The sequence below is a fragment of the Notolepis coatsorum genome (assembly GCF_963971535.1).
Source record: "Notolepis coatsorum genome assembly, chromosome: 10".
NCBI classification, from domain to species: domain Eukaryota; kingdom Metazoa; phylum Chordata; class Actinopteri; order Aulopiformes; family Paralepididae; genus Notolepis; species Notolepis coatsorum.
In genome coordinates, this window is record NC_140174.1 from 47,154,615 (window position 1) to 47,279,660 (window position 125,046).

Below are 125,046 nucleotides of genomic sequence, written 5' to 3' on the forward strand. Positions count from 1 at the left end.
GGTGGCACTCAACGGGGGGCATGAAATGACGACATAACACGTCTGTGGCACTCAAAGTGTGAATGTGTAACAATGATTACCACACAGGGTAATAACTTGGTCTTTTGTAAATCATCATCGAGGTCCTGACCGCTGCAATGTAAATTGACTGTTGCCTTTTCTAGGCCCTGGTTCCATATGTTCAAGATTTTCCCTCTCTTGCTGAAATATCTCTAACTTAACCTCTTCACACTTCAGCTTCTTATGCAGAGGACTTGCATTTTGCTGAGACAGCCTCTCACTACACCTAACCTAGCTAACTTGGGACTGTAAACCCCTAATCTTGACCTCGGCTTGATAGAGTTTGCTATTTGTAGCTTTCTTTTCTCTATCTAGACTGTTCCTATACTCACAGGAGAAGTCCATACTGTCTCTGTAGGATCTCCTTTTCTCTAATTGTTAGTCAGATCGATTACAGCCTCACCAACAGCCCTAACATGATCCACAGTAACATCACCACTAGCTCCAACAGCTCTAACGGGATCTACAGTAACATCACCAGCTCTAACGGGATCCACAGTAACATCACTAGCTCCACCAGCTCTAACGGAATCCACAGTAACATCACTAGCTCCACCAGCTCTAACGGAATCCACAGTAACATCACTAGCTCCACCAGCTCTAACGGGATCCACAGTAACATCATCACTAGCTCCACCAGCTCTAACGGGATCCACAGTAACATCACCACTAGCTCCACCAGCTCTAACGGGATCTACAGTAACATCACCAGCTCTAACGGGATCCACAGTAACATCACTAGCTCCACCAGCTCTAACGGGATCCACAGTAACATCACTAGCTCCACCAGCTCTAATGGGATCTACAGTGACATCATCACTAGCTCCACCAGCTCTAACGGGATCCACAGTAACATCATCACTAGCTCCACCAGCTCTAACGGGATCTACAGTAACATCATCACTAGCTCCACCAGCTCTAACGGGATCCACAGTAACATCATCACTAGCTCCACCAGCTCTAACAGGATCCACAGTAACATCATCACTAGCTCCACCAGCTCTAACGGGATCCACAGTAACATCATCACTAGCTCCACCAGCTCTAACGGGATCCACAGTAACATCATCACTAGCTCCACCAGCTCTAACAGGATCCACAGTAACATCATCACTAGCTCCACCAGCTCTAACGGGATCTACAGTAACATCACTAGCTCCACCAGCTCTAACGGGATCTACAGCATCACTAGCTCCACCAGCTCTAACGGGATCCACAGTAACATCACTAGCTCCACCAGCTCTAACGGGATCCACAGTAACATCACTAGCTCCACCAGCTCTAACGGGATCCACAGTAACATCATCACTAGCTCCACCAGCTCTAACGGGATCCACAGTAACATCATCACTAGCTCCACCAGCTCTAACGGGATCTACAGTAACATCACTAGCTCCACCAGCTCTAACGGGATCTACAGTAACATCACTAGCTCCACCAGCTCTAATGGGATCTACAGTAACATCACTAGCTCCACCAGCTCTAATGGGATCCACAGTAACATCATCACCAGCTCTAACGGGATCTACAGTAACATCACTAGCTCCACCAGCTCTAATGGGATCTACAGTAACATCAATAGCTCCACCAGCTCTAATGGGATCCACAGTAACATCATCACCAGCTCCACCAGCTCTAACGGGATCTACAGTAACATCACTCGCTCCACCAGCTCTAACGGGATCTACAGTAACATCACTAGCTCCACCAGCTCTAATGGGATCCACAGTAACATCATCACTAGCTCCACCAGCTCTAACGGGATCTTCTACAGTAACATCACTAGCTCCACCAGCTCTAATGGGATCATCACTAGCTTCAACTTCAGCAGTTGATGGGTCACTCCGAGTCCTGCGTCGTGCTGGGAGAGCAAAAGTTGCCCTCTCATATTTTGCCCTCTCGCGATATTTGAATGCTCTATGTTTAGACTTGGCTCTACGTAAGTATGTGGACACACACCTGAGAAGTGTAGCATAATACTTATCACCCTTACATGCAATGGTAAAGTTATGGCAAAGAATGTCAACTAACTGCTGATCCCTGTTGGACACATTCATGGCTCTCAGATATCTATCAACTTCGAACACTGCCTTATTGGTCAGTAAGCTAACATCCAACTGCTCTGCCTTGTCAACAGACACATCTACTTCAACCCCCAACCGCTCGCACTCCAAGACTATTGTCTTGACTCTAGACTTGGTTCCATCTTTCTTAGACGTGCTTCCGTCTTTCTTGTTCCCGGTCGAACTGCTGCAACTCATCTTCAATACGTTTCCAAGGGAAATTAATATGCTTTTATATGAGCTTTTCCAAAGATAACGAATAACAACAAGTGCCTGCAAATTCCTTGATGATGTCGGCTAATATTTTAGGGGAGTAGCCATTTGAAAGGAAAAATATCGACGCGGGCATTTCTCCAACCAATCATTTTCTTAATTTTTGTTTAACGGCGATTGGCATCCATGTCCAACCAACCACCAACCGACGTGCCGCGCGCACGGGGATTGGCTACAATCTGAGTGGTTGTTTGATCTACCAGTAGGGTGTTTGGTTTTGGGTTTCTGAGGTGCAGGAGGGAGGAGGCTGAAAATGTTCGTTCGAAACTACGTCCCGATGGGCTAAATCTCAAGAGCAATCTCAACAAGTAGAACTCTGGCGACTTTAATTAAAGGCTGCAGCAACGACAGTAAATACTGTATTATGTCCCTCGTTATATCAATGTTTCCATAGCAGAATTGAATGCTTTTTATTATTGGTATAATACGGTAGCGTGGCCGAGCGGTCTAAGGCGCTGGATTAAGGCTCCAGTCTCTTCGGAGGCGTGGGTTCAAATCCCACCGCTGCCATAACCTTTTCACAACTTTCACAAGACCGTTCCATACGGCAGTAGTACTAACTTCATGTTATTTGTGTATACACAACGCTGTCAATGCAATATGTGCAGTCTATGCACATACGATATTACAACTAAATCTATAGGTCAGTGGTTTTGCGACATCTGCAGCCTGAAAGTAATAGAGGCCTTTGCACGGAATGTTATGTAGTTATCTTCCAGCATGGCTGCCTGTAACATAGCAACCATTGTTTAGTAGTACATGGCAAAGACAACTGTTGATATATGTGAACTGTGTTTTATTATTAGATCTTGTAAACGGGTCACAGTAAAATTGTAATATGCTTTTCCAGTGTTTTACATATTCTACCACTGCATAGGAATTAGACTGTGTAAAAGAATGTGAATCCCTACCCTCCTTCAAAACCGCTCTCAAAGAGCACCTACGGGTGCAATTAGAAACTGGCCCCGGTAAATGTCCAAACCCCCACCCACCCACCCAACCCCCTCCAGTGTACAGTTTCTTCCCCTTTGAATGTATATAATTTTTTATGATCTCTTTCTCTTAAACAGGACTGTATATTTGTATGTCTTGTATGTCATAAATGTCTTGATGAAACAGTACTGTATGGCATGTATGTCATAAATGTCTTGATGAATTGATGAATTGAAAATGGGGGACCCTGATGTAAACAAGACGAAAGTCTTTTTCTGGTCTGCATCCTCTTAACAGTTGTTTGTATTGAGCCGTACTGTATTGTACCCATTCTGCAAAAAGTTTTCAATCAATCAAAGACACTGTCTTTTGAAAGTGGTTACCAGTGGTGACGTGGATGTCGGCCAGAAGGAAGTTGAGTCGCAGACCAGAATTTGGTACAAGTTTGATGAAAGTTTGACAGACAGTCGTGGGGAGTTAGGAGCTTGTTTTTGGGCTGTAGTAGGACCCAGCCAGGGACCAATGTGGTGGGAGCCGGATGGTGCGCCCTTTTCCCCCCCAGGGTTCGACGTCGGGAGCCAGGGCGGGCAGTGGGAGCGAGTGCGACACTGACAGGGATGGGAACGGCCATGCCAAAGGAAAGGAGACGGATAGTGACAGTATGGAGTGTAGTGAGGGAGAGGAGAGCGGGGGAGAAGGGTGGAGAAAAAGAGCAGGGAAAGGGCCTAAGAAGAAGAAAGAGAGGGGAGGTAGCTCAAGTGGGTCAGATGGTGAGGGTAGAGGAAAGGATTTGACAGAAGTGTTGAATATAGTGGTGAGATTTGAGGGAGATGGGGGAGTTCGAAAAATAGAGCCGTTAAAGTTAACAAAATTCATAAGAGCGCAGTTAGGAGAGGTAAAATACGCAAAAGTGTAGGTTGTGTAAGTTTAGAGCAGGTGGAGAAGGCAAGGAAAATGAGTAGCATTGGTAAAGTTAATATCTCTAAAGTAGTAAGAGTTGGGGAGAAGAGGGATGGTGGGTGCAAGGGGGTAATAGCTGGAATACCAATCGAGGTTAGTATGGAGCAGTTGGTGGGAAATTTAAAGAGAGACAAACGTAATGGGAATGTTAAAAATGCTGAAAGGATGAAAAGAGGAGCAGAGAAGAAAGAGACAGAGACTATTGTGATTCAATTTGAAGATGAGGATATTCCAAAGGAGATGTTTCTTTTTTCTTCTTCTTTTTTCTAGCTTTTTTCCCAGCCCTTTAGGGCACTCCACCCCCCCCCCCCCCTCTTCGGGGGACAACTTTATTATTTATTATACGTTTTAACTATTTACAGTACACAATTAAATAAAAAGTGTAGTAAAATAAGAAAAATATAAAAAAAAAAATATTTCATTGCCCTCTCGGAGGGGGGGAACTCAGACTAGACATTGACAAACAAATTACAACTAAGGACAATGAAGGACAACAACGAATACACATGACAAGGGAAAGGGGGGGGGGCAGAGAGGGGAGTAAGTAAAGTAGCGGGTGAGGAGGGGGATTGAGAGAAGGGTGGGTTATGGAGTGGATGGCTCACAGGTCAATCTCCTATGATTAGGAGCCTAGATTATCCACAAGCAATTCCCAGATGTTATTAAATTGTGAGACTTCGATGTGATCCACGGTTGAGATTGTTTCCTGTGATATGTAATTTGAGAGAAGGCCCAACCATTGCCCAGTATTCAAATTTTTTCTTGTCTTCCAGTTTAAAAGGATAGTTTTCTTGGCAACAGCTAGAGAAACGAGTAGGGGTTTGGTGTTCTGGACTAATAAATTGATAGCAGTAGTATCCCCAAGTAGGCAGAGGGAGGGGGAGAGAGGAATGCTGCAGCTCATGACCCGGGGTAGTGTATTGATGACGGAATTCCAGAAGTATTGAACAGGTGGGCAGAGCCAGGTGGCATGGAAATAGTTGTCTGGGGTGTTGAGGGTGCAATGGGAGCATACATCTGTGCTTGCAAATCCCATTTGAAACCTCCTGTGCTGTGTAATATGTACTCTGTGTAACACCTTATATTGGATTAATTGAAGGTTAGTGTTGTTAGTCATTGTGAATGTGTTGTTGCAAATTTGTTCCCAGGATACGGCATTGGGAGAGAAAGCCAAGTCCTGTTCCCATTTTGTGAAGGGGAGATGGAATGTAGTGTATGCACTTGCCAGTATTTTGTATATTTCTGAAAATATTTTCTTCTGTGATGTTATTTTATTCATTGCTAATATAATTGGAGGTGGTTCAAGATCATTCTGTGTAGTGTTAATTTTAGATTTCAAAATTGATTTCAGCTGTAGAAATTGGAAGTGTTGGTCTGTCCCAATGCCATATCCTTCAGTCAAATCTTGATAAGTGATTAGGGTGTTGTCTGTGAAGATGTGGTGAAGATGAGTAATGCCTTTTTGTTTCCAAGCTGGGAAGTATATGGGTGATTTGCCGAGTTGAAAGTCAGGGTTGTGCCAGATTGGTGTGTATTTACAGGGGGTTAGTGTGTTACCAGTGATTTTGTTGGCTTTCCACCAGGCTGTCAGAGTTGTGGAAATGACTGTATTCCTAAAACAAGAGTGATGTTTTATGCTTGTGCTAAAGAATGGCAGATCTTGTGGTGAGATTTCCATGCACACGTCCTTCTCAATGTCTTCCCAGGGGTTGTATTGTTGGGTAGGGTGAATCCATTTGTAGATGTATATTAATTGGTTGGCCAGATAATAGTTGAGAAAGTTAGGTGCTTCAAGTCCTCCTTGGTTTTTGTTTTTTTGAAGGGTGGTTAACTTAATTCTTGCTTTTTTTTATTCTTCCAGTAAAAGTTAGTAATGGTGGAGTCCAGGGAGTTGAACCAATTGGTGGTAGGCTGGGTTGGGATCATAGTGACTAGATAATTTATTTTTGGGAGAATTGACATTTTGACAGTTGATATTCTACCTATTAGTGAGAGTGGTAAGTTTAGCCATCTTTGTGTGTCGTCTTCTATTGTTTTTAACAGTGGGATGAAATTGAGTTGAAATAACTCTGACAGTCTGGGTGAAATGTTGATTCCTAGATATCTGATATTCCCAAAGGAGATGTTTCTAGGATATATGGTGTATAACAGTGTTTCTCAACTGGTGGGTTGCGACCCAAAATTGGGTCGCAGGGCAAAACATTTCCCCCCCCCCACTACCGATCTTTGTGAAAGTGGTGTAATGGGAAATATTAAAGGACTAAACGATGAGCCGTTTACAAATCATTCTGAGTCATTATTAATAATAATAAGAAAGTTTATTTCACCGTGGCCACAAAGAAAGGACAGTTTACAGTCAGAGACAACATGTTAACACATTAGCGTCTGGCCATAGACTGACCTAGAGTTCTGTTCAGACATATGTTAAATACACAGTTGTCAGACGTAACATAATATCAGATATGATGATGAAGGTAAACAAAAATGGTTCTCAGTCACTGGAAGCAACAACAATTTTGTTCTGTATCACACTAGCTCCCGCTCAGCGTCTCATTGCATATATCTCGCTTCAGCATATATATACTGAATAAATTTCAAAATGTACCTTTAAATGCCAGCATTCATCTGGCCACACCCCCATCCGCTTACCTACATAAGCAGGGGTGGTGCCACACACTCATCTCCTTCTCAAATTTCATCACAAGCAACGTGTTGCTCATATGCCCACTTGACGTGGAGAAAAATATTTACTCTGAGGAAAGGAAGAACAAGGAGATACGTTGACATCATATCTTTATTTTCTCTCTCACTATTTTCGAGAAAATACGGCGATATTGTCTTCGTCACTGGAGTGTCTGGAAGATGGTGATCATTCTAAAATCCTCCACCGGTTTTCGTATTGGGAGCACGCCGCTGCATGCCTCTCAACTGCAGTTCCTTGCTGTGGCTGGTTGCGGTAAAACCTTTCAGGACACAGCTGAACTGTAGGACGCGCCGCTGTTGTGAGAAGCGGTGAGTTCCAGGTTGGTGAGTGATGTTTTGCTTGCGGCTCCACTTGTCTGTTAGTGCTATGGGGGCTGGCTGACAATGTTTACGAACACCGGCCCCAGATTAAGGTCTTTTGTTCAGCCTCTTAGGCAACAGCGGAAGACCTTGATCTGAAGCCCATTATAGTTAACTAGTGGGCCACGACCATTAACACTGGTGATCCCTGTGTTTTCTGGACGAGTGGATGTTTTCTCTGTCACCGTGTAGGCCCCGTCTTTCATATCCAAATGAGAGTATTCCCTCACGAGGAAATATGGGCATGGATGTTCGTTAGCGTAAGATCTGTGTTCAAGTCAGCTACAGGCCAGTTGGGTATTGTGCTGGCTCCGTCGGGTGTTGGTAAAATCACCGTTGTAAAACTGTGTTAACATCTTGTTTCTCTTTTCTCTTAAAAAGTGAGGAGGGTTTCAGAACGGCGGCCTGTCTGAGTGAGTGTTATGTCATTGTGTACAAGTTCAGGTGATAGCTGCTTAGCTTACGTGCTAGTGGTGGCCTACTGTTAGCCAGTCAGCTGTTAGCTGCGGCGCTAGCCTGCTGTGATCACTAGGCTAGGAAACGTTAGCTTGCGTGCTAGTCGTGGCCTACCTAGGCTAGGCTAGGAAACGTTAGCTTGCTGCTTTCGGCCGAGGCCCAGCGCGGGGTGGCTCCGGCCCCTCGCGCGCTGCCGCGGTTCCCAACTCCCCTCTCCCTCACGGGGAGAGGCGGGGGGGATTCGAAGTCTCCCCTCTGGTCGCGTGCGCCGTTCGCTCGGCGTCTCGTGGGCAGGGGCGGTAGCGCCCGACGGTTAGAGTGGCCGTTAGCTTAATGCTACACTTTTGAACGTGCTTTGATTATAACATGTTTTAAACACTCTTGACTACGACGTCATCTTTGACAGAGGATGTTCGTCGACCCTGCCCTGAGCCAGGACGGCAAGGACTGCGTCAACAAGGGGGACCGTAGCGACGGGATGGAGCGGCGACGCTGCCCAGGTCGACAACACAGAACGGCTGTGTTTACTACGGTGCCTAGAGACTGCACTTCGCTTGATCTGCGCTCCGGGTAGGCTAGGTCTGGACCAGACCTTGAACACTTCTTCTTGCTTTCCCTTCTAAATGTTTTGTAAATAACGATGTTTTCCAAAACGTGTGCTGCTGCACTACATTTAGGATACGATGCGAGTTATGTGTGAATTGTCTTGTCACTGGTATTAGCTTCTCCATGCAAATAGGGTTGTTTATTACAGATGTGAAAATGATCTGGTTTGTTGTGTTGAGAAACATCATGTGTGTTCTTGTACCGAGCACTCTCAACTAAGGGGGTTAAACTAACCTATAAAGCTATGCTTAGTGACATATGAGTAAAGAATGATTCTTCTCTCAGCCTGTAATGACAATGAACAGTGTGTTCACATATTAACAGGTTTACCTGTTCAACTGGCCGTATTAAGGGTAAAGTAGGAGGTTTGTGTTTCCCCCCGGTTCCCTGGGGACTTCTTCATCCTCCTCTCAGGCATGTTGTTACACTACATTGTGTCACTGTGTGGTAGGGATACGATGTAACCCTTAGCTTGATTGCTGAGGTTGTGCTAGGACAGCTTGAGAAACTTTATTTTCCTAAAAGGAAAGATTGTTTGGTCGCTTTTCGTGTGTGCTTAGCAAGGCCTGTGGCCGATACTAATCGAGAATTATGTATTCTCTCATTATGAAAAACGGCGTCCCTCTGTAGAGTGTTTTTGCCATTTTTTGTAGGTGATGATGGGTTGTGTGTGTCATGTGACCTACAACTGGGTTGGGCTGGCCACAGAAGCACATGTGTAAGTTTGGTACCGGGGCTCTTGGAGAGCCCTCTCTATTCTGAGTTTCCTGGTCCGACGCCCTGGAATATTGGGCGTGTGCACCGCAGAAATTCCCCCGCCATAGAGTACGTCACTGTGCGCGTCTCTGTTGGTAGGACTTCTGTGTGCTGTTCAGGTCCATATGATGGATCTGTTTAAAACGGGGGGTGGTCAGGGCTCCTCCTCACAAAGCTCCTATTTGGGCCTTCTGTGAGTTGGGACTCTCCTTCCATGTGAGGGAGCCTCCTCAGAGTACAGAGCCTCCTCCTCAGATTGATAAAGTGAGTGGAACCTCAAGGAGTCCTACTCTATTGTGTGTGTATTCGATTCAATTCGATTATTGAGTGTGTATGGGTTCAGTGCCTCCTCCCCGGAGAGCCCTAAAACCAAACTTTTACATGGCTCAAGGTGCAATATATTCTTTTCAATCTGTACAGCTCGCGTGGGAAGTCTCTCTGGGGATTTCCGTCTCCTCTCTATGGGAGGGTGGTGGAATGTAAAAATGTAAACAATTTTTACCCCCGGCCGTGTAGACTGGGATACATACTGTTGGTGCTTCCTTCTTTTCTTTTAAAAAGAGTTGGAGTTAGGAAGTGTCACACCCCTCTTGTCGTTCCCCTGGGCGCCTTGGGGATTCAATGACAGGTCTAAATAGCCTGTTCGTTGATGTGGTTGTGTCCCGACGCACGCATAGTGCTAGCTCGGGGTGTTCTGTAATCAGGCGACTGACTGGCACGCCTTGGTTGCTTGGGGTTAAAACGGCGTTTTTATAAAGCAACTGGGATGGAGGTTTTTCCTCTTCCGACGACCTGTTTTGGTTGTCGACGGATTCTCATTCATATCTGGGGGATGATGACGGAATGGATCTGAACATATGTAGAGGGGTCTCACGCCCTGGGGGTGGGCCACCGGGCGCGGTTCGCCCCGAACGTCTGGGTGGCGCCTTCTTTTCATGTTTAAGATCAACACGCATATCTGCCCCTTCTCCTGGAGTAGGCATGTCGGTGTGGTTAGGGCACGGGACTGGTTCTGGTCACGCTGGTCCGGATCAGTTGAACCCGTTGTCCGCCGGGGATGCAGATCTGCTGTTCTGGTACCCTGAGGGACCTGGGCTTTTTTCAGGGGGAAAAATGCCAGGTCGGTCCGGGTGTCACAGGGTTAAGCGCTATGGAGACCCTGGTTGGGTAAATTTTTTACTCAGCACTGTCGTAATGGCTTACGGCCATGCCAACCTGTACACGCTCGATCTCCTCAGATCTCGGCCGCTACACAGGTTGGTCCTGGTTAGTACTTGGTTGGGAGACCGCCTGGGAATGCCAAGTACGGTGTGCTTGGGGCTGGTTCTCCATTATTTTTCGCTCCTCTCTCACGCATGGCGAAGAGGGGCCTGTTGGGGTGGTCTTTGACCTCCTCTGGTGACCCTGTGCTTCCCGTATCGCTGGGCCCGGTCCGAAGTCATGTTTCGTCGACCCGTAGGCCTGGGTTAACCCTTTTTTGAAAACTGAAACACTTGTACTGCGGTATAGCCGGTGTATACCCGCAGGTGTGTTTTGGAGTTTTTTTTCTTGAGGGGTTATAGGAACAACCACCGCATTGGGTAACACCAAGGTGGTTGATTCCATGGTGTGTTGGAGCAGTGTCAACTCCCGGGTTCACCGGTTGAGGGTGCCCCTGCACGTTCATGACGTCTGCCAATCGTGTCAGCATTCTCTGCCTCAACCCCTCTGGGTGGGTTTTTTTTTTAAATGGAGGCTTGGTCATGCAACAACGCCAGCTTACGCCCCTTCCGCCGGGGCGGCTGTGTTCAGCTGTCCCCTCTGGCGTCTGTCTCGTCCGCAGTCTCCAGGCTAGGGTTAACAGCCTGTTGCCTGGTTTTTCCCCGGTGCGCTGCCTGCTTCCGTTGGTTAACCTTTTTTGTGTGCTTACGGCCATGCTGACTGCCTGTTCTGCAGGGTCAGTGTGCCAGGCGGTGTACTATTGGGGGGACAGGGCCCGCTCGGCTGAGGGGCCTTTGTCCGAATACGCTGGCGATGTGGGGGGCGGGGTCACTAAGTGCCCACCTGGTGGGGTCTTGATGCTGGCATCATGGACTTCTCCGGGCCCCCGTTCCAGGGGGTCCAGTCCCTTTGGTGGGTCTGGGTCTTCCTTCGCGCTCCGCTGCTATGGCCTTGCCACGGGGTTGGGTTTGCCCTTGACCCCGTGATTCTGGGGGCAGTAACGAGGTTTTTCCCTCCGTTCGTTCCCGGGTGGCATGCAGGTTGTGCGTGTGTGTAGTCGTGGGGTCAAGCCACCCCACGACTTGCGTTGAGTTGCTTGAGTGCCTTGGTGGGCTCTAGGTCAACTCCTGAAAAGGGGGTCAATGTCAGACCTTGCAATCAAAAGTTAGGGGGCGCACTGAAATTATGGCAAGGGTTATTAGCCCCCTAACTTTTGATTGCAAAGTCTGACATTGACCCCCTTTTCAGGAGTTGACCTAGAGCCCACCAAGGTCATGCATATCAAATTTGGTCAATGTCAGACCTTGCAATACACTGTAAGGCACTGTAAGGCTACTGTCCTGCCTCACTTCCAGTGATGAAGCTAAGCTATGCTAACGGAGCGTCTATTCCCAAAGCTAAAATGCACGCACAGAGACAAAAAAGGTATGTATCTTCTTGTCTAACTCCAGGGAAGATGTTAAATAATTTTCCAAAATGTTGGAGTTCCCCTTTAAACCAAAAATAACACAAATAATAATAACTCAGCAAAAACTATTTTTATTATCTAAAAACAAAAGGTCCTCTGGATTGACCCTGTGTCCCGTGCAGAAGAGAAGTTGCCATAACAGCCAACCATTATTAGTGTCTCTTTGCAAATGTCCAGACGGTGGTCGAAGGACTCAAGGGTACAGTGTCCAGTCTCTGGTTTTGTCAAGGCAGGAGCAGCTGCACCATATTCCTCTAACCACCAAGCTGGAAAATAGAATCACAAAAAAAACACAGGAGAGTATCTCGCCAAAAAGAGCATTTCCCATACAAACTTATTCAAAACAAACAATTCCCATAAAACTCTTTCAGTAGCGAAGAACAGATAACAGCAAGAAACAAAAACAAAATTTGCAGACTCTTCACAAAGAATGAAATATAATCTCAGGGAAGTCACACATAACCCAAGTTTACCATTGCAATGTACAGCACATTCAAAAACATCTTCATTCTGAACCAAGTTCAGTACATTATTACCTAATATCTTTTATTTAGATGATACCGTAATATCTGTATGTGTTTGGTTCAAACTTGCCTCATTTATCATCTGTGAAGAATCCCGGAGCGGTCTCTCCTCCTTCCCCTGACCGCAGTCCAAACACCCCCCTCTGCAGTCCATGGCTCTGATGCAAGGAGCGGCCCGGTGAATGGCCTAGACCGGCTGGCTTAGATCTTTGTCATCAGCTGATGCTCAATAAGTCTGGTCGAAAGCCTGATGGAAGCTGTCTCTTAGATCTCTATCTCTGGACCAATGATACTATCAGGCTAGGGTCAGCTGTCGGATGATGTTCTTGGCGTCCCATCAGCTGGGTGTATGTGGCGACCAGCTGATAGGCCCTCTGCCTCCTAGTTCTGGAGCAGACTGGGACAGCTTACTTTTTTCAGTAGTCAGCTGTAGTTGGTTCCCCCCCCCAGGTCCTTGGTTGTTCCCCTGATGGAACAGGCCTGCTGGAAACCGTCTCATAGATCTTTGTCTCCGGCTGATGGTAAGTAAGTAAGTAAATAAGTAAGTAAGTAAGTAAGTAAGTAAGTAAGTAAGTAAGTAAGTAAGTAAGTAAGTAAGTAAGTAAGTAAGTAAGTAAGTAAGTAAGTAAGTAAGTAAGTATTTATAAAGCACCTTTCATACATGTCATGTAGCTCAAAGTGCTGTACACAAACATCGGCATATATAACGATAAAAGCAATAAAGTCACAGTGATCAGTTAAGATCAATGTTTAAAAAACATAATAATAATAATAACGTAAAAATGAAAACAGTCATTTGCTGACCAGTTTGGGAGAACAGGTCCGCACAAACATGTCCGTTCAGTAGCAACCGGAAGTAGGAAATGCACTAAACCAATGCACTTGTACAGTAGGTAGCAATGTTAGCTCTCATAACGTTAGTGTAGTTACGTTTTTATTAGTGGTCGCGTATTGTGTGCGTATGTACCCGTTCCCTCATCTAAAGAGTTGGGTCTATAAGGCTTTTCCAAGCCTTATGGATCCATAAGGCTTTTCCAAGCCATAGCGTCTTTGTGTTATGTCTCATAACGTTAGCCAGTTAGGAAGTAGGAAATGCACTAAACCAATGCACTTGTACTTGTTTAGCAGCAACTGGAAGTAGGAAGTGCACTAGACCAATAACTAGTAGGTAGTAACGTTAGCTCTCATAACGTGCACTAAACCAATGCTAAACCAATATCTAGTAGGTAGCAATGTTAGCTCTCATAACGTGCACTAAACCAATGCACTTGTACTTGTTTAGCAGAAACCGGAAGTAGGAAGTGCACTAAACCAATGCACTTGTACAGTACGTAGCAATGTTGGCTCTCATAACGTCAGCTAGCCAGCAACTCCGGGTATAGCAGGTAGCAACGTTAGCTCTCATAACGCCAGCCAGTTAGCAGCTCCGGGTACTAAAAATAAAGCATCACATTAATAAGACAACAGTAATAAAAGTACGGCAATAGGCAAAGTACAGTAAAATAACATTTCAGTAAAAGATCAATACATACAAAAATAAAAACATAATAATAAAAAATTTCAATAAGATACTCGCTTTCCCTAAGGCATGGTACACTATTTGTAAGCTAGACTGTATAGGTACGTTTTTAATTTTCCTTTAAAAATGTGTATGGAGCTGGCGTTTCTGATGTGTGTTGGTAGTGTGTTCCATAGTTTTGGGGCATAGTTGGCAAATACCATACTTCCTATCCTCTTTTGGTTTCTGGGTGTGTCTAGTAAACCTGTAGTGGATGACCGTAGCGTTCTTGAGGGCAGATAACTAACTAGGGAAAAACAAACCCCGCGAACTTTGGAAATTACTCAATAATCAACTAGGCTGCAGTAAAAAACTTAAAACCAGATTCTCAAACATAAACATAAAGACGGACAACACGCTCATCACAGACAAGCTGGATGTAGCCAATTACTTAAACATCTTCTTCACAAACATAGCCACAACACTGGTAAACAAACTACCCTCCCACTCAGGGCATTATGGGGTAGAACACATAGTAGCATACTACAAAAACCTAGGGGTCCACAAAGACGACTTCAAACTTGAAATGGTAACAACCGATGAGGTACTCAAAAAATTGAGCGCCCTCCAACCTAACAAGGCCACTGGCCATGACAACATCCCCTCCAAATTCCTCAGAGACGCAGCAGCCGCCATCACCCCAGTCATCACACACATAATAAACCTCTCTATAAAACAGGGGCACGTCCCCAAGGACTTCAAAATTGCGAGAGTGACCCCTCTACACAAAAAGGGCAGCAAATTAGACCCAGGCAACTACCGCCCTGTTTCTATTCTTACCTCCATCTCGAAAGTCATGGAGAAAATAGTCTACGAACAGGTCGAAAAGTACCTGGCGGAAAAAAACCTAATCTACGAATTCCAATCTGGCTTCAGAACGTCCCACTCCACTGACACATGCCTCCTCTATTTGAACGACCACATCAAACAAGAGGTGGACGCTGGCAAATACTGCGGCATGGTCATGCTGGACCTACAAAAGGCCTTCGACACTGTCAATCACTCCATTCTTGTCCATTCTAATGGACAAGCTAAAAGCAATTGGTTTTGATAGCCTATCAGTGAGCTGGATGCAATCCTACCTGGAGGGGAGAGAACAGATGGTAGAGGTAAACGGTACTCTATCCCCCCCCCTCACAGTGAGCTGTGGTGTTCCACAAGGAAGCATACTAGGACCGCTACTCTTCCTAATTTATGCAAATGACATGTCGTCAGCCTGTGACTGCAACTTGTTCCTGTTTGCGGACGACTCAGCCCTGCTGGTCTCTGACAAGAACAAATTGCAGGTTGAAAAAACCCTCAGCACGGAACTAGGCAAAATCTGCATATGGCTCGCTGATAACAAACTATCATTACACATGGGCAAAACAGAGTCCATTCTCTTCGGTTCAAATAACAAACTCAGCAAGACCGACGGCTTCTCAGTTACAGTGGGTGACAATATTGTCACAAGGAAAGACGAAATTACCTACCTGGGTTCCATCCTAGAGGCAAATCTTTCCTGTGACAAAATGGCATCCAATGTAATAAAAAAAGTCAACCAACGAACTAGATTCTTGTACCGGATCTCCTCTCTGGTAAACAAGAATACCCTGAGGACTCTGGCAGGAGCACTCATTCAAGGGTACTATGACTATGCGTGCACCTCATGGTACCAAAGCACCTCAAAGGCGCTTAAAACAAAATTACAAACATCACAAAACAAACTGGTCAGACTACTACTTGACCTGAACCCCAGAACCCACCTCACCCCTGCCCACTTTGCCAACCTAGGATGGCTTAGAGTAGACGACAGAGTACAGCAACTTGCAATGGGCCTGGTCTACAAGATACACTATACGACCGGGGTGCCCATGTACATGTCAAAATACTTCCCAAAGGTCAGTGAATACCACAACCACTACACCAGAGGAAGCTCAACAAATCATGTTAAACCCAGATTCGGCTCAAACAAGGGACTAAACACGTTTCGCAATTATGCCACAACAATGTGGAACGCCCTACCCAAAGCTGTAAAGGAATGTGAATCCCTGCCCACATTCAAAACCGCCCTTAAAGAGCACCTACGGGAGGCTGCAATTCGAAACTGGCCACCGTAAATGCCCAAAACCCCCACCACCTCCTAATAGACAGTCTCCTCCCCACCGCATGTATATATTCCCTCCCCGCCGTATGTATATTCCCCTCCCACCCACCCACCCCCTCCTAATGTACAGTCCCCTCCCCATCATATGTATATACTCTGTCAGGATCTAGGGGTAACAGTACTGTATATTTGAATACCGCCTATGTCACAAATGTATCAGTACTAAATACCTATATGTCCCTATGCCATAAATGTCATGTATGTTATGTATGTCATAAATGTCTATATGAATTGAAAATGGGGGACCCTGATGGAAACAAGACAAACGTCTTTCTCAGGTCTGCATCCCCTTAACAATTGTATGTATTGAGCCGTACTGTATTGTACCCATTCTGCAATCTGTTAAATAAAGTTTTCATTCATTCATTCATGCTATGTATTTTGGGCCTTGCTCATTAAGAGCTTTATATGTCAGGAAAAGGACCTTAAAATCAATTCTATGAGTTATTGGAAGCCAGTGCAGAGTGGCTAGGACTGGAGTGATATGTTCTCTTCTCTTTGTATGAGTTAGTAATCGAGCTGCAGAGTTTTGGATAAGCTGAAGCTTCCCAATGGTTGCTTTGGGAAGACCAGTGAACAGTGCATTACAATAGTCAAGCCGGCTTGAGACAAAAGCATGAATCAGTGTCTCTGCATCCTTTTTTATTTACGAAAGTTCTTACTTTCGCTATGTTTCTTAGGTGGAAGAATGACGTTTTCATGGCCTTATTAATATGAGACTTAAAGGTCAGGTCTGAGTCCAAGATGACACCTAGGCTTGTAACCTCAGTCTTTACATAGGCTGACAGACTCCCCAGATTTTCACACAGCACCTCCCTTTTCGCTTTTGGGCCGATCAATAGGATTTCAGTCTTGCTTTCGTTTAATTTTAGGAAGTTATTGTTCATCCACTTGTTTATTGCTAACAGACAGTTTGTAATGGACTGTATGGCTGTAGTGTTATTTGGTTCTGCGGAGATATATAGTTGTGTATCATCAGCATAACTATGGAAGCATACATTGTGGTCTCGAATGATGTCCCCGAGGGGCAGCATATATAGTGAGAAGAGTAATGGACCAAGGCAGCTTCCTTGTGCAACTCCAAAGTTGCTGTCATGTTTCTTGGATACATTGTCTCCAAGCTTAACATAGAACCTTCTGGGGGGGCAGGTGGCGCCCGGAGATTACGTTCGTCACCAACACCGGGAGACACTAGGATTCGCCTGTTCGAATCCAGCTCCCGGCGTTGCTATCAGCTTGGCTGGCCTCTCACACTGATACAATTGGCTGTATCAGGGGGTGGGAAAGCTGAAGGGTGGGTCCTGGGCGTTGTGGACAGCGACCCCTACAGTTCGGTCGGGGCGCCTGCTCAGCGAGGGTTGGAACTGAGGAGAGATAGTGTGGCCTCCCACACGCTACACTCTCCCCGGTGAGAACCTGCGCGGCCAGGTTGGCCTGCCCCAGGCTGCACATGCGTCGGAGGAAAGCATGTGACAGTCTCCGGTCTCCCGGACCAACAGTAGGGGAAAGTACGCAACAACCAGGAAGGGTGGGATGGGAGAAAAATCGGGAAAAAGGAGGGGAAGAAAGATACAAAAAAAAAAAAAAACATAGAACCTTCTCCCCTTAATGTATGTTATGAGCCAATTTAGTACATGATCGGAAAAGCCAACCAGTCTTTCAAGACGACTGATCAGGATATTATGGTCAATCGTATCGAACGCTGCACTAAGGTCCAATAGGACAAGAATTGAGACTTTGCCAGCATTTGAGTTTAGCCTGAGGTCGCTAACTATTTTAGTAAGGGCAGTTTCAGTGCTGTGATTTGTTCTGAAACCTGATTGTAATTCCTCCATGATGTTATTATCTTTGAGAAAGGAGTTTATTTGTACTGAGACCATCTTTTCTAATATCTTGCTGATAAATGGAAGGTTCGATATTGGCCTATAGCTTTTTAGTTCGTTTACATCTAAGTTTGTTTTCTTTAGTAGTGGTTTTACTACAGCCATTTTAAATGCATCTGGAAAAGTGCCTGTTTGAAGCGACATATTTATGATTTCAAGGACATGATTTGAGACACTATCGAACACCCGCTTGAGAAATGCTGTTGGTATAGGATCAAGGCAGGAGGTGGCGGAATTACACTCAGAGACAATCTTACAGAGGTCAGGTTATGTAATACATGTGAATTCCCCCATAGTTATCTCAGGTGGGTTTCCACTCACAGCCAGATCTATATCAGAGGCAATGCTTGCTCTAATCAATGATATTTTTTCATTAAAGAAAACTGCGAACTCTTCACATTTTGTGGCTGATTGCTGCGGTATATGGGGGGGTGGCATGTTAATCAGCCGGTCGATGGTGGAAAAAAGTACCCTGGAGTTACCCATATTTTCTGAGATCATTTTGGAAAAATATTCCTTTCTCGCAAGTTGTATTGCCTTATTGTATGCGCCCATGGCGTCTTTGTATAAATTAAAGTGAGCTGTGAGTTTGAATTTCCTCCATTTTCGCTCGGCTATCCTACATTTTCTCTTGTTATCTTTAACATTGGTTTTATTTAACCATGGAGAGATTCTATCAGTTTTTACCTTTTTAACCTTCAGAGGGGCGACAGTATCTAACACTGTTGACAAGGTGCTGTGGAAGTTTTGCACTATCTGATTTAAGGAGGATTCACTGCATTGGTCATATGATTTCATCATACTAGAGAATTTTGCTTCAGCTCTAGCATCCAGAAGCCTTCTGTGACCTAGGAATTCGCTTCTGGTCCTATGTAATATTAGGCTTGTACCATAGAACACACAATAATGGTCAGAAATTGGAATTTGTTTTACTGATACATTCTCAATGTTTAGCCCTGTTGTTATTAGTAGGTCCAGAGTGTTGCCATGGTCAAAGAGAACTGTCTCAGTGTCTTAACCGTAACTGCAGAGTGGAACCCCGGTTCAGTAGATTAGCTGGGCAGCTGATAGGCCCTCTGCCTCCTAGATTGGAGCAACTGTAGCGGAACAGTAGATCCAGCACCTGCAGTTTCAGCTTCTCCTCTTCTTCAGCAGCGGCGGGCATTTGGACCGGCACAGGAGACTGAAGAGAGACACGCCCAGCGAGAACTCACAAAAGAAAAAGAGAGAGAGAGAAAGAAATAAAAATTCAAAACTGTCCGGTAACATTTTATACCCTAAAATAGTAAAAAGGTGTCCACTCAGGTTTGAAGTTTAGGACATTCTATACTATACCCTCAACTCAGCTCCAATGAGCAGGGCAGTTTCATAAGTCATGACAACAAAAACAAATGTCCCTTAGAGTCTCGTTGGCCAAAAAACAAACATATATATATATATATATATATAATATTGAAGCCCACACCCCACCCCACTCATACATCTGGGATGTACCAATATTGAGAAAACTACAGAAAAACCACCAAAAACAATATCTTAATCAGTGATGGGCAAGCTACTTGGAAAATGTAGCAAGCTACACTACAAGTTACTCTCGATTAAATATAGCTCAACTACAATGGAAGCTATCCCCAGAGAAATGTAGCAAGCTACACTACAAGAACATGGCAAAAATAGCTAGCTACATCGGCACTACTTTTTTTTTTTTTTTTTTACTTTGTGACCAAGTTTCCACCAAACAAATAGGCAGGAAAAAAATTCTCAGTTTGATTGTTTATTATAAAACTGAAACAAGCCCTCGGCCTGGCTTTTTGTGTCATCCTTTTAACATGAACTTGTATTATGTACAAAATCCAGGAAGGCAAGTTTAGCTGGGTGCAGCCTCTACAAAAGAAAAGAAAGAGACCATTTGGTTTTATCAGTTTTTATAGTATAGTTTGTTGATTACTTTTGATGCAGTAATGGTCTTTCTCTTTTCTATTCTATCTTTATGTATTATTTATCCCTAAACTCTGCATCTTCTGAAACCTGCCCACTTTATCAACCAAAAACACACTTCTAAAATATCTGAATTGTTTTACTTCATTTTACTAGTATTATGCTACCATGTATATAATAATAATAATAATAATAACTTTATTTGTATAGCACTTTTCATACAGAGGTTGCAGTTCAAAGTGCTTCACAACAGTAAAAAATACAGGCATAAGCGAGCATAAAAAGATAGACAGGTAGAATCACAGTGTTTCACATTAGGATCTAGCATCCCAATAGGCTCTCCGCTTACAGTTTTCAGTAACACAAATAGTAAAAATAGTTTAAAATGATTCAGTTTAAAAATAGTAAAATAAAAATAAAATAAAATAAAATAAAAATTATAAAATAGAACGGACATAAAAAATACAGGCATGAGCGAGCATAGCAAGATATGGCAATTGACAACAATGCATAAAGTTTACAGACAATCCATGCTGATTGATCTGCCATAAGCAAGTGAAAGTTTACAGACAATCCATGCTGATTGATCTGCCATAAGCAAGTGAAGACAGTCTGTTCTAACAAACCAAACTGCCATGTATTAAAGTTTACAGACAATCCATGCTGATTGATCTGCCATAAGCATAGTGTTTCTACTAACAGCCAGGACACAGTTAACCTGGTTCTACAGCCAGGACACAGTTAACCTGGTTCACATTAGGATCTAGCATCCTAATAGGCTCTCTATTCAGTAATTAAAAGTTTACAGACAATCCATGCTGATTGATCTGCCATAAGCATAAGATTAAAAGTGCTACTACAGCCAGGACACAGTTAACCTGGTTCTACAATGCTACAGCCAGGACACAGTTAACCTGGTTCTACAATGCTACAGCCAGGACACAGTTAACCTGGTTCTACTACAGCCAGGACACAGTTAACCTGGTTCTACTACAATGCTACAGCAATGCTACAGCCAGGACACAGTTAACCTGGTTCTACAATGCTACTACAGCCAGGACACAGTTAACCTGGTTCTACTACTACAGCCAGGACACAGTTAACCTGGTTCTACTACAATGCTACAGCACTAACCGACGGACATAAAAAAGAAAAAAAAAAAAACAGGCATGAGCGAGCATAGCAAATAATAAGAATAGTTTAAAATGATTCAGTTTAAAAATAGTCATCAGTAAGAAGTAAAAAGTGCAATAACCGACACATGAATTTGATAGGCAGTGTAAAAGAGTAGTCAGGGTAAGAATAAATACAAGTTGTGTCAGGATATCCCTGATGTTTCCTCTTGCCACTAGGTGGTAGCAGATATCTATCAGTGAAATGCCTGAGCAAAGAGATAGGTTTTAAGCTGTCTTTTAAAGATGTCTAGCGAGTTGGCTTCCCTGATGTTTTGGGGTAGTTTGTTCCATAGTTTTGGGGCATAGTTGATAAAGGCTGCATTACCGATCCTCTTTTGACTGCTTCTGGGAGCCTCTAGTAGTCCAGCAGCTGATGATCACAGTGTTCTTGCTGGTGTGTAATTTATTAGAGTGTTGGCGATGTAGCTAGGTCCCTGTCCATTTAGAGCTTTGTATGTAAGGAGAAGGACCTTAAAGTCAATTCTAAATGTTACAGGAAGCCAGTGTAAAGCGGCTAAGACTGGACTAATGTGCTCTCTCCTTTTGGTTCTAGTTAGCAGTCGGGCTGCAGAGTTTTGGATTAGCTGAAGCCTCTCTGTGGTTTTCTTAGGGAGACCTGTGAAAAGTGCATTACAGTAGTCTAACCGGCTAGATATGAATGCATGAATTAGCTTCTCAGCATCGTTCTGATTAATAAATGGTCGTACTTTTGCTATATTTCTGAGATGGAAGAACGATGTTTTCGTCACTTTGCTAATATGAGAATTGAAGTTCAGTTCTGAATCTATGACAACCCCAAGACTAGTGACCTCAGATTTGATCCAAGGGGTTAGTCCCCCCAGGTTCTTTATTAATGTTTCTTTTTTAGTTTTGGAGCCGATAATTAGAATTTCAGTTTTGTTCTCGTTTAGTTTCAGGAAGTTCTTACTCATCCATTTATTTATTGCCAGTAAGCAGTCTGTAATGGAGCTAATCGCTGTATCATTTGGTTCAGCAGATATGTACAGTTGTGTATCATCCGCATAGCTATGGAAATCTACATTATGTTCTCTGATGATATCACCCAGCGGTAACATGTAAAGGGAGAAGAGTAAAGGACCTAAGCAACTCCCTTGTGCAACTCCATAGTTGTTGTCGTATATATCAGACATGTGATCTCCTAGTTTAACATAGAATTTCCTCCCTCTGATGTATGTTTTAAACCAGCCTAGCACATGGTCTGAGAAACTGACATGGTTTTCAAGACGATCGATTAGAATATCGTGATCAATTGTATCAAATGCTGCACTGAGATCTAACAGGATAAGGATGGAGATCTTATTCTCGTCAGAGTTTAGTCTGAGGTCACTGATTATTTTGGTGAGGGCAGTTTCAGTGCTATGATATTTTCTGAATCCTGACTGAAATTCTTCTAAGATGTTGTTTTCTTCAAGAAAGGAATTTATTTGAACTGAAACTATCTTTTCAAGTACTTTACTAATGAATGGTAGGTTGGATATTGGACGATAATTTGCCATTTCATTACTATCCAAGTTAGGTTTTTTTAGTAATGGCTTTACAACTGCTGTTTTAAAGGCATCCGGGAAAATACCAGTCCTAAGGGAAGTGTTTATGATATCTAGCACAGGGCTTGAAACACTATTAAATACCCGTTTGAAGAAAGCTGTAGGTATAGGGTCAATGTCTGAGGTGGAGGAGTTACATTCTGAGACAGTTTTGCAGAGTACATCTAATGTGATGCATGTAAAACTTCTCATGGTTACATTGCACGGTTTGCCGCAATCAACTTTATTTCCATCATGAGTAATGCTGGCCCTGATCAAGGTTATTTTGTTGTTAAAGAATAGTGCAAGTTCTTCACACTTAACCGTTGATGACTGAGGAGGTGTAGGGGCAGTGTTGAGTAGTACATTAATAGTGGAAAAGAGGATTCTGGAGTTTCCAGCATTTTCTGTAATGATTTTAGAGAAGTAATCTTTCCTTGCTAAGCGGATGGTTTTATTATAAGCAGTTAAAGCATCTTTGTATATATCACAGCATATGGTGGTTTTTGTTTTTCTCCATTTTTTATACTACTACCAACTATGCTAATATGTCTATACTACTACAGTATGTACTCAGAGTATAACACAAGCTTGACACTGACAAACAATACTACTTATCCTTGGCTGCTAGATATGTACCACTCCTACTGACTTGTTGTACACAATTTGTAAGTTGCTTTGAATGAAAGTGTCAGCTAAATGACCAAATGTATTTAAATATGTAACTCACAAAACATTCCATGGCCCCAAAATCATGTGGGGACCCCCCCTGGGGGTCCTGTCCCACAGGTTGAGAACCACTGCTTTTCCCTCTTTTTTTCTTTTCTCCACCCCAATAATATTGTTCATTTTCTGCCTACAGTGAAACATCATGATAGCAGCTATCTTAGTTAAAGCTGTTGACAAAGTGTACTGACTTGTGTGCTGTTTGGGAACAGTTAATTTTCATCAGCTCACCTGAATGTGTTCTCAAGTTAGTGCTGGACGTGTTGAGAGAGCAGCATATGTTTTAGCTGTTTTTTCAGTCAAACTCATAAATGTGTCCCAGATAGGGCCATGGAGAGTCCCGAAAGTAGCGTGTAACGTTTCTCGTCGCTACGTTACTACTTCGTTCTATAAATAGCTCCGCTACAGAGATCGCTACACTGGTTAAAAAGTAGCGAGCTACCAGCACGCTACTGAGAATTGTAGTTAAGCTATGTAGCGTCGCTACTTGTAGCTAGCTACTGCCCATCACTGATCTTAATATACCCAAAACAAATAGCTCTGCATTTTGTTATGAGAGTTGGTTGTTAGTTGTCACAGACAAAACACGCTCCCTGTAGGCCATGCTAGAGAATTTATGCCAGTAAGCTGGTTTATCATAAAATGGAGTAACGGAATATGTGAAATGTAATGGTAGGCATGTCTAAGAACATATCTTCCCATATTATGTAATATAACTGTTTGATTATGACACATTCTCAGTGACTCGATGTGGGCTGACAGTGGGTAATGTACAAGTTAACATCTTTTGCAGTTAACATCTTCTGCTTTGAAGTCAAATAACAATTCCACAACGCAATGGCTCCTATACAAATAATCCCCCGATTCTTGAAAACATAACCTCTTCTTTTTTAGATCTGTTATTTCTATCAATTAACCTTGCAACCCTTCTTGGAATCTTTTACCAATCTTGATCATCTTGATAGTAAATGATGTCTACTCGTTGAGTGCATTTAAAGAGTTTCATTGTCTCTTGCAAAGTGGAAAAAGCAAAGTAATACATAGACTCTGTGTTTAACTGTAACCTAAACAAAAGGACAAGTGCTACAAAGTAAACCTGAAAAGTGTTTGAGCTTAGACGTCCAATCTGAAATTCAACAGGTTTTAAATAGTCAGCCATACTATTGTTGGAATACGTAATGTACATTTCATAATTAAACCTTTTTAATTAACTGCACCTCATCTCTCTGTGCAATTCTTATTTAACCCATTCAAATAACTGCACCTCCTCTCTCTGTGCAATTCTTATTTAATCCATTGTATGATTAAACTCTATTTAATTAACCTGTATATCTAATATTATTATTATTATAATAATCCACTCTCTGTGCTCCAGTGGATTCTCTAACTTGAATCACTCCCCCACTCCGCCACTAGATGGTAGTCCAGACCTATCTTCAAAAAATGTGCCTGCATTATCCCACTGTCCCCCCTAGATGGTGGCAAACTCAGTCTAGAGTATTTTAGCTGACGTCACTCTCTGACTCTTATCTGTTGTTATCTCCTCGTGGCTCACGGCCATCTTGTCTCATCCTCCTCATCTTGTCTCGGTGCAAATGGCTACTCTCTCAAATCAAACGGCCGCTGCCCTTCCATCCAAGGCCTAAAAACACAGCTGTTTTCCTCTCTTTCCTATCCATATCAGGGGACGCTTCTCCTGGACTAAACTCTTGCTTATCGGACATAATACACACTTTAAGGTAAACACCCAATCGACTTTCCTCCCGTCACGACAAATTCCGGCCGTCTTGAGACCACAGCGACCAGTTTAAGGTGGGCCGTCTCAGGCGACAGTCTTGTCATAACAATCCCACCATAACAATTTTTCAGTCTGGTTCAGCATTCCCCCCCACTCCTCATCTCGCATTTACACTCCCAAAACCAAAACCGTGCAGCCTGCCTCGTTTGTTTTTCACCCTGTAGATAAAAACCCTCGATTTTCAAAACACCATGGCTCTCTGCTCATATTATTACAGCTGGCTTCTCTGTCGCTACTTATTTACTGTGTCTCATCTCGCCATAGCAACGACAGGCCCCTTCTGGTTGTCATGTGCTGCTGCCATGACAACAGCCTTAACCTTTACCCACATTAAAACGCAGTTTCTACTGTCCAATCCCTCTCCGCGCTGCTGTCTCTGCCTAGCTTATCTCTTGTTGATGTGCTGTGGAATTCAAAACATTCTGCTCTACTAACGCGGCCTGCCTCTGAAAACACTGGTTCCACCACCGTCTAACCCGTGATGATACATTGAAAAAAACCCGATATCTCTCATTGGCAAATTACCTGTCTATCACTCTTTTAATAACGACCAAAAGGCCGTGATTATAGTCTGATTACTCAGAAGCAAGCTCCCGCAGGGTTTTTGCTACTCGTGTCCATGTCTGTATCACGACTAATGCTGGCCCTTATTGAAGTTATTTTGTTATTGAAGAATAATGCTAGTTCTTCACATTTTGATGCAGATGACTGTATGACAGTCTTCTGGGTGCAGTTCCCTTTCTCACAATGAAAAAGAGTTGGGGCCTCATGGACAAAGTTACATGTCTAAATCGTTATCACGGCATGCTTTTATGGTCAATGTAATGTATTTAGCGTATGCTTGAAATAACATCTAATGCCTGAAGCTGCTTTCCCATATTCTCCCTCCTCTGTGATTCCACTGCGCTGCTGTAGACACTGACCTTGTGATGATGTGACTAATCAGCTGTTGATGTTAACCAGCACAGCCTCCCCTGCAACACACTCTCTGACTGCCAGCGCTATATTAGACCACTATTCTTCCACCGCTCAAACGGTCATCCCCCCCTATATATATATATACCTTATCTATCTCTATCTTATATATTCATATATAAATCATCAATAAGGTTTTCAACCTATCTCTTCTTTCTGTAAATTATTATCAGGATTATTATCAAAGGGCCAATACAGGAAATAGAGTAGTCACCTTCCATGACAGTTTTGTAAAGCTCAGTTGATATAACGCAAGCAAATTGTCCTGTAATTTGTTACTGAAGAATAATGCTGTTCTTCATATTTTGATGCAATGGGTGGAGTGCAGTGTATATACTCTGTGATAATCATAGAAAAACAGTTCTTTCTTGCCACTCGTACTCGTGATCCTCCTGTCATTCTTGTCTCTATGTGGCTTCTTGTTTTCATTCCTGTGCCTGATAAGATAGGCTCCCTCACTTAAACAAATGAAAAATAGAATTAACTCTTAAAACACTGCCTTTCTACAGGGCGGCTACGTGGCGTAGTGGGCAAGGCGCTCACCATGAAATGCTGGAGACGCTGGGCTCGTCAGTTCGAGCCCAGCGCTCCACATTTGCTTTCAGTTTAGCTGGTCGTCCGTACTAATACACATTGGCCGTATTAGGGGGTGGGAAACTGATGGGTGGGGATCGGGCATTGTGGACAGCGACTCCTACAGGTCGGTTGGTGCGCCTGCGCAGTAGAATCAGGAAGTGTCGGGGGCAGCGTGAGCCTCCCACGCGTTACTCCTCGCCACTGAGAGATCGAGCTGCGCAGGTGAAAAGATGCGACTGCTGTTACCTCAAGTACCGGAGGGGACTTGTGCTATATGACTTAGTCCACATTGCAGCCGGCTTGTGGGAGGCAAGAAACAGCGTCCGTGACAGGGGAGGGTTGAATTGGATGATACGAAATTGGGATGGGAGAAAATATAGAAAATGGGAGAAAAAGTTGATAAAAAAAAAAAAACACTGCCTTTCTTCACCGGCCCACAAACTGCCTCTCTTTGTCAGTGTTCCCTCTCGCCTTTTTAAAAGAGGTTTTTGTCAGTTGGCTCTTTTATTCTTGTTTTGGTGCATGCTTGTTTAAGTTTTAGGAATTTTTCCAACTTCTTTTAAACACGCTATAGTACAGCCGCTAATTCTGGTGATAGCTACCTCATATTAATTCTGGTGATAGTTACCTCATATTAATTCTGGTGATACTACCTCATATTCATTCTGGGGATAACTATCACCCTAATGATGCTGGTACTGGTAATCATACTGCTTAGTATAAGTACATGGGGTTCCTGTTAAATATACTGCTTAGTATAAGTACATGGTGTTACTATTAAATATACGGCAAACTGTATTTTAGGACCCTTTCTCGCTTCTTTTCAAGCCCCCTTCTCTGGGGGTGCTCCAGTAGCACACCATGTACCGCGCTGCGTCGTGGAATACCGTGCTGCGTCACGGACCTGGTTGACTCCGAGTTCGATTCCCGGGCTCGCCGTCATTTGCCGAATGTCTTCCCCTGCTCTCTCTCCCGTTTCACCCTACATCTGTCGGTCAAGCTTGACCAGAAAAGCGATAAATGCTAAAAAATGAAGTTTAAAAAAAAAAAAGCCCCCTTCTCTGAACTGAACAACTACATGATGCCTCTCATGTATGAGTTTTCCTGTGTTTCTTCAGACTTCCATTCTGACTGAACCCTTTACCACAAACTGAACAACTAGATGTTCTCTCCCCTGTATGAGTTCTTGTGTGTGCCTTCAGATTTCTTTTATGACTGAACCCTTTCCCACAAACTGAACAACTAAATTGTTTCTCTCTTGTATGAGTTATCATGTGTGTCTTCAGATCTCCCTATGTAGAATTTTATTGGCGCATACACAAAGCATGATAATAAAGGTGCAATCTTGTGGGATAAATTTGACAATCAACCCAAAACCAGCAGCATAATCACTGATTATTACACAAGGACTTTTTGACTTTTACTCAGAAGTGTGTCTTACTAGTTATGCTATACTGGCCAGTATGACTTACTGCCATAGTGTCTTTATACCTGTACCACTGTACATGTTAATACTATACTCTGTACATACATCTGACCAGCACCATTACTCAGTAGTATCTAATGTATATTTCCTAACCAGTTTAATCACCTGTACATTGTATATTACTACTGCACTTTACTGTTACATCTACACTCTGTTTGCCACATTTATTCCCACTGTACTGTATTTGTGCTGTATAATGACAATACATTTGACTCTAATCTAATATCACCAACCTACACCCAGGCTTTCCCTTCTGTTTGCCTGTCTGTCTAGATATTAGAGGGTGCATGTTTCAGTCGGGTTTTAGACCTCATCATAGTACTGAGACTGCTCTTTTAAAAATGTTCAATGACATTATTTTAACTGTGGACTCTGGGTGTGATGCCATTATGGTAACATTGGATTTGACCGCTTTCTCAGATTTTGAGACGGTACCCATACTTTCACTTAAGTATAATTTCTGGGTACTTTTTACACCCCAGGTAGGATAGTTCTATGAATTGATCACAGACACTATAGACCTCTCACTATAGACCTCTCTCTATAGACTCACTATAGACTCTCACTATAGACCTCTCTCTATAGACTCACTATAGACTCTCTCACTATAGACCTCTCTCCATAGACCTCTCACTATAAACCTCTCGCTATAGACTCTCTCACTATAGACCTCTCTCTATAGACTCTCTCACTATAGACCTCTCTCTATAGACTCTCTCATTATAGACCTCTCACTATAGACCTCTCACTATAGACCTCTCACTATAGACCTCTCTCTCTATAGACCTCTCACTATAGACCTCTCTCTATAGACCTCTCACTATAGACTCTCTCACTATAGACCTCTCACTATAGACCTATCTCTATAGACCTCTCATTATAGACCTCTCACTATAGACCTCTCACTATAGACCTCTCTCTCTATAGACCTCTCACAGAAATATTGATGAGTATTTTGGTGGCTGGTACAATGTGATGATGAGCAAAAACAGTCCAGCTCTTTAGTTCAATAACAAGATACTAGAATGATGTAAATTCACCCATGCCAATGTCATCACATACAAACGATGCAGATAAAATAGCGAATTGTTTATCCCCTTTCACAGCGTGCGTGCATGTAAACATGTGTGTGTGTGTGTCATATACTCTGCCTGCCAATCCTCATGTCGATGCCTCCCCGCAGTGCCGTCCAGTCAAATGCGCTGATGGCTCTGTCCCACCTTGCAACTCTGCCCTCCATTGCGCCTTTTTCCGCATACAAAACAAGCACCAGCTGATGGTGGTGGTGGTGGTATACGAGGCTAACCTCCTCGCTTCGGAGTTGGTGGTCGTCTGCGAGGCAGTTGACGTGGCGGGAGGGCCGGGGACACACACGGGAAAGCATCGAGGCCAGAGTCCACTGCAAGCCCCGAACACACCGCGTGGGGAAAGAGAAAGAGAACAAAGTGTCAGGTTCTTCACAACCTCCATTTTAACACGCTTCTTTTCTCTTCACAGACAAAAACAAAACAAAACCAAATAAAAAATAATATGCGGCAAACAAAAATAGTTTCCTCTAAACATTTGGGGAAAAAACTCTATAGCAGCGTACACGCACAGACGCCCTTATCTTAGTTTCATCTAGAAACAACTGCAGTTTGACCAGATAAGGTGTTTAGAAACTAAGTCACACAAGAAAAACAACTGTCCTCTCTCTATGGCATCTCTCACACACTGTCATCTTCCCGCCTCTTTGTGAAAAAATCAATAAAAACAGATCAGTGTCTAAACAGATATTAAACGCTCTTATTTCGGGACTGACCTAAGTAATTTAAAATGTCTCACGCACGGTCATCTTCCCGCCTCCTTGTGAGAGAAAATAAATAAAAAACAGATATTAAAACCTAGCCCACGCCATAATTTCTGGACTATTGCATGACTTAAGTAATTTCCAACATACTCATAGTACACTTTGCACACGCCTATTATTTCGGATACAAATGTAATTCTCGCCTAATATCGGAACCTACCTTTAAATCCCAAGTGTTCAGAGGAAAACCGAGAGGGTAACACACAAAAAGAAAAACAATACCATGTTTTAGTGTTAGTCCCCATCTGGACCCAGAAACTCAACAACTCTAACAATACTATGTTCTAGTGTTAGACACCATCTGGACCCAGAAACTCAACAACTCTCCGCCCAAATCAAACTCCTGCACGCATCCACATGGGAAAATCTGCCAGAGCTGACAAGACAGTCGGTAGACAGGGGTCCTCTCTCTCCTGTCCTTTTCACGGAGGATTTGAGGCGAGGGAAAATAGTACTCCCCCGGATTGCTCGTCGACAATGCACCACTCTGTGTCATCCACTGTCTGGTCAATCTAGACACCCTAATCTAATTGTAACATAACTACTTATAGATTCAAAAACAAAAACGCTTTAAACAGAATGTCAACAGCTCACCGAATGTTTCCCACGCGTTCCCAAGGTTCAAGCCGGAGGTGACAGCCAAACGGACGGCGCAGACGGTCCTCTCCCCCCCCCAGTGCGCGGAGGAGGTCGAGACAGGGCAGCGCTTCCCTGGAATCCCAAGATTCACCCTGTCTGCAGAGTCCGTCCCGCGGCCACCTCGACACCCATCGGTTTAAAATATGATAAAACTAGTTAAAAAAATATCCCATAAACATCACTCGTCGCCATCTGTAATGGGAAATATTAAAGGACTAAACTAAAGAAAGTTTATTTCACCGTGGCCACAATGAAAGGACAGTTTACAGTCAGAGACAACATGTTAACACATTAGCGTCTGGCCATAGACTGACCTAGAGTTCTATTCAGACATATGTTAAATACACAGTTGTCAGACGTAACATAATATCAGATATGATGATGAAGGTAAACAAAAATGGTTCTCAGTCACTGGAAGCAACAACAATTTTGTTATGGCTGGGGAGATGTTGGAGTCTTCTTAAAGAGACATACACACATTAACCAGTCAAGCTGGTGTTGTGGAAAGGTTGTTTAACACAGCAGGAGACGATATTTCCAATTGTAACAAATAGGTAATTTATTTAAGAAAAGAAGTTCTTTAACAGCAAGAGCTATGGGTCAAAGAGGATCGCCACAGCTTGAACAAAAACACTCTGTCCTGGATCCCTTTGCCTGTCCCTAAATCCCCTCTCAGTCCTGCCCCCCCATGACAGATATGATGACGTATCACATCATGTCAGATCTGACATGACGTACATTAAGATGATACGTAGATTTAACATCGGAGAGAGAGAGAACATGAAGAGAGATAAGCAAGATATGATATCCACACACGATATGATGTAAAACATTAAGAACATCGAAGAGAGAGTGAGATGTGTGTGTGTGTGTGTGTGTTTGTGTGTGTGTGTGTGTATGTGTGTGTGTGTCTGTGTGTGTGTGCGTCTGTGTACAGACGTGTGTATTGTATGTGTGTATTGTGTGTGTGTGTCTGTGTGTGTGCGTCTGTGTACAGACGTGTGTGTATTGTATGTGTGTATTGTGACACAGGGAATGTGTGTGTGTGTCGGTGTGTATGTCTGTGCTGTGTGTGTGTGTGTGTGTGTCTGTGTGACTGTGTGTGTCTGTGTGTGTGTGCTGTGTCTGTGTGTGTGCTGTGTGTGTGTGTGCTGTGTCTGTGTGTGTGTGCTGTGTATGTATGAAAGAGAGAAAAGACACAAGATTAGAGCACACGATATGATGTACTGAAATGTCCATCTGCTATCTTGAGGCTGTTTTAAGAACATCAGCCAGACTGTCGCCCTAGTGTCTTTGAGCCCTGCTAGTTGACCTATATTAAACTAGTCAAGACTAACCCCTTTCCTACCTCCACCCTCGTATACACATTTTCCACAACACTGGTCACACTGAAAGTCACGCTGTATAACATATCATCTCAACACAGATCTATAGGACATGATAATATATTCCACGACAGTGGCTTCTCAGCTCTGGTCCAGCTGAAGACAAAGCAGAGGAACAGATTGGAGATTGAGCATGACCTCAGAGTTGCTTTGTCTACCATCACCCCAGACTTTGAGACTCTTGTCAGGAGCAAACAACATCCCCAGTTATCCCATTAGTTCCCTGGGATGTTAAGCTAAGAAGTCTGCTAAGAAGGATATATTATTTATTATTATTATTATTATTATTATTATTATTATTATTATTATTATTATTATTATTATTATTATTATTATTATTATTATTATTATTATTATTATTATTATTATTATTATTATTATTATTATTATTATTATTTTATTTCATTTCATTGTGTTTTTAGCCCTAGTTGCACTTTTGTTGCAACCCCAGTTATCCCATTAGTTCCCCCAAATTTACTGTAGGTCTGTTATGTTAAGCTAAGAAGTCTGCTAAGAAGCATAATTATTTATTATTATTGTTTTATTTCATTGGGTTTTTTAGCCCTAGTTGCACTTTTGTTGCACTTTTTTGTGTTTATTTCATGTTTTTAACAGTGCATGAAAGATTGTGTATTACTGCAAAAAACTCCTTTGAAATAAATCATAGTGGTTAAAAAATGTGGGTTGTGAGGCCATGTTTAGACGGAAACGCTCGTGGGTGAATCCGGCAAAATATTTTTTCGGATGTGCCTTTTATTCATACGGCAACAGCGTTTTTGCGGGGAGAATCAGGTCCAGCGTAGTGTTAGGGGTCGGGGGGGGGGGGGGGTAGTATGAGAGGTAGGAGGGAGGAAATAGTGTGGATGAGGTTGAGACTAGGGCACTGTGGGTTTAATAAAACCCTGAAGCTGGTTGGGAAGCATCAGAGTGGGCTCTGTGAGGTGTGTGAGGAGGAGGAGGAATCAGTGGGGCATGTACTGATGGAGTGTAGGGCTTATGCTGTACAGAGGAGGGAGATAATATAATAATGCAAGACCTCTTTAGGGGGGTCTTTATTCGGCATGCAATGAACTGGACATGCAATTGGAGCGGCACACACACACCGGGATACACACACACACATGCATTGTCTTTCCTCAGTTGCCGATGCGATTGAGTCTCTGCGCTTGACCCATCCCGTTGTCCTTCCCCCCATGGGCAGCCGGGAGCAGATAGGGCGTCAACGTGAGCCGCGCTCCGGGGACCAATCCAAGTGCTCCTGTCCGTCTTCGTCAAGGACACCACAGCGTTAGCGATCTGTTGTTGTGCATGTTTTTCCATTGGGTTTATCTTATCGGGGGGGAAACCCTTGCGAGCATGGGGAGAACATGCAAACTCCACACAGAAAGGCCTAGGAGATACCCCACCTGGGTACCTGGCATCATGGAAACCTGGTCCCCAAGCGGGAATCGAACCCTGGACCTTCTTGCTGTGAGGCGACAGTGTTAACCACTACACCACCGTGCCGTGGAGGGAAGGTTGAGGGAGATGGGGGTTGGGGATGACGGAAATACTGAGTGGGGGAGGGGGAGATAAGGCGAAGGTGGTGATGGGGGTTTTGAGAAGTGTGGGGGGGTGTGAGGGAAAGGGTCAGAGTTGGAATTTAGATAGAAAAGCTGAAATACACGTGATGCATAGAGTGTGGGGTATATAGTATAGTGTAGATGGAGGTTGACGGGGATGGGGAATAGTGTGGTTGTAGGAAGTTGTTTTGTATGATTGATTGATTGATTGATTGAAAACTTTATTAACAGATTGCAGAATGGGTACAGTACAGTACAGCTCAATACATACAATTGTTAAGGGGATGCAGACCAGAGAAAGACTTTCGTCTTGTTTACATCAGGGTCCCCCATTTTCAATTCATCGTAACATATATGACATACATGACATACAGATAGACAGTACTGCTACATCTATACATTCATGACATACCAGATTTGCAATTACAGTACTGTTTGTGATACAAAAAGAGTCCAGAAAAAAAAGAGTATATACATTTGACGTAGAAACTGTACATTGGATTGGGTAGGTGGGGGTGGGGGGGGACTGTACATTGGAGGTGGTTGGGTGGGTGGGGGGGGGGGGTTGGGTAGGAGTGGGGGGGGGGGGGGTTGGGTAGGAGGGGTGGGTGGGGGACACTGTACAACTGTACAAACAAAACTGTACATTGGATTATTGACAAGACCATACTTGGTAATTTACTGTACATTGGAGGGGGTTGTGTTCGGACATTTACAGGGGCCAGTTTCGAGTTGCAGTCTCCCTTAGGTGTAGGTTAGGTAGTTAGTGTCAGGGTTAGAGAGGGGAGCCTGGAGACTGACCCGATCCCCGGGTCGATAGGTGGCAGTAATGCCCCAAACAGTTGGTGGCCGACGGTTAGCGGGGCTCCGTCGTCTCGAGTCGACTACACTTTTACAGCCTCGTCTGCACGAAGAATTCCCTCCCAAAATACTAGTCTAGGGAGTTCGTACATATTTACATTTACATTTACATTTAGTCATTTAGCTGACGCTTTTATCCAAAGCGACTTACAAGTTCTGTACGACAAGCCATCAGGAAGGGCACAACTCTATCAGCTGAGCAACAATGTTCATCAAAGTGTTGAGTGCTACAGTGTAGGTTAGTTTATTAGGACAAGTGCATGACAGTACGGTTAGTTAGGGTTCGATTTTTTTTTTATTGTTTTTTTTTTTTTAATTCAGATAATGGTTGAAGAAGTGCGTCTTTAGTCGACGGCGAAAGATTGGACGTGATTCGGCTGTCCTAACTGGGGTGGGTAGTTCATTCCACCATTGTGGGGCAAGGACTGAGAATAGGCGACTTCTCTTTGATGACCCTCCCGGAGCTTGGATAGGAGTAGGTCTGAGGCGGCCAGAAGATGCAGAGCGTAGGGGTCTTGAGGGTGTGTAGTTAGAGACCATTGACCGGAGGTAGGCGGGAGCGGTTCCCTTTGCCGCACGGTATGCTAGGTCGAGGGCCTTGAAGCGGATTCGTGCAGCAATGGGGAGCCAGTGCAGGTCCCTAAGAAGTGGGGTGACATGGGCCGACTTCGGTAGGTTTGAGATCAGGCGGGCCGCTGCGTTCTGAATGAGTTGAAGAGGCTTAGTGGCAGTGGCCGGGAGGCCAGCGAGCAGTGCATTGCAGTAGTCGAGGCGGGAGATGACTGTTGATTGGACGAGGAGTTGGGTGGCTTCTTTTGTCAGGAAGGGGCGGATCCTTCTGACGTTGCTCAGGAGGAATCGGCAGGTTCTGGTCGTCGCTGCGATGTGAGCAGAGAAGTTCAACTGGTCGTCGAGGACAACACCAAGGTTCTTGGCGGTCGGGGACGCAGTCACAGCTGCATTCTCGACTGTGATTGAAAGGTCGGTTAGGGGGGAGGATTTGGCCGGCAGGTGGAGCAATTCTGTTTTGCTTAGGTTCAGTTTGAGGTGGTTGGACGTCATCCAGGCTGAGATGTCGGACAGACAGGCCGAGATCCGCTCAGAGACGTGGATATCTGAGGGAGGGAAGGAGAGGAAGAGTTGAGTATCGTCGGCATAACAATGGTAGGAGAAGCCATGAGACGTGATAATGTTACCCAGTGATTTAGTGTAGAGGGAGAAGAGAAGGGGTCCTAAAACCGAGCCCTGGGGGACACCCGTCCGCAGGGGGCGGGTGGCCGACAGGGTCCCTCTCCATGACACTTGGTAGGAGCGGTCATTGAGGTATGATGACAGCCATGTCAGCGCAGAGCCAGCCACTCCCATTCCTGCGAGGGCCGCAAGGAGGATCTGGTGGTTGACTGTGTCGAAGGCTGCAGATAGATCTAGGAGAATCAGGACAGAGGAGAGGCCTTTCGCTTTTGCTAAGTGAAGTGCCTCTGTGACCGCAATGAGGGCTGTCTCTGTGGAGTGACCAGTCCTGAAGCCTGACTGATAAGGGTCTAGGAGGTCATTCTGTAAGAGATAAGCAGTAAGTTGGTTGGATACAGCACGTTCAAGTGTTTTAGAAAGGAAGGAGAGAAGAGAGACAGGACGGTAGTTGCCTATGACGGTAGGGTTCAGGGTTGGTTTTTTTATGAGCGGCGTGACTCTGGCTTGTTTTAGGGAGGTGGGGACCACCCCCGAGTTGAGTGAGGAGTTGATGGTTGCAGTTAGGAATGGGAGGATGTCTGGTGCTATGGTCTGGAGGAGTGGGGAGGGTAGCTGGTCCAGCTGGCAAGTAGTCGGACGGTTCGACGTTACCAGTGTCAGGGTCTCTGCTTCTGTAATGGGAGAGAAAGATGACAGAGTGAAGGATGAGGTTCTCGATTCAGCATTTGGAATGGGTGGGGGTTGGGAGAAGGAGCTGCGGATGTTCTCCACTTTTTCCTCAAAGAAGATCGCAAAGTCTTCGGCAGAGAAAGATGAGGGAGGGGGGGGTGGGGGGGAGTGAGGAGGGAGGACATGGTAGCATGCAGTTTGCAAAGATTCTTGGCAGAGGCCTCGATCCTATGGTGGAAGAAAGAAGCTTTGGCATTAGTGATGGTTTTGGAGAATGTTAACAAGAGGTTGTGATATGTGTCGATGTCAGCAGTGAGGCGTGACTTTCTATACTTCCTTTCAGCTGCTCTCAGGACCTGTCTTTGTTCTCTCACTGGATCTGTCAGCCATGGACTGGGTGGGGAACGGCGGGCAGGTTTCTCAACGAGGGGACAGAGCTTGTTGAAGGAGGTTGCAAGGGCTGAAAGGAGGGTGGAGGTTGCCATCTCTGTGGAGAGAGCAGAGAAGGTGTCACTCAAAGGTAGAGCGGATAGTATGTCAGAGGAGAGGGTGGAGGGGGATAGGGAGGGCAGGTTGCGTCTGAGTGAGACTGTTTGAGTTGGGGTGAAGACCTTTCGGTTAAGCATGAGAGTTAGTGAGAAGGATATGAAGGAATGGTCAGATACATGTAGGGGAGTTACCGTGGTGTTAATGATGCTGGAGTTACGGGAAAATATGAGATCCAAGGAGTTGCCTGCTTTGTGGGTGGGAGGCATGGCAGTGGGAGTCAGGTCAAACGATTGTAGGAGGGAGACTACTATGACTGACTGAGATGAGTCAGGCAGGTTGAAGTCGCCCAATAGAAGGAGAGGGGTACCATCTTCCGGTAAGGAGCTAAGAAGCATGTCCAGCTCATCTGTGAAGTGATCGAGTGTACCTGGAGAGCGGTAGAGTGTAACAATGGTGAGATTGAAAGGATTAGAGACAGATACTGCATGACATATAGCCAAGTCATGTAGAAAGAGGAAGAGATGTGCTGTAGCGGGGAGCATGATTATGGGAAATGTGGAGAGGGAGTGGAGCCAAAGTGCTGTAATTGTGGTAAGGAGCATAATGTTGCGTATTGGGGTTGTGAGGTGATGAAACGAGAGGTGGTGGTTCAACAGGTGAGAATGAAAGGCAAAATCTCATATGCAGAGGCAGCTATAGGACAGGGAATTAAGCAAGATAAGGAACAGGGGTTTAAAAAAGGGCATTTGGGGCGGTCAGGTGGCGTAGCGGAGATTGCGTTCGTCACCAACGCTGGAGACGCTGGGTTCGCGTGTTAGAATCCAGCTCCTGGCGTTGTCACCAGCTTGGCTGGCCGTTCACACTAATACAATTGGCAGTATTAGGGGGTGTGGAAAGCTGGCGGGTGGGTCCTGGGCGTTGTGGACAGCGACCCCTACAGTTCGGTCGGGGCGCCTGCTCAGCGAGGGTAGGATCTGGAGAGAGGTAGTGCGGCCTCCCACACATTACACTCTCCCAGTGAGAATCTGCGCGGCCAGGCTGGCTGCCGGCTGGCTGCCGGCTGGCTGCACATGCGTCGGAGGAAAGCATGTGACAGTCTCCGGCCTCTCGGACCAACAGTAGGGCAAAGTGCGCAACAACCAGGAAGGGGGTTGGGAATTGGCATAACGACTAACAGTGGGATGGGAGAAAAATCTGAAAAAGGAGGGGGGAAAAGAGAATAAAAAAAAAAAAAAAAAAAAAAGGGCATTTGTCAGTAAAGGTAGTACAGGAGGATAAAGAGAGGGTGTGGTAGGATAAGTTGAATGTTGTGGCAGGAGTGGTTAATGCAACAGCTTTGGTTAAGAGTAAAACGGAAAGGATCAAGTTAATTGTTAAAGTGACAGTACAACACGTGGGTATGAAGGGTCTGACATGTAGTGCTGTGACAAACTGTCAAAAAGGGCTTTAGTTTTTGAGATACCCCTACTGGAGGTAGAACAAAACACAAGAATGTTTTTCCTCATCTCTAAGGTCTCCCATATATGAAATGGACTCTTGTATAAAAATATTTTACTGCAAAACTTGTTAAATTGATAGATATTGTTATACACCCCCAAAGGAAAAAAGAACCAAAATATAGCCTGGCCGTATGGGAGTTGAGACATATAAACTCATGTAGATTAATAATACAAGCTCCAAGAGCTTTCAAATTTGACATGCTAGCAGTCAGACAGTTGCTTAACCTAATAGAAAAACCTGGATGTGAATATCTTTATGCATGTAGGAAATATATACCTATGTACACATACTTAAAATAAGCGGAAATGTAAAAAATGAATATCTATGCAGAATGTTCTCATTTACTTTGTAGTAGCTCTGCCATGGCTTGTCATGAGAAAGGTGTGGTTGTGCTGAATCCAGCAATACCACATGTGTAAATATAGCATGCATGGTCAGGGAGTTACATCAGTAAATGTATGAGGTGTCCTAAATGAAAGAAAATTAAACATTGACATAATGAAGTCTTCAGTCCAAAGCCCATTATCAGTGGTGAGAAGCATGTTGACAAATTCAATGTTACTGCAAAGTAAAGTCACTTGAGGTAATGTTCTGGTCTATAATATTAATATATTTATGATACATATAATATACATATGCTGTATTCACTGTACACACATGACTGTGTGGCCAGGTTCAGCTCTAACTCCATAGTGAAGTTTGCTGACGACACTGTGGTGGTGGGGCTGATCTCTAACAATGACAAGAAGGCCTATCGGGAGGAGGTTGATGAACTGGCACGCTGGTGCCGGGATAACAGCCTACTCCTGAACATTGGTAAAAACCAAAGAGCTGATCGTGGATTTTAGGAGAATACAGCAGGGGGCACACACATCACTGCGGATAAATGGGGCTATTGTGGACAGGGTAAGCAGTTTCAAGTACCTGGGAGTCCACATCACAGAGGACCTGACATGGTCAACACACATAGATTCTATGGTGAAAAAGGCGAAACAGCGCAAATGAGAACATTCTGCATAGATATTAATTTTTTACATTTCCGCTTATTTTAAGTATGTGTACATAGGTATATATTTTCTACATGCATAAAGATATTCACATCCAGGTTTTTCTATTAGGTTAAGCAACTGTCTGACTGCTAGCATGTCAAGTTTGAAAGCTCTTGGAGCTTGTATTATTAATCTACATGAGTTTATATGTCTCAACTCTCATATGGCCAGGCTATATTTTGGTATTTTTTTCATTTGGGGGTGTATAACAATATCTATCAATTTAACAAGTTTTGCAGTAAAATATTTTTATACAAGAATGCATTTCATATATGGGAGACCTTAGAGATGAGGAAAAACATTCTTGTGTTTTGTTCTACCTCCGGTAGGGGTATCTCAACATTTTGGGGGCATTGTCACTAAGTAGTAAGCGAGTTACATAAGGGGATTGTGAGTGATCAAGAAGTCCAGAGTCAGCCCACAGGAGGCAAGGAGTGTCTCACAGAGGGGGGCTCAGTCAGGAAGTAGCAGCATTAGCTGCACTTCATGACTCAATGGATTGGCAGACTACTGTGCCAGCAAGTTCGTGGCGGTGGGGTTTGCAGATGTAACCCAGGGTCCAGATTCATAACTAGCATAGGAACATAAATAGTTAATGTTAGTAGGTAAGGACTTTCTAGACAGTAAAACATTCTAGGCCCAGACTCCCCAAAACCCCATAGGATTGTGATAATGTAGTCCTGGGATAATATGCACAGGGACGTGCATTAGGATAGAAGGGGAGAATGTAACCCAGGGTTCAGATTCATAATTATCAAAGGAACATAAATAGTTCCTGTTTATCTCTGAGCTACCACTTCCTGTTTTACCATGAGGTCCCACTTCCTGTATATAGAATGTAAACCAGCGTATGATGTCATGATAGAAGGTTCTGGAACCTTTGTGATGTCATCCTATGATGTCATATAGAACGTTCCGGAACATCTTGGTTTCATATAAATACAGCTGGCTCTGGGGTACCGGTCGAGGTTACAGTAGAGCAGCTGGTGAAAGAGCTAATGGAGGACGGGCGTAATGGCATAGTTAAGAGTGCAGAAAGGATGAAGAGGGGAGCGGAGAGGGCAGTGACGGGGACGGTAGTGATTACGTTTGAGGGTGGGGTTGTTCCTAGGGAGGTGTTTGTAGGGAGTAGGAAGTATAGGGTTAGGGAATTTGTTCATGATCCTCTTAGGTGCTATAGGTGCCAGGAGTTTGGCCACATAGCTATCACGTGTAGGAAGGGGCTGAGGTGCGCTAGGTGTGGCGGGGAACACAAATATGGGGAGTGTGGAGAGGGAGTGAAGCCGAAGTGCTGTAGTTGTGGTGGGGAGCATAGTGTAGCGTTTAGGGGGTGCGAGGTGATGAAGAAGGAGGTCGCGGATCGGAGAGAGAGAAGGGAGGGTAAGTTGACGTATGCTGGGGCGGTTAGCAGGGCAGGTCAGGGTAGCCAAGAAAGGGTGCAGGGGGTTGAAGGAGGGCATTTGGCAGTGAGGGTAGAGCAGGTGGAAAGAGAGAGGGGAAGGGAGGAGAAATTAGGTATTGTGGCCTTCGTGGCAGGGGTAGTTACGGGTATGGCAGAGGCTAAGGGTAGAAAAGCGATGGTGAAGATGATTGTTAGGATAGCGGTTCAACATCTGGGATTGGAAGGTCTGGACTGGGAGGTGGTGTATAGCGAATTGGCTGAGGGGGCTGCGAGGGACAAGGCTGCGAGGGACAAAGCAGCCCAGGATAAGATAGTAGGGGGCAAGGTGGGTCCCGCGGAGGGGGGCTCAGACAGGAAGTAGCAGCAGTAGCTGCACTCCAATGGACAATGTAGTTGATGACGGGGTCCAGTAGAAGAAGAAAAAGAAGGTGAAGAAGGAGAAGAAGGAGAAGAAGAAGAGCCCATAAAAAGAAATTGCGGAGGGCAGTAATACGCCTCGATGCGTCTACTCTGCCGGAAATTCAAATAAGAAGAAGAAGAAGAAGAAGAAGGCGAGCCATGCAGCTTATGGAGAGCGGGGAGAGTGGAGTCCTCGTGAATGGCCCCGGCCGGTGCAAGAATGTCCAGGGTTTTGGGTGAATCGAGATGGGAGCGAGTGGAATGAGGGCTTGCGTCAGGAGGGACGCGAGTCACCGGGTGCGAGCCCAGTGTCCCCTCGGGGTGTGACGTGTGGAGAGGGAAGTGAGAAGGAGGTCTCGGAGATGGTGGAAGACTACGGAGAGGGAAGTGAGAAGGAGGTCTCGGAGATGGTGGAAGACAAAGGGAAGGAGTCGGATGGTGTAAAGAAGAAGAAGAAGGAAGAGGAAGAACGGCAAATGGAGCTAACGACCGATATTCGCGATCAGTCGGAGTACAGTGGGGAGGAGAGGGAGAAAGAAGAGAGGGAGGAGGAGGGGTGGGAAACGGTGGGGAAGAAGAGGAAGAAGCGGACGGAGAGGAACGACAGCGATGGGGATAGTGAGAGTAGGGGGGAGGAGAGGGGGGGAGAAGGGGGGAAGAGGAAGAAAGGGGGGGACGATAGCTCAAGTGGGCCGGGAGACGAGGGTGCAGGAAAAGATGTGGCAAAAGCGGAAGTGATCCATATAGTGGTCAGGCTTGAGGGGGAGAGGGATGAGAGGAAAGTAGGTAGGCTCGAGTGGCCCAAACTCATTGCCGAGCGATTAGGAGAGGTAAAGTACGTGAACGTTTTGTGGGATGGGAATCTGGCCGTAGGGTGTGGTAGTGAGGGGCAGGTGGAGGTGGCTAGGAAGATGCAGAGCATTGGGGGGGTGGGTATAAGTAAGGTGGCGAGAGTAGGGGAGAAGAGGGGGGGGGATGTAAGGGGGTGATAGCTGGGGTACCGGTCGAGGTTACAGTAGAGCAGCTGGTGGAAGAGCTAAAGGAGGACGGGCGTAATGGCATAGTTAAGAGTGCAGCAAGGATGAAGAGGGGAGCGGAGAGGGCAGTGACGGGGACGGTAGTGATTACGTTTGAGGGTGGGGTTGTTCCTAGGGAGGTGTTTGTAGGGCGTAGGATGTATAGGGTTAGGGAATTTGTTCATAATCCTCTTAGGTGCTATAGGTGCCAGGGGTTTGGACATATAGCTACCACGTGTATGAAGGGGATGAGGTGCGCTAGGTGTGGCGGGGAACATGAATATGGGAAATGTGGAGAGGGAGTGAAGCCGAAGTGCTGTAGTTGTGGTGGGGAGCATAGTGTAGCGTTTCGGGGGTGCGAGGTGATGATGAAGGAGGTCGCGGATCGGAGAGAGAGAAGGGAGGGTAAGTTGACGTATGCTGGGGCGGTTAGCAGGGCAAGACAGGGTAGCCAAGAAAGGGTGCAGGGGGTTGAAGGAGGGCATTTGGCAGTGAGGGTAGAGCAGGTGGAAAGAGAGAGGGGAAGGGAGGAGAAATTAGGTATTGTGGCCTTCGTGGCAGGGGTAGTTACTGGTATGGCAGAGGCTAAGGGTAGAACAGAGATGGTGAAGATGATTGTTAGGATAGCGGTTCAACATCTGGGATTGGAAGGTCTGGACTGGAAGGAGGTGTGTAATGAATTGGCTGAGGGGGCTGCGAGGGACAAGGCTGCGAGGGACAAAGCAGCCCAGGATAAGATAGCAGGGGGCAAGGAGGGTCCCGCGGAGGGGGGCTCAGGCAGGAAGTAGCAGCAGTAGCTGCACTCCAATGGACAATGTAGTTGATGACGGGGTCCAGTAGAAGAAGAAAAAGAAGGTGAAGAAGGAGAAGAAGGAGAAGAAGAAGAGCCCATAAAAAGAATTGCGGAGGGCAGTAATACGCCACGATGCGTCTACTCTGCCGGAAATTCAAATAAGAAGAAGAAGAAGAAGAAGAAGCCAGTTCTCTTTCTCCTCGACCACCGAACCAGCAACATCACCCAGACGGACCGGACTAACCAACCGACTGGAAGCCGCAAGTCTCCACCAGCATCCCGGAGCAGTCCAGACCACCCATCACCAAGCGTGCTCAGCTGGATAGATACCCGAAGGCGAGCCAACCCCGGAACATTTGATATACCTCCAGACTAATGCCAGCCTGATGTGAATACCCATGATGCTCAACTAGTGCTCACCTAGTGCTCAACTATTGCTACACCACTAGTCCGGTAGGATTGAACTGAACGAGACTACAAGGACTTCCAAGGTAGTCAATCCCGTTCATTTTTTTTTTTTTTTTTATTGGTCTTTTTCCCCCTCCATTTTCCTCTGATTTTCTCCCATCCCAATGTTAGTCGTATGCCAATTCCCAGTCCCTTCCTGGTCGCTGCGCTTTACCCCCCACAGTCAGATCATTTGGGAGAGTGGAGGCTACCACGTGCTTCCTCCGACACACGTCCAGCCAATCACCGCTTCTTTTCACCTGGCAGCGCGGATTCTCATTGAGAGGGCGTAGCGTGTGGGAGGACCACACTATCCCCCTCACGTCCAATCCGCGCTTAGCAGGCGCCCCGACCGAACTGTAGGAGTCGCTGTTTACAACGACCCGGACCCACCCCGCCAGCTTCTCCCACCCTCTGATACAGCCAATTGTATCAGTGCAGACGGCCAGCCAAGCTGGTGACAACCCCGGAGCTGTGAGCTGGATTCGAACAGGCGAACCAAGCTCACAGCTCCGGGGCTGGTGACAAACGCAATCTCCGCTCGACCACCTAACCGCCCTCAATCCCGTTCATTTTATGTTATTTTGATATTGTATTTTGTATTTGATTTGATTTAACTTGATATATGGATACAGATATTCCCCTATAAGAATTAGAGGGTAAATGCTACCATTGTATGATGTTATAATAGAACCTTCTAGAACATAGAACCTTCTACACCGTTTGTGGTGATGTCATAATAGAACATTCTAGATGACATATCGATTATAGCCGAATCACTTCCTGGTTGTGGTGATGTCATAATAGAACCTTCTAGATGACATCTCGGTAATAGCCGAATCACTTCCTGTAAAGAAAACGAGTTTAAAGGGCCAATTCACCTAATAAGGTATTTGCATTCCCTGATAAACTAATATAGAGTTACCGATGATAACCTCAGAGACGTCTGAACGAACCCCAATGTGTTGATCCAATCGACCTAGGCCTTGATATCGACCTAACCCTCCCGCAAGGAGAGGTTACTGACCTAATCTAAAAGGGATACTTCAAAGCATAATTTGTACTTTACGTACGTATGTATTATTACTGTTTATCTAGCGCGCTTTTAATTAAAACACCGGTTATTGTTATAACTCTGCCTCTGGTCTACTATTCTTTTAATTGTGCATATTACTCCTTGTCGCATTCGAACCTAGAACTGTGCCTGTGGCAAATAGCTGTTACTGTTATTAACACAAGTGCTACACAGAGTCTGTGAGTCATGAGATGAGGATGATGGGCAAAGATGGCATCAAGACGACCATAGTCTGTCCATACTTCATCAACACCGGATTGTTCGATGGCTGTAAGACCAAATGGCCTAGACTGATGCCTATCCTGGAACCTGGGTATGTGACTAAGAGGATTATCAATGCTGTTCTGACTGACGAGGAATACCTGCTGATGCCAAAGCTCCTGTACTTCATCTTTGGCTTCAAGAGTATCCAGTCCATGAAACAAAGCATCCTGATGGGAGATTACATGGGGGCTTTCAACTGCATGGACTCGTTCAAAGGACGCTCCAAGAAGCAGGAGTAGAGAGGTGGAAGAGGAGGAGAGGGGAAAAGAGAGTGGACGACGGCTTGAAAAAGAAGGGGCTAACCTATTCAGAACCTGTTGTGACGTTTCAAAAGTGACAGTTTTATCTTATCATCTTAGGTTTATCATCCTCTTTTTTTGTTGTTATTAATCTATAATCTAAACTTTCTAAAGGGTCATTAGCTGTTGTGTTGGACAGGAGTAAAAACTAACGTAAGAATTACTTGATATGCATTTAATGCATGTTACCAAGATATTATGCTTCCCATGATGGTTTCACCCGTCCACACGAATACACGGGTCTACTTTATACCAGCGTACGCATGGACTAGGTCTTAATCCTGAAAAATAAAACTGTTAATGACCAAAAAAAGAGAAAAGATTATTCAGATTGATAAAATGCTTATTGCTGCTAAGATCTTCCCATTAACGACAGGGGCGACAGTGGCTCGGTAGGTAGAGCAGTGAATCACTATCACTATGAATTGAAAATGGGGGACCCTGATGTAAACAAGATAAACGTCTTTCTCTGGTCTGCATCCCCTTAACAATTGTGTGTATTGAGCCGTACTGTATTGTACCCATTCTGCAATCTGTTAAATAAAGTTTTCATTCATTCATTCATTCATTCATCATTCATGATAGTGAATGCAAAATAGACATTGTAGGAGGTAAAGGATACCAGAAGATGGCGGTAATGCCCCAAACAGTTGGTGGCCGACCGCCGTAAAACCCCAAGAAAAAGAAGAAGAAGTGGAAGAAAGAGAACTACACAAACATACCACGGAAGGCCTCGCTTTGCATTGTGGGCACGAGCTCCTCCCCACGTGTTCCTGTAGAGCAGTCAACATGGTACCAACACCAACATACTATTCAGCTGTGTAGCCTGAGTTCATCTCACTTGTAACAGACTAACGTATCCAGGCTTCTGAACTGAACACGCGAATGAAAAGCCTAAAGAGTGGCTACTTTATAGTGCACAGGTGAGACCAATATCTACATTGGATGTTAGGTTAAAGAAGAAAAGCTACTTGATAAGCAAGGCCTGACGAGTGACTTCTATTATTTTTGACTGTCAGAGCTAGCTAACGTTAGCTAACATTTGATTTAGCTACGTTGGCTAACTATCTATGAACGTTAGCTAACTTAGCTGCCACCGGCAAGCCAACCGAAGACATGGTGTTATTTGCGCTGTTTACAAGTAGACGTTGTCATTGTTTTACGGAGGCATGTAGTATTCCTTTCTGGGGTGTTATGGATTAAACCCGCATTGCAGCGTAGGCCTGGGACTTTTGGCTAACTAGCTAGCTATATGTTGCTAACCACATAACGTTGGTGTTAGCTAGCTTGTGAGCTTCAGAAATGGGGTGACCTGTGTTGCTGAAAAAGTTGTTTATAAACCTAAACCTTATCGTAACCTCATTGGAGACCTTTTTTTTATTTTTTTTTAGATTACATGATCTTGCATGTTGCATCTTATCAATTTTTAACCTGGGTGTCAGTGATAACACCAGCTGACAGATTGCAGTCTCATGCATGGGTTGGCTGGATTTCTAGTGGGTACATTTATTCATCAAAGGATAGACTATCATGTCTTGGTGTCTGATAGTCCTGATCCTCCTGACAATACCTTGCTGAGCTACAATCTGCTGAATCACATCAATGTTATGGCACTAGAATGGATCTGAAATAATTATAGACTCAAACTCCTAACTACTGCACCACCAGACGACTGGCTCAACCTGTGCTTTTCATTAGCTGGGGTGTGGGCATTGGGCACGTCGATAGATCTGGTGACCTAAACCATCGTTATTCATTCAATGTTAATTTGATTCCAGGTTTGGATCTCTCTTTATCTGCTGCAGCTCTTCTGTGACGTCTCCTTCCCCCTTCTCCCCCTCACTCAGCTCCTTTCAATATGGCTAGTGGAGAGGACGATGACCCCATTATAGAAGAGGTTGGTGTCATCATCGCCCACCTACTTGGGAGTCCTTGTACTTGAAAAGCACTGTGTAGAAATTCATCATTCATAAGCAAGAGATTCCATTTGGTTGAGCAGAGGATAACTTCCAACAATCTTCTTCTTTGTGTCTTTAGATTGATGTGTACCTAGCCAAAAGCCTTGCAGACAAGCTCTATCTCTTTCAGGTAAGGGTCCTCTGTTCCATTCAGTTAAACATTTTACTGTATTTGTGTTGACTCATCACGATCACCTTTTCTTTTCTTTTTTTGTTTTCATCTGTTTGGAGTTAGTTAGATGGAGTTAAAGTGAATATCAGGAAGGCAGCAGGTCCGGACGGCATCCCCGGCCGCGTCCTAAAAGTCTGTGCCGACCAACTGGCCCCAGTATTCACTGACATATTTAACCTGTCCTTAGAACAGGCTGTCATCCCCACCTGCCTGAAGAAGTCCACTATTATCCCTGTACCCAAAAAATCCAAGCCTGCTTGCCTCAACGACTACCGCCCTGTAGCTCTCACCTCCATAGCCATGAAGTGCTTTGAGAAGCTAGTAAAGGGCTACATCTGCTCCTCCCTCCCCATCAACATGGACCCCCTGCAATTTGCATACCGCCCCAACAGGTCCACGGAGGACGCCATAGCCCATGTGCTGCACACAGCAGCATCACACCTGGACAAGAGGCAGGGGAACTATGTGAGAATGCTATTCATCGACTACAGCTCGGCATTCAATACCATAGTCCCCTCCATACTCATAGCCAAGCTCAGGGACCTGGGCTTGAACTATGACCTCTGCCAGTGGGTCTTGGACTTCCTGACTGGCAGACCCCAGGTGGTGAGAGCAGGCAACTGCACCTCCTCATCCATCACCCTCAACATAGGGGCCCCCCAGGGCTGTGTTCTGAGTCCCCTCCTCTACTCCCTGTACACACACGACTGTGTGGCTCAGCGGAGTAGCAATACAATCATCAAATTTGCTGACGACACAGTGGTGGTGGGCCTGATCTCTGCCAACGACGAGAGGGCCTACCTGGAAGAGGTCAAGGTCCTGGCGGGATGGTGCAAGGAAAACAGCCTCTCCCTGAACGTCAGCAAAACAAAGGAGATGATTGTGGACTTCAGGAGGTCGGGGGTCAAGGACTACAGCCCCCTCAGCATCGACGGGGCACCGGTTGAGAGAGTCAACAGCTTTAAGTACCTCGGAGCCTACATATCCGAGGACTTGACATGGACCACACACATTGACAGTGTTGTGAAGAAGGCACGACAACGCCTCTACTTCCTCAGGCGCCTAAGGAAGTTCCAAGTCAGTCAGAAGATCCTTAAGAACTTCTACTCATGTACAATAGAGAGCATCTTGACCGGCAACATCACCTCCTGGTTTGGGAATAGCACTGCACAAGACCGAAGCAGACTACAAAGAGTGACACGTTCAGCCGAACGCACAATTGGAGGGGGGCTCCCCACCCTCCAGAACATTTACAACAAGCGTTGCAAGGGCAAGGCTAAGAGAATCATTAAAGACTCCAGTCACCCGAACAACTGCCTCTTTGAACTGCTGCGGTCAGGCAAGCGATACCGGAGTCTCAAGACGAGCACAGAAAGACTCAGAAGAAGCTTCTATCCCCAGGCCATCAGGCTGCTAAACGAACAATGAACACTACACAACAACAACCACCAAACGCACATAGCACACACATCCACACGCACACACTCACTTTAAACAAACACACTGTAGCACCCACTCCACACACTTTATAGCACACACCCACTTTAAACAAACACACTGTAGCACCCACTCCCCACACTTTATAATTATTGATGAAGGATTGCACTACAACTCGTACACCTTACTGTAAATTGTACCTAAATTGTACCTCATCCCATTTCTGCTTTGCACTATATAGTACTGTACATTAGTACACTGCATAGTATTGTATATTATATGGTAACTCAGAACATTGTACATATGTCTATACCGAACACTGTGACCTCATTTTCTTCTTTTTTTTTTTTTTTATTGGTTTTTTTCCCCCTCCATTTTCCTCCGATTTTCTCCCATCCCAATGTTAGTCGTATGCCAATTCCCAGTCCCTTCCTGGTCGCTGCGCTTTACCCCCCACAGTCAGATCATTTGGGAGAGTGGAGGCTACCACGTGCTTCCTCCGACACACGTCCAGCCAATCACCGCTTCTTTTCACCTGGCAGCGCGGATTCTCATTGAGAGGGCGTAGCGTGTGGGAGGACCACACTATCCCCCTCACGTCCAATCCGCGCTTAGCAGGCGCCCCGACCGAACTGTAGGAGTCGCTGTTTACAACGACCCGGACCCACCCCGCCAGCTTCTCCCACCCTCTGATACAGCCAATTGTATCAGTGCAGACGGCCAGCCAAGCTGGTGACAACCCCGGAGCTGTGAGCTGGATTCGAACAGGCAAATCAAGCTCACAGCTCCGGGGCTGGTGACGAACGCAATCTCCGCTCGACCACCTAACCGCCCTCTCATTTTCTTCTTCTAAATTACATGCTATACTATGTTATTTGATACTATCTTGTCTAGCACAGTCTCTGGAGCGTAACAGTAAGAAGCATTTTGTATGAAAGTATTCTGTACTTCTGTATGACAACTATTAAAGAAACTTGAAACTTGAAGTTAGTTCAATGGTACACCTTTATCACTAATCTATTTAATCGATCATTTGTGTTGATATAAGTTTCACAATCTCATCAAGGGTCTTTATTGTACTTTCCCACACAGTACCCAGTCCGCCCCTCTACTATGACTTACGATGATGTCAACCACTTATCTGCCAAGATCAAACCCAAGCAGCAGAAGGTGACACCGTCTGTCACCCACAACACATGATTCTGTATCTAAATGTCTCTTGTTAGTCAGTTCATTTTCATTTGTTGTTTTTGTCATGTACTATCCATTATGTACTATCCATTATGCAGGTGGAGCTGGAGATGGCTATCAACACTATGAGCCCCAACTACTGTCGCAGTAAGGGAGAGCAGATCGCTCTTAATGTGGATGGAACTACCTATGAAGAAAACAGCACCTACTCGGTGTACGTTGGCTGCCTAAAACACTAGAAGATAGATACCAATTTCCTCTCTGCGTGTTCAGGAGCTCCCAGATGAAGGGGATCAATAAAGGAATATCTTATCTTAAACTGGGCTAGCTGATCCGTATCTGTCCTCTGATTTTAACAAGGCATAACCTATAGTATGCATTGTCTCATTCATATATATACAGTACCAGTCAAAAGTTTGTATCAGTTCTCATTGAACTGAATGAGAAAGTGTGTCCAAACCTTTGACTGGTACTGTATATATAAATAATGTATTATTATTAGGGATGTCCGATGTTATCGGCCGTTATTGGCATACAAATGTGATATCGGAAATTATCGGTATCTGTTTTACATTTTTTTATTTTTATTTTTTTGATCCACTTTTTCTCCCATTTTCTATATTTTCTCCCATCCCAATTTCGTATCATCCAATTCAACCCAACCCTGTCACGAACGCTGTTTCTTGCCTCCCACAAGCCGGCTGCAATGTGGACTAAGTCATACATAGCACAAGTCCCCTCCGGTACTTGAGGTAACAGCAGTCGCATCTTTTCACCTGCGCAGCTCGATCTCTCAGTGGCGAGGAGTAACGCGTGGGAGGCTCACGCTGCCCCCGACACTTCCTGATTCTACTGCGCAGGCGCTCCAACCGACCTGTAGGAGTCGCTGTCCACAACGCCCGATCCCCACCCATCAGTTTCCCACCCCCTAATACGGCCAATGTGTATTAGTATGAACGACCAGCTAAACTGAAAGCAATGTGGAGCGCTGGGCTCGAACAGGCAAGCCCAGCGTCTCCGTCATTCGTGGCGAGCGCCTTGCCCACTATGCCATGTAGCCGCCCCCTGTTTTACATTTATTTAACCTTTATTTACCCAGGCAAGTAAGAACTAATTCAGATTTTTTTAATTGTCAAAAGTATGCATAATGTTGTGTTAATTCCATGACAAGAGATATGTAATGTTAATTACCTGAAATTATTCCGTTTTTTTGGGGGGGGGGGGGGGGGAACCCTGCATATATCGTTATCAGTTGATATCGGTATCGGAAATTAAGAGTTGGACAATATCGGTATATCGGTAAAAAACCCAATATCGAGCATCCCTAATTATTATAACTTTTTTATTTAATTCTTTTTTACTGTTTTCACACAGGAAGATGATGGACAAACAGTCATTCTCCTCCATCCAGGCCACCACCAACACCACTAGATACGCTGCTGGAGTGTTCCGCAAAGGTCTGTTTCATGACCAATGACAAGAGATACTGCAATCCACTGCATAGCCATAATTTCTTATGAATTTTCTTTGAATAAATATTGTATTTAAACTCTTATCTTACACTATTAATGATTTAACATAGATGTTTGGTCTCTGATTGCATCCCTCATGATGTCAACAGGGGAGCTCCACATCACGCCTCTGCAGGGAATCCTCCAAATGAGACCCAGCTTCACCTACCTGGACAAGGCAGACACCAAGCACAAGGAGAGGGAGGCAGCCAATGATGGTGCGTTTGTTTTTCACATTTCAACACCAGTCATCGCAGTCTCTTGTGCACCTGAACAATAAGTCTCTTGTGACAGGTGTGTTGGTGGGCTATAATGGAGTAAGGACGTCTCCACCGCTCATCACTTGCTCAGTGTTATTTAATGTAACGTTAAGTCTCTGGGACCTTCCTCAGGCCTGAGCAAGTAATGCGGGTGTGTGGGTGTGTCCTTACTCCTCACAGCGTATTCCAACACAAGAAAGCTAGTGGTGGTGAGAGACGTTGGAGGAGCATGGCATTTTAATGTACTTACAGAAGGCTATAGAGAGGCATGTAACGTGTTTCTCTCCATTATCTGTATATCAGGGCTCTACGCTAACCTTTTTCACTAGGGGCACAGGTGCTCTTAAATGAGAAAATTTAGGAGCACACAAAGAAATTTAGGAGCACCCAAAAATATTTAGGAGCACAGTGAAAATATTTCAAGTAACAGAGTTTATTTTTTTTTTCAAAAATAAATGTATATTTGTACTGTGCGTGCATGTGTGTAAATTAGCTCTTGCTACAACCCTGCATGTTTACATTTTGTATTTTGTACTTGATGTTCATTAACATGTGCTGTCCCTATCAAATAAACTATCAAATCAAACTACTGTTATAAAAGGTTCAGTCACTTAACTTTAGCCCCTTTTATGCATACAATGCTTATGTTTTGGCTGTGTTGCTCTTCTAGAAAAATAATCCTTTCAGGGTTGCCTATTGAAATACTGTACACTTTCCTACTGTACACTTTCCTGATTAATTGAAATGTGTACACGTTATGTTATTGTCATGTCCGTTACAGCCAACACACCGACATACGCTACTGCATCAACGTTATGATTAACAAAGCAAGGCATTAGTTTTGTTGCATTAACGTTATATTACTATTGCTATCGATAAATCTAGGTGTTCTAAAATCTATTGCTATTGGTAAGAGAGAGACTATAATAAGTTGGTGTCTCGGAAAACGAGAGCCCTGATCGCGGAGTTTCAGGAAGTAAACAAGCAAAATGAGAGCTTCCGATTGGTCATTTGCTTTATTTCCCATGAAACCAGTCACTTCACTCTACTGTGATTGGACCGTTGGCTTGAGTGCAATGTGGGACTTGTAGTTTTTTAACGATCTCGCAGCGGAGGAAAAAAAAGACGAGAGAGGCTATAATCTGTATTCGCACAGCGTGCGCGTAATTGATTTTTACGGTTCGCATACAAATATTTTTAGGGGCATATGCGAGCAATATGTTCGCACTGTAGAGCCCTGTATATTATACATTTCTATTATGTTTTATGTTATTTGCCTTTGTACATTCCCTTCCCTGTAGTGCTGTTAATAACGACGTGATAATCGAGATCTCTTATCTAACGATGGATGGACAGAAATTTGTTAATAGTGTTTTTGTGTCTGCAGGTGGAGACTCATCTCAGGATGAAGCAGAGGAAGAAGTCAAGGCTATTACTGTAAGATTTGTTGCACTCTCTCATACTCACTCTCTCACATTCCTGTTTCTAATTTCATAAACCTTGCCTATAAAGGACTTCATTCTAACCATTGCTCCACAGACTCGGCTCACTCACACTCTCTGTCTCTGTCCAGCTTTATGAACCCCTCCTCGTCTATCTAGGACTTCATACCAAACAACATGACTATACTTAAAAGACATGACTATGACAGCCCCTTTCCTTGTAGAATACAGTTGAATACTCTGAAGTAAAACCCCCTCTACCACGTGTCTGGACCTCTCCAGGTGAGGTTTTCTCGCCCTGAGTCGGAGCAGGCCCGTCAGAGGAGGATCCAGTCCTATGACTTTCTGCAGAGGAAGCATGCTGAGGAGCCCTGGGTTCACCTGCACTACCACGATGTCAAGGTAACCAATGGCAGTCCGACCTCTCTTAAAATCTTTTTATAAAGTACCAATCGACCACAATGCATGTTGTACTGCATTTGTAACGGTCTCATCAGAAAACGTAAATAAAGTACTGATCAACCACAGGAAAAAAGGTACATAATGTACGTTATGTTATAGCCATAAGTAATATATTTACGTATTGTATCGAAAATGTTACACGTGAATGTGTTACAAATAAGTACATATATTGCATATTAAAAATGATTTTCCTTTTTTACGTTTATAAATCTCCCATCAAATTTAAGCTAAAAATAGCTCTACCCTTTTTGCCATTAAGCTAGCATGTCATGGCTGGTATCCTATTTGGGTTCCTCAAGATCTCTGGTTTCATATACCAGTATTTTCTAGCTAGCTTAAACATGAGCCAGATGAACCAGTCGACCTCTAGTTAGGCGTTCTTTCACTAAAAGCCATGAAATAATCCTGTGAAAAATATCACGATACTGGGTGCCGTATATGTTTTCCCTACCCCTACCATAGTGTTAACGGAATGGCCCAGGCTTGTGTGTACTCCTGTAAGAATAAACCTTAGTAAAGTTGATGGTCGCAGCAGTCTTATTGCTCTGTCTTTGTCTCAATCCAGGATGGACGGTCGGAACATGAAAGGCAGTACCTGTTCTGTCAGTCTGCGGATACCTCTGAGAACTCTGAACTGGTCAAAACTCCAAAGTAAGTACAGTAAGATGTTAATTTGGACGAATCACATTATTTTGAGAAGTTGGGTTTCGAAAGCAATATACATTTTTTAGACAGAACATTGTCACTAAAACATGCGTCATCCATATATGGACAGTTGGTCACCAATATTAGCTGCCTTGGGCATCCATAGTGATGTCACACACTTTACGCACTTAACACGCTTTAATTTAGAAACATACTCTTTTGATATTTTTATTGGTTTTTTAAAAGATTTTTCACATAGTTACTTACATTACAAAACACACATTGGGACAGAAGGGGGGGGGGGGGGGGGGGGGGTGTTCCTCCAGTTCATCTATGCCGTCATGCCAGCAAAAACAGATCAAAAAGAAAAACAAGCAAAAAAAGGAAATCTAACCCAGACAGGCACTGCACAGTACTGCACTTGCCTCGAGCCCATTCACATGTAGGCATACATATATATACATATATTATTTTTTTCTATCCAAAGTCTGTCCATACAATGGGGCATTGGGCCTTTAGAAGGATCTGAGAAATTGTAGCAGGAAAGTAGTCCAATAGTGGGGCCCACACATCCTGAAAGGAAGCGTCGTTGCCTCTATGCATTTCACAGTCTTTCATGGGGTAGCACACCGAAGATCTCTCTGTACCACATCTGTATGGATGGAGACCTATCCTTAATCCAGTTTATCAAAATGCATTTCCGGGCTGAAAGCAGAAGTTTATCAAATAGTTTGAATTGTAAACATACTCTAAAAAAATCGTAGTTCTAACATATAGACTGGCACTGTGACCCAGATTATTATTTTTCCTGTATTCTGTATCATACTTTTCAATGTGTTATTTAGCTTGTGTTGTGTGCACTTATTGATGATGAGTGTTGTGAGTTTGGGGGTCGGCTAAATGCCAGTAAGGGTCATAAATATCATAAATCGTATTGAGGAATGTGTGCGACTGCGTACAATAAAAATGTTCTGCCAAAGTGAAACTTTGGCGCTCTCTCCATGCTCTCTCCATTATCTGTTCTCCCCTTCTCTACCTGTCTTCCTCTGTAATTATTTGATGGAAGCAACGGTTGTGAACAGATCAAGAAAAGAGGGTGGCGTTTAGGGGTGGGACGATACATCGATCCAGATCGATACATCGATGTAATTATCAACAATCGAATCGGATCGATGCGATGTAATAAGATCGATTCATATCGATACTCTTATTTTGAAAATCCTGTGGCGAGTCTCATATCCGCCCAAGAACAACAGCAGTAGCTCCGTGTGTGTAGATGTTACAGCATAGCATTCTCCCTTTCTGTGTGTGTGTGCGCGAGTCTTTGGAAAGACCAGATGAGGTCAGAGGAGTTTGATGTTTAAATGTTATTTAAACATAAACAATATAATACATAATAAATGTAGGCCTATACATGATCATGCAACATCAACAAATTGTTGTAGGAACGGTTTGGGAGAGGGAGGTTGTGAGTTTTGAGTTCCAAAAAATGTAGCTTAAAGTTTAAAGCTCAATATATCAAAACGTGGCACTTTACAGTGAACAGGAGGTCTATTTGTATTAAAAACAATAGATTGATTTTCCTTTAAATGTCTGGAAGAGCTCAAAAATACAAATGTCAAATGATATTTTCATTACCTTTTTTTTGTTGATCTAAATGTTACTGATTGTGTTAAATGGGCATATGATATCATCTCATATCGATCGCAGGCACCTGAATCTAATCGTATCGTATTGTATCGTGAGAGACTTTGTGATATCGGCAAATATCGTATCGTTGTCCAAAGAATCGATATCATATCGTATCATGATGAAACTGGTGATTCCCACCCCTAGTGGCGTTTCAGATGGATCTATTCAACTCTCTTTGTTCCCCTAGGGAGTACCTGGCCATGCTCATGCCCCCCCTGGCAGAGGAAATATTGTAAGTATTCTCAACTCTTACCAGAAAAGGGTCCTCAGTGTAAAACAGGATTATGTCTCTGGAGATGTGAGATTAATCCCACTCCTTCTCGTTTACACATCAGTGTCAAGCCTGTAGGACCCAGCAACGTTCTCTCCATGGCTCAGCTCCGAACCCTGCCCCTAGGAGACCAAGTCAAGACGCTCATGAAGAACGGTAGGCAAACAGTTGAACTTAAATCAATAAATAACATCTTCACTGGAAGAACCAATACAACTCAATATCTTTATTAAAAAAAAAAAAAAAAGTATATTACAGTTAACAAATTAACTGCCACGCAGTTTGCCCCTCTCATACCACTCTAAGCCTATGGAGATGTTCACCTTCTTTGCAGGGCTATAACTTTTTAAATTGTATTGCTAAATTGACATTACTATGGTCCATTCAACATGGATTATCTATCGTTCAGGATGTAGGAACGTTATACTTTTTCATTCATAGATTCATACGAAAATACCGTCTAGAATATAAATATGTTTTTATCGTTTTCTGCAGTAATTCCTAGAACGCTAGTTATAAGCCTAAACGCATAATATAGATTATCGATTGCAGTTTATTCGTGATACACGCTATATTAAAAAATCCAACTGAATACGATCCTAAACGTTATGACTCATCATGCGCGGATGAACGGGGGGGGGGGGGGTCGTTTATAATTCTGTGATCGTCAGTAAATGCTTTATGTAGTATAGGTGATATATTGATCAGAGCAGTCTGCATTAATAATAATAAACAATCACGCTGAAAGTAACGTTACTGTCCTCTTACCGTACGCCGATGAGACTGGAGGAAAAAGATCCCACTTATTTGACGTGGATCGACTAGATCCATTTCCGGTTTGTATGGCGAAATAAACGCCCAAATCATATCGATTATTGAGTTATGGCAGCGATCCATATACACGGATGTGTGTCTAGAGTCCCGCAACAATATGTGACTGCCGGACGCATTTCCCAGATGCACGGAGATCGACTCTATCCATTTCCGGTTTGGTAACTCGCCCGATCATCCACTAGGCGGCGGTATTGAAGCGTTGTACTGTTGTGCAGGCTCCCACTGTATCAGACCAGGCTTGGTGAGGGAATTATGAATACCATGGCGGAAAAATGAAATATGATCTCAATAACGTTGTACGCCGTGGAATGGCGGAATTCGCATGACCTTGAAACACGTCGTAAGCCGTTTCCGGCGGTGGATGTGTTAACACTTTGCCGCCGGACCACGAGTTAATGCGGGTTTCAAATCCATGCGTTGTGGACAGAATCACGTATAAAGCCGTGGCAAGTTGTTATTGCATTTTTTTTTTTTAAACTTTGACCAGTCAGCTGGTTCTTTTTAGCGTTTATCGCTTTTTTCTGGTCAAGCATGACTGACAGAAACAGGTTGAATGGGGGTATAGATCGGGGGAAAGACACTCTGAGAAAGTACGGCTTGTCCGGGAGTCGAACTCGCTACCCCAGATCCGTGACGCGCACGGTTGTCCCCGACGCCGAAATAGCGTTCGAGGTACGCGGTGAGCTACTGGAGCTCCCTGTTGTTATTGCTTTTATATCATTTTAATAACCGGGTCAAGGTCGCGGAGCGGCACTGCATATATTCCCTAGTCTGTGAATTCGAGGATGTGCAATACCGGCCAGATCCTCTTAGGGGCAATGTGCCCTGTGGGCGAACGGATGAGTTTTTTTTCCCCCTTTCAATGGAGATTTTCAGTACCCGGATTCTGAATCAGCATCTTGTACCGTGGATTATGTTTCGAATCGCAGATTTCACCATGGAATAAGGGGATTTATCATCAGCCAATGGACATATCGATCTACCAGATGGCGATCGATAACGGGGAAATGCTCGCAGGGGTATCTCACCGGCTCATGATGAGATCTTTTTCACATAAATTACAGCCGGATCAGAGCTTGCTATGATACGCAACCAGCTGAGCAGCGTATGTGGCTAGTTACACGACCACTGTTATTGGTAATCAATAATAATAAACGACCCCCCCCCCCCCCTTTGATGCATACATGCTTTGGGACAGTCCCGATGATATGCAGTTTGAGTTATTTCTTTAGCATATGTAAAACGGAAATGCCGTTGAATATAACGTTAGCAGCTATTAGCCCTATAACTAGCCTTCCAGAAAATATACGAGACAAAATCCGCTATAATGGTTATATTCACAGCGCTATAAAATGACAACCTATTGATGCATTTTCTTTCTTCTTTAAGCCATTTTGAAGGGACTGTTTATGAACTCAATTGACAATGAGAATGGACAGATAGCAATACTATAAAGTATAGATTTAGCTGTACAAAAAGACACCGGTCTGTTTACAAAAGCTGGTCCTCAACCCAGGGTTTCCGTTAGAAAAAATTGTTGCCGGCCTCAGTGTCCGGTAGATTTCAATCTACCGGTCAAATGAGAGAAATTCCGGTCAGAGTTTATTGAGCTTAAAAACAATTGATAGGCAAAAGAATGACAACAAAACCAAAACAAAAGAATGACATCATCAAGGCATGTAGATTTATAATATTTTTACTTAAAACTAGGCTACTTTTGCGTATAAAGTCATTATATTCCAAATAAAATAAGTCCCGAGACTCGTGCTGCTGCCGACTTTAAATCAAATAGGTGTCTGTGGGCAGTCGCCCGACATTAATAAACAACGGTCTGTTATAATCACATTTTTATGAGCTAACGAATTCCGTTATATTGGACATTTGTATATTTGTATTAATTATATCAAGCGAAGAACTGAGAAATTTGGCAGAGAGAGACTGCAACATTATCGTGGGTTTGCGTGACGACTCTCTCTCTCCACCTCCCAATGACTTATTTGCGAGAGTATGTCGATGCAGAGCAGCAGATTCAGCTGTTATTGGCTCTTTTCTGGGGACCGCACAGCAGCGCCCCCCACCCAACATTGAATTGCAAATGGCTGAATTGGAGTACTGCTGGAGTACTGCACTGTGCTGCTGCTGCTCCGGCTCTGCAGCTTCACAAAAGTTTGCACACCCAGCACTAAGCTCTCGCTGACAACGTCGTTGTCATTATTAGAAGCAACGATGAAACAAATGTAATGATTGTTTCGTTCATCGCATAGGCTATTTAATTTTAGCCTATTTTAATACAATTCAAATAATCAAATTGTGCTTAGACTCAGGGAATTATTTTCACCGGACATTAAGACCGGAGAGATTAAATATGTCGGACTTCAACAGATTTTGCCGGTCAAATACCGGTAATTACCGGCTAACGGAAACGCTGCCTCAACCACTATATTAGACGCATCCCAGCGGTCGCCAATGTGTTAAAGGCAAGACTCTGTAATGCCGTAGCCCCGCTTGGTATTGCACCTTTGTTTACATGTTCTGTTTTGGTCTGATGTGTGTGTTGGATTTGAATGGGGATAGGAAAGCGGTTGCTATTGCTGGCCACACCTCAGGCTCTATATATATAGAGATATATCTGGAGAAATTCATAGTACCGGTATAATAAGTTACTAAACTCCGAACCACACACATCAGACCAAAGCTAAAATGTAAACAAAGTGCAACATCAAGCAGGGATTTTTTTTGCCTATATGTTGCTGTTTGTCTATATTACAGAATCTACCTTAACTCATTGGGGGCCAACAGCGCCCTCTCCTGATGGCCCTTCGGTGCCAGTGCTTTATCCAATGGAGGATAAGACTTATTTGCGAGTGCTTAAAACATCAAATATAATAGCAATAGATCTAAATAACACAGTGATCGTCAATGAGTTGCTTCCAGTCAACATGCACGAAACAGATAATTTTTTCATACATACATTTCCATTTTATACCGAATATCAATATATTTCTAGGGCGTTCTGTCTCATCTCAATAAACTCCAGCAAATCGGGCTTAAATGTATTTCCTTAGAAATCGTGCCATTTGTCGCTTGATTTATGAATCGTTTTCAAATAAACGCTAGATTATCGATAGTACTGTATATGTGTCCTCCTCATGCACGAAGAGAAGCGGGGTCTGAAAAATCGCTTCTCCGTACTTTGGTCGGCGCGAACCTCACACACACACACGCTCTGATGGCGGTGAAAGGAACATCTGATTAACCCAAGATTCGTAACATAAAGTCCTTACCTCACATCTGATGTCATGCAAAAAGATTAATCCAATTCCTGATCGCCATTCCAAATATTGATCACGTTTATTGATCCAACGTTATATATCCAAAACACATAATCCACGCTGAGTGTCCTCAGTCCATCTGTTATAACGATACTGCATGCCCGAGAAGTAAAACCTGGACCGGATTTTTTTTGATGCACAGTCCCAGCCAATCCAGGGCTGTACAGTGCGACATATATATCGCACATGCTACAGCGGTCTGTGCGATGAATGGATTTACTTCAGTAGCACTGGTGCGATAGGGATTCGGTTCATATAGATACTCTTATTTTGAAAATCCTGTAGCGGGTCTCATTTCTGCCCATGCGCAGCTCCAGCTATAATAACTAGGCTCTGACAGCTAGCAACGTTCAGGTGCATATGATACTCTTATTTTGAAAAAACTCTGTGACAACTCGACGAGTCATATCCGCCCTATCCGTGCTTCTGCAAGCACTGCGTTAACACAGCAGTGCGCCTACACGTCCCGAAATAAGTCCGTGGTGTTTTTTTTTTCTCGCAACGGGTCAAATGCATCTACATGCTTTGCACCGTCGCCATTCCTTTATGCGCACATCGCCCGAAATTAACGTTTATGTACCATTACAATCACTACAACGTTAGCAAGCTAACAAGCTAATCCTGATCAGAGGCAGAGGCGCAGAGCCAGCAGACACAGTGTGGACTGGGAAAGGGAAATGGGGGGGCACTCTCTCCCCTTCCATGTGTGTGCGTGCATGCGTTTGGAAAGACGATGAAGTCACTAGTCAGGAGGACTCAGGACAGGAGTATATTATAGTAAACTGAGGATTACTGAGGATGGACAGATAATGTTGATATTCAAATATAAAAAAGGTTCGAGAGGAGTGGAAGTTTGAAGACAGACTAGACTACAATATGATGCAGGGGTGGTGAGTTGAAACAGTGTGTATGAATGAATGAAAACTTTATTTAACAGATTGCAGAATGGGTACAGTACAGTACGGCTCAATACACACAATTGTTAAGGGGATGCAGACCAGAGAAAGACGTTTGTCTTGTTTACATCAGGGTCCCCCATTGTGTGTGTGTGTGTGTCCCAACCGACCCCACTTCTATGTTTCAATAAATTATTTGCATTTAAAACTATTAACGCTGACTAGAGCTGCCGCGGTATCGGTATTACCGCGGTATCGCTGTTACATCATGCCCACCGCAGCGTTGGGCTGAATACCGGCATCACCGCTGTTTTTTAATATATTATTATTATTATTACGCTCTCGTTGGGCTTGCGGCTCTGCAGATATACCCTACTTCTCTGTCGAGATTCCAAGCGACCCTATTGGGTACCAAAAAAGTCACATGAAACACTGCAGACCACTGATTGGTCAGAAGAGATACGCGTCACATGCTTGGAGCATCTTGCAGCGCTTTTACTTCCTGAATCTCAGCCATCACAACACGGCTAATAGTACGTTAGCTCCCACCGGAGACCGGAGTGGATTACCGACGCCGTCGCTCCTCAGGGAACGAGGCATAATGATTTTACTGCAACGAAATGTTATAATAAAAGCCCTTCGTTCTATACACTTGTCTGATTGAAAACTTTATTAACAGACCGCAGAATGGGTACAACTCGGCACGCTCTGAGCAAAGAAAGGAACTTAGATATTAATTGAGTAACGCTTGCCTTGCTATGGTCTGGTAAATACGAACGTGTAACTATACTAACGTTAATGCCACAAATCGAATGCCTTTGTAATCATAAGTAGTAACGTTATAATAATAAGAAGAAGAAAGGGTCGGGGGGGTAACCGGCGGGCGCGCCGCTACCACCCCTGCTCGCGACACCGTAGGGGAGACTTCGAATCCGTGTTTCACTTTTAATAACGAATGCGTGCATGCCGAATCCCAAACAATATTCATGCTGCAAAGTCATCCTCTAAAGATAGACATTTAGACTAGAGGCAGGCTATATGCTATAAAGAGTAGACTACAAAAAAAATGCATTCAAACTTTTTTTTTTTGTGTGTGTGTGCGGTTATTACCGCGGCGGTAGGAAATATTTTGCAAATGTGTGCGGTAAGGAAAACATCAATACCGCAGCAGCTCTAACGCTGACTCATTCCTTCAGTCCACTCAAAATTATGCTAATATTCCTTATGTTGTTTATGATATTAATTGAAAATAGCATATGAGAGTATTATAGTAATAATAACACATGGCGATATACTAAATGACAGCCAAACATGGCACTGCAACTAAATAACACAAATACAATAGGCACATTTGTGACTGTTACAAATATAACACGTTTTATACTTGTGCTACAAGATTTTGGCCTGTGCTACAAAACTATCAACCTCTGTAGCACCAGTGCTATGTGCAAAAAAAGTTAACGTACAGCCCTGCAATCCAATCCAATGATGTGCAATACCATCCGGGAGACGATAGGCGGCGGTATTTGCCCTTTGCGAGCTCAGACCCATTCCCAATGATAACGTCAGGCTGGATGGATGAAAAATGAATGGATATCGCTAATAAAAGAAATATCGATTAAAACCCGAGATTTCTCGGGTTTGGCGCCCAGAGCATGGCGAGTTAACCCGGACTATCTCGGGTTTGGCCTCCAAAGTGTTAAGTGTAGTTTTGTCATATTTGTCAATGCAACTCAATAGATTTCTGATTGTATCGTTGTCATCCTTTCTCTGAAGATGTGTTTAACTGGTTTATGATTTGTCATTTTATTTAACCGTTTCCAGTCAAGGTGATGCCATTTGCGAACCTGATGGGTCTTCTAGCCTCTGGCATCGACTCTACCGCAGTGCTGCGCTGCATCCAGCAGGTGGCGCTACTGGTTCAAGGAAACTGGGTTGTCAAGAGGTGAGGCCAGATAGAGTGTGGGTGGGTGGGTGGGTGGGTGATTAATTCTCTCATTCACAATGAACCAGAAATTAGGGCGGTGAGATATTGAGAAAAAAACATTATCACAATATTCAGAAGGACTTTTTGACATTTTCAAATATTTCTCAGACATTTCTTTGTGAGAAATTTGTCTTTAATATTAGCCTTTTATCACCATGATACAATAACACTGACAATAAGATATACATTTTATATATATCGACTAGCCCTATTAGAAACGTCTGCACGCGTCATATTAAACAGACGCCCATTGTTTTCCCCAGTGATGTGCTGTATCCTAAAAACAGCTGCAGTTCACACAGCGGAGTGCCCGCTGAGGTGCTGTGTCGGGGCAGGGACTTTGTGGTGAGTCCTCGTCACCAGTTGTTTACTTTTCCTATTTTTACGATGACATTTTTGTGAATCTTCACAATAATGCAACTGTTGTCTATTTCTAAAACAAGTGATGGCCACGCTTCGTCTGTGGCCAAAGAGGATCTGAAGGGGTAATGTTTCCTTTCCCCTCTCAGATGTGGAGATTCACTCTGGAGCGTTCTGTGATGAGGAAGGAGATTACAGCTTTAATCAAAGTAAGGATATATATTTATTTAAAGATGAACTGAGTGACACTTACATATACATTAGGGGGGAATCACCAGCGGCCCCAAGATACCATATTATCATGATGCTAGAGTCACAATATTGTGATTTATAACCTTCCCAACAGAAAAATTGACATCTGCAATAAAAATATATATACCGTACTTTTCGCACTATAAGCCGCAGCAGCTAAATTGAATGATGTGTACATATATAAGCCGCACTGGACTATAAGCCGCATGTGTTTTAATGTTTAATTACCATATGTAAGGAGTGGAGCCTGCAGCTTAATTTGACTTAACACGGGAAAAATCACCCGGCCCGGACACGGAAAGGATTGACAGATTGATTGCTCTTTCTCGATTCTGTGGGTGGTGCATGGCCGTTCTTATATTGAGCTTTAAGTTCCCACCTCTACAGAGAATGACTCCCATTGGGACACAATATTGTCGGACAAATAACAAGAATTAACTCATTTACAAGTTGTATTAAGCAAATAAGGGAACAGATAAATAACATTTCAATGCAGTAAAAAAAGCAATATTTCGATTTTCGGGTTTTGTCCACATATAAGCCGCACCGTTATATAAGCCGCAGGGTCGAAAAATGGGGGAAAAAGCCGCGGCTTATAGTCCGAAAAGTACGGTACATTATCTGATTTATCTAATAAGATAACGTTTTTAGTCTGTTCACCTCACTCCCAATCATTTATATTGCCTTTTTCATAATCTTGTGCTGTTACTGAAAAAAGGCATTTTAGTGTAATATTAGGGCCGTCTTAAATACTTCGAAGCTTCGTTCGATGGCACAAGCTTAAAAAAAAATTGAAGTAAAAAAAATTTAAATTAAAAAAATATATATTTGCCTCAAATCTTGCGCCTCCATTCCAATGAAACAAAAGTAAGCTGTGCCTTCCCGCCTCCATTCCAATGAAACGAAAGTAAGCGGCGCCTCGACTCCACCTCTCTACAACAAGCACGTGGAGATTATCTGTGTTGAAAACAACAAGGACATGTGCAGCAGACATGTCGACGAAGAAGTCATCAGTCGTGTGGTTGCACTTTAAAATATGCAAAGACAATGCCCAAAAAGCAGAGTGCCAGATATGCCAGAAGAAAATGGCATATCACAACTCTACAACAACTTTGTCAAATCACCTAAAAAACTTAAGTATCGTTGTACACGACGGCGACGCCACACAAAACATTAATAAGGCTATGCTGCTATGACTAATGTATTACCAAGTTGGCTAATTTAATTGTAATCATCTGCTTTTGTAGGTGCATTGTCTGATATAATTATAAATTAAATATAATATAATTGTTTGCTTGATAGACGAAGGTTGCAACATAATTATGTAATGTCATGTCGTTGGCTGTGAGAGCAGCCCCACTGCAACCATATATATTATTTTCTCGAAGCTTCGAATTAAAATCGAAGTTCGGCCCCGAAACTTCGATTGCCAAAAAAAGCTTCGAAGGTCAGCCCTATGTAATATGGTGACTTTCTTCAGTGTAGGTGGTGTTTAACACATTCGGGGCCATTGGGGGCCGACCGTCTAATCTCACGCTAAACGGCCAGCATTTCAAAACAGACTTGCATTGTGCTGAGGCTGTTTGTAGAGCTAAATCTATACTTTATAGTATTGCTATCTGTCCATTCTCATTGTCAATTGAGACCATAAACCGTCCCTTCAAAATGGCTTAAAGAAAGTTTTTTTTCATCAATACGTTCTCATTTTATAGCCTCGTGAATATAAGCGTTATATGGGATTTGGACTAGTATATTTCCTGGAAGGCGAGATACAGGGCGCTAAGCTAATAACATTAAATCGAACAGCGTTTCGGCTATACAGAAGCTAAAGCTAAAACGCAAAATGCATATTGTCGGTATTCATGGTCCACCATGAATGCATGAAAGGGGGGGGGGGGGCGGGGGACGTCGTTTCTGATTATTGATTACCAATAACCGCGTTAGCCTCAGTAGCCACATTCACTGACCGGGTGGTTGGCTATGAGATCAAGGCCCGATCAGCATGTAATTTACGTGAAAAAGATCTTACTGTGGGCCGGTTGGATCCCCAAAAGGATTTCCCAGTTATCGATCGCCATCTGGTAGATCGATATGTCCATTGGCTGATGATATATTCCTTTACTGCATAGTGAATTCGGCGTCGCAAAAGGTATTCCAAGCTACAGGCTACACATATAGAATCCAGCTAACTGGAAACTCCATTGAAAATTTTTAAATAAGGCACCGTTCTGCCACAGGGAACACTGCATTATTGAGACAGCGCACCTAAGAGGATCTGGCCGGTAATGCACTTTTCAGAATTCGAAGAGTGGGGTAAATCTGCAGTGCCGCTCGGTGACATTGAGTAGGTTATTAAAATGGAATAAAAACCAAAACAACCTAAAGGATGGCCCTTTAAGCATGGCGCCGAAACACGGACATGTCCGTGGTTGACCCCGAAACGGTCAAGTCCAGGCTGAAGCGTTCTCAGTGGCAGACCCAAACCTCTGGAATGAGCTTCTTCTGCATGTTAGGCAAGGGCCCACTCTGCAGGTGTTTAAATCACGCCTCAAAACACATTTATTTCCTATGGCTTTTGGTTTTTACACAGTTTGAGATACCTGCCTTTTTATGTGACATACTGTATATGTTTTATTGTGTGCTTTTATCTTTTTAATCCTTTTATTTTATGTAAATATTTGTCGTGGGACTTGTACAGCACTTTGGTCAACTTTGTTGTTTTTAAATGTGCTTTATAAATAAAGTGGATTGGATTGAAGGAGGAAATTACATCTGTAACTATGGTTCTATGAATCCTTGATGACCACCAGATCGCTCTGCCACTTGGAATCTTGGTGATTACACAAGAAGATTCTGTAGGAACTAGGGATGGGTACCGAATTCGGTACTTTTGAGGTACCGAACCGAAACACGTCTGTAGAACCATTACCTATATAAGCCTACTGCGAGGGGCAAGTGGGCTGGCTTGAGTTAGACGCGTGCTTGAAGAATTCAATGTCCAAAGTGCTCGTATCATTTTCGATATGCCAATCCTTTTATTGACCATTATCAACCAAAAAATATATACAAAAACTCTTTTTACTAATAACACTGAACGCCGACCTATACGGAACATCAACACGAACACGGTCAAAAACTGTTTGGCTATCCCCTTGCACACCTGCCGCTCGTCACCCACTGATCAGTATAAATGGGTAACCAACCCCTGTGGTGGTTGCCATGGTGACTGAAAATGCCACACCTCTGCACCGTGAGTACAAATAAAATTAAATAAACGGAAAGGCTTTTTGGCTCCAACAACGTCGGTACTACCGAGTATAGATTCAAGTGATATAAAAAAAAAAAAAAAATCTTTTTGACTTTTTTCCCCCCGCGTCAACGTTCACACGCACAATATATGCTTACCTAGGATTTGACTTGATTCAACAACAAAGCAGTCGGAGCAATGGCAAGCCGAAAACTGTCGAAATTGTAGTTATTTGAAGTTTGGATTTTTTTTTCACGACTAAATTAAATTTAAATTAAATTTCTTGAGACTAAAGTACAGAAGAAATTTACCGTTGGGTACCGGTACCGGTATCGGTTCAAATGTGAAAGGTACCCATCCCTAGTAGGAACAGAGCCACTGAAAGATATACCCTCGCTTGGGTCATCAGGGGTCACAAGAGACTTTAAATATTATATAAATACTCTGCCTTCACGGTCATCCAGGATTCATAGAACCGTAGTTACATACATAAATGTTGTTTTAGCTAACGTTGACACACATTTTCATGTTTCATTCTGAAATGTTAATACAATATCTAAAAGATAAAGCAATTTGGGGGGAAATGATCTAGCTTGCCTTTATGTAAACTGTGTGACCAATTTTGACATTGTGACATTTAGTAACACTGGTATGGTCCTATGGAGGAAAAGAACAAAAGGAATTTGTCACACTGAGAGATGACAAACAATAACGTAAGGTTATGTATATAACCAAGTTCTATGAATACTGGTGACGCTCCGCGTCATCTGCACTAACCTCACTTCGTGCACAGCACTGAATAAAAATCCACAATGTACCTTTACATACCAGCATCCGTCTGGCCACACCCCTATCCGCTACCTTCATAAGCAGGTGTGTGGTCACCTACTCGCCTCCTTCCCAAACTTTCACCACAAGGCGAGGTCAAGGGCCGCAGTGGCGTCCTGACGCTGAGCGTCGCCAGTATTCATAGAACTTGGTTATATACATAACCTTACGTTCTATATATCATACTGGCTCCGCTCAGCGTCATCTGCACTACAGGAGCTGAGCGGGAGCCAGAAGCTCGACAAATGTACCCCGCTGAGGCCCCCCACAACCATCAGACCGTAGAGGACCGAGCCCCCCGACCCTCCCTAATGGAGGATACCCTCCCTATTGGAGGACGGGAGGGAGACGGATCCGACCGTGCGAAGAGAAACTCGAGCAACTCAACGCACAGGGTGAGCAGACCGTGGCTTGACCCCATGACTACGCACACGCACAACCCGCATGCCACCAGGGAACGAACGGAAGGAACAACCCTCGTTACTGCCCCCAAAATCACGGGGTCAAGAGCAAACTCAACCCCGTGGCAAGGCCGTAGCAGCGGAGCGCGAAGGAAGACTCAGACCCACTGAAGGGACTGGATCCCCTGGAAAAAGGTGGCCCGGAGAGGTCAATGACGCCAAAGCTTCAAGACCTCACCAGGCGGTCACTTAGTGACACCGCCCCCCACATCGCCAGCGTATTCGGACAGGGCCCCTACAAGAGCGGGCCCTTCCCCCCATTAGTACGCCGCCTGGCACACTGACCCTGCAACACAGGCAGTCAGCATGGCCGTAACTTGAAGCACTCAAAAGGCTAAACTATAGCGGAAGCAGGCAGCGCACCGGGGAGACGACCCCAGAGGGGTCGATCCCTTAAACCAGGCAGCAGGCTTTAGACCCGAGCCTGGAGCACTGCGGACGAGACAGGCGCCAAAGGGGTCAACTGAAAACAGCACCCCGGCGGAAGGGGCGTATGCTGGCATTGTTGCGCACCATGACAAAGCCTCCACCAAAAAAAAACCACCAGAGGGGTCGAGGCAGAGAAGGCTGACACGATTGGCAGACGTCATGAACGTGCAGGGGCACACTCAACCGGGTAACCCGGGAGTTGACTCTGCTCCAACACACCAGGGAATCAACCACCCTCTTGGTACCACATGCGGTGGTTGTTCCTATAACCCCTCAAGAAAAAACTCAAACACACCTGCGGGTATACACTGGCTATACCGCAGTACAAGTGTTTCAGTTTTCAAAAAGGGTTATTCCAGGCCTACGGGTCAACGAAACATTACTTCGGACCGGGCCTGGCGGCTCGGGAAGCACACAGGGTCACCAGAGGAGGTCCAAAAGACCACCCCAACAGCCCCCTCTTCGCCATGCGTGAGAGGAGCGAAAAGAAAGGAGAACCAGCCCCTCATGATAGTGCCAGGTACAACCTGTACCCAACAAAGGGTCTCCATAACGCCCAACCCTGTGACACCCGGGCCGACCCGGCATTTTTCCCCACGAAAAAAGCACAAGTCCCTCAGGGTACTAGAACAGCAGATCTGCGTCCCCGGCGGACAACGGGTTAACTGGCCTGGACCAGCGTGACCAGAACCAGTCCCGTGCCCTAACCCCGCCGACATCCCCACTCCAGGAGAGGGGGTAGGTATGCGTGTCGATCTAAAACATGAAAAGAGGGCGCCACCCAGACGGTCCCATTCGTACCGCGCTCAGTGGCCCACCCCAAGGGCGTGAGGCTATGTTCTGATCTATTCCGTTAACATCCCCCAGATATGAACGAGAATTCGTCGAGACAAACCTAGTAAACTGGGAAGAGAAGAACTCGGAAGAGACAAACTCCATCCCAGTTGCCCTATAAAAACGCTGTTTTAAAAACGAGCAACCAAGGCCCACCAGCCTCATGCGTGATTCCTATCAGAAACACCCAGAGCCAGCACTATGTACGCGTCGAGACTCAAAACACATCAATGGATAGTCTAACAAGACACCAGATACCGTTCCTCCAAGCCGCCTGGGGAACGACAAGAAGTCGCTTTTTTAATTTTACATTTTCCAGAAAAAGAAAAAATAATATGGACATGGGTCCCATGCGACGCGGCTGAGGGAAACACCACCCCGTCAACCACACTTCATAAGAGGGGACGGTGAGCGACGTACCCCTATGACGGGGGGAAACCCATGACTCAACAGACCTATAAGGCGAGGAGTCAGGGAAACCCTAAACAATACCCTGTCCACCTACTCCAAAAAGGAGAGACAGGGAACCCCCAGAGAGACTTCCCACGCGAGCTGTATAGATTGAAAAGAAATATTGCAACATTGAGCTATGTAACACTTGGGTTAGGGCTCTCCGAGGAGGAGGCACTGAACCAATACACACTCAATAATCAAATTGAATCGAATACACACACAATAGAGCAGAACTCCTTTTTGAAGTTCTACTCACCTTGACAATCTGAGGAGGAGGCTCCCTCACTGGGAAGGAGAGTCCGAACTCACAGAAGGCACTTCTCCCTGAGGAGGAGCTTCGTGAGGAGGAGCTCTGACAACTCCCTGAAACAGATCCATAACATGGACCTGAACAACTCACGGAAGTCTTACCAATAGAGACGCGCTCAGTGACGTACTCTATGGCGGGGACATTTCCATGGTGCACACGCCCAATTTTTCAGGGCGTGGGACCAGGAAACTCCCCCCCCCCCCCCCCCCCCCCCCCCCCCCCCCCCCCCCCTGTAACGTGCCGAACAGAACCTTGAAGGACAGGGGGTTTTAACCCCTGACCAATCAGAAAAGGGGAGGAAAGGATTACCAGTTCACCCCTTTACGACCCCTCACCCCTGATACGATGTAATGACAAGGTAGAGCATGACACAGTCATAGCATGCTACATGAAGCATCTGACAGCTTCACATAGCTCATGTGCTAACCTGCTATCTGAGTTTTACTAAGGAAAAACACAGAACAGAGAGGGCCCCTTTAAGAGCCCCGGTCCAGACTTACACATGTGCTTCTGTGGGCCAAACCTAACCCAGTTGTAGATCACAACGACACACGCAAACCTTCATCACAGCAAAAAATGGCAAAAGTACACTCTTACTACAGAGGAACGCCGTTTTTCATAACGAGAGAAGACACAAGTCCTCGATTATGTAATGGCCACAGACCTTGCTAAGCACACATGATAAGTGACCAAACAACCTTTTCTTCAGGAAAAAATAGTTTCTCAAGCGGAAGCACAACCCCAGCAACTTAAGCTGAGGGTTACATCGTATCCCCACAAACACAGTGACACAATATATTGTAACCAAACATGTCTGAGAGAAGGGGGCGGAAGCCCCAGGGAAACCGGGGGGTCACCCCTCCTATCTTACCCTTGATACGACCAAGTTGAACAGGTACCCCTGTTAATATGTGAACATGCTGTTCATTGTCATCACAGGCTGAGAAAAAGATTCATTCCTCAATCACATGTCACTAAGCATAGCTTCACAGGTTAACTAACCCTCTTAGTTGTGAGTTCACCCACGTTACAACGTTACATGAACACACATGTTCTCATCACAACTAACCAGTTCATTTTCACACATGTAAAAAACAACGCCGATTTACTATGGAGAGAGACAAGATAATTCACACACAACACGTGTCGTATCCTCAATGTATTGCAGCAACACATGTTTTGGAAACATCGTTATTACAAAACATTTAGAAGGGAAGAAAAGAAGAAGTGTTTAAAGTCCGGTCAGGACTCCTACCTTCACCCTGAGCGCAGGCCGAGAGGACTGTAAACACTGGTTAACGGGACACCGAGTCGAACCCAGCATCTCCTGCGTTGGTGACGAGGGTATGTCCGCTACGCCACCCAGCCGCCGTTCTCCATGTTGACGAAGTCCTCGCTGGCACTGGCACCCGGGTGTAGGGTCGACTAACATCCTCTGTCAAAGATGACGTCGTAGTCAGAGTGTTTAAGGTATATTATAGTCACAGTAACGTTCCACAGTGTAGCATTAAGCTAACAGCCGTCCGACTGATAGCAACAAGCTAATGTTTACTAGCCTAGTGAACACAACGAGCTAGCGCCGCAGCTAACAGCTGACTGGCTAACACAGTAGGCCACAAACTAGCACGCCAGCTAAGCAGCTATCACCTGAACTGTACACAACGACATAATAAGCCACACTTCAGACAGGCCGCCGCCTGAGTGCCTCCCCATCCTAAGGGGGAAGAGAAAAAGAAATGTCAAACACAGTTTTCAACGGTGATTTACCAGACATACAGCGGAGCCGGCACAATTCCCATCCGGGCTGCAGCCGACTTGAGCATGGATCTTCTGATAACGAAGATCCATGCCCACATTTCCTCGTTAGGGTGTACTTCCACATTCATGTGAAAGATGGGGCCTGCACGGGACAGAGAAGCATCCGCTCGTCCAGAGAATCCCGGGTTCAAACCAGGTCTCGGTCGCGGCCCACTAGGTTGACCATCATGGGCGTCAGACCAAGATCCTCCGTCCGCCGCTTAAGAAGCCGAGCAGAGGACCCCAGTCCGGGGCCGGCTTTCGTAAAATTGGCAGCTAACCCCCATAGCGTTAACAGACAACTAGCGCTCGCAAGCAAAACAGTACTCACCCAACACGGAAGCAAACCGGTTTCTCACAACAGCCGGTGCCTCCCACAGTCCAGCTGTATGACCGGAGGGTCAATACCCATCCAGCCGCAGCAAGAAGGACTGCAGTTGGGGAGTATATCAGCGGCGCGAGCCCCTAATACGAAAAAGCCGGTGGAGGTCAGAATGATCATCATCTTCCAGACACTCCAGTGACGAAGACAATATCGCCGTATTTTCTCGAAATAGTGAGAGAAAATAAAGATATAATGTCAACGTATCTTCCCGTCTTCTGTTTTCCTCTCAACTTTCTTCAGCTAACAACCTCGTCAAGTGGGGTATACAACAGGCACTTCCTTGTGGTGAAAGTGAAGAAGGGGGCGAGTAGGTGACCACACACCTGCTTATGAAGGTAGCGGATAGGGGTGTGGCCAGACGGATGTTGGTATGTAAAGGTACATTGTGGATTTTTATTCAGTGCTGTGCACGAAGTGAGGTTAGTGCAGATGACGCTGAGCGGAGCCAGTATGATATAGAACACCGATATACTTTCCAGCCCTAGATGTAAATAACCATTTCCTGCCTCCTGTGTTTCTCAGCTTCCTCCAGAGGACGTGAAGGAGTTCCTGGAACACATGGCCGTGCCTCGCGTCAACCGCGGCTGGGAGTTCCTGTTGCCTAGCGACGGTGACTTCATCAAGAAACACCCAGACGTGGCCCACAGGCAGCACATGCTGTGGCTTGGCATCCAGAGCAAGTAGGTCAACAATGAGCATGACAGGAAGTAGGTAAACACTGAGCATGACGGTAGCGATGCACCGACGCCACTTTTTCCACTACCGATATATTGACTGAACTTTTAGTGTCGGACAGTTCAGATCCACTTATTTTTATGAAGAATATAGACTTTCATAATGAGCTCGGGGTCATTGGACGTGAATGGCTGAGATATGATCCATTTCTCACCCGTCTGTGTGTCAGAAAATTAAGTCACTTTTTTGTTTTGATTTCTGACATGGTCTCAGTATTGGAGACATTCTCTGACACTGATGCCCTGTTTTAGCCTTATGTGTACATTAGGGATGGGAATAGAAAAAACCGGTTCCCGTTGGGAGCCGGTTCCTAATTGTCAGATTCCTGGAATCGCATGCCTCCGTGACTATCGATTCCTCTTATCGCGCATTTTAAAACAATAACGTTAGCGCCACGCATGCAGCCATAGCAGACAATTTGATTCCTTAACACTATGGCGACCGGAGCCCCGCAGCGATTTAGGCCTCAGAGGACAGAGGATTGTAAACAAACCGATGTACTTTCTAAGAGCTTTATATATCATTTATAGTATTGCTATCTGTCCATTCTCATTGTCACTTGAGTGCATAAACCGTGCCTTCATAATGGCTTAAAGAAAATAAAAATCCATCGGTTGGTTGTCATTTTATAGCGTTGTGAATATAAGGTATATCGCGCTTTTCGTCTAGGCTTTTCTGCAGGAGGCTGCAAAAAAGGCTAAACGTTGGCGCCATTATATCAAACGCCATTTCTGCTGTATATATACGAATGAAATAAAACAAACTGCGTAGCATCCGGACTATTACAGAGCATCTATGGATGAAATGGGGGCGGCGGGGAACGCCGATCAGTATTATTGATTAGCAATAGCGTGTGCGTTCCGGTAGCCAATGTCAGTAGTCTATCACGTTAGGTTATAAAACAATGTCCAATCCAGCTGTAATTTGGGGTAATATTATCCTACCGTCAGACCATGTGATCGCCGGCAGCATTTCCTCACCAGTCATCGGATTCGATATGCACATTGGCTAATCATAAATCCCATTATTCCACGCTGAAAAAAACTTTCGGTACGCTGATCAAAGATGGAGGGGCTTCGTTTGGAATCAAGGCTCTATGATCCGCCCACAGGACTGTAAACGCATTTTTTTTATTAAATCCCCTCAATGATACTGCAGTGGAGCGATGGCGCCCCTAAGCGGATCTGGCCGGTACTGCATGTTTCGAAAATCAAATATGTGGAAAGATCCTGCTAGTGGATCGGGGATCTAATAAGCGTTATAAATATGGAATAAAACAATAACAACTCGTCACGAGTATACTCATGGCTCTGGACCACAACGCATGGAATCGAAACACGTATATACTCGTGAACGGACGCCATAGTGTTAACAGTTTGAGTGCCAGCCATTAACATGGGAAACATGGTTAAATGCCAGCACCCACTTCAATGATAGCGTTGTGAACGCATAATCTCTCTCTTAAATTATGGCTATGTGTCTAATATGCCTGTCGCTTATCAATGACTTGTTTGCAGTCAACATTGTCGAAACGGATTGTTTTTTAATCGGTTCATTTTCGTTTTATAGTATTTTGAAAGGCCCTCGTTTTTCAGGAAAATATATAGATTCCGTGATGAAAGGCATTTACTGGAATATTCTAGCATACAATCATTTTTCGGCCTATTTATGAATCGTTTTCAAATAAACGCTAGATTATCGATAGTATATGTGTACTTATGCACGCTATAGAGGCGGGCTGAAAAATCGATTCTCTCATTTCCTCATCAGCGATCACAGCCATACACACACACACACACACACACGCATAGGGCAAGCGCTGATATATAGGTCAAAACAGCTCTGATTATCCTAAGACGGGTAAAATAAATTCCTTACCTGAGATCAGATGTTATCCAAAAAGATTATTCCAATTCCTGATCGCAATTCCAAATATCGATCACGCTTATTGATTACAGTGTTGGGTCCTGTAAATACATAATCCACGCGTTTTCCGGGCCGGCGAGCACAATCGATCCTTCAGTTGGCCTTGACGGAAAAGTAAAATAAGGAAACTGGCCACCCCCCCTGCATCAGTGTAAAGTAATGGGGTGCAGTACCACAGGGAGAGACGATAGGGGGCGGTATCTTCCCAATTGAGCTCAGAGAGACTCTGCAGCACTAACCCGAGGCTCGATTGATGAAATATGAATTCAAACCACCAATCAAAAAAAAAAAACGACAAACAAACGCTATATAGCGTCGGGGGCACTCAAAGGTCGGCATGAACTAACGACAAAACGCGTCCGTGGCACTCAAAATTGCCTGGGTTTTGGTCGCATATCCTCCCGAAATGCTCCTGCTGTTTGACTGTTTCTATGTGCAGTGAAAACTACTCCAATGCTTTGCAATTTCTAACGCTAGCTAACCATGCTCATCAGTGTTGCGATGCTCATATCAACACTGGTTGCACGCACGCTAATGACGCCACATGCATGCCCATGCGCACTCCCGCGCATGCGCATAAATGTTCCCTCGCATAAGAACAGACTAAAAACAGTGCCTAATTGTTGTACCACTGTATTTTATTGGATTCTATTATATGTTGTACCACTGTATTGCACATCGTCGCGGGCAAGACCAGCCGCATTTCATTGTATACCTGTATGCCGTGACAATTAAAACTCTTGACTTGACTTGCCTCTACGAATGGAATGTAACATTTGACGACCGGCGCTATTGATATGCAAAGTAGCCAGGTGGGTACTGCGAGTTGGCGCATCAGTCGAGTGCAGCGCATTCCTGTGTGCACGCTCGTGCACATCCGTGCGTGTGCATGCACGCGTTTCTGCTCACACAACTTTGGTTGCAACCTCGTCCCATGAGCAACGCATCACTGATGCTCATACACACACAGAGAGAGAGAACAGCTGAGCTCAGCTAGAAAGGGTGGGGGTGAGCGGGGAGGGAGCCGTCTCCCTCCCAAGGAGCCCTTTGTGTGTGTGTGTGTGGTGTGTGTGTGCGCGCGTGTGCGTGCACACGCTGGTCTTCTGAAAGACCAGATGACGGAGGACTAAGAGGAGTCAGAGGAATAACGACCTGTTGAATGCAACTACAGTTCAATAGATTAAATTAGTTTAAGAGAATCTCAAATACATTATTTTATTTAAGTGTATAGTAAATGTATTATTATAATTTTTTTACAGTTTTCTTTTTTTCTGACATGGGGTCTCAACAATAAATGACAATCAGAAATGTCAAGTTGCATGTTGTTATTCTAACCAGCTTAGTTCTGTTGCATTTCCAATATTTATTTAAATAATAAATTTATCAGGGATCAATAAAGAATTGGATCGATAATGGAATCGTATCGATAAAATCTTATCAATTCCCATCCCTAGTGTACATGACCATCCCTGAAAGGAAGCTTTCCTAATGAACAACATGTTGGTTCAAATAAGTGCCGCCATGAAGTCCACCATGTAAGCATGCTCTTCTGAGTAGGAAAGGAATTTAACCCTTTTGGTGTCAATATGGCACTGATGAAAGGGTCTTGTTTCAACCAGAGTAGGAGGCTGTTGCTTTTGTTTATTTATATCTTCTTTTGTCACGCAGGCTGGAAAAGGTCTTCAACTTCAATAAAGAGGACTTCGTACCAAAGAACAGTTCACAGCCAGGTAGGGCTGCAACTAACGATTATTTTGGTAGTCGACTAATCTGTCTAATTTTTTCGATTAGTCTACTAATCTAACGATTATTTCTGTCACACCCTCCATTTCTGCTTCCTGTGGGCGTGGCTCATTTTCAGGGCTCCAGTGCATGTTTTACCTCACATGCTCAAGTCTGCACACCTGTGAATGTCACCGTCCCTCTGCCTTAACATGATCCCATAGCTCATTTAAATAAGGACTCATGAAACATTTGAATTTGGATCTTAATTAAGCTACTTGCGTAATCAAATGTATTTTAATAACAAATACAATAATCAATCATAATGAGAAAAAATTAAATAATACTAATTAAAATGCAAGTTTAAATGTGAAGATAATGTGCAAATAATGTTTTAAAAGTAGCAGCCTCTGTCCCAGCACCGCGGTTCTGATGGGGCTGTTAAGGGGAGAGGAGAGGAGGACGAGTCAGATCAGACAGACTTCTAGGTCTTTTGTTTGCTGTGTGTGAGTGAGAGGAGCTGTGTGTCTCTTACTCTGATCTCCTGCAGAGGAACACACCATTTACAAATGACAGCGTCCATAAAGGAACCTGTGATTGCATTGCTATAGCAAACTTTTTTTTTGATCCACTTTTTCCCATTTTCTATATTTTCTCCCATCCCAATTTCGTATCATCCAATTCAACCCTCCCCTGTCACGAACGCTGTTTCTTGCCTCCCACAAGCCGGCTGCAATGTGGACTAAGTCATACATAGCACAAGTCCGTACTTGAGGTAACAGCAGTCGCATCTTTTCACCTGCGCAGCTCGATCTCTCAGTGGCGAGGAGTAACGCGTGGGAGGCTCACGCTGCCCCCGACACTTCCTGATTCTACTGCGCAGGCGCACCAACCGACCTGTAGGAGTCGCTGTCCACAACGCCCGATCCCCACCCATCAGTTTCCCACCCCCTAATACGGCCAATGTGTATTAGTATGAACGACCAGCTAAACTGAAAGCCCAGCGTCTCCGTCATTCGTGGCGAGCGCCTTGCCCACTACGCCACGTAGCCGCCCACATTGCTATAGCAAACTTATAAATCATCAGATATAAGATAGCTAGCACTACGTTCCCTGTCTCTGCAGTCTTAGCCCAAAGAGTTAAACTTTTTTCAACTGAGAAAAAAAAGCAGCCTAGTCTAGACCATGGCGCTATATAGACAGTGGACGTTAGCACTAGCTATCTTAACTTACCTAATAATACTCCAGTCTGCAAAAATACGACACTTGGTGCTAATTCACGGAGCTGTAAACACCGGTAGCCTAGCCAAGCTCTAGTAGCCTGTAAGCTTGGCGCCGTTTAACGTTAGCTAACGTTACATAGTAGTTGGTGGACACGCAGCCTCAAGCAACAACATATTAACTGAAATAGCGTTCGCTTAGCAAGCATTATCCATGAGACATTCTGTTTTCCAACATGTAAGCTAAAACGTAACCATGATCCGACTAGCTGTCATCACGGTTCCAGCTCGCTGCTGCTTTCTTCTTCTTTGTCGTTAATACACAGAATGCAGTCATGGCAGACAAGGGAAATGACACTGCCCCCACACTTCCTGTGGTGCATTTGCGCAGTTTTGAATGAACGTTACCGGCTCTGTTTACTTTTTATATGACGCATCGACACTAAAATTCTGCGTCGACAAATTTTTATGATCGACGTCGTCGATTATGTCGACTAATCGTTGCAGCCCTACAGCCAGGTATGCATCAAGACATTGGACCTCATTCACCACCATTGTCTTAAGTTTTCTCTTATGACAACCTCCTTGGAAGTATATACAGTATCTGCGATCTCCTAATGAAACAAGTCATTCGTGGGCGGCTAAGTGGCGCAGTGGGCAAGGCGCTCGCCACTAATGCAGGAGATGCTGGGTTCGAGCCCAGCTCTCTGCATTGCTACCAGCTTGGCTGGTCGTTCATACTAACACAATTGGCAGTGTTAGGGGTGGGAAGCTGGTGGGTGGGGATCGGACGTTGTGGACAGCAACTCCTACAGGTTGGTTGGTGCGCCTGCGCAGCAGAATCAGGAAGCGACGGGGGCGGCGTGTCCCTCCCATGCAGACCCTCGCCGCTGAGAGATTGCGCTGTGCAGGTGAAAAGATGCGACGGCTGCCTCCTCGTGTACCGGAGGGGACACGTGATGCAAGGCTTCGTCCACATTGCAGCCGGCCTGTGGGAGGCATGGCCTAACAGCGTTCGAGACAGGGGAGGGTAGAATTGGACAATACGAAATTGGGATGGGAGAAAAATAGAAAATGGGAGAAAAAGTTGATAAAAAAAAAGAAACAAGTCATTCGAATAATATAAGCCTACTGTTCATTCATTACACACATAGGCTATAAAGTGTGTGTGCGCTGAACCGGTGGCCAGGAGCGCGCAAGACTGTATAAATATGGAATACGCGAATAGGTTTAGTTCTTATTTATTTATTCACCGTCATTTGCAGTGTTTTTGTAGTGCCATTATTTATTTTCGGACATCACGATGCATTGTTGAGGCATGACTGTAAATGTAAAATACAAATATTTGCATATTTATTATTATGATTATTTAATTCCAAGGATGTCTGTAGAGTTGACATGAACACAATCACCATGATTCCTCCCAAATAAAGCCCTTAACACATTGAGTGCCACGCCCCTTCCGGGAAGTGACCCCTTCCTTGCCGTCCATTAACCCCAATTATCATATCATGGGGTATCATTGGAAAGCTACACTCATTGGCTACAACCCTGTCCAAATTTTTTTTTTTTTCAGATTGCCAAATGATTGACGGAGCTAGAGCCCCCGGAGGTTGGGGGTGGTAATGTGTACTTTGGCGCATGCCTCACATATCGGCATGTAACTCCAGAACCGCTGAATGGATTCTGTCACCTGAAAGGGCAATTGACAGGCAACAACTAGGGCTTTAATTCTCTCTATTGTATTAAAAGAAATGCACACCCGAGCCGCTAGAGGTCGGCAAAGTGGCGCGTCGCGAATCGTCCTCATGAGGGCCCACATGTGGGCCCTTACATTTTAAGAGGTTAATGTTTTTTTCTTCTTTTTTTAGTAAAGACCATAACCCTATCAAAACAGCAGTCAAAGTGTATATTTTACCAATGTTTTGTAAGATTTACCGAAAATAAGAATTTATCGATTTAAAAAAAAAAAATTATATCTTTTATCGTAAAACCGTGAGAAAAATGACTAAATCCAGATTTAACCCTGCCATTGGAAAGAGGAGCATTTCCCTATCCATAGATGTATGATTTGGACATAATAAGGTCAAGGTCAAATATGAATTCATAATTAAAATCGATTATCATTTATTACTGTATCTACAAATCCTTCTGTTTAATCATGTTCCCTTTATTCATTTGCTTAGATCTTTTGTACACTTGATCTCAAGAAGGTGGTGAATGAGCTCAGTGAGCCAAATCAAAAGAACCTCAATGTTTTCATGGTGTTATTCACAGGCACAGATGCAAACATTTATATTCTCCTTTTTTTCATTACAATTTACTCAAGCCTAGTAACAGACACTATATTTCTGACACTGGAAATACATACCCACAGGTCCCTAGATGTGCCTCAAGAACATGCTTATTGACCTTGTAGAAGTGGAGCAATATTCCATTTACCTAAGTATATATTTTAGGTGGATTTTAAGCTGTAGCCCTATTTTCAGAAATTTCGCCTAAAGGTACATGCCTAAGTAAATGGAAGATTGCTCCACTTCTACAAGGTCAATTAGCATGTTCTTGAGGCACATCTAGGGACCTCAGGGAATGTATTCAGTGTCAGAAATATTGTGTCTATTACTAGGCTTGCTTAAATTGTGATGAAACAAAGGAGAATATGAATTATGATTTTTCTTTGCATCTTTGACAGTGAATAAGACCATGATAATAATGACCAAACTTAAAAGAATCTCGTTCAGTACCCTCTTGAGATCATGTGTACAAAAAATCGAAGGAAATTAATAAAGGGAAGATGATTAAACCGAAGGTTCTGTAGATACAGTACTGAATTCTCCCATCCGGACCAATGCAATTTGAAATATTATTATAGAATATAGAATATGATGCTTATACATTACCTTATTATAGCCAATTCGCACATTTATATATATATACATATATTATCTTTCAAATGCCCGAGTTCAATTTGGATTTAGTATCACCAGGCGTGCATAAGAACAGATAATGAAATCTACTGTAATCTAGTGTACTTTTTAATTTTCCCCACAGTGCAACCGTTTTGAAACTAATTTCAGATCTAATTGTTCCTACATGCTAACAATAGGGAGGAGAAACTAACTGCGTTTCAATATTTGTCAAAAACGTCACCTCTACAAAATGGCCGCAAAAAGACTACAATTCCCATGGTTCAAAATTTCCGTTTCCGTCTTGGAATAGACTTTAGAAAACATAAAACTATCTAATGGCACTTTTAACCTATTGCTAAACTAACGTATTGATGATAATATACATTCTACATGCTTTTGTGATGTTAATACTTGAAAACGGTAATCGCAACTTATATGCAATATTAACACTTTGATTGCCATGGGTTAAATTCATGATATACCATAGATTGCCAGCTCTATTTGTCTATGGAGAAGTACCCCTTCTTTGCATGGCTATAACTTTTTAAATTATATTGCTACATTGCCATTATTAGGGCCCATTCAAAGTCCTATATGTATTGTTCATTGTGTAGCAACGTTAAACTTTTTCATTCACATATTCATAGTAAAGTATGGTCTAATGTATAAGTATGCTTTTATCTCTTTCTGCAGCTTTCTCCAGAACGTGATCTATAGCCCCAAATGCATTATATTGATGATGAAATACAGTTTGATGGCAATCGGGGCGATATAAAAAATTTCAATTGGACGTACTTCTAGAATGATCTACGTATGATCTGATGATGACCGGATGGGCGGGGGATCGTTTATAATTCCGTGGGCAGCGTTATATCATTCATCTAGTGTGGGTCATATGTTCATCATAACAGTTTATATGGAACACGTTCAAAAATAACGCTGAATCTTACCGTATCTTCCTCGCGCCGTTGGACGATCAGCGTGGTGTAGACCGTTTTCGATTATGGGATGTTTATCCTGATGAACCATTTCCAGCTTGTATAATACTATATACGTCCAAATAACGTTGTTTATTGAGTTAGGGCGAGCGATTGATCATCCAGTGTGTTGAGATGGAGTCCGGCTACCGGACGCGAGTGCCCGGAGCTCATATGGATGAGCACTTCCTGTTTGGGGCGCCCCTCCCTCTTGGCCGATCTGCCGATCGGCCACCAGATGGCGCTCTCGAACCGTTAGACAGTTGGTGGGAGCCCACCAGCACATCTCAGGGCTCCGGAAAGAAAATATGATTTCGATCACAGATTTTTGAAATATTGATATCAAAGACGAGTTACGGCGTCCTCGGCACCTTTAGCATGGCTCTGAATGACGTGAAAACGCGTTTTCCGGCAATCAAAGTGTTAAAGAAAATATGTTTTATACCGTTTTGAATATGAATATAGTTTGGGTGCTTCCGAGTCATTCCAGGGAAAAGACGCGAAAACTGCGTGTAATTCGTAAAACACGTTGTCATTTTTCGCCTGATTATTGGATCTTCCTGAAATCAGCGCTAGATCATAATTATTATCCTTCCTCGTGCACGCATGCAATGTTGTTTAGACCGGCGCGCCGTGTCCCCCCCCCCCCCTCCTGCAACCCAACGGCAAACAGCCACACATACAGACACAGACGGCGTCGATCGGGGTAGAAATAAATATCAGATCAACGCAAGCTTTCATATATAATGTCCTTTCCTGGTCTCTGATGTAATGCAAAAAAAAGAATCCAAATATCTGATCGCCATTCCAGTTATCCACAGCGATCCTGTCTCCGACGTTGTTGGGCATTGCACTTTAACGGGCGGGCGGGGTCTGTAGTCAAAACCATCCCTACAAGCGTGTGTTTTGCCGGAGTGTTTAGGACCCGCCGCAACTCTGTAGAGAAAAGAAACTAACCTGTTTCTAACTGGGTGCAATAATGGCCAAAGGCGTTAGAGGGCGGTATAAGACCGTCTGCCAGCTCAGACACATTCAGTACAGCACAAGGTGCCCCGCTGAATTATGAATGGCAATAGCGAATAAAAGAAATACAGTGAGAAAAACGTAGATCTACGTTTCCGGCACTCAACGATCGGGCGACAGAACGTAGTTCTATGTTTTCGGCAACCAAAATGTTAAGAACACTTTGCACACCAGTCTGTCTGACTTACGACTGCTCTTCAGTGCTCCTAAATCCTGCTCTTAGTTAAGAGCGAATCCCCAAGAAGGGACCGTTCGTGAATCCCCAAATCTGCCCGGAAATGTATTAATTGGAGCTAGGACAAAAAAAAATCTGATCTTTTGTCTTAAGTCCGTTGGTGAATGAGACCCATTGCTATGAGTTTTCCCTGCTAGTAGGTTGCATATTTTTACCAAGAAAATAAATCACCTTCAACTAAATCCCATATGGGATATTTTCCAGACCCCGTGCACATCAGCGGGGATCAGCGTCTGAAGACGGCCCAGGACCGCGCGCGGGGAAGCCAGGCGTCCATGCAGAAGGACCTGAATGCCAAGAGACAGGGTGGGGGCGCGGCGACCAGCGTCTGTGTCAAACGGGAGCCGCTCAGCGACGGGGAAGACGATCCAATGGACACGTCCTCCTCATCCTCTATCCCCAACGGTTCCGTCAACGGTTACCCCAGTGCCACCTCCCCGCTTTCCGACTACCCCAACGGGAACGGAGGAGCCCCCACCACCTCCCCTTCCCTGGAGCTACGGGACTTTGTGTCAAACACTTTCAGGAAGCAACTTGTGCTGACGCTGAGTGAACTAAAGAGGCTGTTCAACCTCCACCTGGCCTCCCTGCCGCCCGGACACAGCCTGTTCCACTCCATCTCTGACCGCCTGCTGCAGGACGCCATACTGCTCAGCCACTGCAGACAAATACTGGTGCCTGTGAGTAACAAGGGGGGTGGTGTGACAAAGGGCTGAGGTGGTGTGAAGAAGGGCTGAGGTGGTGTGAAGAAGGGCTGGGGTGGTGTGAAGAAGGGCTGGGGTGGTGTGGTGTGAAGCTGGGCTGGGGTGGTGTGGTGTGGAGCTGGGGTGGTGTGAAGCTGGTCTGGGGTGGTGTGGTGTGAAGCTGGTCTGGTGTGGTGTGGTCTGGTGTGAAGCTGGTCTGGTGTGAAGCTGGTCTGGTGTGAAGCTGGTCTGGGGTGGTGTGAAGCTGGTCTGGGGTGGTGTGAAGTAGAACTGGTCGATCTCAACTTTTACCAACATCTATAATATCCATCTATTGCCTTTCATTTAATTACATTTCCGGCATCAGCAGTCCCCACATGTAGTGGCTATGCACAGGCTATAGTGTGTCTCTCTCATGATCTGCCCCTCTCGCAGCTTCACAGAAAGACGGGCGACAAGGTCAGAAGAGGGAGGTCCTTATGTCAAGTTAATGCCACTGAATTAGCTGAATCTGATGTGTTTCTTATGCGTCTTAAGTGCCAGTTGTCAATCCTTTGCATTCATACCGCGTCTATCTATAAGTGAGTGTTGGGAATCAATAAGAAATGCCCATATTCAAACATAATGGAACAAGTTTGCATCAAGCAAGCACTCATTTCTCATTGATTTCAGGGGAGGCTGGGAGCATCAGGTGTCGTTAATAACCTTTTTTCAAGAATCTATAATTTTATTAAATTTCTTTTAAATATTTGTCCTTTTTCTGTTTTTCTCCCATCCCAATGTTAGTCATTATGCCAATTTCCAATCCCCTTCCTGGTCGTTGTGCACTCTACCCCCTACCGTCGGTCCGGGAGGGCGGAGACTATCACATGCTTCCTCCGACACATGTGTACCCAGCCCACCGCTTCTTTTCACCTGGCAGCGCGGACTCTCACTGGGAGAGTGTAACGTGTGGAAGGTCACACTACCTCTCTTAGATCCTTCTCTTGCTGTGCAGGCGCCCCGATCGAACTGTAGGAGTCGCTGTTTACAACGACCAGGACCCACCCTCGCCGGGTTTTCCACCCTCTAACACTGCCAATTGTGTTAGTATGGACGGTCGGCCAACCCGGAAGCACCACAGCTGGATTCGATCAATTTGTGTCTCGTCAATCTGGCCCACACGTTCAAACTTTGAAAAAAGTTTCAGTCAAACTCAGCCACAACGCCGCCCCCACACACACACGCTACTGCATCAAATTTACTTATGATTAACAAAGGCATTCGTTTTGTGGCATTAACGTTATATAGTTACACGTTCAATAGCATCAGCATATTATTTACCCGACCATAGCAAGCATTACCCATTCATATATCTCTCACTTCCTTCCTTTGCTCAGAGAGCCCGTACTGAATTGTACCCATTCTGCAATCTGTTAATAAAGTTTTCAATCGGACAAATGTATAGAAAAGCTTTTATTATAACATTCGTTGCAGTAAAATCATTATGCCTCATTTAGTACTCCTGCGGAGCGCTGGTAATCTACTTGTGGGCTGCGGGGAGCTAACTTTATTAGCTTTGTTGTTGAGCTCTCGTCAAAATCAATGGCGGACTTCCCGGAAGTAAAAAACGAATAAGCGCTTGCCGATTGGTGGTAAGAACAGCAGGAGGTGGGTGCTAGCGGTGTGACGTAATTGGCAGAATCGACTGTCAATCAAATTGGTTCTGTTTAGGGGTGGGACGGTACGCATCCGAACCGTGTACCGTATGGTACGACCCCCACGGTTCGGGGCGTCTGTATCGTACGGTTCAGATGACGCGCAAATAAAGCTGGGCCGGGAGAGGTGAGCACTGGCTGCAGGCAGCAGCACTGCAGCCAGGTGCTAGTCAGTTTGTGTAAAAATGGCAAGCACAATATAAATCAATCTTCATTACGACTTTAAAAACATAGCCATTAACATTATAGGCCTACACACATCTTGCCATAGCGTTAGCAGTTTGTACAACACAACGCACGTTTTAACTATAGTAGCCCGCTAGCTAATAGAGTCAATGAAATGTTACCGTAGCTACTAGCTAGCAGAGGAGGAAATGGGAGTCTGAGAGTTCAAGTTTCTTTAATAGTTGTCATACAGAAGTACAGAATACTTTTATACAAAATGCTTCTTACTGTTACGCTCCAGAGACTGTGCTAGACAAGATAAGTATTAAATAAAATAAAGTAGCATGTAAAAAGAAGTAAAAATAGAGGTCACAGTGTTCAGTATAGACATATGTACAATGTTCGATGCAGACTAGAAGTAACTGAGTTACCATACAATATACAATATACTATGCAATATACTAATATACAATACTATATAGTGCAAAGCAGAAATGGGATGAGGTACAATTTAGGTACAATTTACAGTAAGGTGTACGAGTTGTAGTGCAAATCCTTTACCAATAAATATAAAGTGTGTTTAGGTGATCTAAAGTGTGGAGAGTGGGTGCTGCAGTGTGTTGTTTGTTTAAAGTGAGTGTGTGCGTGTGGATGTGTGTGCTGTGTGCATTTGATGGTTGTTGCATAGTGTTTATTGTTCGTTGAGCAGCCTGATGGCCTGGGGATAGAAGCTTCTTCTGAGTCTTTCTGTGCTCGCCTTGAGAGGCGGAGTGTTTAAAGACAATGATGGGCGTTTATTCAACATCCAAGAAGGCTAACATACTGTTTTACTAACTCCAACCGGGACTATTGCCGCTTTCCCACTGCATGCCATCACCTCCTAACGTTGGCAGAGCGCGTTGATAACATTGCCTGAGCTGTCCGTGGGGACCCGGCGCCAACCCATAGATAGTTCCAACTCACCGAAATACGTAATCCACCACAGTTGCACTCAATATTTAAATAATGTTAGTCTAAATAAATGTAGACGGATACATACTAATTTCAAGCCGAAAACGAATCTTTCCATTAAGAACTGACAATCAGGGAATTTAAACATGGTTGACATTGTTTTTTTGTTTATATTAAAGAAAGGAAAGTCTAGTGCTGGCTGAGCATATTGTTTGTTTGCACTAAGTTAATACTTTGACAAATGTAGCCTATATTTTTCAGTCAGTTCGGTCTTTGTGTGCCAAACATTATTTAAGGCTGTAAACACTGTAAACCTTTTTTTTTTTTTTTTTTTTTATATAAATGAGAAGCATGTTTAGATTTTTGCGTTATATGGTTATAATAAAAGCTTTTCTATACATTTGTCTGATTGATTGAAAACTTTATTAACAGATTGCAGAATGGGTACAATACAGTACAGCGAAGAGCAGAAAAAGACTTTTGGCTTTTTTACATAAGGGTCCTCTATTTTCAATTCATCAACATTTACAGTAGTTTCATAAAAATAAAAAATAAATTATTTAATTTTTTTTGCCACAAATATCTGTATCGGCCGATTGTGTTAGTTGAACAATCGGTATCGGCCGCAAATTTTCATATCTGTGCATCCCTATTTCTCATCAAGCCAGATGCCAAGATATTTATATTCAGTGACTCTCAATGTTAGATCCATTTGCAGTAGATACATGCAAGCTATTCAAATATATATATTCCTGCCTCTAGTAAACGGCATTCATTTAGCTTTATTTGCACAAGAACCCGTTTTAAGATTAATAAGGGCTTCCTGAAGAGTTGGAGGTTCTCAATGGCCAGTTGTACAGAATCAGCTATACGATACACAGGAATATTTCAGGGTTTCCGCTAGCAATTATTTTGGCTGGCCAATGTGGCCGACAAGATAAAAATGTATCGGCCAAATGTAAAATTCAACGGCTATATCATGTAATACATATTGCGTTACTATTGTGGATGGTAACGTATCAATCCATTCCAAAAGTTCATCCTCTGAACTTTTCTGTCAGTCAAAACGGGCACAAATCTGGCGGAGATGGACACAGTGTCAACACGGACCAACAAACGGATACTCCTCATTGATAATTAATTAAAAACCGACATAGATTAGACGGACACAAACGTTAGCTGCAGCATAATAAGGGATGTAACGTTTAATCATAGGTACTTAAATCACAGGCAGGAGTCTTCAATAACGTTGAATGGTGATCCAGATTGTGAATACATTTGTTCTCTGATGCAACAATATCTTTGTTGGCAGACTGACTCCTTTGGAAAATCTCACGTTACCTAACGTTAACATAAATAGTGGTGTAGCTCGTCCTGTGTACTTAATACTTGTTGCCTCGCTGAAATATGTTTGTTTTCTTTTTTTTAGTGCCGGTACTCCTTCCTCACCGTTTTCCACATCCACATTTATACACACAGACACATACCTATATACATATATCTATACGTCCACATTTATACACAAATATATTACCTTATATACTGTATACATATATCTATACATCCACATTTATACACGCATACCTATATATACATCCACATTTATACACACATACCTATATACATATAATACATCCACATTTTTATACATATATCTATACATTTATACACATGCATATATCTATAAATCCATATTCATACACACATACCTATATACATACATATATCTATACATCCACATTTATACATGCATACATACATATTATATCCATACATCCACATATATACATGTATCTATCTATACATTTATACACACATATATATCTATACATCCACATTTATACACGCACACCTATATATACATCCACATTTATACACATACCTATATACATATATCTATACATCCACATTTATACACTTATACATATATCTATTTATACACGCATACATATATCTATACATCCATATTCATACACATACCTATATACATATCTATACATCCACATTTATACACACATACCTATATACAATTATACATATATCTATACATCCACATTTATACACGCATACATATATCTATTATCTATACATTTATACACGCGTATACATCCACATTTATACACGCATACCTATATACATATATCTATACACACACATGCCTAGATACATATATCTATACATCCACATTTATACACATACAGGTGCAGCTCAATAAATTAGAATATTGTGGAAAAGTTTATTTAAGTAATTAAATTCAAAAAGCGAAACTCGTAGATTATAGATTCATTACACAAAAAGTGAAATATTTCAAGCCTTTATTTATTTTAATTTAGATTATTCGGTTTACAGCTCATGAAACCCCCAAATTCAGTATCTCAGAATTGTTTTTATATTACATGGGAACCAATCAAAAAAAAAATGTCAGCCTACTAAAAAGTGTGTTCACTCAGTCCTACTTAGTTGGGGCTCCTTTTGCACAAATTACTGCATCAATGCGGCAAAATAAATGGACTTTTCCACGATATTCAAATTTATTGAGCTGCACCTTAAGGAGAATGGGTTCAATTCTACTTTAGTAGAAGCACCAAATGAAGGTGGGAGCAATGGAGCTTTGAGTTTGCTGTAAATAATAGTCACAGGCTGAAGAGTTGACTCCTCCATGCCTACAGTCTGAAGAGTCAGGGTTGACTCCTGGTTAGGTTAGTGTCTCAATATGTGATGGAACAGGATACCGTAATGCTACCACTGTGATGAGTGAGCTCTAGTGCGTAACTAAACTACCTACAACGTCCCATCCAAGTCCATTAGTACAATGCCATTGTCAATGGTGAGCTTTTACTTAATATAGAATGACGAAAGCCAGACCAACGGGCACCCATTCTGCAATCTGTTAATAAAGTTTTCAAACCCCCCGGCCCCCCCTCCCCGTGGAACAAAAGGAATCCAGTGCTCTACTGTTTTCCCCCATGGAGGGGGTCTAAATGCTCAAGAGATAACAATCTCCTCTGTCTGAATTTTAAACCAGACCTGAGCCTTGGCTCCCGTCCAGTTGGAAGGACCTGCACCTGTAGCCGCTGAATGGCTGAGGGGGGAGGGGTTATCTCTTCCGGGGGCAGTTGGCTTGGATATCAGTATCGCCTTTCTCATGAGAGAATAACGGCTTTAAGGGTATGTTTACTTCGCTACTGCTTCGCTCCTCCCTTGTGAGGGAACGGGTGCACTGAGGCAATGTGCAGAACGTTCTCAGGTTCCGCTCTGAAAGGCTTTGTTGGATTGTACTCTCTTGTAACGGTCTTATTAGAGATCTCGTTGGTCTGACTCTTCCTGTTATCCTTGTCGGTACATTTGCTCATGCGGGTGTGTTTTTCTTGAGGCCAGAGATGTGTTTTGTGTGGTGTTTGCATATAGGGCTGGTTGGCTTGGTGTATCGCCACACCCTTCCAATGTTTTCCCAGAGGAGACCTCCTGCAGGGTTCAGATTCAGTCTTCATCTAGTTTAGGTTAATCCCATCCAAGATTATAGGATTCAGAAGCTGGTAGACAGGGAGGGTGTTGGATGTCAGCTGTTGGGTAACAGATTATTGGCTGAAAAGCTCATTACTGAGGGGCGTATGTATCTCTAGTTATAGCTCTAGTTCTGCCTCTCACAGATCCAGGATCAGGCTGCTCTACGGAGACTTGACTATAAATGTAACCAAGGAGATGTTGAACTGTCCGTGGATACGTTTTGAGTTGCCGTGCCATTATGTCTTCCTAATTAAGGTTTAGAGTGCATAAGATGGCTGTCATAATTTGCACAGCAGGGTTTTGAGTTGATGTGCAGGCTAAAGGTCAAACGGACAGATTTGAGAGTGACTTATCTAGGGCCAACCGTTAGTATTAGAGTAGAGATGGTTTTTCCACTATGAAATTACACTTAAAGCTTTGTTTATGTACCTTGTTTATATTATATAATATATACCCATTATGTTTGCACTGTTTACTGCATGTCGGAGTATGTAGGGCACAGGTCGGCAATAGGCCTGCCAGCAATAATATCTGGCCCTTCAGAATATATATATAAAAACAAAATTATTTTTACATTTTTATATATATATATATATAAATCCAACTAGGCTAGGCTATAGTTGGCTATAATGTCCAAATAGAGAAACTACCACCACCTAAAGAATGCTTATTATATGTTGTTTTATCCATGTTGAGAGTGAATAACAGGTAGGCAGCGAGGTGCAATGTAGTGCTTGCTCAACATGAAAAAAGTCTGTGGACAGCGCCTGGTGCTGAAATAACAAACAAGCCACACCACATGTGTTGTGTGAAATTAAACCATCAGTTCAGTAAGTCATTAAAACTTTATCTTTACTTGTATATGACTGTGACAGCACCACACATGTGAACAGTAACAATGCAATTAAACTGAAGTCAAATAGGAGCAAAAAAAGCTGAATCTGCTTCAAGAAGATGCGCTACATTAGGTATATAAGGAATTACAACGAGACATTTATTAACTAAATAAAAAATACTATTAGGTTTTTAACCCTCTAAAGCCGGGCGCAACAGTAGACATGTTTTGTAAAACATTAAATATCTTTGGATTTGTTTGTGATAAAGACTTGCTTTATTGTATCGGAATCGATTGTCATCTCAAAATGTAGTGCATCTCTCAGAGAATGCGCTGATGTAAAGCATAGAATCTTGAAATATCTAGATTGGTTGTTTTCTCTAGACTGCATCTAATCCGCTGTATCTATCCATTCATCATATATCTATGTCTGTCACTATAGCCAATGGAAATGCTAGAAATGGTCACATGGACTGGGAGAACCAATGGAAAATTCCTATTGTTTCTCAATAGTCCAGTGCGCTCCACAGAAAGGGCCGTCAGATAGACACATTGGTTGCGCGTAATGTAAGATAGGCCGATAAGAGAGAGGCGCTTGTCTCTGGTTTTATAATAAAATGGCAAACGGACAAAGGTATAATGTTCAGTGCAAATGTGTATGTCGTTTACAGTTTATTAGGCCACCTATGCAGCTCATTTATTTTGTCCATTATCTGCCTCTAGTCTGCCACAAATGTATGTCTTAGTTATAAGGTGGTCTGTCAGAGTTTAAATGTTTTCACTATCAATATATTAAATTAGCCATTGTTTTTGTTTCCGGCCCCCCATACAATGGCTTGGAAAAAAATTGGCCCTCGGCCAAACTTAATTGCGATATGGCCTAAATATGATATCACGATATTTTCTGACCTTTCGGCGATACACATCACAATGTTTTTCTTTTTTTCCCCAAACAATTCATTATGAGGCTTACCAAGACAGTATTTGAGTTTGCAAGCTAACATTAAAGACAAAATAAAATACCCATGCATTTAGCATTTTTATATTATATATTAGATTTAGATTATTGGATTATTAGATTATATATTGCATATATTTAGCAATGAGATATTATATGATTTAGATATGAAATATGATGAATTGAAAATGGGGGACCCTGATGTAAACAAGACGAAAGTCTTTCTCTGGTCTGCATCCCCTTAACAATTGTATGTATTGAGCTGTACTGTACCCATTCTGCAATATGTTAATAAAGTTTTAAATCAATCAATCAATAAATAGTATTTTAGCATTTTTATGAAACTACTGTATATTTGTATGTCTCTAAATGTTTTGATGAATTGAAAATGGAGGACCCTTATGTAAAAAAGCCGAAAGTCTTTTTCTGGTCTTCATCCTCCAGTCCACTGTTGTATTGAGCTGTACTGTATTGTACCCATTCTGCAATCTGTTAATAAAGTTTTCATTCATTCAGACGGCAAACAGAATAATTTTGATTGACAGTCGAGTCTGCCAATTACGTCACACCGCTTGCACCAGCCCTGCTGTTCTTAGCACCAATCGGCAAGCGCGTATTCATTTTTTACTTCCGCTATATCCGCCATTGATTTTGACGAGAGCTCAACGACAACAACAACGGTAGCTCCCCGCGGCCGACGTTTCGCTTTTAGCTCCGCAGGATGACTAAACGAGGCATAATGATTTTACTGCAACGAATGTTATAATAAAAGCCTTTCCATACATCTGTCTGATTGAAAACTTTATTAACAGACCGCAGAATGGGCACAACTCAGCACGGGCTGAGATATGAACGAGTAATGCTTGCTATCTATCTAGGTCGACCTCGGACATTGCTATGTTCGTGTAAAGACGCTGATGTTATTGAACGTGTAACTATATAACGTTAATGCCACAAAACGAATGCCTTTGTTAATCATAAGTAGTAACTTTGATGCAGTAGTGTGTGTGGGGGCGGCGTTGTTCAAAAGTTTGAACGTGTGGACCAGATTGACGCGACACAATCCTCTTGGGCAAAACATCACGATATCCACGATATGTTTAAAAAGTATCGTTAATGAACTGTACCCGATATTTATATAATATCGTCATATCACCGAAAACCGGTTCTAATAGGAACCGGTTCCTAACTTCCGGTTCTGGAACCGTAAGTAACATATTTGCATTTCGATTCTTAATTTTGATTTTTACTTTGTTAATTAATACCCTAGTTACAGTACAGCAACCAAATTAAACTATAAAAAAAATTTAAGATCTTTCAAACAAAAAAAAGTCTCCTGCGAAATAAGCTGTGACCTGTTTTGACCTGCACCTCAAAGAATCGGAAGCGAGAATCGTTTAGAACAGGAATCGATATGGAGAATCTGAATCGGAACCGGAATCGTTCAAATCCAAACGATGCCCAACCCTACCCTGATGTAGGGCTTTCTCACATCTCCATTGAGTCATGAAGAAGACTTGGCACTTTTAAATTATTAATCTGCTTGCCTCCTTTTTGATTGCCACCCTTGGCAGGCACTTTTTTCTACACGTTGTCCACGAGACCGACCAAGAATTTCAGTGCGTGTAGTGTACCCTATTTAGAGATGGTCTGCAACCTCTATGGATATTACCTGCAAACCTACCCGCTTGTGTGCTGCCCTGTGCACAACTGTTTTTCCGTTTCTTTTTACACAAACATAAATTGCCCCATTTACCATGGTATCACTGAACGTCCCGTCTATAATTTCAAGGTTTAATTTCTTCATCACAATTTTGTCTCTTCTTGTCCTGCCTGTAGTTTCCTGCTCAGACCACAGCGGCGCCTGACGAGCAGAAAGTGTTTGCTGTCTGGGAGACCGGCGAGACCTTCGACAAGGTAACAGCTCCCATGTCCCTGGGCCTGGGGGGAACTCTGAAAGAGGAACACTTGAATTTGAATTTGAAACTTGAATAATTTCTTTATTCAAATTTGATGTATCAGGGGCTTTTTTAAGACACCCAAATACAGCACTTTGAATTCTGGTTTTATTTGCTGCATAACCCACTGACATACTTACTTACTCCCATAGTTCATATACCACGTATCGGCTGAGAGTGATATTTTATCTGCATCTCGTCACATCTCTAGTAGTCGGATATCTAATAGTCACATCTCTCTAGTAGTCGGATATCTAGTAGACACATCTGTAGTAGTCAGATATCTAGTAGTCACATCTGTAGTAGTCGGATATCTAGTAGTCACATCTCTAGTAGTCACATCTCTAGTAGTCTCATCTAGTAATTCACATATCTAGTAGTCACATCTAGTAATTCACATCTCTAGTAGTCACATCTAGTAAGTCACATCTAGTAAGTCACATCTCTAATGGTCACATCTAGTAAGTCACATTTCTAGTAAGTCACATCTCTAGTAAGTCTCATCTAGTAAGTCACATCTAGTAGTCACATATCTAGTAAGTCACATCTAGTAAGTCACATCTCTAGTAGTCACATCTCTAGTAGTCACATCTCTAGTAAGTCACATCTCTAGTAAGTCACATCTAGTAAGTCACATCTCTAGTAGTCACATCTCTAATGGTCACATCTAGTAAGTCACATCTCTAGTAAGTCACATCTCTAGTAGTCACATCTAGTAATTCACATCTAGTAGTCACATCTCTAGTAAGTCACATCTCTAGTAGTCACATCTAGTAATTCACATCTCTAGTAGTCACATCTAGTAAGTCACATATCTAGTCACTTTATAAATACATTCTTGTGTGCTTTTGTTTCCTTTCTTCTGCAGCACCGTCGGCTCCTGTACGACTTGTTCTCCAAGAACTACCGTGTCAGGAGAAACATGGTCCAAGCCAGACTGAGCCAGGAGTTTGGGGAGGACTCCACCAAGGCAGACATCAACCGCTTGTTGAAGGTGAGACGGTCATCAAGACTGGTTTAGATTTCTTCCTACACCAGTCTCAAACTGGTTCAGATTTCTTCCTACACCAGTCTCAAACTGGTTCAGAATTAACTGGTTTAGATTTCTTCCTGCACCAGTCTCTCAAACAGGAACATAGTCAAGTAGATGTTGTGGGTGTACAGTTCATTATAAATTGATTAAGTTTGAATAGGAGTATGAAAATGAGTAATCTGTACATTTTATTGATAATATTTGTTCTTTAATGTATTATTTATTTAATTTATAAACATAATACTGTGAGCTAATAACATGGTGTACTTTTAGTTTAGGGGTGGAACAGTTCCCTTATGGTTCAGTGGGGGGGGGGGGGTTTGGTAAAGGAAATTAGATCAATAAAGCTTTGCCTTCAATGCATTAGCTGAAAGCGTAAGGAACACTTACCAAAGTAAACCCAGGAGTGATGCATTAGGCTACAGCGAGGGGTTCAGTACCAAAGTAAACCCAATGGTGTCTTGGTGCCCTGAACCGTGGCGGTCAGACCAAATGGTATTCATTTTTTCACAAGCTGTTCCATCCCTAGTTTAGTTGGTATGTATTTCATTAATCAAATTGAATCAAACCATCATTGAAGTGCCTTTTAGATAATCGTGTGTTTTGCTCTGGTTGTGACAGGAATGCTGTGAGAGCCATGGCGGCATGTGGTACCTCAGGGGAACGATACCTCAGTCATGACACTGAGAGGACATGCCCCCTGCGGTCACCATCAACCAACCAATCAAAACCGTCTCCCCAGGGCCTAGTGGGAGGGCTCTGCACGGGAAGATGAAGCAGCCAGAGACGAGGGCCAATCGCTGCCCAACAGCGTTCAGGGCGGGGATTGGAGGACAAAGATGTCAGTTATCTGCTCAGCTCAGAAAGCTTTTGTTGATTTTCTTTTTTAACTGAAGTCATTCTGACCTTAAATGAGCATTCTGGTACGGGCTCAGTGGACAGTAATGTCTGACATACGTCAAGAGCTGGAGGATGAAATGTCTGTATGGAAGAAGGGGGGGAATATACAGAAAAATTTAGTGAGAGGTATACGTTTGAGTTTGATTTTGTGACCTGCTTAATTAATATTATTTTGGGATTAAACTTCTTTTACCGGACAGACTGAGGATAGTGTTTACTATTTGAATGCGGTTGTGGTTTGTGGCCTTAGTGAGAAGAAAATGTACATTTGACTTTGTTTTACTGTATACCGTCATCCCCTATTCATGGGTCAAGGCCTTAAGGTTAGCCTACTACAAAATAACTAACTAGAGAGCCGTCTAGTTTGTGATATCGCCTCAATGTAGAATCTGGGACTCTGCCCCAGGAATATTGAATACATTGTCCTGGGGCATAGGAATAAGGTGAAATCTTTAAATGGGTGACAATGTTTACGCTACTCTTCTCTTGCTGCACGGAAAATGAAAGATTTACTTCATTATGGTCAGTAGGAGGGAACACGGTTAAAGCTGCAGTAGGCAACTTTGGACAAATTAGCAAGAGTGAGTTTACCTGCCCAGCAGAAATAGAGCAAGCTCTATTAAAATAAAATATATATAAATATATTTCCCAGCCTCTTGATTGGCAGGAACGCAATGGTGGTCTTCGTTTTCTGCTGCAACCCCAGAGAACACCAAACACATCAGCTCCCTGCATCAATAATCAATCGGAGGCTAGGAAATATTCTTTAATAATAATTTAAGCTTAAAGCTGCTGGTGCATCTGGGAGTCTATGGAAAACCTTTGTTGCGTGTGCATTAGCTTGAAAAGTGATGCAGATCTTGCTCCATATCTGCTCAGCAGTTAAACACTCCTGCTAATTTCTCTGAAGTTTCCTACTGCTGCTTTAATGTTAACATAACGGCTTAGGGGTGTAAAGGTACGCGTATCCGTACCGAACCGAACCGTTTCAGTGTGTACCGTACCGAATGGCTGTGTAGTGTACCGAACGAATACAACGGTATGTTAACCACTAATGGCCGCCGGCTGTTTTTTTCACAATCTAATATAATTATTATTATTTATAAAAAAAAAATACAAGTCGCTCATTAATTTCAATATAGAATATTCGTTGACAGCCCTACAAGTACAAGTAGTTACTGCACCCCTGAGTGGAACATGGTGGAAAGCCAAAGTGCCAAACTTTCCCCCACTGTACTGAAAACCCGTACCGAACCATGACTTCAAAACCGAGGTACGTACCGTACCATGGTTTTTGTGTACAGTTACACCCCTATAACGGCTACATTTGAGATGAAAAGGCTTCACCTATAATAGCGCCAGGCTACTGTACGTGTACAACAAGCCTGTTTTTAGAAGAAACTTGCTTCATTTGGCTTCACATGTTCAGACTGATGGACCCATCGGCTACTCGACGTGTTCCAAGAACACAGTAAAAGGTTAGAATGTCATGTTGCCAATTTTTCAAGAAACTTAGAAATGCCCAGTTATTGATTGGAACACCTGAGTTAATCTTCATAACAGCCATACATCAAGATCACATAGTTCCTACTTGTCCTTACATCCCTCAACGGCTCAGGCCAAGTGTAGCTTTCCCATATTTGTTTTGTATACAATGGATATGTGCCCATGATACCTATAATAAGAAACATTAAAACAGCCGTCAGGATTTGCTTGCCGTTTTTTGAATGTTTACCAAGTGTCGGCTGTTGTCCAGTAACCAATGAGAGGGAAGTAAACCTTGAGCGTTGACTCATTTGATGAAGGCCAATAAAGACCCGAGCTGGAATAAAGACTTGTCTTTCTGCTCCATGTAACGGTGCATAAATCCAACAGGATCTGACAATCTATTGTGTGAAGTGAGGGCAACGTGGAAGTCATCATCTTTTTCCCACACCTATATTCATTACTCTGATAGGACTCGTGAATGATGGAGTCCTATCAGACGAGAAATGTTTGTATCTGGGTGATTGAGAAACTGTTAAAAAAAGAAGACCACTAATGTCTTAGGTCTCCATCAAAGTGCCTCAGCCCCCTAGACATTCAGGTCAAACTCCACACATTGAAAGAATACATGACACTCGAAGGGTATTTTTGGTTTTCCCTTACAATGCTTGATGTTGCTGCTGTTTAAAATCACACATTGGTATTTTAAGTACTAATATAGTCTAGCGAACATCAATGAAGCATTCCACATACTTCAGGCTACAATGAAGTTTTCATATCTGCAGATGTTCATTCAAGCTTACAGTCACATTCATCTTTTTTCATTGGTATGTTGTATATTCAATAAATATTGCAATAATGTAAACTTTATTTCATCTAATGTGTTGTCTTCCATCTGAGAACTTTAACGTCTATCTCTCACACACTGTCCATACTGTACAAACTGAACTCTTGCCTATAATGGTCTTACACTACTCGTATAACACTATGATAACAATGTACAATAACTACACCTGTTACACGGGTATAAAGGTACATGTATCCGTACCGAACCGTTTCAGGACTGGACCTTCAGTTCAGTACGGCTGTGTACCGTACGAAGACAACGGTACATTAACCACTAACAAACGTACGTGCAGAACTCTTTGCGTGCAGAATTGAATTCAAAACTCGATTATTAATTTCAATATAGAATATTCGTTGACAGTCCTACAAGTACAATTAGTTACTGCACACTACATCACCCCTGAGTGGAACATGGCAAGCCAAATTTCCCCCCACTGTACCGAAAACCCGTACCGAACCGTGACTTCAAAACCGAGGTACGTACCGAACCGTGTTTTTTTGTGTACCGTTACACCCCTAGTGTCTAAACTTTTATAACTATACTATATATATCCATACCATTACCTACTCATATGGCTAGTATTACCATAGTGTATTCCTACTTGTACCACTATATAATAATACTGTATACATTAGCGTAGCATATATACTCCACATGTTCATGCACTTTACTGCTACTATGGATTGGTTAGATGACAAATAAATTTTGTACTTGAGCAATGACAATAACTAATCTAATCTAAAAACAGCTGTAGTGGTTAATGTGTACATGGTCGTTTTGTAACAACCACAGTAAACGCTTCAGCCATCATGCTGTAGCTTTACTTTGCCTAGTTAGAACATTAACCATTGTGTGTCCAGGTCTGTGGGACCTGTTTTCAATGTTTACTAAAAATAAATGTTACAATTAATAATTTATTTTAAACCTGAGACTTATTGGCCTTGGCTCATTGTCTGTGAAGAACATATATATTTTAACATAACCGAACATGTTTTAATTGAGAGCACACTGCACCCCCCCCCCCCCCCCCCCCTACGCAATTATATTACCTGAAATTGTGGAAAATGTAAGTGAAAAGAAGTAACTATGGTAAAATGTTTACAAAAAAAGGTTCACTGTACCATCACTGTCTGGCCTCCACCTTGTTTCATTTATAGTTTTCAACATAAACATGATTTATTCCATTCATGTCTTGATTATAATGGATTTTCCTTTTTTTACAAAATAGCTTTATTGTTTCAAAATCCCAATAATGTTGTGGTTCTATCAGACCGGTGAACATTGGCTAAGTAACAAAAATGCAAACTATTCCTAATTAGTGTACACTAGTAGTAGCTAAATGTTCATGTAGTATTCAGCAGATGCAATCAGGGCCTATATTCACAAAGCTGACCTGGTGTCAGTGACCAGGAAAACTGTCTTTATGTTCTTGTTAAAACAAACAGCCTGAAGCATACTCTAGATCAGCACTCTCACTTTGAGTGGATCCGTTGAGGGAGGGGGGGTGATGAATTATGCATTGAGCGCTAAGTATAACAAATGGATACACCACATCCTCTCATTAACCGAAGCCACATTTTAAATGTTAATTATTTTCCTTTAGTCGGTTTTATTTTTAGGAATGTTTGATGTCTCGCATGTCTTGGCCGTGAAAAGGGAGTTTCTGGACAGTGGCCACTGAAGTCTTATGCAGGCTTCAACAAGGCAACAAAACATTACATCATTTTTAATGAGTACACTTATCTTTGTGCCGGCAGGAGATCATTCTGACACTTGCTGGTAAATAATTTCTGATCCCCATGAGATAATAACAAAATTTCACAACCTAGAGCTACCGATAAGAGAAGAAAGAACGCAGCGATTACATCATGTTGATACTGTACCTTGCTATCAGATGTGTTTAATAACTCAAACCAATAGAAATTAATGTAGCAAAATTATGAGACAAGTAAAAATACATTCATATTTTCTTTTTGCATTGAACATAGTATACAGTACATACTGATTATGTTGATCTAGTATATAGTTAAGACAGTAGCACATCACATTCATATAATACAGTCAGCACAATTTACATAATTATGGCTCTGTACACCACCACAATGGATTTGAAATGAAACCATTTCCTTTAAGTACAGACTTTCAGCTTTAATTTGAGGGTATTTACATCCGAATCAGGTGAACAGTGTAGGAATTACAACCATTTCTATGTGTGCCTCCTCCTTTTTAAGAGACCAATGTTCAGCCAAGAACAAGCAGGAACTGAAGACTGTTGCAGTTGCAGTGGAGGCCTGGCAGAGCATCACCAGGGACGAATCTATGGGGTCCAGACATCAGGCTGTCATTGACTGCAAAGTTGGTCCCTTAAAAAAAACGGGGGGGTGGGGGGGGGGCGGGCACACATAGAAACTGTTGCAATTCCTACACTGTTCACCTTATTTGGATGTAAATACCCTAGAAATAAAGCTGAAAGTCTGCACTGAAAGTCTGATTGTTTCATTTCAAGTCCATTGTGGTGTACAGAGACAAAATTGTGTCAATGTCCAAATATGTATGGACCCGACTAACTGTACATAAAGTAGCAACAAAAAGTGTCCAATAAGCATCGATAATCCCTGTGCAATTTTAAAGTGCATCTCAATGTGATGTTACAGTAATATATCAACCAACTATGTGCACATCAAGCATTACAAGGAAGTGCGCAAGATATAGGCTATTTTACTGAAAAGAACATTTCTGAATTTCCCCTTCCTACATCCTTCAATCACAAACGACACATTTGACAAGCTGCTATAATTGAAAAGAAAATAACATTACATCACCACCCCCAAAACGGTTTGCCGTTTGTGGAAATATCTATTCAGTTTACTACTAGAGCACCAAAATTAACCTGGTAAAACGAAATGGATCTACCAGTAGAGTAGTAGAGTAAACTCCACCAGTAGAATATAGTTGTTAGCTGCAGATGAAGAGAAGTCCTTGTGTCACTGCTCTTATATTATTAAGACAGAAGGGCACACATTTCTAGTTACAGATATTAGTGCATAAATTCATTTGACCTAAGGAGCTAGGTACAAAAACAACCACTGATGGATGGAGTTTCTAAATTACTAATGTGTTATTATTGCCCTTTATAAGTGCTATATTCCACAGACGTTGTTTGCTTTTGCCGTGGCACTCAAGTAGGATTGTGTGAGTGAGGTAGAGTGATTGCACAGTCGAGAGGGAATTAGGCACTGGTGTTTCTATGCAAAAGGAGCCATATTAAACACATATGAGCTGGTGGTGTTGGCCTTCTCCTAGTTCCGTATCACTCTTATTCAACTACTCTCATCATCTCTACTCAATTCAACGACAAAAGCCACATCTAGGCAAATAACAGCGTAGGCTACAATGGGCTCTGGAACACTCGACTGCTGCTTAGAAGTCTTTTCACATTATTTCACAGGCTTCTTTTCTCGCTGAGAGGTTGAGTTCAAAGTGCTGCTGGATGGATTCAACTCAAGACCTCATTTCCATGTAAGAGCAATGCGTCATCAACAGCAATGTTTTCTTTTACGAGGCCATATCTAATGCAAAACATGCATTGCTCCACCAGGCGAGGACCTCCCCCTGTTTTCACTCAGATCCTCTTGGGTTTTCCGGAGGCAGGTGAAGATCTCCTCGAAAAGGGCCTTGTACTCCGGCTGGTGGAAGTCCTCCTGGAAGTCCTTCATATCCGTCCCCGTGGCCTGGCTGAGGACCAAATCCGCGGGGCAAGCAGAGGGGCAAGCGGAGGGGGTCTGGACGGCCTTGTGGCTCTGCGGCTCCTCACCCTGGTGACATCGTTGCAGGAGCTCGTCGTACTTCACCTGCAAGGCGCTGTACTGGGCGTCCACCTCGTTGAGCAGGGAGATCCCGCGGTGCTTCACCACCTCGGAGCGACGCACGCAGGAGCGCTCGTGGTCCTGGATCCTGTCGGGAGCGTCTGGACACTTCTGTGTTCCCGCCATCGGCCTCTCTCCGTTACACCACTTCGGGGCCTCAGGGATTTCATCCGCCACCATCACCACCGCCGCCGCTCCCTGGTTTTCCTCCTCCTCCTCCTCCTCCTCCTCCTCCTCCTCCTCCATCCCGCTCTCCTCCTCGGGGTGGAGGAACACTGAGTCGGGCAGCAGTAGTGCGTGAGCGACGTTTGATCTGGTGACTTTAGTGGAGTTATCTGCTCGCCACAGATGCCGCAGCTCCTCTGCCTCACACTCCAGCTCGGCTAGTCTGGCCTGGAGGGGAAAATAACAAGGCTTTTAGAAAACAAGATTGTTGGGAGGGAGGAATGACAACCAGAACACTGACGTGATATTTAAGAACAGCTGAGAATAACTTTATTTTGTTCAGAGTTCAAAGTTGATTTTGATGATGACGTTGGTGGTGGTGTAATTATGGCGCTGTTTTTCTGCTTTGAGCTATTCATTTATGGCTAAATACGTGGACAGAATGTTCCCCTCGTCGACCTTTGAATGGTGATGGATTAGGTTATTCGATTTAGTACCTTAGGCAGTAAATCTAAAGAAGAGAAAGAGAGACACACCCTTTGCTTGGGTAGGATATTTGATGTACCCATTTCCTAGTGCTGTTGTCAGAAGTGGGTTACAGGTATCAGATGTACCAACAGTAGAAGAATGTAAACAACACAGGAATTACCAGGCTCAGTAAGATAGGAGTAACAGGAGAAACGCTCGGTTTAACTGGGTTTTTTCTCCCTTTACCTCCTCTCCATTGAGCTTGGCAGTCCATGCATTGTGTTATATTCCTCCACCTTGGGGGCATTTGATACCTGTAGCCTCACAGGGCCGACAGCATCCCCTCTCCCGTCTTATCGTCTCACGACATGGTAACCAAAGCACCCCTATATTCTATTTCCTTTACGTTTGCCCCACTGCAACGCCATAGTTTTACGTGGTGTAGGTTTACACCACAGCCCTATGCATTATTTTTCCCGCCATTTGCCGCAGAACCGGTTACCCAAGATTCATAACAACCGCTTAGATTTGAATTGCGTGTGTATGCAAGTGTGACGTATGCACACATTTGAAAGAATTGACCTATCTCGTGTTCCACTCTCTTTTCTTGATCTACCGATCACAACGGTTGCTTCCCTCTGACCAACGGTTGCGATTGGAGGCTCAAGAAAAGAGGGCGGGGTTTGAGATTTAAAACATCTTACCTGACACCCCTCCATCACTCCCAGCTGCTGCTCCAACGCTGCGTTCTCGCTGGCTAGCGTGTCCGCCTCTCGCTCCGCCTCCTCCCTCCGAGCGCGCTCATTGGCCAGCCGGGTCTGAAGGGAGCGGAGGGAGCGCCGCAGTGACGCCTGCTCCTCCTCGTGCCACGAGAGGTCGGAGGGCGCGAGGGGGGGATCACCCGGGGGATCGTCTGGGCCGTAGTCGGAGAGCCTGTGTCGGGCCGCCAGACACAAAGATGAATGAGACGAGTACCAACACTACTGATTATAGACAACAATGCCCCCCGGGCTCTTAGGTTACCTGTGGTGGTGGCTGGCCAGACAGGGGGTGTACTAGATAGATGTAGTCAGCTGTGTACAAAAGACTGTGAACATAAGCCACATGAAGCACTAAATATGTAACTTTAACAATAAATAAATAAATAATCCGTTTGGGGAAACTCTAGTCTTCAATTAACAGACACAACAGAGCAGTAGAAACTTGACACATCACAGACAGACGTGACAAGACAAACCAAGCACAAAAACAGCCATTTAATAAGGTAATAATAAACCGGCTAGTTCAGCAGTAGTAGCATCAAGAGTGAAGAGTCAAGAAAGCCCCAGCAGGCGACTGTCTGGGATAAAAAGGGGTGAAAGGTCGTGTCCAGCAGGTTGGACTATGGCCTGTGGCTTCCAGCGACATTTAGGGCACTGTGAGAAGAGGTCATGTTTTGACATGTCTTTCCCTCCCCTGCGCTTATCAATTTGACGTCTGTGATCGGGCCTGGATTAGATTAGCCGAGAGAGCAGCACTAACTGGATTACAGTCAAGAGCCTGAGCTGAGAAACACTTCTTCCAGTTCTGGAGGAAGAGAGCGCACGGCATGAAACTCAAAAGAGTACCATAAGTCTGTTGTGAAATAGATATATATATATATATACTGTATATGCCAAGACGTGGGATCATATAGAGTGGCACTAACAATGTGAAGATTTACAGTAGTCTGGTGTATCCTCCTACTTAAGACAAGTAGTGTGATATGCCTAGACCTCCCTCTACATTTGGTATCAATAGTTTCTCAGGTCAAGCTAAAGAAGGTTAAAATCGCCAGAGGTGTTTGTATTTTCTTTGCCAATCACCATAATCCAGGGAGGCGCTCAAAACAAGGGGACTTTGATTGATTGAAAACTTTATTAACAGATTCCAGAATGGGTACAATACAGTACAGCTCAATACTAACAACTGCTAAGAGGATGCAGACCAGAAAAATACTTTCGTCTTGTTTACATAAGGGTCCTCCATTTTCAATTCATCAAGAGACTGACTAACGTTGCGCGTGTACGTTAAGAAGCATCCGTTTGCTGTGACGTCAACGTGGTGGGAGAGGACTGACAGAGGACGGGCAACATGAGAGAAGCAGGCTGCGCATGCAGTGGAAAGATGGGAGAAAATACAATCTGAGCTGGCTAGCGACATCAAAGTTCCTGTCAGACTGATTTATAGCAGGCAAATGTCAAGGGAGACGTGGAACACTGGAGCACACGGAGACAACACAAGTCACTTTATTAAAGACTTAATGTTTCTGCGCATGGCAAGTCTTCATCAGAAAGATGCACCAAGCGTGGAAGAATCAGTCCTACATCCGTGTGCTCCAGTTTTGGACTTTGTACTGTTGTTTCTCTTAAGTATGTTCCTCTATTACAAGACTGCCCTACACCTGGCCTACAGTTCCCTTTAGTGTGGGTTGGTTGGAGCGGGTGAAACTTCTCCCTTCATCTACTGTTCCAGGGCAGTGTTAATGTTTTGTTTGATACACACATAATATATATATATATATATATATATATATATATATATATAGGCCACTAGTGAATTATCTTACAGCAATCAAAAGCTATTCCATATGTGTTCACCTGTATATATCCATTACAGTATGAATCAATCTGAATATTGAAATGTACCTAGCTTTACTAAATGTGTACAAACACTTGTGCAATAAGGTGTATTTGTCTGACTCATATGTACTCTTGTCTTCACATTACGAAGATGTGCTGCGTGCATGTTCACCTGTGTGTGTTCTGCAGCTCCTTCAGACAGGAGACACTCTGAGCGTGAGGTCTGAACGCTTCACCGCGTGGCTTCCTGTGGAGCAGGGCAGGGCCGGTCTTCAGCTCCTCCACCTGACGCTGCAACTCCTCCACGTGGGTCTGCAGCCCCTCAGTGGTTTCCATCAACCTACAGGAAGATCCACAAGCCTCAATTGACCGATCTCAAACCCTGCCCTCTTTTCTTGATCATCCAATCACAACTGTGATCGGAGGGGAACCATACATTATGCATTGTGCGTTACAGTACTCTACTAATATGTTTCTCAAAATGCCCACAAGAAGAGGGCCTGCAACCCATTTTGGGTCCCGACCCACAGTTTCAGGATACGATTTTATCGGGAATCGTCACGCCAAGTTTTTGTTCTACCCCAATCATTCAATGAAATTTAATAAAATTATTTTTCACCAGAGCTGTGAATTCACACCCCATGTTCTTTTTTTCTTACCCCTGGATCTTCTGCTGCGCAGCCCTGTTATCCACGACTAGCTTGCGGTTGCTCTGCTCCAGCTCTCTGGACGATGTGTCCAGCTGTTCATACACCTTGGCATGCTGGTCATTCACGTGTCTGAGGAGGTCAACCTGCTTAGTGAGGTACTAGGGGGAGAAAAGAGAGAGGGAGCGAGAGAAGATGGCAGAAGAGAGGGGAGTGAAGCCATGACCGAGAGGTTTTATGCATATTCGAATTGCACAATACATTGCGTTACAGACACTAATTGAAGAAGCAAGGTGGTACAGACTTTATTTTTCTAGTGTGTGGATGAGATACAGGTAAATTGTTGAGTGCAAGTATCTAGCATACAGATATTATAGTATAGTCCTATACTATTACTAATAACCAGGCCGGACTGGGAAAATAATTCAGGCCGGGAAATATAGTGTGAGGGGGGGGGGGGGGGGGGGGGGGGGGCATGCTGGCCACTTAGCAGGCCAGGCCGCGTGTAGCTTATTCCCAGCGGAAGAGTGCGTCGCATGCTTCTGCGTTTTCCCTGATTGGCTGCGACGCCCATGTGACCGCGGCAGCACGAGAGAGCGGCAGTGCGGAAATAGGCTGTCTATTGCCATTCTCTAAGACAAACTCTAACCTTAACAAGGTCCTTAACAGCGCCTAAACTTAACCCTTCTAACCTTAACCAACTCCGAAACAATGCCTAACCTTAACCTTAACCATAACCAACTCCGAAAGAATATTGCCATAATAATAATAATAATTGAAGGGAATCGAACTTGTCACCAACGGACCGCAGGATCCACAGCACGGCGGCATACCAGTTGAGCTAAGCGTCGAATGAAAAACATCTGGGATTACGGCTACATAATGCCGCAAGCTCTGCTGCTCCGCTCCGCGGCTCCGCTCTGCGGCTGCCGCGGGGCGTGACGCAGCCAATCAGGGAAAACGCGGAAGCACTCGGCAGCACTCTTCCGCTGGGAATAAAGAATAGGCGGCCAGGCCACCAAGGAAACTGCCGGTGCTCCCGGTAGCCAGTCCGGGCCTGCTAGTAAACGTGTGTGTACAAGCCTCTAATATCAAGCCTCAGCGTGATACCATCTCCTGTAGTGAAAGTGTGACTCGTACGGAATGCAGAGCTGCACAAAGACCAGACTGAAGGGCAGCTCATTATCAGCTATATGTTTCAGACAGCTCCACCTTCTCGTTTAGACAACAGAACCCCTCACACAGACCTACAGAACAGAGCTGGGATGATATTACACAATCTCTTGGCGTTTGCCTCTCTTGCTACCTTTGTATCTTCTTTTAAAGAACAGTTTATCTTATCAGTAAGAGCAGCCGGGCCACTTTGAACCTCTCGTCAGCTTATTATTAGGCCGCTGAACAGCAATGGAAGCAAAATTGTGAAGGTCGCTGAACATAAATGGAAGCTAAATTATTAGGTAGCTGAATAGCAATGGAAGCAACATTATTAGGTAGCTAAACAGCAATGGAAGCGAAAACAGTAAACATCAGGCACAAATGGTAACATTAAATCCGCCATTACAATAATGGTTCAATGGCCCACGTGGAACAAGTCCTTGCAAGGTGCATTAGATATTAGCGGTAAATAATATACATCCTAAAGAAATCCTTTCAAACCTCTGATACGTGGCCACAAGTCATTGTACAGAAGGGATGCAGGGCAAACACGGAATTCAAAGTCACAGCATGGACTTCTAATGTGCCGCCAGGTTGTTAAATGGTTTAAGAGATTAATTCTCACTTCAAGAGATTCATTCTGGTCGGTCAGCAGCAGAGTTTAGGAGGCGTGGGGGTAGGATGTTAGCATTGCTGACCCTACTTAAAGAAATTGGAACGAGATCCTGTGTAGTAGACGAGTGGTTTTCTGCTGACAATTAAGTCTTGTTAATCACAACACCTGGCATAAGACTCACTAAGTCTGTAAGAGTAATTAAACACTGAGGATCAATAACAAATGGTTCCAAACATACTTATAAATTAGCCTAAGTGGTTTGGTCAAAGGTCTATTGGAGGATGGCTCCCCTAAGTCATCCTTTATTACGTATTTACGTTTTGTTGTGTTTGGGTGATAGTGAGCCCTATATACGACATAAACAAACCACAAGACTCATCATTAAACTGTCACAGTGCAGTTCTTCCGGTTGACTAGCTGAAGAGGAAGTCATTGTGAATCAGAAGTGTTTGTTTAATTCATTCTATGAAAGAGGCGCAAACTGTTGCCCATTCCAAGCAGTGAAAACGAGAAGGGATACTGGCCTTTCATTATGATCGCTGCTTCATTGAGAGATCAGATCAGCCACCTGTACCAGGTCTAAATGCCCTGAAATCATAGCATCACCAATGTATATAGCATTAGTGTATATGTAACATTTTATGAATGGTATAGTCTACTGTGTGTTGTATGTCTCTTTGCACTGTATGTGAGGTCCTGTTGTCATTGTGCCAGTATGTACTGTGTTGTTAGTATGTCTCTGCACCAATACCACAGAGAGAAATTCCTGGAAACTTATTGTATTTGGCGAAAGAATAGTGTGATTCTGTCTAAACCATTGGTCCTGGCTGACAATCCAGCACACAGGTGCAAGCAGCTCACAAGGGGCTCAGGTACAAGGATTGATAAGCATGTGGGTACTATTCACCCTTTGGAGGGGCTCTACCACCACCCATGGTCCTATAGGTGCAGTTTTACATTTACATTTTGTAATTTAGCTGACGCTTTTATCTAAAGCGACTTACACGTTCTGTACAACAAGTCAGAAGGAAGGGTACAACTCTTTCAGCAGAGTAACAATGTTCATCAAACGGTGTTGAAACTATAGTGGTAGAGACTATTAGTATAGTAGGTAGTAATATAGGCAAGGAAGATTATTTAGTGGAAAAGTGCATGACAGTAGAAGACAGTTTTTTATCTCCTTTATTTCAGATATTGATTGAAGAAGTGTGTTCTTAGTCAACGGCGAAAGATTGGTCAGGTTTCGGCTGTCCTGTCTGTGATGGGAGGTTCGTTCCACCATTGTGGTGGTGCAAGGACCGTTGCACCCATTCTATGTCCACCCATGATCCAGCAGCACTATGGTTGAGTGAGATCTACCTCTATCTCCTGCAGCTGCTCCTGGTTGGTGGAGTACATCTGCTGCAACCCCTGCTCCAGCTCCCTGTTCCGCTCCAGCAGGGTCTTCCCCAGTTCAGCTGCCAGGCGCAGGTCTGCAGGGGAGAGAGGAGACAACATAGAGGTGTGACTGAACTGACGTCTGTTGGTGAAACAGCCTCAATGACCGCTGTTTAAAAGCAGTAATGGAAACAATGGGAAGGCTAATAATACTGGTGGTAGTTCTAACAGGCTAAACAACAGGCCATAATGGTGGTAGTTCCAACAGGCTGAACAACAGGCCATAGTGGTGGTAGTTCTAACTGTCTGAACAAATGGCCATAGTGGTGGTAGTTCTAAGAGGCTGAACAACAGGCCATAGTGGTGGTAGTTCCAACAGGCTGAACAACAGGCCATATTGGTGGTAGTTCTAACTGTCTGAACAAATGGCCATAGTGGTGGTAGTTCCAACAGGCTGAACAACAGGCCATAGTGGTGGTAGTTCTAACAGGCTGAAAAACAGGCCATGGTGGTGGTAGTTCTAACTGTCTGAACAATGGGCCATAGTGGTGGTAGTTCTAACTGTCTGAACAACAGGCCATAGTGGTGGTAGTTCCAACAGGCTGAAAAACAGGCCATGGTGGTGGTAGTTCTAAGAGGCTGAACAACAGGCCATAGTGGTGGTAATTCTAAGAGGCTGAACAACAGGCCATAGTGGTGGTAGTTCTAACTGGCTGAACAACAGGCCATAGTGGTGGTAGTTCTAACTGTCTGAACAACAGGCCATAGTGGTGGTAGTTCTAACTGTCTGAACAAATGGCCATAGTGGTGGTAGTTCTAAGAGGCTCAACAACAGGCCATAGTGGTGGTAGTTCTAACTGGCTGAACAACAGACATTAGTGGTGGTAATTCTAAGAGGCTGAACAACAGGCCATAGTGGTGGTAGTTCTAACTGGCTGAACAACAGGCCATAGTGGTGGTAGTTCTAACTGGCTGAACAACAGGCCATAGTGGTGGTAGTTCTAACTGGCTGAACAACAGACATTAGTGGTGGTAGTTCCAACAGTCTGAAGTCCAGGCCATAGTGGTGGTAGTTCTAACAGGCTGAACAACAGGCCATAGTGGTGGTAGTTCTAACTGGCTGAACAACAGGCCATGGTGGTGGTAGTTCTAACTGGCTGAACAACAGGCCATAGTGGTGGTAGTTCTAACTGGCTGAACAACAGGCCATAGTGGTGGTAGTTCTAACTGGCTGAACAACAGACATTAGTGGTGGTAATTCTAAGAGGCTGAACAACAGGCCATAGTGGTGGTAGTTCTAACTGGCTGAACAACAGGCCATAGTGGTGGTAGTTCTAACTGGCTGAACAACAGGCCATAGTGGTGGTAGTTCTAACTGGCTGAACAAAAGGCCATAGTGGTGGTAGTTCCAACTGTCTGAACAACCACAGGATTTTTTTGTATTTCAGAATTTCATATTGGCATCAACAATCTATTCCTACTAGAAATTACATTCATTACAGTATACACATTACATTCATACATCATTTATTCTTCTAACCCTTGTTCTTCTTGGCACATCTCCTAAACTAGAGGGTTGCACACAGCAAGTAGTTTACAACAAATCCATTTAATCTCCACTAATAATTCCATCTCCACTAATCAGATTGTATAAATTACACATTAGGCAAAGGATTAGGCTTATATATTCAGCAAATATCAGTGGTCGTCTTTTGCCATTCTAGATGAACATTGAAATAAATTAATTTTAAAGGGTCATAGTGGTGATAAATCATGCATAAAAATTATTTATTCTCTAATCATTTTCTCTGCAGGGTCTTTGTTCAGTGGACTTTCCAATTAAATAAAAATCCAGTCCTAGTCTAATTGACATGGCCTATTCAATTAAATGTGATCTTGCCGCATATGGTAAGGGTAACGCCGACACCTGCCTTGCACATTCAAGGTGATTGTATCGCGCGAAACAGGATGGCTCCAAAAATATTACGCTACAAGACAGCAAGGTGCGCTCGCCCCTGGATGGACAAAGAATAGAAGTAAATCTTACCATGTTCAAGGTCTTGCTTGTCATACCAAGGTTCCTCCTCCTTGATGTCGAATTCTTCCTCCAAAATCATGTCTGTAAGCATCTTAAATCAGTGAGCTTACTAACTCAGCGATAGTTAGTTATTTTATGTTTAGCAGTGCCTCCTCAATCCTCATATAGTCCATACACACAGTTTTCTTATGTTTTTTGTGGCAGTCGATATTACATGCGCCCTTCTCGCCAGTCTCTTGTCTCTTGACTGCAGCCGGTGAGCGCACCGGCTGCTAACGTGCTGATGAAACCGGCCAACCACAGTGTACACTGTGATTGGCTCTCCCCCTGGCAACCGCAACGCACTCCAGTGGTGTAGTGCAGGGCCGTCCTATGATTTTCAGGGGACGTAAGCAAGATTTTGCTCCATATTGGCTATTCAGTGTAGCACAAAGATTGACTTCTCATGGACTCAAGTGTGTGAATAAATGAATCATTATGTATGTCCACTCTCATCATGGCTACTCTCTTTTTGTAATTAAAGCAAAGGTCTGACTGTAGGAGAATGAGGAATGTGGGTTATCCTGTCAGTTTCTTAAAACTTCAAGTGTGGGACCCAGAATTTAAATGGTATACAGATCCTGACCTTTACTTAATTTCTGGTTGCAGCAGGTGCCTCTACATCACTGTATGAACTGTGGTTTTCATTAAATATGCTGACTGGGTGATCCGATTGATTTTACCAATGAAATCTACATTTTATGTCATAGACCAGCTACCTAACCCTCCTCTCCGATGTGTGTTGTTCCACTGCTTTGCATAAGTGGGGTTTACAATCAATTTTCTTTTTTTAATTTACTTTACTTACTTTACTGGACTTTCATTTGGGACAGTTTTTGTATCGCCTGTGTCAATACTAAGACACCACCCAGCCTTTCCACTGAGACGCACCACTGAGACACCACCCAGCCTCACCACTGAGACACCACCACTGAGACACCACCCAGCCTCACCACTGAGACACCACCCAGCCTCACCACTGAGACACCACCACTGAGACACCACCCAGCCTCACCACTGAGACACCACCCATGCAGCCTCACCACTGAGACACCACCACTGAGACACCACCCAGCCTCACCACTGAGACACCACCCAGCCTCACCACTGAGACACCACCACTGAGACACCACCCAGCCTCACCACTGAGACACCACCCAGCTTCACCACTGAGACACCACCCAGCCTCACCACTGAGACACCACCACTGAGACACCACCCAGCCTCACCACTGAGACACCACCACTGAGACACCACCCAGCCTCACCACTGAGACACCACCCAGCCTCACCACTGAGACACCACCACTGAGACACCACCCAGCCTCACCACTGAGACACCACCACTGAGACACCACCCAGCCTCACCACTGAGACACCACCACTGAGACACCACCCAGCCTCACCACTGAGACACCACCACTGAGACACCACCCAGCCTCACCACTGAGACACCACCACTGAGACACCACCCAGCCTCACCACTGAGACACCACCACTGAGACACCACCCAGCCTCACCACCGAGACACCACCCAGCCTCACCACTGAGACACCACCCAGCCTCACCACTGAGACACCACCCAGCCTCACCACTGAGACACCACCCAGCCTCACCACTTGATGCCTCTCACAGCTAATGTTTGCCTAAATGCCTTGCATATTTGGATGGTTCTACTGAACTAATTAACTGGTACATTTACAAGGAGGAAAACTCGTTCGGCATGAGGTGATAGCATCCGGTGCTTGTTTTGGTTGCAAATATTGATCCCTCCCAATACACACACACCCACACACACCACCACCACCACCACATCCAACTGACTTCATGTATGAGAGTAGGCTATTTCAGATCAAGTTTATACCTTGTTACAACTTGGCTGCCACTGAATTGTGTTCATTAAATCCCCACAAGTTGAAACCACAGAACCGTGTCATTGTACAACCTGGAGCTGCTCCTCTGACATCATCAGTGTGACATCACAGAATCAGGACAAACCTGTCTTTGTGTGGTATTCCTCTTTCAGACATCGTAAAATAAGGATACATCATTGCCATAGAAGCCCCTGGAGATCCACTGTGGAAGCAGGGCCCTACATACAGAGCATGTTGCAAGGAGATAGAGGCGGCCCTGGTACTCTGGGGAGTTTGACACAGCAGCTCAGTGAAATACCCTGATGGCCTGGACACCATGTCAACTCAACGCACTGGTTAGTGAGTGTCATTTAGTTTGATGATTTGATCATCTTGCTCTCATAGTCTCGTGTCTTCAGTCTATTTACAAATGTCCCTTCGTTCACCGTCTTATAACTATAAAATGACTAGTGGCCTTTACTTGCTCGAAGAATAGACAACACATGGACCAGTGAGTGAGGATGTTAACAGTGTTTTCCCCTATAGGTGAAAAACAACACCCCTACCTGGGTGTCCTGGTGCTCTGTTCCCTTATTTGTACACACATGATGCGGCAAATGTCTCATATAACCTAATAGGCAACAGCTATGAACTTTGAACCTTTCTAGTGATATGGATGACATGTCACTAGAAAGGCTCATATGCAAGCGTGGTGAAACAAATGATCAAGTACTGTCCTTTTTACTGCCAAGGAAAAATGTAGGTATTCAGTCCTAACTTGGCTTACTCACTCCTACCAATGTTGAACGTGGAACAGAACAGGGATAATGTAGTTTCTTTTTTAAAGATATGCATTTGAATAATGAAATACGATGGTTGCCATGTTCTGAATACATCTTGATGTGTTTACCAGGAGATAAGGCCACTCTTACTGCACAACATGTATTCTTGAGGTCCCTTATAAATGAGTCCTGTCAATAATTTCTACTACTTTTAGTAGCTTCTCTGCCACAGTGGTGTTTTCCTGGTGGGGTTTCACATTGTTAGAATGCACTTGTCTAGTACAATAACCATTATTTGGCTTGCTGTTTTCATCTCTTCAGTAGCAGTTTCCTGATGCTTAGACCTCGAAACCCTTCACCAGCTACTTTGTATTACACCAATAACACTCTGAAACTCAGGCCCATCAACAATCTCTTGCTGATTATGTCATTTATTATGGGTACCTCTTCTCTTCATGGTCTGCCACAAACCTCTCCACAAGAGGGAGACAAAGAGCAATGAGAATGCCGTCTAATCTGAAGAAAATAGCAGTAAGGGGGGATAAGGTAAGACAAAATAAAAATACATTTTCAATACAATACAATGGTTCAAGAAGAGGTCAAGTCATTTATTTATAAAGCATGTTTAAAAACTCAAGAGCCAACCAAAGTGCTGTACAGTCAAAAGCATAACAAATTCATAATAGAAAAAGGCACAGCAGGACAAGACAGTACAATCAGACAATAAGACAACAGTAAGCCGACACACGGATAGAGTAGCACAAAGTACAATATAGCACATAGGACAATAGCGGGACACTAGACATGGGGTTATTTACTAAAGTACAATGACGCAACCTACAGGATAATGGAGCACAAAGTACAATACGGCACAGGGGACAGAATAACACAGGGCAAGATAAAATTGCATGGGAGTGTGTGAGTTAGGGTGTGGGAAAATCAGGGTTTATTGAAGGCTAGGGAGTAAAAGTGTGTTTTTAGTCAGGACTTAAATGTCTCCAGCAAGGGGGCAGTTCTGATCTCCAGGGGTAGCTGGTTCCACAGCTTGGGGGCCACGGCCTTGAAAGACCTTGAAGAAGGTCAACAATCCCATGGCATGATAATGTCAACCACTGGAAATGTCTTCTCTTAATACCTGTATTATAGAAGAATCACATGTTTACACTCTTAATGCTCTGTATCCTTTAACCCTTTCACTGCCACATGACAGAAGGTTAACCCTTTACTATCACACAACCGACGGTCGTCATTTTTGTAGTGTGGCAGTGAAAGGGTTAAGAAACACTGTCAATATATATATATATATTTTTATCCACTTTTTCTCCTATTTTTCTCCCATCCCAATTTCGTGATTCCAATTCTTCCCTCCCCTGTCTTGAACGTTACTAGACTATGCCTCCCACTGGTCGGCTGTAGTAAGGATAGAAGCCTTGCATCACGTGTCCCCTCCAGTACACAAGGAGGTAGCCTGTCGCATCTTTTCACCAGACAGCTCGAACTCTGTGGCGAGGAGTAACGCGTGGGAGGCTCACGCTGCCCCCGATACTTCCTGTTTCTGCTGTACAGGCGTCACCCAACCTACCTGTAGGAGTCGCTGTCCACAACGTCCAATCCCCACCCACCGGCTCTCCCACCCTCTAACACTGCCAATTGTGTTAGTATGATGGCCGGCCAAGCCGGTAGCAACGCCTAGAGCTGGGCTCGATACCAGCATATCCTGCGTTAGTGGCGAGCGCCTTGCCCACTGCGCCACTCAGCCGCCCCACTGTCAATATTTCTTGTACTATTCCTTTACTCCATTTATGAGAAATCAGCTTCCTATGAGTAAACGCTCTAGTGTACAGAGAACATGCTTTGTTAAACCACTCCTAACAACCAACTTTCTCATAACACTAACCACAGACCCCAGCAGGTGCATGCTTATCAGTATTCATCCCATGCTGTTTTCTGCTGAGAACTGCCTGACAGTAGACAGCTTTTTTTCTATATGCAAAACCTTGTTTTTCGGAGTGAAACTGGACTCACTTCTTCAGATTGTTCTTTGTGGGTATTTTCTCTATGATGCATTGAAATGAGGGCAAGTCAACCATGGAAATAGGTAACATGTCCTCGATGATATACCCAGCGACAAGCATCTTCAGGTGAGCTGCCCTGATCTTAGATCCATAGTTTCTGTTGTTTTGCCAGAGTACACCCTTCACTGGCACTGGTAGAGGCTTCCCTGTCAGCAACATGTCTTTTATGTGTCAAGTTTCACATTATCGTGGCGGTCAGGTGGCGTAGCAGAGATTGCGCTCGTCACCAATGCAGGAGACGCTGGGTTCGAGCCCAGCTCTCGGCGTTGCTACCAGCTTGGCTGGCCGTTCATACTAATACAATTGGCAGTATTAGGGGTGGGAAAGTTGGCAGGGTGGGAATCTGGCGTTGTGGACAGCGACGCCTACAGGTCAGGTCTCGGCGCTTGCTAAGCGGGGGGGGGACCTGGTGGAGATAGCGTGCCCTCCCACGTGTTACACTCCACCAATCAGAGTTCTCGCTGCCAAGTGAAAAGAGCGTCACTGGCTTGATGGCGCACGTCTCGGAGGAAGCGTGCGTTCGACATCAGGACACCCTTGTACCGACTCGTGGGAGAACATGCGTACAACAACCAGGTAGGGGAAGGGGGGGAATTGGCACAACGACTAAATTGGGACGGGGAGAAAATCAGAGAAAAATAGGAGAAAGAGAAGGCTAAAAAAAAGAAAAAAAAGGTTTCACATTATCGTGCTGCCGTGTCAGATGCTTCATTTTTCGCCATTGCAAACTATTTGCTCCGTCCACATAGTTTATAATGGACAGCTATTGAATGCGTAACACATAAAACACTAAGATCAAGATTTGTTTTTCTTTTTGTTTCTTCAGGTATTTCATGCATATTCAAATTATACTTCTGAGAACAAGTAGCTGCATGTGATGGATCACGGTTTATGTGGGTTTGGTTTTAGTTTATTCATGTGTGCTTTGGATGTATCTTGGGTTTTATTTGGTGAGCTGTCAATCACCAGACACCAGTTATTTTTGGTTTTCTCTTGTGAGCTGTCAATCACCAGACACCAGTTAATTGCCATGCGGCATAGCAGGTATGTGGGCTTTATTGCCACCTGATTGGTGTCAGGTGTGCAGTGCCTTTAACACTTTGAGTGCCAACGACGAGAATTATCTTTATTTCATGCCAACCGTTCAGTGCCGACGAGAAATCTCGTTATTAATCGTTATTTTTTTTTCTCGCGATTTTCATTCATTTTTCATCAATCTAGCTTCACGTTACCACTGGGACTCTCTCTGAGCTCGAACAGGGAAAATACCGCCCCCTATCGTCTCCCGGATGATAATGCACCCATTGGATTGGACTGAATGAAAACGCATGGGGAAAAGAAAATCCGGAATCCACATTTTACTTGTCAGGCATGTAATCCGAGCCGATTGCAGTCTTTGTGGTCCCTCAGAACAGCGTGGAATATGTGTTTCAAGCACCCAGCGTTGGATCAATAAACGCGATCGATATTTGGAATGGCGATCAGGAATTGGAATAATATTTTTGGAGAACATCTGATCTGAGGGAAGGAATCTATTTAACCAGTCTTGGGGTAATCAGAGCTTTTTTCACAGATATATCAACGTGTGCCCTATGTGTGTGTGCTGATCAGGAAATAAGATAATCGATTTTTCAGCCCGCTTCTCTAGCATGCATAAGTACACATATACTATCGATAATCTAGCGTTTATTTGAAAACGATTCATAAATAGGCCGAAAAATTACAACGTTGTTTGTGTATTCCAGTAAAGGGCGATTCCTGCAGAATCTCTTTTTTTTCTGGAAATTTCCAAAAACGAGCGTTTTTCAAAATGGTATGTGACGTACGTGGGTTGGTCATTACCATTATTACTGTATTTATGACACCATCTGAACATCAGGTTAGTATATGTAAATATGTTATGTTTTGGATGTGTGTGTGTGTGTGTGCATGATAGCTAATGCTGTCTCTTTTTCTCTATCAGGTGCCGCCCGTCCCTACACTGAAGAGTGCCGATTGCCTAATGGGTGACAGCTGATGGCAATCACCTCGAGAGGGACGGGTGGACAGATATACCAGACAGCACACACTCGTCCGGGCGCCTCATTCTGTCAATTGCCAGTGACCAGAGTGGAGTGGGGTTGCCATTGTTTTCCACTGTTGTGTGGATTGATCTTGTGTTGGCCTTTGTTTCCACTGTTGTGTGGATTGATCTCGTGTTGGCCTTATTGTCACTATTGTGTGTTCTCATGTTCACACTACTTACCTGTGTTGGTGTTGCTGCCAGGTAAGTGTATATATATATATATATATATATATATATATATTGTGGCCTCTGTGCCACTTGCCACCTATGTGGAATTAGTTAATATATATATCTATGTATTGGGCCTTCTGCCTTTTTGCCTCCCTTGTGTGGAGCTATAGTGTACAGTACATATTTCCACTCTTGTGTGGGTTTGTATGTGTAGTTGGCCTCTGGGCCTATTTTCTTCCCTGTTAAGGGATTACTACACATACTGTTGGCTTTTAGGCCATTTTTGCTTACTCTAGTATACTACCTGTGTTGGCTCTTGTGCTCAACTTAATTATAATTATCTTGTGTGTTCTCCCCTTACCCTTCTCCCTGTTTGTTAATTGTTTGTGGGTTGTTTTTTCCCTTTGTTAAATACTCATATTACAGGTGGAGGTTTGAATTCCTGCCACAGATAATAAATATAATTTACCTTTTGAAAGCGCGTTTGTGTTGTTTTACTATCTGCCGGGACCTTGCTTTAAAAGCATCTACTGAGGGGGTTGTTTTTGTTCATGTGCAGCCTGCTTCAGTTTCTATTCTATGTGGTCATTAGACCTTGGTACATGACAGGTATAAAACGGAAATGTACAGATGAAAAAACGATCCGTTTTGACAATGTTGACTGCGACGGGCGTATTAGACACATAGCCATAATTTAAGATATAGTTTATGCGTTCGCAAATGTGCTCGCCCTCTCATTGAATAGAGCGTTGGCACTCAAGCGCTAAATCGTGCGCCCCCTGCTGGCACTCTGTTAAAGGGGAACTATTTTACTATTTCTTTCACTATTTGGGCACTTTTACACAATTTCTGTGAGTCTATGGAACACCTCTGTAAGGTTTGTTTCAAAAGAAATTCATTGTTTTGTATTTCTAATCAAGTACTCAAAAACAGCATCTTTTTACCTCAAGATCTTAAGCCGTTTTGAGGCTGGGCTCCAACCACTGTGTGGTCTGGTGCCAACTGCCACACTAACTGCCACATTATTATGCAGCTGAGAAATCACAGATATGCACATTTTCAGATGACTCAGTTCAGGGTGAATATTGTGAGAGGAGAATTGGAAGAATGCGCCAATATGAGAATTAGAGACATAGATCCTATTAATATAAGTCCACATAGCTAGGAAACAATGCTAAACACTGAAAAAGGCCATTTATAAGATAGTTCCCCTTTAAAAGGATTTATTAATGTTGTGTGTGTGTGCAGTCAAAGTGTATATTTTCATTTTTACCTATGTTTTATAAGATTTACAGAAAATAAGAATATATCTCTTATCGTAAAACCGTGAGGAAATGACTAATTCCAGATTTAACACTGACATTGGAAAGAGGAGGCTTTTCCCTATCCATAGATGCATGATTTGGCCATAATAAGGTCAAGGTCAAGTTCAAGGTCAAATATGAATTTTTGTATTTTATTTTTGTATTATTTTTTAAACAAACACATAAACAAACATGACAACACACGATAAGATATACAAGCATTAGTTGACAGTGCACATCCAATGAAATCACATTTTAGTTAATTGTCTTATACAGGATATACCCTTAATACCTGTTATCTAAAAACCTACACACATATGCTCTAGCTCGTACCCCCCCCCCTCCCGGACCCCCCATTGGATAATCCATCCATTATCCCTCGCTCCTAACCAGACACTACCATTATCAAATATGAATTTATAATTAAAATGGATTATAATTTATTACCGTATCTACAAATCCTTCTGTTTAATCATCTTCCCTTTATTAATTTGCTTCGATTTTTTGTACACTTGATCTAAAGAAGGTGCTGAATGAGCTCAGTGAGCGAAATCTCTTGCGGCGCAATTGTAACATGGTGTTATTCACCGGCACAGATGCAAATAAAATCATAATTTATATTATTTTTTTTTATTACAATTTACTCAAGCCTAGTAACAGACACAATATTTCTGACACTGGGAATACATACCCCCAGGTCCCTAGATGTTCCTAGATACCAGGAACATGCAAATTTACCTTGTAGAAGTGGAGCAATCTTCCATTTACTTAGGCATGTACCTTTAGGCAACATTTCTGAAAATAGGGCTACAGCTTAACAGGTGTTCTTTCTCTTCTCTCTCTCTCCCCTTCTCTCTCTCGCTCTTCTTCATGTTCCCCTGTTAGTCTACAGAAACAAGCATTTCATCATAAAGACTGGTCAGATGAGCTCAGTAGTACACTAGTTGAAGAAACATGGCTTGGATTCAAAACCAAATTCACAACAATACTTAACAACATGGCACCCCTAAGAACCACCAGGGTTAGGGCGGCTACGTGGTGCAGTGGGCAAGGCACTCACCACGAATACTGGAGACTGGGCTCGAACAGGTACGCCTCCCTGTTCGAGCCCAGCGCTCCACATTGCTTTCAGTTTAGCTGGTCGTCCGCACTAATACACATTGGCAGTATTAGGGGGAGGGAAACTGATGGGTGGGGATCGGGCGTTGTGGACAGCGACTCCTACAGGTCGGTTGGTGCGCCTGCGCAGTAGAATCAGGAAGCGACGGGGGCGGGGCCCCTCCAAAGCCCAGACCCCTGACGCTGAAAGATCGAGCCGCGCAGGTGGAAAGATGCGACTGCTGTTACCTCGAGTATCGGAGGGGACTCGTGCTATGTATGACTTAGTCCACATTGCAGCCGGCTTGTGGGAGGCATGAAACAAGGTTCAAAGACAGGGGAGGGTTGAATTGGATGATACGAAAATTGGGATGGGAGAAAAATAGAAAATGGGAGAAAAAGTGGATAAAAAAAAAGAACCACCAGGGTTAAAAATCATGCTGAGCCATGGATGCATACTGAAATACTGACCACTATGAAAACCAGAGACAAAAAATGCTCGGAACTTCATAAAAGTCAGACAAAGCTTACCAAAAGCTCAAACAGTGAACTCCAAGCCCACGTGGTTGAACAAAAAATTCAAAGAAACAGACTAAGAAATGACGTAAACACCATGATCAAAACCGCAATCAATGACAAAACTGAGGGGGGGGGGGAATAAATTGCGAACTTTGGAAATTACTCAACAACCAACTAGGCTGCAGCAAAAAGCTTAAAACCAGATTTACAAACATAAACATAAAGACAGAAAACACTCATCACAGACAAACTGGATGTGGCCAAATACCTAAATATATTCTTTACAAACATAGCCACATCACTGGTTAATAAACTACCCTCCCACTCAGGGCATTTTGGGGTAGAACACATAGTAGCATACTACAAAAACCTAGGGGTCCGCAAAGACGACTTCAAACTTGAAATGGTAACAACAGATGAGGTACTCAAAAAACTGAGCGCCCTCCAACCTAACAAGACCACTGGACATAACAACATCCCCTCCAAATTCCTCAGAGACTCAGCAGCCGCCATCACCCCAGTCATCACACACTTAATAAACCTCTCCCTAAAACAGGGACACGTCCCCAAGGACTTCAAAATTGCGAGAGTGACCCCCCTGCACAAAAAGGGCAGCAAATTAGACACAGGCAACTACCGCCCTGTTTCTATTCTTACCTCCATCTCGAAAGTCATGGAAAGAATGATCTACGAACAGGTCGAAAAGTACATGGCGGAAAAAAATCTAATCTACGAATTCCAATCTGGCTTCAGAACATCCCACTCCACTGACACATGCCTTCTCTATTTGAACGACCACATCAAACAAGAGGTGGACGCGGGCAAATACTACGGCATGGTCATGCTGGACCTACAAAAGGCCTTCGACACTGTCAATCACTCCATTCTGATAGACTATCAAAACCAATTGCTTTTAGCTTGTCAATCAGTGAGCTGGATGCAATCCTACCTGGAGGGGAGAGAACAGATGGTGGAGGTAAACGGTACTCTATCCCGTCGTCAGCTTGTGACTGCAACTTGTTCTTTTTCACGGACGACTCCGCCCTGCTGGTCTCTGACAAGAACAAGTTACAGGTTGAAAAAACCCTCAGCTCAGAACTCAGCAGAATCTGCACCTGGCTCGCTGATAACAAACTATCATTACACCTGGGCAAAACAGAGTCCATTCTCTTCGGATCAAATAACAAACGCAAGACCGACGGCTTCTCAGTTACAGAGGGTGACAATATTGTCACAAGGAAAGATGAAATTACATACCTAGGTTCCATCCTAGAGGGAAATTGGAACCAGACTTCAGTAATCAGGATAATTGCGCATGGCCGTCTTAGTTCAAAAGGGGGAGGCCTTGATCGCCAAAACCATGATTTTCTAACGGGAAAATATCGCCAACAAGTTAAATGCATATCTATAGGCTAATTTGAAGTGCCTCATTACCCCAATCAATCAGATTATATTTCTTTAAATGTGCCTGCTGGCAGTATTTTTCTTTTAAGATTTATTTTTTGGCGTTTTATCGCTTTATTACTACTGGGCAGTCCAGTAGGGAGAGACAGAGGCGAAATGGGAGACAGAGTGGGGGGAAGACATTCAGGAAATAACGACGGATTCGGGAATCGAACCCGGGTCGCCCGTGTCGCGGCTGAGCGCGCTATGTGGTTCGCCACTGGGGTGCCCTGCTGGCAGTATTCTTAATGGAATGAATCATAGAATGAGATCTTGCTAGAGAAAGTGGAATGTTTCTCCACTGGATCTTACGATGTGCACACTAAGCCAGGGGTTCCCAAACTTTTCAGGCCGCAACCCAAAAATAACGGGGTCAGAGAGCCGCGACCCCCACTATTATAGGAGGTAAAAAAAATAAAAAAATATATATATTTTTTTATAAATGGAAATGTATGGTTGAAACATGCACACGTTCAAACGCACACACACTAATAAGCATTGGAGGCTTTTAACCAGGGCCGGACTGGGGAAATCATTCAGGCCAGGAAATATAGTGCAAAATATAGCCCCAGTCAGGCCACTTTTTAAGCAGGGGGTCCCCCACCAGGACATTTCTTGTTACAAAGACTTCATTTCCTGCATTCTGGTGCAGGCATTTTTTTATTTGTACCCTTTAAATGCCAGTGTTTGTGATGGCATCACAAATTATTGTTAAAAAACAGGCTAGCATATGTATGATTAGCAACAACACTGATTTAGATGGATTTTCAGTTTTTTTTTAATGTCAGATTGAAAATACAATCTTTTATTCAACTTCAGCCCTGATCATAACACCACATATAAATTTTATAATTCTAACCCTTTAAATGCCAGTGTGTGTGATGGCATATATTTTCAATATATCAAATGCAAAGTAGATTTTTCTGGGGGGGATTATTACAGGCTAGTATGTGTCAATGATTAGCAACAACAGTTTTTTGTAAGGGTCCCGCCGCCACCAATCACATGCGGCTCCTTTTGTGTGTGTGTGAGAGCAAGAGAGAGAGAGAGAGAGAGAGAGAGAGAGAGAGAGAGATAGTTCTCCAACTTGTGTGAGTTGCAGTGATCTCCTGGTTGTTCCCCACCTAGGTTATCTCTAACTATTGCGCTGCTGCAACTAGAAACACTGTCCTGGCCTGCTTCTAAGTTCAGTGGCCTGACTGCAAAACTTTTTTTTTGTGTGGAAATCATCTTACTGGAAATCGTGCCATTTGTCGCTTGATTTATGAATCGTTTTCAAATAAACGCTAGATTATCGATAGTATGTGTCCTCATGCACGAAGAGAAGCGGGTCTGAAAAATCGCTTCTCCGTACTTTGGTCGGCGCGAACCTCACACACACACACACACAGATGCTCCGATGGCGGTGATAGGAACATCTGATTACCCCAAGATTCGTAAACATAAAGGCCTTACCTCACATCTGATGTCATGCAAAAAGATGAATCCAATTCCTGATCGCCATTCCAAATATTGATCGCGTTTATTGATCCAACGTTATATATCCAAAACACAGTCCTCAGTCCTCAAACACAGTCCTCAGTCCATCTACAAGTATCTTGGGCTATGGCTGGAAGAAAAGCTATCTTTTAAAGCGCATATTGGAAACCTCACAAAGAAACTTAAACTAAAACTTGTTTTTTTCTCTCGCAACAATGCTTTTCTTTTGAGGCCAGAAAGAAACTTGTTCAAGTCACATTCCTGTCTGTAATTGACTATGGTGACATAATATATATGCATGCTGCCTCTTCAATGCTAAAAAAGCTAGACAGTGTGTATCATGCTTCTCTGCGCTTCATCACTAGTGCCAAAGGGCTTACTCACCATTGTGTGCTTTACCAAATGGTAGGATGGACCTCTGTATGTACGGTGGAAATCCCACATGTTTGTTTTTATATATAAGGCCATCATAGGAAAGCTTCCCCTATATCTTTCCAACCTAATTAGCTTTGCCTCTAGCAGCTACCATACCAGGTCCACAAGATGGCTACTTTTTAAAAACCCGAGAATAAACACTGAACAAGGAAGAACAGCTTTTTCAAGCTTCACACCTTGGGCATGGAATGGGCTACAGGACCATATCCACTTAGATACCCTGGTCTCCCTCTGCAAATTTAAATCTGTATTACATAACTTCCTACAAGAAGAATGTTGCTGCTTTCTCTAGTCGGGTCCCAACTGCAAAACTGCAAAATTACTGTATTACCCTGTATTTTACTGTTGTACACTTTTACTATAGACTATTCTGTTTTGTGTTTTTGTGTTTACATGTGATGTATTGTATATTGTATACATGCACTTTTATTATGTTCTTGTGTGATGTACCGCAAATTTGATTTCTGTCTGATATATTGCAAATGTTATTGCTGTCATCTTGGCCAGGTCTCCCTTGCAAAAGAGATCTTGTATCTCAATGAGACTTCCTGGTTAAATAAAGGTTAAATAAAAAAATTAAAAAT

The 125,046-nt window shown here is 43.7% G+C and overlaps 2 protein-coding genes across 4 annotated transcripts; one reads left to right on the forward strand and one right to left on the reverse strand.

Moving 5' to 3' along the window:
• Positions 1-45,841: 45,841 nt before the first annotated feature.
• polr3e (polymerase (RNA) III (DNA directed) polypeptide E) lies at positions 45,842-98,291 on the forward strand. Of its 3 annotated transcripts, none has more exons than XM_084323580.1 (21): positions 45,842-45,979; positions 46,835-46,953; positions 47,094-47,144; positions 49,716-49,793; positions 49,913-50,028; positions 51,189-51,271; positions 51,436-51,543; positions 52,973-53,022; positions 53,310-53,429; positions 54,055-54,140; positions 56,014-56,058; positions 56,162-56,253; positions 62,984-63,104; positions 63,410-63,491; positions 63,656-63,715; positions 73,025-73,182; positions 76,832-76,893; positions 83,454-83,929; positions 93,885-93,962; positions 94,872-94,997; positions 95,658-98,291. In XM_084323580.1, the coding sequence occupies exons 2-21, from the start codon at positions 46,915-46,917 to the stop codon at positions 95,715-95,717; spliced, it is 2,091 nt and encodes a 696-aa protein (XP_084179706.1). In that variant the 5' UTR covers positions 45,842-45,979; positions 46,835-46,914; the 3' UTR covers positions 95,718-98,291. The 3 variants fall into 3 exon arrangements, with proteins under 3 accessions (XP_084179706.1, XP_084179707.1, XP_084179708.1); XM_084323581.1 differs by having other exon boundaries at positions 45,847-45,979; positions 46,862-46,953; XM_084323582.1 differs by having other exon boundaries at positions 45,859-45,979; positions 46,904-46,953.
• Positions 98,292-100,146: 1,855 nt separating this feature from the next.
• Positions 100,147-111,422, reverse strand: cdr2b (cerebellar degeneration-related protein 2b). The gene is made up of 6 exons (XM_084322689.1): positions 111,210-111,422; positions 109,145-109,257; positions 106,027-106,175; positions 105,540-105,707; positions 103,472-103,700; positions 100,147-102,527 (listed from the first exon to the last, which is right to left on the reverse strand). Exons 1-6 carry the CDS (start codon positions 111,289-111,291, stop codon positions 101,838-101,840), a joined length of 1,431 nt encoding a protein of 476 aa, XP_084178815.1. The 5' UTR covers positions 111,292-111,422; the 3' UTR covers positions 100,147-101,837.
• Between the last annotated feature and the right edge of the window lie 13,624 nt (positions 111,423-125,046).

Coding starts and splice junctions, on each gene's coding strand:
- polr3e (XM_084323580.1), top strand. CDS start 46,915: ATGGCTAGTGGAGAGGACGATGACCCCATTATAGAAGAG. Junction 63,492..63,655: donor GTCGGGGCAGGGACTTTGTG/GTGAGTCCTCGT, acceptor TTCCCCTCTCAG/ATGTGGAGATTCACTCTGGA. Junction 73,183..76,831: donor TGGCTTGGCATCCAGAGCAA/GTAGGTCAACAA, acceptor TTTGTCACGCAG/GCTGGAAAAGGTCTTCAACT.
- cdr2b (XM_084322689.1), bottom strand. CDS start 111,291: ATGCTTACAGACATGATTTTGGAGGAAGAATTCGACATCAAGGAGGAG. Junction 106,176..109,144: donor AGCAGCTGCAGGAGATAGAG/GTAGATCTCACT, acceptor TTCTCCCCCTAG/TACCTCACTAAGCAGGTTGA. Junction 102,528..103,471: donor GAGTGATGGAGGGGTGTCAG/GTAAGATGTTTT, acceptor TTTCCCCTCCAG/GCCAGACTAGCCGAGCTGGA.